The 110,172-nt window shown below is 46.3% G+C and overlaps 1 long non-coding RNA gene, 1 other non-coding gene and 9 pseudogenes across 2 annotated transcripts; 7 read left to right on the top strand and 4 right to left on the bottom strand.

Moving 5' to 3' along the window:
* The first annotated feature begins 27,045 nt into the window (after window positions 1-27,045).
* Window positions 27,046-82,798, top strand: LOC143959126 (uncharacterized). Its single transcript, XR_013270189.1, has 3 exons — window positions 27,046-27,149; window positions 27,245-27,395; window positions 82,358-82,798. It is a non-coding gene; the product is annotated as an uncharacterized LOC143959126 (long non-coding RNA).
* Window positions 37,782-37,900, top strand: LOC143959161 (5S ribosomal RNA; annotated as a pseudogene).
* LOC143959248 (5S ribosomal RNA) lies at window positions 45,675-45,793 on the bottom strand (annotated as a pseudogene).
* Window positions 46,228-46,346, bottom strand: LOC143959236 (5S ribosomal RNA; annotated as a pseudogene).
* LOC143959241 (5S ribosomal RNA) lies at window positions 47,583-47,701 on the bottom strand (annotated as a pseudogene).
* LOC143959230 (5S ribosomal RNA) lies at window positions 53,793-53,911 on the top strand (annotated as a pseudogene).
* On the top strand, window positions 54,237-54,355 carry LOC143959150 (5S ribosomal RNA; annotated as a pseudogene).
* Window positions 54,463-54,581, top strand: LOC143959227 (5S ribosomal RNA). The gene has a single exon (XR_013270191.1). It is a non-coding gene; the product is annotated as a 5S ribosomal RNA (ribosomal RNA).
* On the top strand, window positions 54,687-54,805 carry LOC143959200 (5S ribosomal RNA; annotated as a pseudogene).
* On the bottom strand, window positions 56,111-56,229 carry LOC143959202 (5S ribosomal RNA; annotated as a pseudogene).
* On the top strand, window positions 77,445-77,563 carry LOC143959205 (5S ribosomal RNA; annotated as a pseudogene).
* Window positions 82,799-110,172: the final 27,374 nt, after the last annotated feature.

Below are 110,172 nucleotides of genomic sequence, written 5' to 3'. Positions count from 1 at the left end.
ACAAGCGTTCCAGAAACTTAATCAGGGATCAAGATGTAGAAGCATCTTGACAGGGCCACAAGTCTGCAACACGTAGGTTGAAGTGGTTTATGAGGGAAGAGATAGTCACGTAGAGCCGGAGAACTGCTCTGACTACATAGGAAGCGCTGGCAAGATAGTGTGGGACATGGTGTCACCCTTATTCGGAAAGGGGTACCACTTGTACGTGGACAATTATTACACAAGCGTGCCACTGTTTAGTCACTTGTTTGATCAGCAGATTGGAGCATGTGGCACCGTGCGACCTAATCGCCGGGGCTTTCCCCAGCGGCTTGTAGAGTCCCGTCTTAGGCTGGGGGAGAGAGCCTGCTTGCGCAGTAATAATTTGCTCGCTATGAAGTGGAGGGATAATAAGAATGTTTTCGTTCTTACCTCCCTTCATGCAGACACGACGGTCCAAATTCCTACGGCGACTGGTATTGTGGAGAAACCCCTCTGTGTCCACAAATATAACCTTAACATGGGAGGGGTGGACCTCAATGACCAGTTGTTGGTGCCGTATCTAGTTGCCCGTAAGTCCAGACGCTGGTACAAAAAAGTGTCTGTTTATTTATTCCAATTGGCTATACTGAATGCTTATGTACTACACAAAGCTTCAGGACGGACTGGATCCTTCCTCAAATTCCAGGAGGATATCGTCAGAGCCCTTCTGTATCCAGGCGGTGCTCCACCTCACCTTCCCCTACCAGATGCAGTAAGCCGGCTGCATGAGAGGCATTATTCTTATGTCATCCCGAGTACCCCTACCCAACGAGCCCCCCAAAGAAAATGTCGTGTCTGCAGAAAGCGCGGATTTAGGCGTGACACCCGTTCTTATTGTCCCCGCTGTCCTGACCAGCCTGGTCTTTGTCAGGGTGAGTGTTTTGAACGCTACCATTCACTAGTTGAGTATTAGCGTAGGGTACAGCATTGCACAGGCAAGGCACACGTTCACAGGGTCTCCCAAGATGCCATCGCATTTTGAGAGACCCAAACCGCTGGAACCGTTACAACAGAAAAAGTGTTAAAAAAAAAAAAAAAGTGTTAAAAAAAAAAAAAAAGTAAAAAAAAAAAAAACAAAAAAAATATAAAATAAAAAAACCAAAAATAGTTGTCGTTTTATTGTTCTCTCTCTCTCTATTCTCTCTCTATTGTTCTGCTCCTTTGTACTGTATTCTATTCTGCAATGTTTTATTGTTAACCATTTTTTGTTTTCAGGTACGCCATTCAGCTGTAGCGTGGATTTATTTATCTTGACAGCAACAGCGTTTGCTCCCACGATATGTAAAGCCACGACTCCAGCGCTGTCGGAGGTGATTTCACCACCACAGTTAAAAAAGAGCATATATGCCGAAGCATAGGGGCATAAGGGGTGGAGGAGCGATTTTGCTCCTAATGCCGCGTACATACAGTCAAAATTCCGACGGAGGGCTTGCCCGTGGAAAAGTTTGAATGTATGTACGCGGCATAACTTTTTTGCGGGAGGATGCCCCCATGCTTCGGCATATATATATTTTAGGCACAGATTGTGTTAAATGTGTTATTTTTTGCGATTTTTTTTGTATTTGCTTTGCAGGTATGGTAAGTCCTACTGTTATACTGTAATGTTACTTTGTTTTATTGTTAACCATCATTTGCTTAGCAGGTACGCCATTCTGCTGCAGAGCGGATTTATTTATCTTGACAGCAACAGCGTTTGCTCCCATGATACATAAAGCCGCGATTCCAGCACTGTCGGGGGTGATTTCACCACCACAGTTAAAAAAGAGCATATATGCCGAAGCATGGGTGCATAAGGGGTGGAGGAGCGATCTGCTCCTACCTTTTGCGGGAGGATGCCCCCATGCTTCGGCATATATAAATGGTGCATGTATGCCCACCATTAGAAAGTGGGTGGATGAAGGGTGGTATCTAATGGTGGGCATACCCACCGATCAATATTTTTTTTTCGTTCAGCCCACAGGCTGCATGAAAAAAAAATTACAATATATGCCCAACCAGTTCCAGCAACATACTGGTATGTTGCGGGACTTTGAGTGCTTATACCAGAATGATGCCTGCAGGTTTAGGTATCATCTTGGTATCATTCTTTTCAGCCAGCGGTCGGCTTTTATGTAAAAGCAATCCTAGCGGCTAATTAGCCTCTAGACTACTTTTACAAGCAGTGGGAGGGAATGTCCCCCCCCCCCCGCACCATCTTCCATGGTTTTCTCAGGCTCTCCTGTCCCAACAGGAAACCTGAGAATGCAGCCGGTGGTTCCGCCAGCTGACCATAGAGCTGATCAGAGATCAGAATGGCTCCAATCATCTCTATGGCCTAAGACACCGGAAGCTACGAACATTTCATGACTTAGATTTTGCGGGATGTAAACAGCGCCATTGGGAAATTGGGAAAGCATTTTATCACACCGATCTTGGTGTGGTCAGATGCTTTGAGGACAGAGGAGAGATCTAGGGTCTGATAGACCCTAATTTTTTTAAAAAAGAGTACCTGTCACTACCTATTGCAATCATAGGGGATATTTACATTCCCTGAGATAACAATAAAAATCATAAAAAATATATATAAATGAAAGGAACAGTTTAAAAAAAATAAAAAAAGCAAAATAAATAATAAAAATAAAAAAAACAAAAAAAACACCCCTGTCCCCCCCTGCTAAGGCGCAACGCGGAACGCAAGCGTTGGTCTGGTGGCATATGTAAACAGCAATTGCACCATGCATGTGAGGTATCACCACAAAGGTCAGATCGAGGGTACTAATTTTAGCAGTAGACCTCCTCCGTAAATCTAAAGTGGTCACCTGTAAAGGCATTTAAAGGCTTTTAAAAATGTACGTAGTTTGTCGCTGCTGCACGTTTCTGCGCAATTTTAAAGCATGTCATGTTTGGTATCCATGTACTCGGCCTAAGATCATATTTTTTATTTCATCAAACATTTGGGCAATATAGTGATTTTTAGTGCATTAAAATAAAAAAAAGTGTGTTTTTTCCCCAAAAAATGCGTTTGAAAAATCGCTGCGCAAATACCGTGTGAAAAAAAAAAATGAAACACCCACCATTTTAATCGGTAGGGCTTTTGCTTTAAAAAAACACTTCATGTTTGGGGGTTCAAAGTAATTTTCTTGCAAAAAAAACAGAAAATTGTACCATACTTACCGTAATTTTCTTTTCCTGGTGCCTATCCATGGCAGCATACCTGTGACAAGCTCCGCCTTGGCTCCTCCCTCAGGACTAGTGAATATTATAAAAGAAAAGGTTAGTACAGCCCCCGCATTCTCCGTAATATAGAATACCGAGGGTGGGATTGTATGCTGCCATGGATAGGCACCAGGAAAAGAAAATTACGGTAAGTATGGTACAATTTTCTGTTTTCCTGGTGCCTCCATGGCAGCATACCTGTGACAAATAACTAGCTGAGATGGGTGGGATGCTTAGAAGTCTATTTTAAAGAAATTATTATTTAGAAGAAGCGAGGGCTGATGTGACTGCCTGTCTGCCAAACTCCACCGATGCAAGAGCTCCTGGGTCCACCCTGCAATGTTTCAGAAACGTATGTCGGGACGACCAAGTCGCTGCCCCACAAATAGTTTCAATTAACACATTCGCTCTTGCCGCCCAAAAGGCAGAAACTGCTCTGGTGGAGTGCGCCCTGACCGCCAAAGGGGGTTCCAGCCCCTTTGTCCTGTACACCTTGTGAATGAGTCTAACGATCCATGAGGCAATCGTTCTTGCTGACGCCTCCTTGCCTTGGTGTTTGCCCCAGGGAATTATAAACAGCCTGATGGAATCCCTGAATGATGCTGTGGCCTGCAGATAGCATTTCAAAGTGGAGGCAATGTCTAGCTCATGAAGAGAACCAGAGTCCTGTTCTGAAAATGTTGGGAGTGCCCAAGGTTCTGACATGTTTAAGGATGATGCGACTTTGGGAATAAATCCTCGCACTGTTCTGGGTTCTACTCTGTCCGGATAGAATATGATATGATTATGATCTGCTCCTAAAGCTTGGAGCTCTGAAATCCGTCTGCCAGAGGTTATAGCTATCAGGAAGGCTAGCTTCTAGGCTAGATTCCAAAGCGATGCTGACTCCGAAGGGGCAAAAAGGTGGACTGGCTAAGGACTCTAGGATAATAGCAAGGTCCCAAGTGGGAAAAGATTGTTTAGTTGGCGGTCGGATCTTTTTGACAGCTTTGAAGAATTGTATTATTAATGAGTCCTCGGCCCATCTTCTACTGGTTTGCCAATGAAAATGCTGATACCTGTACTTTTAGTGTACCTAGTGCAAGACCTAGGTCTAGGCCTGCCTGCAAAAACTCAAGAATTTGAGAGGATGATGGGGAATCTAGATCACAGCTTCTGCCAATCATGAAGGCCCTGAACTTTTGTTTGTGGATGGTTTTCTTGCCTTGAGCGGGGTTGCGATCACTTTGTTGGAACACCCTAGAGATTGGAACCTTTCCCTTTCAGCTGTCAGATGTGAAGATCCAGCCTGCGGGGATCTGGAAGGGTGTGACATCCTTGCGAGAGGCGAAGAGGTATTATTGGAACCTTGACTGGAAGTCGGGTACTTAGATACATTGCTGTGGGGAACCAAGGGCGTGTTGGCCAGTACAGTAGGACCGTTATCACTGTCAAGGTTTCATAATCATAAGCCTTGACAGGAATCTTGGAATGAAAGGCCGTGGAGGGAAGGCATAGGCCCGATTGCATGCCCAGGGGGCTGAGAGGGCATCTAATACCTCCGCTTGGGGTTGAGGAAGCCTTGAGATGCACCTTGGAAGCTTGGTATTGAGTGCTGTTGCAAATAGGTCTATCTCGAGGGGACCCCACTGGTTCACTATCCAGTCGAAAATCTCCGGGTGTAGAGACCATTCGTTGGCATCCGCAAACTTGCGGGAAAGGCGGTCGGCCCTCAAGTTGAGATGGCCGGGCAGATAAACTGCCCTCAGGTCCTTTAGATTCCTTTCTGCCCAGAGTATTATGGGTTCCACCTCCTTCAGGAGGGACCTGCTGCGTGTCCCCCCTTGCCGGTGTACATAGGATACCGCAGCCCTGTTGTCCATTCGGAGGAGAACAGGTTTCCCTGTAATCTCGAACCTTAGGGCTAGTAACGCAAGGTAGGCCGCTCTGACCTGCAGGACATTCGACACCAGGCCTGTTGTATGGAAGGACCATCTACGCTGCACTGAGATCCGGTTGCAGTGTGCTCCCCAACCTGCTGCACTGGCATTGGTATTAACTGTGATCCAGTCGACATGCCCTAACGGCGTGATTTCAGAAGTGTCTGTTTCTTCATCTACCAATGCAGACTCCTGAGCATCAAGGTCGTCAAGTGTATGGGTTGGGATAGATACCACCTGTTCCACAGTCTTTTGCCAGCAGTAGAAGGTCGTCCAAGTAGTGGCATACCCGAAGCCCCAATTCTCTCAGAGGGGCTATGATGGCAATTGGGGTCTTTGTGAAGACTCTTGGCGATGCGCAGAGGCCCAATGGAAGACTCTGGAATTAGAGATGTACCTGCCCCACCGCCAATCTCAGATACTTCTGGAAAGGAGGGAGTTTGGGTATATGCAGGTAAGCGTCCTGCAAGTCTATTGACAACATCCAGCCCCCTGATTGGTCTACACAAATAATCGTTCGTAGTGACTCCATTTTGAATCTTACTAGGAAGAAATAACGATTTAGACTTTTTAGGTCTATCACGGGTCTCCACCCTCCATTTCTCTTGGGGACTGGAAACAGGGTTGAGTAAAAACCCGAAAATCTCTCTGATGGAGGCACTGGAACTACCGCTTGCTGTTACTGCAAGGAGAGAAGAGATTGCTGTAGCACTTCCGTTTTTTAGGGGGGAACCTTGACACCCTTGTCAGGGAGAAGAGGACCTTGGGAGGTTTGTCTAGGAACGGCCCAAAATGGCCATATTTGACTGTGGAGACTACCCAAGAATCCCTGCACTTTTGCTCCCAGATCTTTGAGAAGTGTTTTAGCTTGGCCCACACAGGAATCGCTTGGGCTGGCCAGGCGTCGAAAGGATATAGTAGAATCCTGTGGGTTAGGCATTGGTCTCTGTCTTCGGGTTTTGAGGAACGTGGACTGTGTGCTTTCCCAATTATGCCTGAAGCCTTTTCCCTGCCTGGACTATCGGTAATCCTTATTCTTGGAGTATTGGAATATAGGTGCGATTGTCCTGGAGCACCTAGATCACCTGTCTTGGGGTAGCAGGCCTGATTTTCCACCAGTGACTCGAGAGATGTCCTTGTCCAGTTTTTTTCCCCCAAACAAGGCTTCACCATCAAATGGTATCTTGCACCAGTTCTGTTTGGAGGCGATATCTGCTGCCCACGGTTTCAGCCACAAAGCCCATTTGGCCATAACTGTGTGGAGCATTGCCCTTGCGGAGCAACGAATTGAATCGATGACGGCTTCACCAATAAAGTCTGCTGAGAACTTCAGCTCATCCAAGGCCTTGATTATATCCTCCTCTGGGATGTCCTGTTGGACTGCTGACTCTATATTATCTGTCCAGACGCGTAGCGCATTGGACACTGATGTCAGGGCTATGACAGGTTTACAGGCGTTGTCTGCCATCTGGAGTCTTAAAAGAAGTTGAGTCTTCCGGGGGCAATGTGACATTCTTTGCCAACCTTACCACTGCTGCATCGACCACTGGAGAACCCTCCAGCATTGCGGAATCAGGCTATGAGAGAGGGAATAACTTTCCCAACCGATTAATAGAGAACATTTTCTCTGTCTTTTCCCACTCTTCCTCAATCACATCCCTGATCTCGTCCATGAGAGGAAAAAACGGAGATCTGACGTTTGAGAAAGGGGAAGTACGATTTAGACTTCTTAAACCTTTGTGTTGGTCTCTCCCAGCCGATCGCTTGTTTAGCTGCCTGTACATAAGGCTGGACCATAGCGAAAGCAAAGCCAGAGGCATCTAGGTCATCAGATGATTCCTCTGAGATGGCATTCTCTTCCTGATGTTTAGAGGAGGATGCCGGCGACAGACGAAAAATTCCACTTGTGGACATCCCCGGGATGGAAGCCTCAGCCTCAGCCGTTTGCTCCTGAGGAGGAGACGCTGGTTGTTGCGTCATCATTGTGGCTACCAATTCCGCAAGGGAGTCCTTTACTGCTTTCTTAAGTAGGTCCGCCATTTGCAGACCTTCAGCTGCATCGTCCCTGAGGCAATCTCAAACAGATCAGTTTGTCTGAAAGTGGGGCAGCTCCACATGCCTGACATCTTGGAGATCTAGGTCTCGGGGAGCATGAGTGATGGCGCCTTTTTGGCCGATGCTTTCTGCCACTTCTATAATCCCCATGCCAGGACGACCTGTCTCTGCTGTGACTAGAGTCATCATCGCCTTCATGTCGCCTTGAGGTCCTCTTAGACATCTTCTGGCGTACAGGACTGAAATACATAAAGTACCAGCCTGAGTGCACTCTTTTTTTTTTTTTTTTTAAAGTGTATCAACTTACCTGGACGTAGGTCCTTACCTCAGGTGTAGAGTAGGATCTTGTGCGGGTGGCGAATGGCTCATACTAGACGGATTAGCAGAAGCAGCAGCTAAGAAAAGAGTTTTAGAGGAGAAAAATCAACCAACCGTGTCCTTGACTGGAAAAAAGGGACTTTAATAAATACATCTAAAATACGTCTAAATCTACATTTTGTCCTCCTGTCCTTTTTTTTTTTTTTTTTTGGGGGGGGGGGGGGATTTAAATTATATATATATTTAAAATTTTTTATTTATTTATTTATTTATTTTTGTAAATAAAATAACTTATTTAATTATTATTATTATTATTTTTTTTGTAAATAAAATAATTTATTTAATTATTTTTTATTAATTTTATTTAATAATTTAATGTTTATTTAATTTTATACTATTTAATTAATTAATCCATCTTCTCTCTTTTTTTTTTTTTTTTTTTAAACTCAGAGTTGCAGTTCTCCCTGCAGCCACAGGCGTTCCACTGAGGCCATCAGGGAGATAAACAGTAGAACAGGAGAGGCAGGGCACGCCTCTATCCTGTCTTTGAGATTTTGAGGGCACAGACGTCACTGTGCCCTTATCAAAGATGGCCGCCGCGGCCTCCGAATCCACTGCGCATGCGCCGATCGGCGGACCAGTAAGCTAGAAGCCTCACGCCGCCGGCGCATGCGCAGAGCACGGCGGGGAACGCCGAAAGTTAAATAAAACGCCGGCGCTGAGCGCGCGCGGCTCCTATGGAGCCGGGAATGGCGACAGGGGCTAAGAGGGAGATTGTCTGAGAGAAACCAACAAATGGGAGGTCAAAAGAAAAGAAACAAAGAAAGAAATGGAAGGTTGGGGAGGGGAAGAGAGCAAAAGAGAGAGGGAAGAGAAAAGGGAAAAGATAAAGATATAAAACCTAAAAAAAGGGAAAGGAAAGGAAGGAAGAAAAGAGAGAAGGGGAAAAAACAAAGAAATGTAGAAATAGCTGCTGCCTCCGTTACCATGAATGAGCTGGTGCCTGATCAATTTGCAGATAAAGCTCTTACTTAAGAGACAAACTGCTTGTCCCAAAAGATCCTACAGAAGGGACTTCCAACCTTATAAGCGCATTTAGCTGCCCAAGAGAAGGAACTGCGTCCGGGAGAGGCTTGAACCCGGACGGACGCTGCCGAATGCAGAAGGTAAGGACGCCGACCAGGATTCACTGCCATGAGGTATGAGGAAAAAAAGGAGAATGCGGGGGCTGTACTAACCTTTTCTTTTATAATATTCACTAGTCCTGAGGGAGGAGCCAAGGCGGAGCTTGTCACAGGTATGCTGCCATGGAGGCACCAGGAAAAATATTTTTTCATGTAAACAAAAAGTGTCAGAAAGGGCTTTTTCTTCAAGTGGTTAGAAGAGTGGGTGATGTGTGACATAAGCTTCTAAATGTTGTGCATAAAATGCCAGGACAGTTCAAAACCTCCCCAAATGACCCCATTTTAGAAAGTAGACACCCCAAGCTATTTGCTGAGAGGCAGGTCGAGTCCATGGAATATTTTATATTTTGACAAAAGTTGTGGAAAAAATACATTATTATTTTTTTATTTTTTTTTTTTGCACAAAGTTGTCAGTAAATGACATATTGCTCAAACATGCCATGGTTATATGTAAAATTACACCCCAAAATACATTCTGTTGCTTCTCCTGAGTACGGGGATACCACAAGTGTGAGACCTTTTGGGAGCCTAGCCGCGTACGGTACCCCAAAATCCAAGCACCACCTTCAGGATTTCTAAGGGTGTAAATTTTAGATTTCATTCCTCACTGCCTATCACAGTTTCGGAGGCCATGGAATGCCCAGATAGCACAAAATCCCCCCAAGTGACCCCATTTTGGAAAGGAGACACCCCAAGCTATTTGCCGAGAGGTATGGTTAGTATTTTGCAGACCTTCATTTTTGTCACAAAGTTTTGAAAATTGAAAAAAAGAAAAAAAATATACATTATTTTTTTTTTCTTCATTTTCAAAAACAAATGAGAGCTGCAAAATACTCACCATGCCTCTCGGCAAATAGCTTGGGGTGTCTACTTTCCAAAATGGGGTCATTTTGGGGGGTTTTGTGCTATTTTGGCATTTTATGGCCTTCAAAACTGTGATAGGTAGTGAGGTGTAAAATCAAAAATTTACACCCTTAGAAATCCTGAAGGCGGTTCTTGGTTTTCGGGGCCCCGTACGCGAATAGGCTCCCAAAAAGTCCCACACATGTGGTATCCCCGTACTCAGGAGAAGCAGCAGAATTTATTTTGGGGTGTCATTTCACATATGTCCCTGGCATGTGTGAGCAATATATCATTTAGTGACAACTTTGTGAAAAAAAAATAAAAAAAAATAAAAGTTTGTAATTTTCCCGCAACTTGTGGCAAAATATAAAATATTCCATGGACTCAACATGCCTCTCAGCAAATAGCTTGGGGTGTCTACTTTCTAAAATGGGGTCATTTGTGGGGGTTTTGTGCCATCTTGGCATTTTATGGCCTTCAAAACTGTAATAGGTAGTGAGGCGTGAAATCAAAAATGTACGCCCTTAGAAAGCCTGAAGGCGGTTCTTGGCTTTCGGGGCCCCGTACGCAGCTAGGCTCCCAAAAAATCCCACACATGTGGTATCCCCGTACTCAGGAGAAGCAGCAGAATTTCTTTTGGGGTGTCATTTCACATATGCCCATGGCATGCGTGAGCAATATATCATTTAGTGACAACTTTGTGAAAAAAAAAAAAAAAAAAAAAAGTTTGTAATTTTCCCGCAACTTGCGGCAAAATATAAAATATTCCATGGACTCAACATGCCTCTCAGCAAATAGCTTGGGGTGTCTACTTTCTAAAATGAGGTCATTTGTGGGGGTTTTGTGCCATCTTGGCATTTTATGGCCTTCAAAACTGTAATAGGTAGTGAGGCGTGAAATCAAAGATTTACGCCCTTAGAAAGCCTGAAGGCGGTTCTTGGCTTTTGGGGCCCCGTACGCAGCTAGGCTCCCAAAAAGTCCCACATATGTGGTATCCCCGTACTCAGGAGAAGCAGCAGAATTTATTTTGGGGTGTCATTTCACATATGCCCATGGCATGCGTGAGCAATATATCATTTAGTGACAACTTTGTGAAAAAAAAAAAATAAATAAAAAAAGTTTGTAATTTTCCCGCAACTTGCGGCAAAATATAAAATATTCCATGGACTCAACATGCCTCTCACCAAATAGCTTGGGGTGTCTACTTTCTAAAATGGGGTCATTTGTGGGGGTTTTGTGCCATCTTGGCATTTTATGGCCTTCAAAACTGTAATAGGTAGTGAGGCGTGAAATTAAAAATTTACGCCCTTAGAAAGCCTGAAGGCGGTGCTTGGTTTTCGGGGCCCCGTACGCGGCAAGGCTCCCAAAAAATCCCACACATGTGGTATCCCCGTACTCAGGAGAAGCAGCAGAATTTATTTTGGGGTGTCATTTCACATATGCCAATGGCATGTGTGAGCAATATATAATTTAGTGACAACTTTGTGAAAAATTTATAAAGTTTGTCATTTTCCCGCAACTTGTGGCAAAATATAAATTATTCCATGGACTCAACATGCCTCTCAGCAAATAGCTTGGGGTGTCTACTTTCTAAAATGGGGTCATTTGTGGGGGTTTTGTGCCATCTTGGCATTTTATGGCCTTCAAAACTGTGATAGGTAGTGAGGAGTAAAATGACATATGTATGCCCTTAGAAATCCTGAAGGCGGTGCTTGGCTTTCGGGGCCCCGTACGCGGCTAGGCTTCCAAAAAGTCGACCACATGTGGTATCCCCGTACTCAGGAGAAGCAGCAGAATGTATTTTGGGGTAAAATTCCACATATAACCATGGCATGTGTGAGCAATATATCATTTAGTGACAACTTTGTGTAAAAAAAAAAAAAAATTTTTTTTTTTGTCATTATTCAATCGCTTGCGGCAAAAAAATAAAATATTCAATAGGCTCAACATGCCTCTTATCAATTTCCTTAGGGTGTCTACTTTCCAAAATGGGGTCATTTGGGGGGGTTTTGTACTGCCTTGCCATTTTAGCACCTCAAGAAATGAGATAGGCAGTCATAAACTAAAAGCCGCGTAAATTCCAGAAAATGTACCTTAGTTTGTAGATGTGACAACTTTTGCGCAAACCAATAAATATACAGTTATTGACTTTTTTTTTACCAAAGACATGTGGCTGAATACATTTTGGCCTAAATGTATGACTAAAATTGAGTTTATTGGATTTTTCTAATAACAAAAAGTAGAAAATATCATTTTTTTTCAAAATTTGCGGTCTTTTTACGTTTATATCGCAAAAAATAAAAATCGCAGAGTCAGTCAAATACCTTTAAAAGAAAGCTCTATTTGTGGGAAGAAAAGGACGCAAATTTTGTTTGGGTACAACATTGCATGACCGCGCAATTACCAGTTAAAGCAGCGCAGTGCCAAAGTGTAAAAAGACCTCTGGTCATTTACCAGCAAAATGGTCCGGTCTGAAAGTGGTTAAAAAACATTCCTCCTCCTAGGGTATAGTCAAAAATATACCACTATCGGGAGCTATTAAAAAATAAAGATAAAGATAAATTCTTGTCTTAAACTGTATACTGAATAAGTTTATTTATACCCCCCAAAAATAAAATAAAGGGAATCAGAACACCCCCCCAATTGCCACTACCGTAATTGCCAAAAAGGCAGGGCTTTTACTTACCCATATAGGCAAAGTGTATTACTACATCCATACGGATGTTAATATTACTTAACCTCATCCTAGAGGGAGGAATAGTATTTTTATGTTTAACCGCTACTCCCCCTTAGTAAATAAACCCAGGGATGACCGGACCCATCTCAAATATCGTACCGAGGTCCCTCCGATGGGTCTAACCACACCCCGGGATCAATACCCTATATCCCAAGGGACATGCATATCTAAATTATAATCAATGCACTGATTCCAAAAGTTGTAAAAATCTCCCATACCACCTCCTCCCTAAAGGCAACATGAGTTAAATGGAAACAGCGACTATCACCTTATAAACCATATGTCTTAACGACACTTATGTTATTAAAGAGTGTATTATAAATAAAGTCGCTTATCAGAATGACTTCAAGATTAATTGATGGATCCAGACCAGGAACTCGAAAATAGTTCACAAAAAGAAGAACAAAAAGAAGAGGCATTTTGCAACCCAGCCCACTAAACAATGTGACATAGCATCCCAAGAGATAATGCCCTCGGGACTATCAAATGCTTCAACTTTTAATCCCCCTGGAACAATAGCCCCCTCGTTAAAAGTCTTTAAAGACGTGGTATTGAGAGATTTAGAACAGATTAAAATTGCTAAATGCAGAATGAATAAAAATATGGAGGAAGGTCTGGATTCACTATGCAATAATAAAAATTTAGTCATACGCCCGGCGGACAAGGGTGGTGGCATAGTGATCCTGGACCGCCAGGATTATATTAGAGAGATGCATAACATAGTGGATGACACTGATACATATGTCATATTGCCAGGAGACCCTACTACTCAGTATAAAAGGGCCTTACAGTCTTTGGTTGATATAGGGTTTCAGTCTAAGATACTGAATGAAAAAGAGAAAACATTTCTTGTCCCTAAGGCACCAAGGACTCCGGTGTTGTACTACTTGCCAAAGATTCACAAGAGCCTTATTTCCCCCCCGGGACGTCCGATAGTGAGTGGGATTGACTCTGTTACGTCCCGGGTGGGGAAATATATCGATTTTTTTCTTCAGCCGCTAGTTCAGGAAATGCCCTCTTATCTGAAAGATACGAGGCATGTGATTAATTTACTTTCTGAGCTGAGACCTAGTGAACAGACTCTATTAGTGACAGCTGATGTGACATCTCTGTACACGATTATACCACACGAATTGGGTGTTGCGGCTGTGACACACTATTTGAATACCATGTCCACCTTGCTCGCTTGGTTCTCCCTATGTACTGGAGCCCGCATGGACATTGCAGGAGGTATACTACACCCTTAGAGCTACATGTTATAAAAGAATCGATTTTATGTTCCTTTTGGGTGCTGGTAGCAACAAATGATTCAGTTTTCTTCTTTTTACTCTTATTTAGTGTACAAATCTGGCACCGTCGGCACTGATGGTATCCAGTTAATTGTTGAAAGAAAGAAACTTTCTTGGTAGGGGGGTCTATTACATTAGGGGCCAACCTATGTCTCAAGGAAGGGACCCCTCTAAAAATGATTTCTGGATTTACTGGACGAAAAAGTACGGATAATTCTATCATTTGATAGAAGATACCAATGTTTTCGTAGCATCTTTCTGACCAGATAATGTTGGGTAGAAAAGGTTGTAACGAAAGGAATGATAGACTTTTTCCTTTCCTTACCTGGACCAGCCTTCAACAGGGAGGTTCTATCAACCTCAGCTATTTGTTCTATAGTTGCATCCATGGACTCGACATCATACCCCTTATTTCCTAATCTCCCTTTCAGGATGTTGGCCGGCAGTCTAAAATCCCCAATATCAGAACAATTCCTCCTCATTCTTATAAATTGACTTTTGGGGATCGATTTTAGCCATGAATCATGATGGCAGCTGCCTATGGGTATGAAGGAATTCCTGTCTGTTTTCTTGAAGTAAGACATGGTTTTAAATCCCCCTTCTGATTTACTAATTGTCAGATCCAAAAAGTTGATACTGTCCAAGCTGGCTTCCACATTACGATTAATATTCAAAAAGAATTCATCAAGCTGGGACCTAGTCCCCTCCCACAAGAGGAGGAAGTCATCTATATACCTCGCCCAAAATGTCAAAAATGGGCTACGGTTTTTATAGATGACGTCCTCCTCCCACCTCGCCATAAAAAGGTTCGCCAAGCTTGGGGCATACTTGGCCCCCATTGCTACTCCCCGAACCTGTTTATAGTATTTCTGTTCAAACCAAAAATAATTGTGGCTTGCAGCAAACTCAAGTAAATTGATAACAAACTGTTGTTGTTGTACTGGCAAGGTGGACATGGTATTCAAATAGTGTGTCACAGCCGCAACACCCAATTCGTGTGGTATAATCGTGTACAGAGATGTCACATCAGCTGTCACTAATAGAGTCTGTTCACTAGGTCTCAGCTCAGAAAGTAAATTAATCACATGCCTCGTATCTTTCAGATAAGAGGGCATTTCCTGAACTAGCGGCTGAAGAAAAAAATCGATATATTTCCCCACCCGGGACGTAACAGAGTCAATCCCACTCACTATCGGACGTCCCGGGGGGGAAATAAGGCTCTTGTGAATCTTTGGCAAGTAGTACAACACCGGAGTCCTTGGTGCCTTCGGGACAAGAAATGTTTTCTCTTTTTCATTCAGTATCTTAGACTGAAACCCTATATCAACCAAAGACTGTAAGGCCCTTTTATACTGAGTAGTAGGGTCTCCTGGCAATATGACATATGTATCAGTGTCATCCACTATGTTATGCATCTCTCTAATATAATCCTGGCGGTCCAGGATCACTATGCCACCACCCTTGTCCGCCGGGCGTATGACTAAATTTTTATTATTTCATAGTGAATCCAGACCTTCCTCCATATTTTTATTCATTCTGCATTTAGCAATTTTAATCTGTTCTAAATCTCTCAATACCACGTCTTTAAAGACTTTTAACGAGGGGGCTATTGTTCCAGGGGGATTAAAAGTTGAAGCATTTGATAGTCCCGAGGGCATTATCTCTTGGGATGCTATGTCACATTGTTTAGTGGGCTGGGTTGCAAAATGCCTCTTCTTTTTGTTCTTCTTTTTGTGAACTATTTTCGAGTTCCTGGTCTGGATCCATCAATTAATCTTGAAGTCATTCTGATAAGCGACTTTATTTATAATACACTCTTTAATAACATAAGTGTCGTTAAGACATATGGTTTATAAGGTGATAGTCGCTGTTTCCATTTAACTCATGTTGCCTTTAGGGAGGAGGTGGTATGGGAGATTTTTACAACTTTTGGAATCAGTGCATTGATTATAATTTAGATATGCACGTCCCTTGGGATATAGGGTATTGATCCCGGGGTGTGGTTAGACCCATCGGAGGGACCTCGGTACGATATTTGAGATGGGTCCGGTCATCCCTGGGTTTATTTACTAAGGGGGAGTAACGGTTAAACATAAAAATACTATTCCTCCCTCTAGGATGAGGTTAAGTAATATTAACATCCGTATGGATGTAGTAATACACTTTGCCTATATGGGTAAGTAAAAGCCCTGCCTTTTTGGCAATTACGGTAGTGGCAATTGGGGGGGTGTTCTGATTCCCTTTATTTTATTTTTGGGGGGTATAAATAAACTTATTCAATATACAGTTTAAGACAAGAATTTATCTTTATCTTTATTTTTTAATAGCTCCCGATAGTGGTATATTTTTGACTATACCCTAGGAGGAGGAATGTTTTTTAATATGGGTTGTAGATTTTTATTGATTTTATTGGTTGTATGGACTGGTGTAACAATTTAATTACTGGTTCTTGATGCATACCCCTTATTCAGTTAGGAAGTATGTGACCGTTAAATAGCTTGCGCATAAGGAGGTTGCGCGTTCGGATACAGACGCCTTTGTTGACCAATTAAATAAATAAACAAATTGGTTTCTTAGGTATATTGTTCCAGTGTAGGTGTAAACTTGCTATTTCCATTTGGGAAATGGCTTCCTTTTCCCTTTGGAACAGGCGACGATCTAGTATGGGCAGATGGTTAAACATTGCCCTATCCTAAGATGGCGAATTGGGAACTGTGACCAGGAGCTCGGAAATGGGCGGTTACAATCACCAGTGAGTATTTTATGGCGGTGGGTCAGCACGCCGCTCGTACCCCAGGAAGAAGTCACTTTTGACGAAACGACGTAGGGTGAGCGGCGTGCTGACATCACCGCATTTCCACGTTAACCAGGAAGGGCGGGCAGTGCAAACAAGAGAGAGCCGGCCGGCTCGTGTTTTTTATACGCTATACGCTTATACTCTGCTGGGAATTCGTGAGTTGTAACTTTACTTTTTATATTTTAATAAATCTTTACGGAATTATGCTATGGGAGCTTCTCTTCTTCTTTCTTTGCCCTACTAAATGATTGTGGTGGAACGAGATATACCATAAAGAGGGAGCAGATAGATTGGTGTTATCAACAGAGCCCAGTGAGGGGACCAGGAACGTATCATTTTACAAGCCCGTATGATCTCCTTAAAAAAGAGATCTTGGCAGCTGGTAAACCTCCTCTAATTTGGTGGTGGATAATCTCTTTCTCCTCTGGGTGCACCTGCTACGTGTGTAAAGGGTGGTTTTGAGAGTCACCGAAAACGGATTAAGATTCAGCATCCTATCCATCTTTCCTTTTCTTTGGACTGCTTATATGCCTGGAAATCATTACTTTGGCACTATTTTGCATGTTTTTGGGATTTTTGCAAATCAGATAGATTATGTCACTTTATAATTTTGTTTTATAAGTTTTAGCGCAGCTATATTTTTTTGATTATTGTATATTGTGTGTGTCTCGCATTGGGTTGCAGCAAGAACTTACTATTGTCAGTATTAACACTAATATCAGGTTTTGCGCTCCTTAATTAACTATATCAATAAATATGTGAAGTACACAGTGTACAAAAAATTAAAAGTGAATATTCCTACAAATGCTTAACTATAAACACATAATTTAACATCCAAAAGGTGCATTAAATAAAGTGCATTTAGGTGCCAGGGTAGATATATAATGTATCCAAAGTGCACAGATTACAGTGATAACAGGATCTACAGCGTGACTAAGAACACTCGATAGTGTAATATCCAAAAGGTGCAACAAGGAAAAAAAAAATATATATATATAGCAATAAAAATATAAAAAGTATAAAAAATTAAATATAAAAAATATAATAAAAAATATTATATAAAGTATATTCCACAGTCCGTATTGAATCATGCACTGAAAGAAATCCACTCTGTGTGCAAATATCTGATAATCCCGTGAGTGAATCGTTATTCCATAGGTGATAGCGTGCAAGGTGTCCACACACTGGTAGCAATGGCTACCTTACCTTACTGCTGTAAGGTAACAGCATATATCCTTTTGAGCAGATGGTAGATGTAAACAACAATGGGTGCCCCCCTCTCTAGGTCCTCAGTCACAGGTAGCATATACATCCATAGGAGAAGAGAAAGTGCCAATAGTGAAGTATGTAATGCAATCCGAACTTTATTTTTAAAAAGGACACAGTCCAGGGTACTCACATTTTAGCATAAACCATAAATGCAAAAAACTTTACACGAAGCGACAGCATCAAACGAACGAGCAGGTAGTGTGTACTACGACCGTCACTTCCGGTATCCTCCTAGTCCAATCCTACGCGTATCGTCACTTGGACATGTGACTTCATCAGGGAATAAACTATAGGAGGACGCTGCCCCTTAAATACCGGGTACAGATCGCGGCCATTTTCTTGTAGCCCGCTAACTACTATAATTGCATTTGAATGGCAAACACCTTCGGCCATCTTGCTATAGTCAGTGTATATTTGAAAAAATACGAACGCTTTGGTCGTCGTTTCCCAAGACCCAATACGTATTACCAAGTAGAGGGGGAAAAAATAAGTCACGACAAACCTCATATGATTTACCACTAAGTGCAGTCCGAGCCTATCGGAAAAACGAGCGTTTTAGTGGCCATCTTTCCGAAGCCCGCTCCGTCTTGTTATGAGTCGTGGCGGCCATCTTCCCATAGCTCAAAGGACAGCAATACAAACCACTAACTATACTCGTAACAGCGGACGGAACAGAATATAAGCTATCAAACGTAGACCCCATTGCTACTTCAATAGCCTAAATAAATAAAATAAACTATACAGCCACAAGAATATCCATATGGTTACATACGGTTACAATAATATGACAGGACCTTGCTCTATAGCACTTATGGCTTTTTACAAACCAAAGAGTAATCAAAGGGAAGCGCATTTTCCCAAAGCTTATATCCAAGAAACGCTCAAGGCTAAAAACAGAGCAATAAATAATACGGCCAAACTGCCAAGAATAATATATTGCGTTAAGATTAAAATATTATAAAATAACAGTGGCTCTGGATTATATGGACATATGCAGCTATTGGGGTCACCCTTATTAAAGGGGGGAATAAAATAATGGCATAAAAATAGGATATAAAAAACTAAAAATTAGAACATATATTTAGTCACAAGACTTACCAGAGATTTTTAAAATTACCCAAAAGACCATATCTAAAACCTATCGTCCATCAATAAACAGGGGTTCCAGACCTAGAGTAGATTAAAATATTAAACTATAAAGCCCTATCCTAATTTAAGATGGTAGTATCAATATTCAAGATCAATAAAATCAATAATGATTACAGGGAAGATAACCCAAAAGGCCATATCTAGAACCTATCGTCCATCAATAGGGGGTTCCAAGCCTAGACTAGATAAAAAGTATTGAGCCTTATCCTGATATAAGATGGTAATATCGATATTCAACATCAATTCAATAATGATTACGGGAAGGGAGCTAGCCCAGACAGGAAGAGATAGTAAAATATTCTACCTCAAAGAGGGAGATGGGAGAGTAGCTTAGTGATACGAGAAAATTTCATGGCAGATACCGGAAGAGAGGTCAAACAGTACCCACTATGACATTCACTAATAAACAGTATTAAAAACTTAAAAATTATTAAAAGCCATCAGAGTGGACCCCTAAACGTATTTAAAATACTAAAAATCGCTAATAAAACAGTTAAGATCGAAGTCCACATTCAAGCCCTGAGGTACAAAAGTGTCTAACGTGAATATCCACTTGGATTCTAATTGGCTGAGTGTTCTAACCTTATGACCTCCCCGCCAGTGCTTCTTATAGGGCTCAATTCCCCAAAACGTGAGGTGAGTTGGGTCTTTATTGTGATGTGTGCAGAAATGTCTTGATACACTATGTTTATCGAACCCATTGATAATATTCTTAACGTGTTCTTTTATACGCACTCTTAGGGGTCTCTTAGTGCGGCCTACATATTGTAGGCCACAACTACACTGTAAAGCATACACAGCGCCTTCTGTGTTACAGCATATGAAGTCTTTCACCTTATAAGAGTTCCCTGAACTTGTAGATTGGAAACTAAACTTCTTTTCAGGTGGACATCTCGTTTTCTTACATGCGTAACACCGCTTACAAGGGAAGAAGCCTTTTCCCGTAAAAAAGGTCAGCCCATTGAATGGTGGATCAGGGATATTTTTTACAACCTTATCTCTTAGAGTTGGTGCCCTCTTATACACAAATTTAGGGCATCACGGCAACACATTTTTTAGATGCACATCTAAACATAGAATGTGCCAGTGTCTCCTAATGATCTTTTCAAACTTCTTGTGTTGTGTATTATAATTCAGAACAAGGGGCACCTTATTATCTCCTGCCTTCACAGTTTGTTTATCTCTAATAAGATCTATCCTATTCAGTCTTTCAACTTCCGTGATCTTTGTTTCAATCTCTTCCTTCTTATAGCCTTTGTTCATAAATCTCTCTCCCATCCTTCTAGCTTGTGTCCGATAGTCTTCCTTATCTGTACAGTTTCTTCTCAAACGCATAAATTGACCTTTAGGTATGTTACATAGCCAGTTGCGGTGGTGACAGCTTTCTACTGGTAGATAACTATTCTTATCCACATTTTTAAAGTGCGTCTTAGTGCGTAATCTGTCATTCTCTTGTACAATCTCCAAATCCAGGAAGGATATAGACTTACTACTGACTTGCCATGATAGGTTAATATTCCTATTGTTTAGGTTCAGATTTTCAAGAAACGTAACTAGACTATTGGTATCTCTATACTATACTACTACTATAACTATAATACACAACACAAGAAGTTTGAAAAGATCATTAGGAGACACTGGCACATTCTATGTTTAGATGTGCATCTAAAAAATGTGTTGCCGTGATGCCCTAAATTTGTGTATAAGAGGGCACCAACTCTAAGAGATAAGGTTGTAAAAAATATCCCTGATCCACCATTCAATGGGCTGACCTTTTTTACGGGAAAAGGCTTCTTCCCTTGTAAGCGGTGTTACGCATGTAAGAAAACGAGATGTCCACCTGAAAAGAAGTTTAGTTTCCAATCTACAAGTTCAGGGAACTCTTATAAGGTGAAAGACTTCATATGCTGTAACACAGAAGGCGCTGTGTATGCTTTACAGTGTAGTTGTGGCCTACAGTATGTAGGCCGCACTAAGAGACCCCTAAGAGTGCGTATAAAAGAACACGTTAAGAATATTATCAATGGGTTCGATAAACATAGTGTATCAAGACATTTCTGCACACATCACAATAAAGACCCAACTCACCTCACGTTTTGGGGAATTGAGCCCTATAAGAAGCACTGGCGGGGAGGTCATAAGGTTAGAACACTCAGCCAATTAGAATCCAAGTGGATATTCACGTTAGACACTTTTGTACCCGAGGGCTTGAATGTGGACTTCGATCTTAACTGTTTTATTAGCGATTTTTAGTATTTTAAATACGTTTAGGGGTCCACTCTGATGGCTTTTAATAATTTTTAAGTTTTTAATACTGTTTATTAGTGAACGTCATAGTGGGTACTGTTTGACCTCTCTTCCGGTATCTGCCATGAAATTTTCTCGTATCACTAAGCTACTCTCCCATCTCCCTCTTTGAGGTAGAATATTTTACTATCTCTTCCTGTCTGGGCTAGCTCCCTTCCCGTAATCATTATTGAATTGATGTTGAATATCGATATTACCATCTTATATCAGGATAAGGCTCAATACTTTTTATCTAGTCTAGGCTTGGAACCCCCTATTGATGGACGATAGGTTCTAGATATGGCCTTTTGGGTTATCTTCCCTGTAATCATTATTGATTTTATTGATCTTGAATATTGATACTACCATCTTAAATTAGGATAGGGCTTTATAGTTTAATATTTTAATCTACTCTAGGTCTGGAACCCCTGTTTATTGATGGACGATAGGTTTTAGATATGGTCTTTTGGGTAATTTTAAAAATCTCTGGTAAGTCTTGTGACTAAATATATTTTCTAATTTTTAGTTTTTTATATCCTATTTTTATGCCATTATTTTATTCCCCCCTTTAATAAGGGTGACCCCAATAGCTGCATATGTGCATATAATCCAGAGCCACTGTTATTTTATAATATTTTAATCTTAACGCAATATATTATTCTTGGCAGTTTGGCCGTATTATTTATTGCTCTGTTTTTAGCCTTGAGCGTTTCTTGGATATAAGCTTTGGGAAAATGCGCTTCCCTTTGATTACTCTTTGGTTTGTAAAAAGCCATAAGTGCTATAGAGCAAGGTCCTGTCATATTATTGTAACCGTATGTAACCATATGGATATTCTTGTGGCTGTATAGTTTATTTTATTTATTTAGGCTATTGAAGTAGCAATGGGGTCTACGTTTGATAGCTTATATTCTGTTCCGTCCGCTGTTACGAGTATAGTTAGTGGTTTGTATTGCTGTCCTTTGAGCTATGGGAAGATGGCCGCCACGACTCATAACAAGACGGAGCGGGCTTCGGAAAGATGGCCACTAAAACGCTTGTTTTTCCGATAGGCTCGGACTGCACTTAGTGGTAAATCATATGAGGTTTGTCGTGACTTATTTTTTCCCCCTCTACTTGGTAATACGTATTGGGTCTTGGGAAACGACGACCAAAGCGTTCGTATTTTTTCAAATATACACTGACTATAGCAAGATGGCCGAAGGTGTTTGCCATTCAAATGCAATTATAGTAGTTAGCGGGCTACAAGAAAATGGCCGCGATCTGTACCCGGTATTTAAGGGGCAGCGTCCTCCTATAGTTTATTCCCTGATGAAGTCACATGTCCAAGTGACGATACGCGTAGGATTGGACTAGGAAGATACCGGAAGTGACGGTCGTAGTACACACTACCTGCTCGTTCGTTTGATGCTGTCGCTTCGTGTAAAGTTTTTTGCATTTATGGTTTATGCTAAAATGTGAGTACCCTGGACTGTGTCCTTTTTAAAAATAAAGTTCGGATTGCATTACATACTTCACTATTGGCACTTTCTCTTCTCCTATGGATGTATATGCTACCTGTGACTGAGGACCTAGAGAGGGGGGCACCCATTGTTGTTTACATCTACCATCTGCTCAAAAGGATATATGCTGTTACCTTACAGCAGTAAGGTAAGGTAGCCATTGCTACCAGTGTGTGGACACCTTGCACGCTATCACCTATGGAATAACGATTCACTCACGGGATTATCAGATATTTGCACACAGAGTGGATTTCTTTCAGTGCATGATTCAATACGGACTGTGGAATATACTTTATATAATATTTTTTATTATATTTTTTATATTTAATTTTTTATACTTTTTATATTTTTATTGCTATATATATATTTTTTTCCTTGTTGCACCTTTTGGATATTACACTATCGAGTGTTCTTAGTCACGCTGTAGATCCTGTTATCACTGTAATCTGTGCACTTTGGATACATTATATATCTACCCTGGCACCTAAATGCACTTTATTTAATGCACCTTTTGGATGTTAAATTATGTGTTTATAGTTAAGCATTTGTAGGAATATTCACTTTTAATTTTTTGTACACTGTGTACTTCACATATTTATTGATATAGTTAATTAAGGAGCGCAACACCACTTTTATACTTTTGGTTTTTACTCACTCAGGGGAGGGTTTGAACCCCTGTCGGTGCTTTGCTGCAACCATAATCCTTTTTGTTTTTTTATTAATTTTGTGTACTTTCCTTTTTTCTATAATTACTGTGGCGCGAGGGTAATCTTTCTTTACATAATATCAGGTTTTGTTTCATTTACACTTGATTTTTTATGTATATTTTTTTAGCACTTTATTCAGACCAGCGCTGTTTTTCGAAGGTTCTATATTTATAGTAGCTGACATCCCCCGTGTTCCTCTATACATCACAATAGTAATTACAAAATGAAATAAGTACTAATAATGGGGCGGAACAAATATGAGGACTGTGAGGTTTCCTTTAGTTGAACTGACAAAAGTGCCCATTCTAGAGCTGGTAACATTGAGGATATTCAGTATAATTTTAAAGAACAGTTTTTGTGGGTAAGAGGCATAGGGGAGGAGTATGGATGGTATACAAGTGGGAAGTATGTGCAGGTGAGGGAGAGGAATGTGGAGGGTCTAACAGTGGGCACTATGTACACGAGAGGAGTGCAGAGGGTATGGCAGAAGGCACTTTGTACATGAGAGGAGTGTGAAGGGTATGACAGTGGGCAGTATGCACAGCAGAGGAGTGTAGAGGGTATGACATTGGGCACTATGTATAAGAGAAGAGTGTGGAGGGTATGACAGTGAACAATATGTACAGGAGTGTGGAGGGCATGACAGTGGGCACTATGTACAGGAGAGAAGTGTGGAGAGTAGGACAGTAAGCAGAAATTACAGGAGAAGATTGTGGAGGGAGGGTATGACGTGGGCACTATGTATAGGAGAGGAGTATGGAGGGTATGACAGTGAGTAGTATGTACAGGAGAGGAGTGTGGAGAGTATGACAGTGGGCGCTATGTATAGGAGAGAAGTGTTGGAGGTATGACAGTGGGCACTATGTATAGGAGAGAAGTATGGAGGGTATGACAGTGAGTAGTATGTACAGGAGAGGAGTGCGGAGGGTATGACAGTAAGTAGTATGTACAGGCGAGGAGTGCGGAGGGTATGACAGTGGGTAGTATGTACAGGAGAGGAGTGCTGAGGGTATGACAGTGGGTGCTATGCGTAGGAGAGAAGTGTTGGAGGTATGACAGTGGGCACTATGTATAGGAGAGGAGTATGGAGGGTATGACAGTGAGTAGTATGTATAGGAGAGGAGTATGGAGGGTATGACAGTGGGTAATATGTACAGGAGAGAAGTGTATGACAGTGGGCACTATTTACAAGAGACAATTCTCAAAGTCAATCTTTTTTTTTTTTTTTTTTTGGCAAATGGGCCTATCTTGAGAAAGGGGCCTGGAGCTGCAGCTCCAATAGCCCCTATGTTAATCCGGCCCTGGGTGCATCCCTGGAACAAAGTTCCCAAACTTGATGCTCCCTTGGCTAAAGTCTCTAAAAAGACAGATTTGGCCTTTGATGATATGGGTTCTCTCAGGGATCCCATGGATAAGAGGGGAGACGTGCTGCTTAAGAGGGCCTGGGATGCCTCTTCCATTGGGCTTAAACCAGCCTTAGCAGCTACCTGTGTGGCCAGAAACTTAGAGTGTTGGCTTACACAGTTACAATCGCATATTTCAGTGGCACTTCCAGGCAACAGCTGTTGAAGTCCTTTCCGCTACTGTTCAAGGCAGTGGGGTTTTTGGCCGATGCCTCTGCAGAATCAGTCAAATTGGCTGCTAGATCTGCCGCATTAGTGAACGCTGCCAGAAGGGCCGTTTGGCTTAAAACCTGGACAGGCGACGCAGCTTTGAAATTCAAGCTATGTGGATTACCTTTTTCAGGGGACCATTTGTTCGGGTCCGGCCTGCAAGAGGCGTTAGAGCGCACGCAGGATAGGAAGAAAGTTTTCCCAGAAAAGAAAAAGAAAGCTGAAGGAAGGCGCTTTTTTCGAGGCTCTTAGGCAGCAGAACCTGCAGGAAAGGGAGGTTCGCCCCAAAAAACATTGGTCGGGTCACAAGGGAAGGGGCAGAGGAGGAATCTTATTCAATCCTCCTCAACCCTCCCCTAAAACCCAGTGACTCCTGTGTCCCGGTGGGAGGAAGGCTGGGGAAGTTCCTTCCACAATGGGATACTTCAACCGAAAGTCCGTTCATACGAGATGTAATAAGGAACGGTTACAGGTTGGAGTTTGGTTCAGAGACCTGGGATTGATGACTTCATGCTTTCCAGCGGTGGCGTGGGCAAGGCATCATCAGCGCCCTTTGCAGAGACTTATGCTCTGTTATTGGGATGGCAGGGAGCAGAGCCTGGATCAGGTTATGCCCCTATCTTCTGCCGTAAGGAAATCACGTTCCCGTACGTGATTTAGTGCACAAGATTTAGGGGGCGCGCGTGACTCGCTCGCGCTGCGTTTGGACACAGTGGGAGCCAATCATCGGGTCCAACGGGACACAATGTCCACCGGGACCAGCTGGTTGTTCACAGGAATGGCAGAACGGCAGTCTACCTATGTAAACAAGGCAGATTGCCAATCTGTGAGGGAAAGATAGCATTCTTGTGTTTCTGATCTCTTTCTTTCTCCAGTCACAGCAACCCCCCCAGTTGGAAAGCACCCCTTAGGGAACAAGTTTAACCCTTTTATCACCCCTGATGTTAACCCCTTCTCCTCCACTGTCACTAGTACAGTGACAGTGCATATTTTTAGCACTGATCACTGGACTGGTGTCACTGGTCTCCAAAAAATGTTAAAAGTGTCTGATCTGTCTGCCACAATGTCACAGTCCCGCTAAAAATCACAGATCGCCACCATTACTAGTTAAAAGAAATCTATAAAAATTCCATAAAAATATCCCTTAGTTTGTAAAAGGTATAACTTTTGCTCAAACCAATCAATATACGTTTATTGGGATTTTTTTTACCAAAAATATGTAGAAGACATACCCTCCCCTAAAACCCAGTGACTCCTGTGTCCCGGTGGGAGGAAGGCTGGGGAAGTTCCTTCCACAATGGGATACCTCAACCGAAAGTCTGTTCATACAAGATGTAATAAGGAACGGTTACAGGTTGGAGTTTGGTTCAGTTCCCCTCCCGAATTTTCAGGTAACCAGGTTACCAAGGGACACAGACCGGCCCCCACATCTCCAGACAGGCCCCCGACATACCATTGGCCCCCAACATCCACAGACTGGCCCCCCACATCCACAGACTGGCCCCCGACATACCACTGGCCCCCCACATCCACAGACTGGCCCCCGACATACCACTGGCCCCGACATCCACAGACTGGCCTCCAAAATCCACAGACTAGCCCCCACATCCACAGACTGGCCCCCAACATCCACAGACTGGCCCCCAACATTCACAGACTGGCCCCCACATTCACAGACTGGCCCCCGACATCCACAGACTGGCCCCTGACATCCACAGACTGGCCCCCGACATCCACATACCATGACTGGCCCCCGACATCTGACTGGACCCCGCCCCGACATTCACAGTGACAGACTGGCCCCTGACATGCCGCCGTTGCGGTGCGGAGATATTTAACTGTGGCGCCGCCCACTGCACTTTACACTGACACACACACACACACTGGCAGCGGGGGTGGGCGGCGCCACAGGTGTAGACCAACTTCTGGTCTTCTTAAAAATGGCGGCCGGCGGAGACATCGTCCTCCCATAGACCTCTAGCGGCCGGCGGCAAAAAAACGGGAAATTCAATTTCCCGGGACAAACCGAATTTCCCGGGACATTTCCCAGGACAAAATTAATTCGGGACAAATGTCCTAATCCCGGGAAATTCGGGACAGTTGGCAACTATGATATATATATAAAATCAGGGGGGGGTGTATGGCCAGGGGGTTTCATGGGATTCTATTGTGCTTTCTTTAGTATTCTGTCCAGTCGCTTTCTGCCCTTGCCTGCCCTGCGATTATGAGTCAGCCGCTGCTAGACCAAGACCCTTCCTTTCTTAGGTAAGGGTTCGTACTTCATGTTTTTTCTTTTTTTTTCTTTTTTTTGTGTTTATCCCAGACTAAAAGAGTGCCTTGCACTATTACTTTCGTTTCAGCCCTATACACAAGAGAACGTCTAATCAGACATCTGGTCATCACAACGGACGCACACGCCCAAGTTCGGCGCACAGCCGCTCAACTAGCTCTCATCATTCTAAGGAAAGAGCAAGATCCAAAAGGCATCGGTCAGCTAGCCCTCCCAGGCAGGTAAAGTAGGGAATGTAGGGCGTGATGTGCACCCCCGATGACAGATAAACTGATCTGTAAAGACTGTTTTCAAGCATGCACGGATCGCGAAAAGGCAGAGGTGGAACAAGTTACAGAGTTGATCAAAAGAGTGGTTAACCACTTGACCACTGGGCACTTAAACACCCTTAATAACCAGACCAATTTTCAGCTTTCGGTGCTCTCACATTTTGAATGACAATTACTCAGTCATGCAACACTGGACCTATATGACATTTTTGTCCTTTTTTTTCACACAAATAGAGCTTTCTTTTGGTGGTATTTAATCACCGCTCTTTTTTTTATTTTTTGTGCTATAAAAGAAAAAATACAGAAAATTCTGTAAAAAAAAGAATTTTTATTTGTTTCTGTTATAAAATTTAGCAGATTAGTAATTCTTTCTTCATACATTTTGGCCAAAATTTATACTACTGCATATCTTTGGTAAAAATAAGTACAAATTGGTGGATATTATTTGGTCTTTGTGAAAGTTATAGAGTCCACAAGCTATGGTGCCAATATCTGAAAATTGATCACACCTGAAGTACTGACGGCCTATTTGAATTCTTGAGACCCTAACATGCCAGAAAAGTACAAATACCCACCAAATGACCCCTTTTTGGAAAAAAGACATTCCAATGTATTTAGTAAGAGGCATGATGAGTTTTTTTAGGTTGTCATTTTTTTCCCACAATTCTTTGCAAAATCAAGATTTTTCTAACTTTTTTTTTTCTCACAAAATTGTCATATTATCAGTTTATTTCTCACACACAGCATATGCATACCACAAATTACACCCCAAAACACATTCTGTTATTACTCCCGAGTACGGCGATACCACATGTGTGAGATTTTTACACAGTGTGGCCACATACAGAGGCCCAACATGCAGGGAGCGCCATCAATTTTTCAAATGCTTTTTTTTGGAAAAAAAAAACAGTTTCGTACTTAAAAAATAAAAACACAGTAAAGTTAGCCCAATTTTTGCATAATGTGAATGATGAAGGTACGCTGAGTAAATAGATACCTAACATGTCACTCTTCAAAATTGCACACGCTCGTGGAATGGCGCCAAACGTCTCCACTTAAAAATCCCCATAGGCGATGATTTAATTTTTTTTTTACTGGTTATATGTTTGAGTTACAGAAGAGGTCTAGAGCTAGAATTATTGCTCTCGCTGTAACGTTCGCAGCGATACCTCACATGTGTGGTTTGAACACTGTTTTCATATGTGGGCGGGACTTACGTATGCGTTCGCTTCTGCATGCGAGCACATGGGGACCGGGGCGCTTTAAAAAAAAAAAAAATGTATTGTTCATTTTACTTTATTTATTTTAGTTTGACTTTTTTCCCCCCCAAAAAATTTTTTTGATCACTTTTATTCCTATTACAAGGAATGTAAACATCCCTTGTAATAGGAATATGGCATGACAGGTCCTCTTTACAGTGAGATATGGGGTCAATAAGACCCCACATCTCACCTCTAAGCTGGGAAGCCTGAAAAAAAAAAAAAGATTCTGTCTTTGATCGTATTGGCGAGTCGGTAGAAGCACCGGAGGGCGGCGGGAGAGGGGGGGGTGTCTATGGGTATCACAGACTATGGCTGGGTATGGCTGGGTATCTCCGAGTATGGCTGGGTATCTCCGAGTATGGCTGGGTATCTCCAATTATGACTGGGTATCTCCAAGTATGACTGGGTATCTCCAAGTATGACTGGGTATCTCCAAGTATGACTGGGTGTCTCCAAGTATGACTGGGTGTCTCCAAGTATGACTGGGTATCTCAGAGTATGACTGGATATCCCAGAGTATGGCGTTGCAGAGTATTGCATTGCAGGGCATTGCAGGGTATTGGCAGGTGTTGCAGAGCATTGCAGAGTGTTGCAGGGTATTGGTGGGTGTTGCAGAGCACTGCAGAGTGTTGCAGGGTATTGGCGGGTGTTGCAGAGCATTGCAGAGTGTTGCAGGGTGTTGCAGGGTGTTGCAGGGTATTGCAGGGTGTTGCAGGGTGATGCAGGGCATTGGCGGGTGTTGCAGAGCATTGCAGTGTGTTGCAGGGTATTGGCGGGTGTTGCAGAGTATTGCAGCAGAGTATTGCAGCAGAGTATTGCAGCAGAGTAATGGCAGGGTATGATGGGGTTAATTTTTGGTGAGCAGCGATGTGGGCACTGCAGATGCAGCCCACAGCGCTGCTGACACCGATCTCTTCCCCCTCCGCTGTACCGATCGGTTCAGAGAGGAGGAGGGAGGAACCGGCGTCATAACATGACGCCGGTTTGTTTACAAGTGATCACTCCGTCATTTGACGGAGCGTTCACGTGGTAAACGGCCGCGATGAGCAGCCGTTTACCTGATCCGTGATGCGCCGGGTCCTGTGGACCCCGCGGTCAAGAATGCTCTCGAGTGCGTGCCCCAGGGGGCGTGCAAGAGCGGAATTCTGAGAGGACGTCATATGACGGCCTCCCAGAGTTAAACAACCGCCCTGTAGCCGTCATTCGGCTATGGGCCGGTTGTTAAGTGGTTAAAGACTCATTAGCAGAGCTAATTCATACAACTCCCTCCCTGCAAGACACGCTTAGGGGTCAAACGTCAGAAATGACTAACCAGGGTCAATCATCCGCATACCCAGCAGGCACTTCTTCAACTCCGCCTCCCTTATCTGCTGGGGACAGTGCCGAGTCGGAGGATTCCTTAGATGAATCAGAACCCTCTGGGTTTAATTTTTCATTAGTACAACCTTTTGTCTTAGCGGTTAAACAAGCTATCTGCTGGGAAGAGGTGGAAGAGCCTCCTAAAAAGACAAAAACCTTTTTTCCATTTCTGAAAATGAAATTAATTTTTTTCCCTTTCTAGAAGAATTAAAGGATTTAATAGAAGGGGAGTGGAAGAGGACGGATAAACGCTTCTCCCTAAATAGACTCCAGAAGATGTACCCACTGGCCAAGTCAGATACAGCCTTCCTGGATACACCTCCAGTAGTTGATGCAGCAGTGGTGCGTTTAACCAAGAACATCACCCTACCTATGGAGGATTCGGCCTCTTTTTAAAGATCCTCTGGAAAGGCGTATAGATGGATTTGAAAAAAGCCTATCAGTTGGCTGGAGGAGCATGTAGACTGGCTGTGGCTTTAGCCTTGGTGTCTAATGCCATTAAAGTTTGGACAGAAAACATTGAAGTAGTCATCAGCGAAGATGTACCAAAGGACGACATTATAAAAGCCATTGGCAGCCGATGCAGCATCAAAACAAAACTGGTGCAAAATCCCTTTTGATGGGAAGGCACTCTTTGGAGAAAGACTGGAAAAGGCAATCTCGAGAGTGACAGGAGGGAAGTTGGGGCTACTTCCCCAGGATAGAAGGGTGAGGCATTCACGCGTGGTATCAACAAAATTCCAAGCTTCCAGGAATAGGAATTTCTCCAACTTTAGACAAGGCAGAGACCCCAAAAAGAATTGGAGAAGTACTCAGGCCACGTTTCTAAAGGCAAATAGAGAAGCCTCTCCAATACTCAGGAGGGGACAAAGTCCTTTTGACAAAAGGCCACTGCAGCCAGGTTGAAGTGGTTTGCGGAGGTATCGGGCAGTCGTTGCGAAGATCCGTGGGTGGTCTCTACAGTCCGTTTTACCCATTTTTGGACCTTCCAAGATGTGCCCCCCACAAGACTCGTTAGTTCTAACAAAAAGTCCAACTTCACAGCAGAAAGCGGAAGCTCTGCACAAATATCTTCACCTTCTTGTAGTACAACAGGCAATTTTACTGGTCCCTCCCTCCGAGAGATTCATGGGATTCTATTCTCCTCTCTTCCTCATCCCCAAGAAGAGTGGAGAGTGGAGACCAGTGGTGGATCTGAAGAGGTTAAATCGTTTCATACGTTTCACAGCTCGACTCGTTCAAAATGTAATCCTTGCAGACGATAATCCAGATGGTCCAACCAGGAGACTGGATGGTATCGGTAGACTTGCAAGATGCTTATTTCCATGTTCCTGTGTTACCAGCGTTCCAAAGATTTTTGAGAGTGGCAATAGGCTCAACACATCTCCGGTTTCAATGCCTGCCTTTTGGCCTATGCACATCACCAAGGATATTCTCAAAAGTTCTATAATTTCAGCCCTGGCACCTTCGACTCTTTCACTTTTTGGATGACATTCTATTGCTAGAGTCCAATCAAGCCCAGCTACGGAACCACAAGGAGATTCTTCTGAGGACTCTGAGAGAGTTTGGATGGTTAGTAAACAGAGAAGAGCCTCTTAACCCCTACTCAGGTGATGATTTACCTGGGTGCTCTATTCAACACCAAGGCTGGTACAGTGCGCCTCCCTCCCCAGAAGGTGAAGGCGATTGTTCAGAAGCCGGTCCACGTCAGATCTCTCTCCCACCTGTCAGCCTCGAATTGCTTGAGTTTAATCGGGACCATGGCGGCTTGCCTTCCAATGTTACCTTGGGCTCATTGGCATCTGAGGACTTTTCAATGGGGCTTTTTGACGCAGTGGAGGAAGAAGTCCCTATGTCAGAGAATATCAATTTAAGCTTCTATGAAGAGAAGTCTCCTCTGGGGGTCGAAGGAAGACCTAATTTCAAAGCCTTGGCTCCTGCAATGCCCTTCCTGGACCATTCTTACCACCGACGCAAGTTCGAAAGGGTAGGGAGCACACTGAGATCACCTGGCAGTGCAAGAGAAATGGGACGTCCCTGTGGCGGGGGTAGTCTCCAACGTCTTAGAGCTGCGAGCAGTGTATTTAGCTCTGCTGAGTCTAAAAGAACATCTACGGCAGAAACAAGTGCTAGTGCGGCTAGACAACAGAGCAGCAGTTTCATATATTTAACGGCAGGGGTGAACACACAGCATCACATTATTAAAGGAAGTAGAGCCCATTATGTTATGGGCAGAAAGAAATTTGTTGGATTTAAAGGCAGTTTACCTTCTGGGCCGTTTGAATCAGCAGGCGGATCGCCTATCACGTTGTTTTCCAGACAGCAACGAGTGGGCAGTGCACCCATCAGAGTTCAGTTGGATCATGAGTCTGCAGAAGCCACCAGAAATAGATCTCTTTGCTTCTCCAATGAATGCGAAGCTGCCGAGATTTCCATCCCGTTTGCCTCATCCCCATGCAGAAGCAGTAGATGCCCTCTCGAGTCCGTGGCGATGCGAGACCGCATATGCGTTTTCCCCCAGACCCTTGATCGCAAAGTTTTTAATTAGATTATCGATGGAGCCAGTCAGAGTGATAGCTATTCTGCCGTACTGGCCGAAGAGGCCGTGGTTCCCTTGGGCAGTGAACCTCAGCGTATGCCCCGCCGTTCAAGATCCCAGTGTTCCCGCAGCTTCTCTCACAGGGGAAATTGGTGCACCCAGCTCCTCACAAACTGAATCTACATCTTTGGATCTTGAGCAGCAGAATTTCCAGTCATTAGGATTCTCAGTGGGGGTGATTTCTACTCTCCTAAAGGCTAGGAAACCTTCCACGAACTTTATCTATTCTAAAATATGGAATACATTTAAAACATTTGCAGAAAGTAAGCAGTGGGACCCCACCACTCCGTCCACCTCAGTAGTTTTGAAGTTTCTGCAGAATGGTTTAGATCTGCGGCTCAGTTTAACCAGTAGAGACCCGCGCTATAGCCAAATGACGGCTACAGCGCGGACCTCCTTTGCCGATCCCGTGCACGAGCGGCCTGTGCGCCCTCTGTCTACGAGACTCACCTGATCACGGATCCGAGCAAGGGGTCGATCCCGACCCCTTACCACGTGATCAGCTATCAGCCAATGACAGCAGTCCCGATCATGGCCAGCTTACCAGTACCCACCTGCCCCCTTCCAGTGCCACCTCTGTAATAAAAAAGGGGCCCCCCATCAGTGCCACCCAGCTGTGCCCATAGTGCCACCCAGCAGTGCCCATAGTGCCACCCAGCAGTGTCCACAGTGCCACACATCAGTGCCCACAGTGCCACACAGTGCCCACAATGCCACCCATGAGTGCCCACAATCTGCCTCAACAACGGTGCTGCACCCCAGTGCCACATATCCGTGCCCATCAGTGTCATCTACCAGTGCCCATCAGTGCCGCCCATCAGTGCCCAGCAGTGCCACCTATCAGAGCCACCTATCAGTGCCACCTATCAGTGCCCATCAGTCCCATCTATCAGTGGTACCTATTAGTGCCACCCATCCGTGCCATCTTATCTGTGCCCATCTTTGCCCATCAGTGCCGCCTTATCTGTGCCCATCAGTACTGCCTTATCTGTGCCTATCGGTGCCACTTTATCTGTGCCTACCGGTGCCACTTTATCTGTGCCTATTAGTGCCGCCTTAACTATGCCTATCAGTGCCCACCAGTGCAGCCTATCAGTGCCCACCAGTGCCGCCTCATCAGTGCACTTCAATGAAGGAGAAAAATGACCTGTTTGCTAAATTTTATAACAAACTATTAAACATGATTTATTTTGTATTTTTTTAATTTTGCATCTTTTTTGTTTGTTTAGCAAAAAATAAAACTCCCAGCTGTAATTAAATACCACCAAAAGAAAGCTCTATTTGTGGTAAAAAAATGATAAAAATTTCATTTGGGTACGGTATTGTATGACCGCGCAATTGTCATTCAAAGTGCATCAGCGCTGAAAGCTGAAAATTGGTCTGGGCAGGAGGGGGGTTTAAGTGCCCAGTAAGCAAGTGGTTAAAGTGGTGCTCAGGCCAAAATTACACTTTTTAAATAAAAATACCCCTATAATACACAAGCTTAATGTATTCAGTAAAGTTGGTCTGTAAACTAAGGTCCGTTTTGTTAGGTTATTACAGCATTTTGAAAGTTTATAAACTAGCAGCAGACTGTGGCCATCTTAAGTGTGGGCATCTGAAGCCAGACTGTATTTCTTCCTGGATTTCAGCCTTGCAGATCTCGCACATGCTCAATGCTGCACAAGCAGTGTAATAAGTTTCAGGTCAGGTTTCCATGGCAACGGCAGTGTTAGAGGAAGTTGCCACCCATATCTATGCAAACCCCTCCTCCCTCCAGGAACCAGTAAATATACTGCATGTACAAGGAATATTATTCAAGAAACACACACACACACTATATATATATTGTGTTCTGTACATATACTTTTTTCTGTACAGCTTTTCATTTAAAAAGAAAAAAAAAATTATTAAAAAAATAATAATCACAGCAACACAATTCATTTATGCATCTAGACGTATTGAAGACAACTTTATGAAGTTCAAACTGTGCATATTAATTTTGAAAAATTGTGCTTGTGTTTTGGTGTTAGGCCCCTTTCACACGGGATGGATCAATAATGATCCGCCCGTGATGATCCACTTGCTCAGCGGGGATCGCTCTGTTATCCCCGCTGAGCCGGAGGATAACAGGGCGGTCCCAGCACACTGTGCAGGGACCGCCCTGTCAGCTCTATGCTTTCCTCTATGGGGGATCGTCTGTCCGTGTTCATCCGATCCGCTCTGCAGACGGATAGAAAAATAGGATTTTCCTCCGTCTGCAGAATCGGACAATTGCGGAGGCGGACGATATCGGGTTTTTGCAGATGTTCATCCGCCGACACCCGCTATCCCATAGGAATGCATGTATGTCCGTACTTCATCCGCAAACGGATGGATGAAATACGCACATAATGTCCGCATGTGTGAATGGGGCCTTAGATGGGATGGTGGGAGTATTTAAAAAAACTGCTTATTTACAACTATTTGCACAAACAACTTTCTCTATGTTACATAGATAATCGGGTTAAAAATAAGAAAATTTTGCCCCAGCACATTGCATCACAACGCCCCCAGCACATCGAATCGCATCTCCCCCAACACTTCTCATCGCATCACCCAAAGCACATTGCATCACCCCCGACACATCAAATCACATCAGAACATCGAATCGCGTCGCCCCAACAGATCGCATCAAATCGCATCAACCAAGCACATCGCATTGAATCGCCCCAGCACATTGAATCGCATCTCTCACAGAACATCAAATCGCAACACCCCAGCACATTGCATCACCCCAACACTTCGAATTGCATCAGCACATCGAATCGCATCGCCCCAGCACATCTCATCGCCCCTGCAAATCGAATTGCATCACCCCCATCACATTGCATTTCCCCCAGCACATTGCATCACCCCCAGCGCATCGAAATGCCCAAAGCCCATTGCATCACCTACAACACATCGAATCGCATCAGCATATCGAATCGCTTCGCCCCACCATATCGCATCAAAATGCATTGCCCTAGCACATCGCATCGCCTCAGCACATCGAATCGCATCTCCCCAGAACATCGAATCACATCTCCCCCAGCACATCGAATCGCCCCCAGCACATCGCATCACCCCAGCACATTGCATCCCCCCAACACTTCAAATTGCATCATCACATCGAATTGCATCACCTCAGCACATCGCATCGCCCCAGCAAATCGAATCGCACCTCCCCCAGCACATTGCATCTCCCAGCACATCGAATCACCCCAGCACATCGAATCGCCCAAAGCACATTGCATCACCCCAAAACATCAGCACATCGAATCGCTTTGCCCCACCACATAGCATCAAAACGCATTGCCCAAGCACATCACATCGCCCCAGCACATCAAATCGCATAACCCCCAGCACATTGCATCACCCCAGCACATCGAATCGCATCACCCAAGCACATCGCATTGAATCGCCCCAGCACATCGAATCGCATCTCTCCCAGAACATCGAATTGCATCACCCCAGCACATTGCATCACCCCCAACACTTCGAATTGCATCAGCACATTGAATAGCATAGCCCCAGCACATCTCATCGCCCCCAGCACATCACATCTCCCCAGCAAATCGAATCGCATCTCCCCCAGCACATTGCATCTCCCCCAGCACATCGAATCGCCCAAGCGTATCAAGTCGCCCAAAGCACATTGCATCACCCCCAACACATCGAATCACATCAGCACATCGAATCGCTTTGCCCCACCACACCGCATCGAAACGCATCACCCAAGCACATCACATCGCCCCAGCACATCGAATCGCATCTCCCCAGAACATCGAATCGCATAACCCCCAGCACATTGCATCACCCCAGCACATCGAATCGCCCCAGCACATCACATTGGCCCCAGCACATCGAATCGCATCTTCCTAGCACATCGCATCGCCCAAAGAACATTGCATCACCCCCAAAACATCGAATTGCATCAGCACATCGAATCCCATTGCCCAATCGCATCACATCTCCCCAGAACATCGACTCTCCCCAAAGCACATCGCATCGCCCACAGCACATCACATCAAATCACATCGCCCCAGCACATCGCAGGGCCCCCAGCATATCACATCACATTGCCCCCAGCACATAGAATCGCATCTCCCCCAGCACATAGAATCGCATCTCCCCCAGCACATCGAAACGCAACTCCCCCAGCACATTAAATCACCCCCAGCACAACGCATTGCCCAAAGCACATTGCATCGCCCAAAGCACATTGCATCACCCCCAACACATCGAATCGTATTAGCACATCGAATTGCTTCACCCCAACACCTCGAATACCTTCGCCTAATCGCATCACATCTCCCCAGAACATAGAATCGCCCCCAGCACATCACATCGAATCGCATCACCCCAACACATCGCATCGCCCCCCAGCACATGGCATCACATCGAATTGCATCTCCCCCAGCATATCGAATCGCATCTCCCCCAGCACATCGAATCACATCTCCCCAGCACATCGAATCACCCCACCGCATCGCATCTCCCAAAGTACATTGCATCACCCGCAACACATCGAATCACATCGCCCCAGCACATCGCATCACTTTGCTCCCAGGACATAGAATCGCATCTCCCCATCGCATCTCCCAAAGCACATTGCATCACCCCAGCATATCGAATCGCATCAGCACATCGAATGGCATCGGCACATCGAATCGCTTCGCCCCAACACATCGAATCCCACCGCCGCATCGCATCTCACCACAACATCGAACCGCCCCAAAGCACATTGCATCACTCGCAACACATCAAATCGCATTGCCCCCAGCACATCACATCGCATTGCCCCAGCTCATCGCATCTCCCCCAGCACATCAAAACGCATCACACCCAGCACATTGCATCACCCCCAGAGCTCTCTCTTCAGTGGAATTTAGGGAAAGGGCGATTGAGGCAGCTCTCGCATTTCCTTAAATACAATTTTTTTCTTTGAAGCAGTACCCACCCTGGTCTTAGCTATTTATTATATCACAGGTATGCTGCCATGGTGGCACCTGGAAAATGGAAAATTGTTTCATACTTACCGTAATTTTTTTTTCTGCTTGTTTGCCGAGGTGACCATCTTGGCATTTGTCAAGAGGGTTGAGAGTGGCCCGCAAGGTCGCCTACGGCCACATCACCCTGAATTCGCTTTATATCGTCTGATCTCGGATGCTAAGCAGGGTTGGGCCTGGTTAGTACCTGGATGGGAGACAGCCTGGGAATACCAGGTGCCGTAGTCTTTTTTTAATATGTTGTTGGCGTCGATGACCTGTTTTATTTTTCTGTTTGTTTGCCAAGGTGACTGAAAGGTTATGTTAAGCATCCATCTTGTTTCTGTCAGCCATCTTAATATTCACAAACTTCCATTTTACAATATGTACAGTTTGAACACCCCTTTAACTTCTCAGATAACTGTCTCAACATGAGATTCTTCTAACTCAAGTGTTCTCACACACTTATCTATAACCTTCACACTGTTTCTCAGCATTCTTTAGCTACAGAAGGAATTATGTATCTTTTCTTATATTAATTCAGCTAGCTTAGAACAAAGAACAATAGCGTTTTTGTCTTGACCAGCTGTAATCATCTTGATGTCTACTGCGCATGTCTTATTCTGTATGACGTGAAATATACTATATCAATCGCTTTGTAATAACTCAATACAATTAGTTCTCGAAGGACGCCATGGTGTGTGTGTGGTTTTATTTGTCCTTTGAGAATTGATTCCAGAGCGCTCTGAATTTATACAATACATTGGATCTAAGGTCTGAGAGGTTGAAGGGACCACCCTAGACACAGGATTAACCCTTTCACCACTGGGGGCTTGTCCTGGGATGGATGTTTATTAACCCTTAACGGACTTGGAAAGCTACGGCTCGGTAAGTGAATTCTATTCTTATTGAGTGAAATTGACTTGCCGGGGTCCGGGTGTCAGGTGTGTGACTTGGCTTCATTCCCACAGAGATTGCTGTTGGGTTATAGAACCTCTCATAAGTATACATAAGTTGACCGGTCATGACCTTGGGGGTCATATAGTGTTTTGGGGACACTTGAAAAGATCTTGGCGATCTTAGAAGAATAGGTTTTGGGGACCTAGAAAAATTTACAGAGTACTCTAGAGTTTTAGTTCTGTTCGGGACAGAACTGGTGACTGATGATCAATGTATTGTGTAAACTTTGTGTATGATTGTATAACTGCTTTGCTTTAAATGTATCACGCTGAATGAATTGCGCTGAGTGTGTATATGTGAACTGCTATTTTGTTTCCAGAACCAAAAGGCATACTTGGTGAGTAGTATTCCTGAAGGTTATAAAGTTACAATTTGGGTAAAGCTATTTTGTGAAAGGTAAACAGATTAATGTACATTGCAAGTTAAATTCATCTGTGGTTTAAATTTGTCTGAAACAAAACAGCAGGTCCATGAGCAAGATTGTGTGTTTATTGTATGTCTGAAATACTCTTGAACTTGTTCCAAATTTATTCTGTTACAGACTTGAAGTGATTGTAGCTGTATTAGTATAAAAAAAGTATCTCGGACAGTACTGATTTCTTTTTGGTAAAGGAATCTAGGTTGAGGTATTGTCTAATTGTCTGATTTACACCGTTGTCTGATTGTCTGCACCGCTAGGTGGCAGTCAAGCAAGGTAAATTGTTTTGCTTTCATAGGAAAATGAAATGTGCGGAGCAATACCTAGTTAACCCTTAGGGGGATCATATGGCAGGATGGACAGAAAGCCGGTTTGGGTGTTCTGACAATTTTGGATCCATTATTGATCCAGACTTTCCTGAGTAATCTCAAACCCCATTTAGTGGTCCCAGTCAAACAAATGATTACTGAATGGTCAACACTTTCTAGGACTTTGGCAAAGCTCTTTCACAGAAAGATGCAGCACAACATTTCCAAGGGAATACGAAGGGGAACTTTAGAGGCAGAGGAAATTTTAGAGGCAGATTTAAAGGCAGAAATGGAAGAGGGATGAGTCGCTCTAGAAACAATGGATGTTTCAATTGCGGTGCTGAGGATCACTGGGTGAGTCAGTGTCCTCACCCCACCCCTCCTCAGACTCCCGATTCCAGCTCTGTCCCTAACCAGAGAACAACAACCACAGGCATCCATCCAACAAGGTCCAACATTTCCAATCAAATGGGGAAATCAACAACAATGATGGGGCCCGGAGGGTAGTGTCCCAGCTTTTCCTTTTGTCTCAGATGATTTTACTGACAGTCCAATGGTTGCTATTTCAATAAATGGGAGACTCCTCCCCTATCTCGTTGATAGCGGGGCCACTAGGAGTACTATTTGTGAAGATCATTTCAGAGGCAAATGGGAACCAGCGGAACCCTCTTTGGGAATTAATGGGATACTGACAAAAACATATAGGACTCCACCCCTACCAATAGAAGATGATGAAGGGTACACCATATGCACACATTCTTTCAGGATAATACCAAGGTGTCCTGTAAATTTGTTGGGAAGAGACTTGTTTGGGCCACTAGGAATCACAATTAGAACCAACTCAGAAGGAGGTCTAGACATTTCCTCAGATAAAATCACTATAGTAGCATGCAAACCAGGTTTTTTGATGCTGTCACAAGAAAATAGTGAAGAAGATTTTGAGGATATAGACCCCCAGGTCTGGTCTACATCAGATCTGGATGTAGGACTTGTTTCATGCACACCATACAAGGCCACTCTCAAAGAAGGTGCATTTCCTATCTATCATAAACAGTATCCACTTTCTAAAGAAAAAATGGATGGCATAGTGCCAATGGTGAAAAAGTTTCTGCAGGATGGAATCCTGGAAGAAATTATTTCTCCATACAACACACCTGTTAACCCTGTAAAGAAGCCGGATGGCTCCTTCAGATTTGTACAAGACTTGAGGGCCATAAATGACCTCATAGTCCCAATAGCACCCATTGTACCTGATGTTCCATCTCTACTGTCCTCCATTCCAGCAACAGCCAAATGTTTTACTGTAATTGATTTAAAGAATGCTTTTTTTCTCTGTCCTTGTAGACAAGGAGACAAGGCCACTCTTTGCTTTTACTGTGTCGATTGACCAACACAATCGCCAGTTTACCTGGTGTAGAATGCCCCAGGGATATATAGACTCACCTGTGGTCTATTCTATAGTACTCCAAGCCACCCTCAGGCCTTGGACTGCCCCTCATGGTTCTGTACTGCTGCAATATGTTGATGATCTTTTGATTTGCAGTTCTTCAAAGGAGGACTGCCGAGCTGATAGCCTATCCTTATTGAAATGGTTACATACGTGTGGTCACAAAGTGTCTAAGAAAAAATTACAATGGTGTAAACAGGAGGTTGAGTACCTAGGGTTTGTGCTGTCTCCAGGAGTTAGGAAAGTCAGTCACAAAAGAACTGTTGCTATAGTGGGTCTGCCCCGCCCACTTACCAAGAAAGACCTGCTAACCTTTCTTGGAATGATTGGTTACTGCCGCCAATGGATACCTGACTGTTCTTTCTATGACAATATATTGAGACAAGCAACCCTCTCTGAAATGTCTGACATTGTAAAATGGTCTGATGAAATGTTAAATGCTTTTGCCATGTTGAAAAGTGCAATGGTTACCAGCCCGAGCCTCGGCCTCCCTGATTTTAGCAAAATGTTTCACTTGTTTGCTAGGGAAAATTGCAGAACCATGGCAGGAGTACTGGCCCAGGAACATGGTGGGAGACTGCGCCCTGTAGCTTTTTTCTCAAAGATGGTTCCAGTACAGGTGCAAGGCATGCCTGCTTGTCTCAGAGCGTTGGCTTTTTGTTCTATGGTTGTAGAGTTGACAGCACCATTTACCTTGGGCCATAACAATACTTTACACACCTCACACAACGTTACCACACTCCTCAAAACTTTACATACTCAGCATATGTCAGCACAAAGATTGAGTGGGTATGAAGTCATCCTCCTGTCCAATCCAAACCTGAAAATAAAGAGTTCAAACAAACTCTGGCCCAGCTCCAATTTTTAATGCCTTATTAGGTCTTAAAGGAGAACAGGGTGACTTACCACCACCTCATGACTGTATACAATCAATACATCAGGACACTTCACCTAGAGCAGATATGCTTTCAGTACCAATTCCTACTGCACAAACAGTTTTTGTTGATGGCTCTTGCAGCAGATCAAGTGATAATGTCTATCATGCAGGATATGCTGGTGTCCAACTGCCGGATACTGTCCTCGAGGCCAATCCAATACCCTATCAGTCTGCACAAGCTGCTGAATTGATAGCATTAACCCGTGCATGCCAGCTGTTTGCAGGAAAAGAGGTAAACATTTACACCAATTCCAGGTATGCTCATGGTGTGGTTTGGGACCATGGTGTAATATGGCTTCGCAGAGGATATGTGGCAGCAAATGGAAGGAGCATCTCACACTCTGACCTAGTCACAGCATTACTAGATATAATTCAGTTGCCTTCAAAACTAGCTATCATGCACTGTAAGGCACATACAGGCCAAATCACTGATATAGCCAAAGGTAATGCACTAGCTGACAGAATAGCTAAAGAAGCTGCATCTACACAAAAGGCAAACATTCAAATGCCCATGCTAACACCTCAGCCATATTCCCTGAAAGAGACACATTGGCTCACGGAACTACAGGCTTTTGCCACCCCTGATGATATTGCGCAATGGAACTGTGATGGGATGGTACAAAAGGATCCTAAAACAGGATTAATCTGCAAAGAGGGGAAGCCGTGTATTCCTGTTGCTAGCGCCCCCCTGTTCATTGCACAATACCATGGACTGGGTCACAAGGGATGGCAGGCCACATGTGAACTTCTAGATGCAGATTTTTTCATTGCAGGATTACCTAATCTAGTCAAAGCTTTTGTAAGGAGATGTGTCACTTGCATTAGGAACAATCCAACAAACCCAAAGAAATCAAAGCATGAACATCTTGAATACCCAACAACACCTTTTACCTATTTACAGATAAACTTTGCATATATGCCTAAAGAAGGAAAGAAACAACAATATCTTTTGGTCATAGTGATCATGATGTCACGCTGGCCAGAAATTTTTGTCACCAACAATGAAAACGCACAAACTGTAGTGAAGATCCTCACACAGGAAATTATTCCTAGATGGGGGTGTCCATTGCAAATAAATTCAGACAATGGCCCAGCTTTCACAGCTAAAATCTGCCAAGATCTTGTAAAAGTACTAAAAATAGACTGGAAATTTCACCTCCCCTACCATCCACAGAGTTCAGGAATTGTAGAAAGAATGAATAGAACAATTAAAGACAGGATAAGGAAAGCTACGGGTGGGAATTTTGTCAAGTGGAAAAAAGTTCTCCCAGCTGTATTAGCTGAAATCAGAATGACCCCTCACAGTTTGACGGGTTATTCCCCCTTTGAGGTACTCATGGGTAGGCCATTCCCCACACCGTGGGCTAATCATCCCTTGATGGTAGAGAGAGGTGATTTGGAACAAATACAGGAGGAATATGTAAAAAAAACTGATTGAAACTCTTGATATTGTTGAAAGAAGAGTTGCTCGCACCTCTCCTTCTTCTTCACAGGTACCAACCCACCCGTTCCAGGTCGGTGATCAAGTTGTGGTCCAGAGGCTTCAGAAAGGTCGAAAGCCGCAAGAGGTTCCATTCGGACCAGTGACCAAAGTGGTAGCCGTCACCAGGACCGCCATCCTTACAGAGGAAAGTCCTACTTGGATCCATGCCAGCAGAGTAAAGAAGGTTGATCTAAGCCCAGGAATTCAAGAAAGGCTGAAAAGAGGTGAAGCAGGTGTTTTAAGTCCTCAAAAGACAAGCACAGACATAAAGGACAGTGATGTCACTCATTTCACCACAGACTTCTGGGAAGGCCTTTTGCCTTCTGGTGATGTTTCTACTTCTGATCTTTGTCCCAGTGTGGATAATAACTAACTGTATCTTTCATCCTGAAGACTTAGGTGCCTTGAAACTCATATGTGGTAAAAGCGAAATACACACCAACCATACTGACTTTCACCTCAGAAATCGCAGTAAAAGAGATGTCTCTAATGAATTGATCAAAGAAACAAGTTTTTCTGGAAAAATGTTACTGTTAAAATTTAAATATGCTTATGCTAGAAAGTCAGGATATGAAAAATGCTGGATTTGTAGTAAGTTGCACCCAGAAACTGCTAAAATCCCACTTTTAGCTGTCCCTCTAAACCTCAAGTCATTATTGGAAAATACTCTAATCTTAAGTATTAAGAATGTCTCGGAAGGGTACCGCAATCAGAGTATTATGTTTTACACTTTAGGAAAGACACATGAACCTGAGTGGTGTGTTCAGTTAGGCAATACATCCAACGGAATAGGTATGTGTTCCAAGTCTGTATTTAACATTTCAAAGGGTATTCCCTTCCACACCAGTAACATTATCATAGGTCATATGTGTAGTTACAAAAATCAATCCCTTAACAACACCATTAGTGAACTTACTACATACAGGAACACAACATCTGGGATACTTGTGAGTAAACTTGTAAGTGCTGCATTTGAGGCTGGAACTGAGCCCCAACGTAGTTCTCTAAGAAGTTTTTCATTGGGAAACAATACATATGTATGCTGTGCTAAAATTTGTTACCCATGGATCCCCGCAGGAGTGAAAGGATGGTGTTATTTAGCACAGTTGGTACCAGTCATGTCAGCCCTAGGCCAGAATCAGGAACATCACATACAAGTTACTTCAAGTCCAGTACATAGGTTAACTTATAAATACAAGAGAGAAAACCCACCTATGTTTTCTACTTCAGATAAGTCATGGACATGGTTTCCATCCTGGACAGGATGGGGCATAACCATGATGGACAAATTAAATAACTACACTAGTTTAATAAATGATGTTATGGAAAAAAACTCCCAAGATATAGGACTACTCAATGTCGAGCTCAAAGCAATTAGAAGACAACTAGAGTTACACGAATTGGCTATTGAAAGCATGAGTGCAGCTCTGACTGGTTTATGCGAAATGACCCAAGATTATGAATGTTGTACATGGTTTCACAATACCAGCCTGGAAATCCCAGACTACTATGATGTTATTAATCAACACCGAACACAGGTAAATGAATTAATGAAACAAGCAAGGGACATAGGTAATTATGGATGGAACCCCTTTTTTAGTTTGGGTTTAGGTGGAATGTTTTCATGGTTAAAGGACATAGTGATTATGATTATCATAGTACTATTGTTAGGATTGATAGGCTACCTGATTTTCAAGCTTATTCTACTTTGTATTAGCAAGTGTACTACACCAGACCAACCTTCTCACGCATATACACAATATCTGCAGCTTTATGTAAATGAATATAACAAATGTAGCAAGAACCGTAGATTTCAGGAGGCTGCGGATATGTAGAAGTCATTCCATGACTTAAGAGGGGGTTGAAAGGTTATGTTAAGCATCCATCTTGTTTCTGTCAGCCATCTTAATATTCACAAACTTCCATTTTACAATATGTACAGTTTGAACACCCCTTTAACTTCTCAGATAACTGTCTCAACATGAGATTCTTCTAACTCATGTGTTCTCACACACTTATCTATAACCTTCACACTGTTTCTCAGCATTCTTTAGCTACAGAAGGAATTATGTATATTTTCTTATATTAATTCAGCTAGCTTAGAACAAAGAACAATAGCGTTTTTGTCTTGACCAGCTGTAATCGTCTTGATGTCTACTGCGCATGTCTTATTCTGTATGACGTGAAATATACTATATCAATCGCTTTGTAATAACTCAATACAATTAGTTCTCGAAGGACGCCATGGTGTGTGTGTGGTTTTATTTGTCCTTTGAGAATTGATTCCAGAGCGCTCTGAATTTATACAATACATTGGATCTAAGGTCTGAGAGGTTGAAGGGACCACCCTAGACACAGGATTAACCCTTTCAGTGACCATCTTGGCGTTTGTCAAGAGGATTGAGATCACCTCGGCAAACAAGCAGAAAAATAAAATCTGGCCGTCTACACAAACAACATATTACAAAAAAGCCTATGGCACCTGTTATTCCCAGGCGGTCTCCCATCCAGGTACTAACCAAGCCCGACCCTGCTTTGCATCTGAGATCAGACGAGATCGTGCGCATTCAGGGTGATATGGCCTTTGGTGACCTTGCTGGCCACTCCCAACACTCTTGACAAACGCTAAGTTATTCACCTCGGCAAACAAGCAGAAAAATAAAACTTTGTCGACGCCAACAACATATTAAAAAAAAACGATGGCACCTGTTATTACCAGGCGGTTTCCCATCCAGTTACTAACCAGGCCCGACCCTGCTTAGCATCCGAGATCAGACAAGATAAGACAAGATCGGGAACATTCAGGATGATGTGGCTGTACGCGATCTTGCTGGCCACTCTCAACCCTCTTGACAAACGCCAAGATGGTCACCTCGGCAAGCAGCAGAAAAATAAAAGCCTATAGCACCTGATATTCCCAGGCGGTCTCCAATCCAGATACTAACCAGGCCCGAGATGGTCACCTCGGCAAACAAGCAGAAAAATAAAACAGGTCGTCAACGCCAACAACATATTAAAAAAAAAGCCTACGGCACCTGGTATTCCCAAGCGGTCTCCCATCCAGGTACTAACCAGGCCCAACCCTGCTTAGTATCCGAGATCAGACAAGATTGGGTGCATTCAGGGTGATGTGGCTGTAAGAGATCCTGCTGGCCACTCTCAACCCTCTTGACAAACGGCAAGATGGTCAGCTCGGCAAACAAGCAGAAAAATAAAACAGGTCGTCGACGTCAACAACATTAAAAAAAAAAGCCTACAGCACCTGGTATTCCAAGGCAGTCCCCCATACAGGTACTAACCAGGCCCAACCCTGCTTAGCATGCGAGATCAGGCGCATTCAAGATGATGTGGCCATAGGCGATCTTGATTGCCACACTCAACCCTCTTGACAAAAGCCAAGATGGTCACCCCGGCAAACAAGCAGAAAATAAAACAGGTCGTCGACGCCAACAACATATTAAAAAGAAGCCTATGGCACCTGGTATATCCAAGGCAGTCTCCCATCAAGGTACTAACAAGGCCTGATCCTGCTTAGCATCCGAGAACAGACGAGATCGGGCACATGCAGGATGATGTGACCATAGGTGATCTTGTTGGCCCCTCTCAACCCTCTTGATAAACACCAAGATGGTCACCTCGGCAAACGAGCAGAAAAATAAAACGGGTCATCGACGGCAACAACATATAAAAAAAAAAAGCCTACGGCACCCGGTATTCACAGGCGGTCTCCCATGCAGGTATTAACCAGGCCCAACCCTGCTTATCATCCAAGAAATAGACCAGACCAGGCGTATTCAGGGTGATGTGGCCGTAGGTGATCTTGCTGGCCACTCTCAACCCTCTTGACGAATGCAAAGATGGTCACCTCTGCAAACAAGCAGAAACACAAGACATGTCGTCGACGCCAACAACATATTAAAAAAATATCTATGGAACCTAGTATTCCGAGGCGGTCTCCCATCCAGGTACTAACCAGGCCTGACCCTGCTTAGCATCCAAGATCAGATGGTATCGGGCTCATTCAGGGTGATGTGGCCATAGGGGATCTTGCTGGCCACTCTCAACCCTCTTGACAAACGCCAAGATGGTCACCTCGGCAAACAAGCAGAAAAATTAAACAGGTCGTCGATGCCAACAACATATGAAAAAAAAGCCTACGGCACCTGGCATTTCCAGGCAGTCTCCCATCCAGGTACTAACCAGTCCTTACCCTGCTTAGCATCCGAGTTTAGACGAGATCGGGCGCATTCACAGTGATGTAGCAGTAGGCCATCTTGCTGGCAACTCTCAACCCTCTTGACAAACGCCAAGATGGTCACCTCGGCAAACAAGCAGAAAAATAAAACAGGTTGTCGACGTCAACAACATATTAAAAAAAAGCCTACGGCACCTGATATTCCCAGACGGGCACCCATTCAGGTACTAACAAGGCCCGACCCTGCTTAGCATCCGAGATCAGACGAGATTGGGCGCATTCAGGGTGATGTGGCCTTAGGCAAATTTGCTGGTCACTCTAAACCCTCTTGACAAACGCCAAGATGGTCACCTCGGTAAACAAGCAGAAAAATAAAACAGGTCGTTGACGCCAACAACATATTAAACAAAAAGCCTACGGCACCTGGTATTCCCAAGCGGTCTCCCATCAAGGTACTAACCAGTAGGGATGGCCGAACTGTTCGCCCGGCGGTCGTGCCGCTGCGAATTTCGGCTGTTCACGGTCCGCCCGTTCGGCCGACTATTGCCGCTGTTCGCCCGGCGGACTTATGTGTTTACTGTGTATAAGAACTTTGACCTATGATGACACATCCATCATGGGGTACAGGACAGCCAATTGAGACATTACAGCACATGGACACTTGGACATTCCCCCTAACTTATAAATAGACCCGATCCAGCGGCCATTTTACATTCTTTCTTCTGTCACTATAGGGAGAGGTTGCTGTGTGGAGCAGGGAGAGACTGCAGTGACCCAAATCGCTAGCTATTAGGTCCACAAAAGTTATTTTAAGGACTGGTATTGTATAGGTGTAGTTCAGGATATAGGTTTGAGGCACTGCTATTCAAGTCATTGTTGCTGCAGATTGTCTTTTGTCAGGGCTGAGAGAGGGACAGGACGCTGTGTGCAGCAGGGACAGTCAGTTTAATCATTAGCTGTTACTATTAGGTCCACAAAAGTCCTTTTCAGGACTGGTATGGTAAAGTAGTACAGGATATAGTTTTGAGTGCTATTCAAGTTATTGTTGCAGGAGCCTGTGTTTTGTCAGTTTAAATAGGGACAGGCAGGAAGCTGTGTGTGGCAGTGAGGAACAGTCAGTTTAATCAGTAGCTGTAACAAAGGTTCTTTTCAGGACTGGTATGGTAATAGGCTTGTACACGTATAATATTCTTTCTTCCAAATATAGAAAGAATATTATACTTGACTGCTGCCCTTCTGCAACAGTAGTCCTTTATGAGTATAGGGACTGAGGTACAGTCTGCTAATCACAACCTACTATTTGCACAAAGGTCCTTCTAAGGACTGGTAAGGTATAGCGTAATACAGTATATAGGGTTGAGTGAGGTACAGTCTGCTAATCCTTAAGGACTGGTATAGGTCCACAATATATTGGGTTGAGGTGCACTACTGCTGACTGCTGCCCAATTCTGAAGCAGTCCTTTATCAGTATAGGGACTGAGGTACAGTCTGCTAATCACAACCTACTAGTTCCACAAAGGTCCTTATAAGGACTGGTAAGGTATAGTGTACTACAGTATATAGGGTTCAGTGAGGTACAGTCTGCTAATCGCAACCTAAAAAGCACACCGTACTATATGCCCGTACCCTCCTGTTTGAAGAGGTTGAGCGGTGTCATATTTTTGGGGCCCAGCAGCAAGTTGCTGGTATCAGTGCTGCTGTTAGTGCTCTCTATCTCGGTGCTGGTGTCAGTGCACTCTATCACGGTGCAGGTGTCAGTGCTGTATATCACGGTGCTGGTGATCATCTCCTTCACCCTCTTCTTTGCCTACCCTGACCTTCCCTCGCCTCCATTGTCTCAAGAGTCCTGAATTGTCAGAATTTCACATATAAAAAAAGAATGCTTGTAGTTGTCGATCCCAGATTCACCTCATACATGTGTTATGTCATTGGCCATGTGGTGGGACTATGTGCGCACAGCTAGTAATTATTTTGTGGCTGCAAATATGACCTGTAGGTTTGTAAAGTTCAACATCCCTGTGCTGTGCTGACTTCCTTCTGGGGCTGTACCTCTGCTGTGCATATTATGAGGGGCTCCCACCATCCCTGTGCTATACTGACTTATTCCTGGGGCTGCTTATTATGAGAGGCTCCCACCATCCCTGTGCTATGCTCATTATGAGGGGCTCCCACCATCCCTGTGCTGTGCTGACTTCCTCCTGGGGCTGCTTATTATGAGGGGCTCCCACCATCCCTGTGCTATGCTGACTTCCTCCTGGGGCTGTACCTCTGCTGTGCATATTATGAGGGGCTCCCACCATCCCTGTGCTATGCTCATTATGAGGGGCTCCCACCATCCCTGTGCTATGCACATTATGAGGGGCTCCCACCATCCCTGTGCTATGCGGACTTCCTCCTGGGGCTGCTCATTATGAGGGGCTCCCACCATCCCTGTGCTGTGCTGACTTCCTCCTGGGGCTGCTTATTATGAGGGGCTCCCACCATCCCTGTGCTATGCTGACTTCCTCCTGGGGCTGTACCTCTGCTGTGCATATTATGAGGGGCTCCCACCATCCCTGTGCTATGCTCATTATGAGGGGCTCCCACCATCCCTGTGCTGTGCTAACTTCCTCCTGGGGCTGCTTATTATGAGGGGCTCCCACCATCCCTGTGCTATGCTGACTTACTCCTGGGGCTTTACCTCTGCTGTGCATATTATGAGGGGCTCCCACCATCCCTGTGCTATGCTCATTATGAGGGGCTCCCACCATCCCTGTGCTATACTGACTTATTCCTGGGGCTGCTTATTATGAGAGGCTCCCACCATCCCTGTGCTATGCTCATTATGAGGGGCTCCCACCATCCCTGTGCTGTGCTGACTTCCTCCTGGGGCTGCTTATTATGAGGGGCTCCCACCATCCCTGTGCTATGCTGACTTCCTCCTGGGGCTGTACCTCTGCTGTGCATATTATGAGGGGCTCCCACCATCCCTGTGCTATGCTCATTATGAGGGGCTCCCACCATCCCTGTGCTGTGCTAACTTCCTCCTGGGGCTGCTTATTATGAGGGGCTCCCACCATCCCTGTGCTATGCTGACTTACTCCTGGGGCTTTACCTCTGCTGTGCATATTATGAGGGGCTCCCACCATCCCTGTGCTATGTTCATTATGAGGGGCTCCCACCATCCCTGTGCTATACTGACTTATTCCTGGGGCTGCTTATTATGAGAGGCTCCCACCATCCCTGTGCTATGCTCATTATGAGGGGCTCCCACCATCCCTGTGCTGTGCTGACTTCCTCCTGGGGCTGCTTATTATGAGGGGCTCCCACCATCCCTGTGCTATGCTGACTTCCTCCTGGGGCTGTACCTCTGCTGTGCATATTATGAGGGGCTCCCACCATCCCTGTGCTATGCTCATTAAGAGGGGCTCCCACCATCCCTGTGCTGTGCTGACTTCCTCCTGGGGCTGCTTATTATGAGGGGCTCCCACCATCCCTGTGCTATGCTGACTTACTCCTGGGGCTTTACCTCTGCTGTGCATATTATGAGGGGCTCCCACCATCCCTGTGCTATGCTCATTATGAGGGGCTCCCACCATCCCTGTGCTATGCTGATTTACTCCTGGGGCTGCTTAGGGTGCAGGTGTCAGTGCTGTATATTACGGTGCTGGTGTCATTGCTGTATGTCACGCTGCTGATGTCAGCGCTCTCTATCACGGTGCTGGTGTCAGATGACTCTATCACGGTGCAGGTGTCATTGCTGTATGTCACGCTGCTGGTGATCATCTCCTGCACCCTCTTCTTTGCCTACCCTGACCTTCCCTCTCCTCCATTGCCTTCATGTGCTCCACAGTCCTGAATTGTCACAATTTCACATATAAAAAAAGAATGCTTGTAGTTGTCGATCCCACATTCACCTCATACATGTGTTATGTCATTGGCCATGTGGTGGGACTATGTTTGCATAGCTAGTAATTATCTTGTGGCTGCAAATTTGACCTGTAGGTTTGCAAAGTTCGCCTCCCATTGAAGTCAATGGGGCCTGCCGCGAACGTTACGGTTGGCGAACTATCGGCCACGTTCGCGGTCCGCGTTCACGAAACGTCCCGTCGGAAGTTCGTCCATCACTACTAACCAGGCCCAACCCTGCTTAGCATCCGAGATCGGACGAGATCGGGCGCTTTTAGGGTGATGTGGCCGTAGGCAATCTTGCTGGCCACTCTCAACCCTCTTGACAAACGCCAAGATGGTCACCTCTGCAATCAAGCAAAAAAATAAAACAGGTCGTCGACGTCAACAACATATTAAAAAAATAGCCTATGGCACCTGGTATTCCAAGGCGGTTTGTAAGAGGGGGTACTGGGGGGTAGGTTTGGGTGGGCATAAAAATCATATAAATCATGGCTCCTGTATATCCTGGATCAGGGATAAGGCTAGTAAGGGGGTATCACTTGATAAATTGACCACCCAATGCCTGCAATATTGTATGGTAGTGAACGGGCCCCTGCTTTCAGGGTAGTATGATGTTTAGTAAAGTATATGGAATTACTAGCTCCTCTATGATGATATGAGGTCTGCAATATGAAGAATAGTTTATATAAGGCATAGAGGTAAGTGCCAATATTAATGTCGCAGCAGGGCACAAGATCGGATCAGTCACTAAAATATACCAAGTGCTCCGTTCGATGTATACTTTACCGATAGGTGTCTCGGGTCCTTCTGGGCGCTCATTCGGCCGTGGTAATGTTCAGTTAGAGAGTAAAAGGCTACAACTATATGGGATCCGAGCAGGAATAGAGTCTAGTCGAGTGCGTGCGTTGAATGCTCTCTCGTCTGACAGGTTGGAGGCCCAGAACTGCTCCAGGTAGAAATCATGGTGGTAACCGGAGTCAGGGAAATGGAAGCTAGTGTAAGTGTCTGTAGTCTTTCAAGGCAGGTGAGTAAGGGAATGGTCCATATGCACGGCAGAGGAAAGGAGAGCGGCACTAGGCAGGGTATGAAGCATGTAGGCTAATCCACCATCGCATGGGTGTCCCGGAGCTCTCGTGAGGCGACAGGTCTAGCGGTCCCTGTGTGCTCTGTGAGGTAGCGGGGCCGAAGTCAGGCTCGTCGGTGGGTGGCGGGGTCGGTGTGTCCCCCAAGTGGTCTGAAGGTGGATGGCGATCTATGTCTGCGAGATCTGGACAGTTGAGTTTCCATGAGATCTTCAGTGCTGTGGGTGTTGGGTGAAATGTGGACCCGAAAATCAGCATACCAATTAGGTACTTCAACCAGTGGCAGGTCCAGCATTTTGCAGAAGGTTTCTAGATCTTCTGGCACTTTTAAGATGGCAGTGCGGCCCTGGTAAGAGGCTTGCAGAGCGAACAGAAACTTCCAGCGATAGCGGATGTCTCTCTGCCTTAGCACGTCAAGTAATGGGCGCAAGTCTCTTTGATATTTCAGCGTGATCGCCGAAAGATCCTGATATATCTGGATCGAATGGCCTTCAAATGTCAGGTTCGGATCGCTCCTAGTTTTTTTAAGAACCTCTTCTTTGAGGGTATAGTCGTTAACATAACAGATGACATCCTGTGGGGGATCAGAATCTTTGCCCTTAGGCCTAAGGGCTCTATGTATCCGCTCCATAGCTATAGGTGTACTGGAGGATTGGACTAGCAGCTGGTTGAATAGGGATGTGACCGCTGGGAGGATTTGCTCAGGCTCGATCGACTCCGGGAAGCCTCTCATCCTCAGATTGTGTCTTCGTCCCCTATTGTCGATATCTTCGACATGGCGCTGGAGGTCTCTGAGCTGCCAGGTGTGTGTGTCGACTTTGCCTTGAGCCATCTGCAATTCATGCTGTTGTTGCGCCGCCATTAGCTCCATGGAGTTTACTCTCCCTGTGATTGCTTGTATCTTGTGGCGGAGGTCCGAGATGGCCGCGGTCAGAGTGCTCTTTATATCAGCCGCGACAGTCCTCAGGTGGTGGATATTTAGTTGTTGGTGATGGGGAGATGGACTGTCTGCCATGGTGTGCTGTGGATCAGTCAGCGTCAGGGTAATCCTGATGTGGTTAGTCGTGGGAGAACAGGCCACCATGTCGGCCCCCTGCTTCCTGAAGAGATCCGGTATTGTCTGGGTATTACGGGATCCCAGGTCCCTTGGTGAGCGGGATCTAGATGCAGAGGGTCCGAGTGAGGAGATCCCCATGTGACAGTGTTTTTCAGGTAAAATCCTCGGTGATCGATCTTTTTTAGGCTGAGGTAAGACGGCGCAAAAAGCTTAAGCAGCCATCCTCTCTCTAGGCAAGCCACGCCCTATCGGCTTTCTTTTTTATATGTTGTTGACGTCGACGACCTGTTTTATTTTTCTACTTGTTTGCCGAGGTGACCATCTTGGCGTTTGTCAAGAGGGTTGAGAGTGGACAGCACGATCACCTACGGCCACATCACCCTGAATGCACCCGATCTCGTCTGATCTCTGATGCTAAGCAGAGTCGGGCTTGGTTAGTACCTGGATGGGAGACAGCCTGGGAATACCAGGTGCCGTAGGCTTTTTTTTAATATGTTATTGGCGTCGACGACCTGTTTTATTTTTCTGCTTGTTTGCCGAGGTGACCATATTGGCGTTTGTCAAGAGGGTTGAGAGTGGCCAGCAAGATCGCCTATGGCCCCATCACCCGGAATATGCCTGATCTCGGATGCTAAGGAGGGTTGGGCATGCTTAGTACCTGGATAGGAGACCGCCTGGGAATACCAGGTGCCGTAGGCTTTTTTATAATATTTTGTTGACTTTGACGACCTGTTTTATTCTTCTGCTTGTTTGCCGAGGTGACCATCTTGGCGTTTGTCAAGAGGGATGAGTGTGGCCGACAAGTTTGCCTACGGCTACATCATCCTGAAACTACTCGATTTTGTCTGATCTTGAATGCTAAGCAGGGTCAGGCTTGGTTAGTACCTGGATGGGAGACCGACTGGGAATACCAGGTGCCGTAGGCTTTTTTAAATATGTTGTTGGCAACGACGACCTGTTTTATTTTTCTGCTTGTTTGCTGAGGTGACCATCTTGACGTTTGTCAAGAGGGTTTAGAGTGACTAGCAAGTTCGCCTACGGCCACATCACCCTGAATGCTCCCAATCTCGTCTGATCTCGGATGCTAAGCAGAGTTGGGCCTGGTTAGTACCTGGATGGGAGACCGCCTGGGAAAACTAGGTGCCGTAGGCTTCTTTTTTAATATGTTGACGTCGACGGCCTGTTTTTTTTTTTGCTTGTTTGCAGAGGTGACCATCTTGGCGTTTGTCAAGAGGGTTGAGAGTGGCCAGCAAGATGGCCTATGGCCACATCACCCTGAATGCACCCAATCTCGTCTGATCTTGGATGCTAAGCAGGATCAGGCCTGGTTAGTACCTGGATGGGAGACTGCCTGGGAATACCAGGTGCCGTAGGCTTTTTTTTTATTTGTGCTCTGAGACTCTTATAACTGATTAAATGGGAATGACAGATACTGAAAGAATGTGACCTGAAGTTGTGCCGTGGTCACGTGGTCAGTATGCCTAAAAGGGGGCATTCCCAAGTAGTACTAAAAAAGAAAACGGGATAAAAACAAAAAGGGGGAAGGGAGGGTGGGACAACCTCCGGAAACATCCGACAGGGCAGGGAGGAACCGAGGCCGTCTTATAACGACGAGGCTCCTCCCACAAATGACGGCGGGCCTACGTTCCGCCTCCCCACTTGTCCTCAGAGACTCTTATAACAATGATGAAATGGGAATGACAGCTACTGAAAGAAAGTGACCTGAAGGTGTGCCGTGGTCACGTGGTCAGTATGCCTAAAAGGGGGCAAAAAGTACATCAGACAGGGAGATGAAAATACAAAGTTTATTCATCCTGAACCAATCAATCAGTCGAATGAAGAAACGCTTGGGACATCTCTGTTACTGGCTCCGGGATGTACCTGGCATAGCATTAATACCTCTACCTACCCAATCTCTTATTGATATGCACGGGGACCCCCTGACGTGAAGCTGCAGAGGCTGCCCCGATCCTAAAGGAGTGACCCGAGTAGGACTTGGGGTTGAGCCCCAAATTCCCCAAAAGTGTGCGGCAGTATTTGATGAAAAGTGATGATGTGAGCGGGGCCCCGTTAAAGGGCAAAAGAGGACCATCCCTGGGTTGTCCTGCCAACTGCAGCAACAACAGATCAAAAACCATGACCGGGCACCAACTAGAATTGATCCTGAAAAACCTGATATCTGTGCCGGGCCCAATCTGTTGCGTCTTACAAACCTCTAAATGTAATAAAAAATTATCAGGATACCTAACTAATTGATTAATGATCAGAGTGTGGCAGAGTGCCCCCTTACACATACACTATATTGTCAAAAGTATTGGGACACCTTCACACATGAACACACACGAACTTTAATGGTGTATAGAGTACAGGGATTAAGAGCAAGCAATAAACAAAACAGAAGCAGAAAAATAAAACAGGTCGTCGATGCCAACAACCTATAAAAAAAATCCCACAGCACCTAGTTTTCTCCGGCAGTCTCCCATCCAGGTACTAACCAGACCCGTCCCTGCTTAGCATCCGAGATCAGACGAAATAGGGCGCGATAGGGCGCATTCAGGGTGATGTAGCTGTAGGCCATCTTGCTGGTCACTCTAAACCCTCTTGACAAATGCCAAGATGGTCACCTCGGCAAACAAGCAAAAAAGAAACAGGTCGTCGATGCCAACAACATATTAAAAAAAAGCATACGGCACCTTGTATTCCCAGGTGGTGTCCTATCCAGGTACTAACCAGGCCTGACCCTGCTTAGCATCCGAGATCAGATGGTATCGGGCGCATTCAGGGTGATGTGGCGATAGGGGATCTTGCTGGCCACTCTCAACCCTCTTGACAAATGCCAAGATGGTCACCTCGGCAAACAAGCAAAAAAGAAACAGGTCGTCGACGCCACCAACATATTAAAAAAAAAAAGCCTACAGCACCTGGTATTCCCAGGTGTTGTCCTATCCAGGTACTATCCAGGCCAGACCCTGCTTAGCATTAAAGATCTGACAAGATCAGGTGCATTCGGGGTGATGTCGCCGTAAGCAACCTTGCTAGCCTCTCTCAACCCACTTGACAAACGCCAAGATGATCACCTCGGCAAACAAGCAGAAAAATAAAACAGGTCGTCGATGCCAACAACATATTAAAAAAAAGCCTACGGCACCCGGTTTTCCTAGGCGGGGAGATAGTCTGCCCAAAGACGGTTGGTGGAGACCAGGAGGTTTTGGTTTCGGGCTTATGATTTGGGTGTAAGATAAGAAGCTCTGTCTTTGATTCGTTCAGCTGGAGTGAGTTAGTGGTCATCCAGTCCTCTATTGATTTGAGGCAGTTTTCAAGTTGTTGTTGGTGATCTTTTTTTCCATTGATCCGGAAATAAAGTTGCGTGTCGTCAGCGTAAGAGTGGAAGCAGAGATCTGAGCATCTGATGATTTGAAGGAGTGGGCGAATGTAAATGTTGAAGAGAACGGGTGACAAAGGAGAGTCTTGAGGGACTCCGCAGGTGACTGCCTGAGTTTCGGAGAGGAAGTTTACTAGTTTCACTGTCTGTGATCGATTTCCTAGCAAGGACGCGAACCATTGGAGATCTATGTCTTGGACTCCTAGGAGACACGGCTCTCCGTCATCTGCTGCTTCAAGAGCGTCGTCCGAAATCTTGAGGAGAGCTGTTTCTGTTCCATGACCCGGACGGAAGCCTGATTGCAGCGGGTCCAGGAGTTTGTGAGTATCCAGGTGGAGTTGTAGCTGATGTACTACAGCTTTCTCCATGATCTTAGAAATGGTGTTGAGGCTTGTAATTGGCCTACGGTTGTTTGGATCCTGAGGGTCCAGGTTTGGTTTCTTGAGTAGAGGTTTGACAATGCCTTGTTTGAGGATGCTGGGAACAATCCCTTCGTGAAATGATCGGTTTCTAAGGTGGGTTATGGTTGGAGCCACGATGTCGGAGCATTCTTTCAGTAGTTTTGTGGGGATGATGTCAATAGGTGAGGTACTGTCACGCAGTTTATTAATGATGTTTTTTGCGGTGTCTACGGTAATTGGGGATAGTGAAAATTTTGGCGGTTGTGGTATGTTGGTGCAGACATCCTCTATGTATTTGCTGGCTGAGGTTGGATGTTTTCTTCTGACAGATTGTTTCCCAGATGGTTTTGACTTTATCAATGAAAAAATCCGACAGTTTGTCACAGTAATCCTGGGATTCACTTTCTGGGGGTTCTAGGCACACCGGATTCATTGATTGATTAACCAATTTAAACAGTTCCCGTGGTTGGTTTGCGGCCATTGAGATTGTATATGAGAAGTGGTCCTTTTTGGCTTTGAAGATTGCTTTCTGATAATTCTCTGTGAGACCTCTTGAGAGCCTTTTAGCGTTACCTCCAAAACCACAATTCTGCTCCCGAGTCAGACTCCCCTATTTGACACCTATCCTACCTAAGTAAATCTAGCTACTTGTATCAGCCATGCCAATCAATCGTAATAGTGCCACCAAGCTGGCCACCAGTCTAACTGCAAAAATTATATCACTGAATGTCAAAGGCTTGAATACCCCGGAAAAACGCTCCCAAACCCTCCTTAAGATGCAGAAACACAAAGCCAATATCGTATTCCTTCAAGAAACTCACTTCCGCTCTAATGCCATTCCTAAACTGTTTAGTCGCCATTTCCCTATAGTATACCATGCTACGAACCTATTAGCCAAAACAAAACAAAACAACAACAAAGGGTGTGGCCATTCTGATACACAAAAATTGTCCATTCCAGTACACCGACATGCAATCCGATAAAGAAGGCAGGTTCCTCTTTCTAAAAGGCTGCTACGCAGGCCGAAACATTACCCTTGCAAACATACAGGGCCGGATTAACATAGGGACTTGTGGAGCTGCAGCTCCAGGCCCCTCCCTCAATATAGGCCCATGCCAGTGGCTTATCAATATCTGTGTGCCTTCTTGAAAGAAGAGGAGCCCTCTGTGCACTGCACACATGGAGGAGACAAGTGTTAGTCACTGCAGCCAAGGCTTGTCTCTGCAGATGTCTGACTCCTATCACAAGATCTGTTACATTTAGTGATGTCCAGTTCATGAACGAATCGTTCTTTTCAGTGAACTGGATGAATCGATTCATCTGAGTGAACTGATTCGTTTGAAACAATTCACTATGCACTCAGTACACAGTAGAGCAGGCCTGGTAATATGATTCTAGAGTGAGAGACCTCAGCCCCTCCCTGCAACCAATCAGCTGGCTCACAGCACAGTGACACTCAGGAACTGGATACAAACTTAAAACAAGAGTCAGGAGTACACAGTACACCGAGTTAAATAATCATACAAGTTACCGAGTTAAAGAATCATACAAGTTACCGAGTTAAAGAATCATATCAGTTTTTAGAACCCAGTACACTGAAAGAACCACAAGTCACCACCAGTAAAACAATACACTAAACCAATGAGGTAGCAGCAGTGATAAGGTGGTACGGACAGCCTAAGGCCCTTTCACACTCGTGCGACTTGTCCTGCAACTTGAGACTGCAAAGTCACATGACAAGTCATAACTCGTGATTTCCTACGACTTCAGTTCATATCTGTGCGACTTCAAAGTAGTTTTTGTACTACTTTTGTCCGACTTTGATGCGACTTGTGGCAGAGACCTCAAGATTACACAGACATTGCTTCAAGTCATGGCAAAAATCATGGCAAAAGCACTTGACTTTCAAGTCGCACAAGTGTGAAAATAGCCTTAACGATTGAATTTTATTACCAGGGGTACTTCGCCCATGGTAGTGTTAGTAAAATCTGATCATCATTACTGCGCATGCGCTGTAAAGGCTACGGGCAAATCTGATGGCTATCAATGTTAACTGTGAAGTTGGCACATCAGAATGCAGTTCACATGCACAAAAACCCACTTTTCATTTAGGCTCCATTTCCACTTGTGCAACTTGTCCTGCGACTTTGTACTCTATGATTTCGAATGAGTATTATTCATATCTGTGCGACTTCAAAGTAGTCCCTGCACTACTTTGGTCCCACTTTGATGCAACTTGAGATCCATAGACCTCCGGAATACACAGGCATTGCTTTAAAGTCGCATCAAAATTGCGGCAGAATTGTGCAACTTTCAGGCTGCGTTAGCCTAAAAAGCCTGAAAGTTGCACGATTCTGCCGCGACTTCAAGCAATGCCTGTGTATTCTGGAGGTTTAGGGACCTCGAAGTCACATTAAAATGGGACCAAAGTAGTGCAGGTACTATTTTGAAGTCGCTGTGACTTGAAGTCGCACAGATATGAATGGTACTCATTGGAAATCGGGTACTTCTTGTCATGCAACTTTGCAGTCCCAAGTCACAGGACAAGTTGCACAAGTGGAAACAGAGCCTAAATAAAAAGTGGGGTTTGTGTGCATGTGAACTGCATTCTGGGGCAACTTCACAGTTAACATTGCTATCCATAGAATTTGCGGAAACCTAGGCACAGGGCCAGTTCACACTGCTGCATCGTGCAAAATCGCATGCAATTTGCACTGCAGTGCAAATCACAGGCGATGTCCGTGCAATGCGATTTCAGCCATACAGATAGTATGGCTGAAATCGTATCGCATTTGGACTAAACACGCACAGGACCCTTTTTTTGGTCCGCACCAGAATCGTATCGCATTGGCACCCATGTAATGCGATTCATGTCCAAACTGACACTTTTGCAGTGCGACATGCGAGCTGAAATGGGGGTGTCATTAACATTGTATGACATTCCCCAGCAGTTCGCATATGTCATTGTAAACTGTCGTGCGAGTCGGGTGCGATGCAGGAACCCGTAGTGGAATCGCAGGGTTCCCGCATCGCACAAGTGTGAACCCAGCCTAACACAGCTGTTTGAGTATCACCAACATTCATGACACTGAGCTAATGTGACAACAATAGGCTTGTGCTCTGCGCCAATCAACTAAATCAAAGTAAACCTCCCCAGGACCTGCCAACCTTCTGTGTGAATCACTCTTCTGATTTTAATCATTTAATGTGGTTGAATCAGAGCTTCGGTTCACTTGCTTGTCAGTAGACTCAGCAAGTGAACCGAAGAATCGATTCATTGAATCGGTTCATTTCAGTGAGCAGTTCGAAATGAACCGATTCACTTTAAAGATCTGGACTTCCCATCACTAGTTACACTCACACAGATCCTCTGTGTTTGGGAGCTGTCTGGGGGAGGGGCGCTAATGTTGGCCTAACCAGCAGGAGCCTGGGAGGAAGGACATCTCCCATGCTGTTGACATAAGGTTAGTAAATTTGTTAGGGAGGTGTTGTGTAATTATTGTGCTAGGGGATGCACTGCTGATTCCCCCCATGTCATGTGCTCTCTTGTACCCACTACCCAGTTCCCACCATGTCATGTGCTGTGCAATGCAGTGCCCACTATGTAATGTGCAGTGCCCACCATGTCATGAGCACTGCCCACCTTGTCATGTGCAGTGCCCACCATGTCATGCTGTGCCCACCATGTCATGTGCATTGCAGTGCCCCCATGTAATGTGCTGTGCCCAGTATGTAATTTGCTGTGCCTTGCAGTGCCCACCATGTCATGTGCTGTTCCCACCATGTAATGTGCTGTGCCCACCATGTCATGTGATGTACCATGCAGTGCCCGCCATGTCATGTACTGTGCCATGCAGTGCCTGCCATGTAATATGCAGTGCCCACCATGTCATGTGATGTGCCACCCAGTGCCCACCATGTCATGTGCAATGCCCACCATGTCATGTGCTGTGCCATTCAGTGCCCACCATGTCATATGCTGCACCTTGCACTGCCCACTATATAATTTGCTGTGTCCACCATGTCATGTGCTGTGCCATGCAGTGATCCCACCATGTAATGTGCTGTTCCATGCAGTGCCCACCACATCATGTGCAGTTCCCACCTTGTCATGTGCTGTTCTGTTTCCACCCTGCCATGTGTTGTGCTCAGAATGTAGTGTGTTGTGCCCACTGTGTAATGTGCTGTGCTGTTCAGCAGTGCCCACCATGTAATATGCCATTCCTAACATGTAATGTGCAGTTGCATTGCCCACCATGAAATGTGCTATGCCATGCAGTGCCCACCATGTAATGTGTTGTGCCCACAATGTAATGTGATGTGTCATGCAGTGCCTACCATGTTATGTACAGTGCCCACCATGTAAATTGCTGTGCAGTGCCCACTTGTAATGTGCAGTTCTCACTATGTAATGTGCTCAGCTGTGCCCGCCATGCCATGTGCTGTGACCACCATATAAGGTCCTGTGCCCGCCTTGTACATGTGCTGTGTTGTGACCACCATGCAATGTGCTGTGTTGTGCAGGGCTCACCATGTCATGTGGTGTCATGCAGTGCCCACCTTGTCATGTGCTGTGCAGTGCCCACTATGCCATGTGCAGTACCCAACATATAATATGCTGTGCCCACCATATAATGCGCTGTGCAGTGCTCACTTTTAATGTGCAGTGCCCACCATGTAATGTGCTTAGCTGTGCCCGCCATGTCATGTGCTGTGCCCACCATATTAGGTCCTATGCCCACTTTGTGCATTTTCTGTGTTGTGCAGTACCAACCATGTCAAGTGCTGTGCCAACCATGTCATGTGCTGTGCCTACCTTTAATGTGCTGTATTGGGCAGTGCCAACCATGTAATGTGCTGTGCCCACTATGTAATTTGCTGTGCTTTGCCCACCATTAAATGTGGCCAATCATAGCTCAGGCTGTGTAGTACACGCCCCACACTATATAAGGCCGCCAGCGCGGCGACCTTGTGTAGTGTGTTGGCGTCTGAAGCAGTTAGTGGGTGTTCTGTGTACCTTCAACACAGTATACACTGATCGTTATCGGCTGATTTTGCGTTCTTGCTCTTCTGTAGTGGTTGTTGTCTGCGTGCCCTGACCGCAGTATACACCATTATATCCACCTATATAGCTAGCTATATTTCTCTTTTTTAATAGAGCTTGCAGTCAGTTGTAGGAGATTCTGCGTGCTCTGAACCCAGTATACACCGCTATATCCACCTATATAGCTAACTATCTTGCTCTTTTTAAATAGAGCTTGCAGTCAGTTGTAGGAGATTGTGCGTGCTCTGAACCCAGTATACACCGCTATATACACCTATATAGCTAACTATCTTGCTCTTTTTAAATAGAGCTTGCAGTCAGTTGTAGGAAATTGTGCGTGCTGTCTGCGTGCCCTGAACCCAGTATACCCCGTTATATCCAAACATAGCTTTTCTCTAATTAAGCCATCTGCCATCTGCAGGAGTTAGTGGATGTTGTGTGTGCCTCCAGCACAATATACACTACCCAATTGCTGGTTTTCCCATCTCCCTTCAGGCCATTACCATGTCTGAAACGCCAGCAAGGAGAGGCAGACAGGCGCGGGCCGATAAAAGAGGGCAAGCAGGCTCTGTGTCTAGAGACAACAGTGCTGGTCGTGGACGCGGTGCATCGTCCTCATCAGCACGTGGCCATGGGACACGCTTGTCCTTCTTTTCGGCAGCTGGACATGTTGAGCCGCAACATGCCAACGACTTGGTAGAGTGGATGACCAAGCCCTCTTCATCCTCCTCATCCTCTCTCACCCAGGCTCAGGGTACTAGCAAAGCAGCTGCCAACGCATCGTCTTCCCTCCTCTCAATGTCATCATCAGTGACTCCTTCCCTAGACCCACCACGTCCTCCTGAGGAGTCTCCTGAACTCTTTGAGCACAGTGTTGGGTACATGCTCCAGGAGGATGCCCAGTGTTTTGTAGGCTCTGATGATGCTACTCAGCTAGAGGAAGGCAGTAGCATGAATGCAGAGAGAGGGGATGCTCAAGAAGGACAGCAATCTGGCAGTCATGTTCCACAAGCTGCAGCATACGGCCAGGTTTGCTCCAGCGATGAAGAGGGAGGGGATGATGAGGGCACTGACTCCACGTGGGTGTCTGGTAGGATAGAGGAGGAGGAGGAGGAGGCACATGTCCAACGAGGCAGGATGCCCTCCGGGGGCCAGCTTAGGGGCAGCACACCGACTGAATCACACCGCAGAGCTCCGCCTGTGCAGGGTGCTGCCTCTGCGCGTTATTCTAAAAGTTCTTTGGTGTGGGCCTTTTTTGAGACGAGTGCATCAGATCGCACTGCTGCTATTTGCAACATATGTCTCAAGCGTATCTCGCGTGGCCAAAACATCAGCCGCTTGGGCAACACATGCTTGACCAGACATATGTTGACCTGCCATGCAGCTCGTTGGCAAGCGTACCTCAAAGACCCACACCAAAGAACAAAGCGGACCTGTCCTTGCTCCTCATCAGCTGGGATCTCCAACCCCACTAGACCTTCAGTCCTCTCTGAAACCTGCTCTGAGAGGAATGAAGGTGTAGAATTAGGTGTGTCACAGCCAAGTGCTTCCGGGCACTCTGCTAGCAGTACACCCACGTCCGATTATAGCAGGCAAATGTCTCTGCCCCAGCTGCTGGACCGGCGAAAGAAGTTCACTCCCAGCCATCCACATGCCTCAGTGGCAGGTCCCCAAACGCCACTTTTTCTCACGGAAGGCGATTCCGGCTCTCTACTGGCATGTGGAAGGCAATGTCCTTGCCTCGCTGTACAGGGCGGTCAGCGGTAAGGTGCATATTACCGCTGACTCATGGTCCAGCAGGCATGGACAGGGGCGTTACCTGTCTTTCACGGCCCATTGGGTCACTCTACTGGCAGCTGGGAAGGATGCAGGACAAGGTGCAGTAGTGTTGGTAAAATGCTACTATTGGTTGTGACACACCTCTCTCCTCCACCCCCCTCCTCTTCTTCTTCCTCCATGGCCTCTTCCATTGCTCTGTCCTCAGAACCAGCGGTGCTCCGTAGGCGTTCCAGGGGCTACGCAAGTACGCAGGCAAAACGATGCCATGCCGTGCTTGCGCTGGTTTGTTTGGGGGACAGGAGCCACACTGGGGCGGATATTTTGTCAGCTCTGCAGGGGCAGGCCGAGAGGTGGTTGACGCCACGCCAGCTTAAGCCAGGAATGGTGGTTTGCGACAATGGCACCAACCTCCTCTCCGCCCTCCGACAGGGACAACTGACCCATGTGCCCTGTGTGGCTCACGTCCTTAACCTGGTGGTGCAGTGGTTCTTGGGCAGGTACCCGGGCTTACAGGATGTCCTGAAGCAGGCCAGGAATGTCTGTGTGCATTTCCGCCGATCATTTAATGCCTGTGCTCGGCTGGCTGAGCTCCAAAAGGAGTTGAACCTGCCCAAGAACCGCCTTATATGTTACATGCCCACCAGGTGGAACTCAACTTTGGCCATGCTGCAGCGGCTGCACATGCAGCAGAGGGCCATCAATGAGTACCTGTGCGACTACGGCACCAGGACAGGGTCAGGGGAGCTCGGTTTTTTCTCACCACGCCAGTGGGGCATGATCAGGGATGCATGCACTGTCCTGTCAACGTTTGCCTCTCAAGGCCCCCTTTATCCAGACAGTGTTCCTGCTGGTGGCTTTGTTACCAATCACAGGGTGCGCCTGTCCACCGACTCAGTTGATCGACTGACCTTCATCAAGATGAATCAGTCTTGGATCACCCACAGCTACCAAGCACCTGAAGCTGATGTAACCGAATAATTTTTTTAGAAATATCACATCCCTTCAAGACTGCCTATGCTGATGCTGAGTGACTGTCCTGTTATGTTGATTGTCTATCCTCTTCCTCCTCTGCTGATCTGTTGGAAGAACATTTTTGGTTCTGGGTGATGCCACCAGCCCAATTTTTCTGCCCCTGTTTAACAGGGGCGTTTAATTACAATTTTTGATGCAATGCTTTGCAGCAGGGCTCATTCCTGCACTACAAATAGAGTATATGGGAGAGGTTACAGTGTCGTGGCACCAGCACCAGTGCCTAAGGCCCAATTTTTCTGCCCCTGTTTAACAGGGGCATGTAATTACAATTCTTGATATAATATTTCACAGGAGGGCCCGTTCCTGTGCCCATCCAGAGTAACTGTGAGGACTTACAGTGTTGTGGCACCAGCACCACAACCACCAAAGGTAAATTTTTCTACCACTGTTCAACAATGGCATGTAATTACAATTCTTGATATAATCGTTCACAGCAGGGGCGCTCCAGCGCCCACCAAGAGTCACTTTGAGGGCTTACAATGTTGTGGCAAAACCAGCACCTTGTTCCGCCATTTCTGCAGATTACTGGGCTGGACAGATTCTTGACCTCAACCCAATAGAACACCTTTGGGATGAATTAGAGCAGAGAATCCCGAGCCAAGCCTACTCGTCCACATCAGTGCCTGACTTCAAAAATGCTCTCCCTGGAAGAATGGTCAAACATTCCCAAAGACACACACCTAAACCTTGTGGTCAGCCTGCCCAGAAGAATTGAAGCTGTTGTAGCTGCAAAAGGGTGGGCCAACTCAATAGTGAATCCTCATTGACCACCAAGGGGAGACGTGCTGCCCATCATTGAACACCAAGGGGAGACGTGCTGCACATCATTGACCACCAAGGGGAGACGTGCTGCCCATCATTGACCACCAAGGGGAGACGTGCTGCCCATCATTGACCACCAAGGGGAGACATGCTGCCCATCATTGACCACTAGGGATGAGCTTCGTGTTCGAGTTGAGCATACGTTCGACTCGAACATCGGCTGTTCGTCCGTTCAGCGAAGTCCGAACATTTTGGTCCGTTCGTGCCAAATTTGCGTGGCGCTCACGGCCCACAATGCACTGCGATGGTGCAGTGCATTGCTGGCTCATGATTGGCCAAGCATGCACTGTGACCCCGCATGCTTGGCCAATCGCAGCGCCAGCAGCGAGGAGAGCCATGATTGGCCACAGGCAGGATGCCTGTGGCCAATCATAGCTCAGGCTGTGTAGTGCACGCCCCACACTATATAAGGCCGCCAGCGCTGCGGCCTTGTGTAGTGTGTTGGCGTCTGAAGCAGTGGGTGTTCTGTGTACCTTCAACACAGTACACACTGATCGTTTTCGGCCGATTTTCGATCTTGCTGTTGTGTAGTTGTTGTTGTCTGCGTGCCCTGACCGCAGTATACACTGCTATATTCACCTCACCTATATAGCTAGTGATCTATCTTTTATAATAGAGCTTGCAGTCAGTAGTGTTAGGAGCTAGTGCGTGCTGTCTGCGTGCTCTGTACCCAGTACATACCGCTATATCCACCTACATAGCTCTTCTCTATTTGAGCCCACTTGCCATCTGCAGCAGGGCTCATTCCTGCACTACAAATAGAGTATATGGGAGAGGTTACAGTGTCGTGGCACCAGCACCAGTGCCTAAGGCCCAATTTTTCTGCCCCTGTTTAACAGGGGCATGTAATTACAATTCTTGATATAATATTTCACAGGAGGGCCCGTTCCTGTGCCCATCCAGAGTAACTGTGAGGACTTACAGTGTTGTGGCACCAGCACCACAACCACCAAAGGTACATTTTTCTACCACTGTTCAACAATGGCATGTAATTACAATTCTTGATATAATCGTTCACAGCAGGGGCGCTCCAGCGCCCACCAAGAGTCACTTTGAGGGCTTACAATGTTGTGGCAAAACCAGCACCTTGTTCCGCCATTTCTGCAGATTACTGGGCTGGACAGATTCTTGACCTCAACCCAATAGAACACCTTTGGGATGAATTAGAGCAGAGAATCCCGAGCCAAGCCTACTCGTCCACATCAGTGCCTGACTTCAAAAATGCTCTCCCTGGAAGAATGGTCAAACATTCCCAAAGACACACACCTAAACCTTGTGGTCAGCCTGCCCAGAAGAATTGAAGCTGTTGTAGCTGCAAAAGGGTGGGCCAACTCAATAGTGAATCCTCATTGACCACCAAGGGGAGACGTGCTGCCCATCATTGAACACCAAGGGGAGACGTGCTGCACATCATTGACCACCAAGGGGAGACGTGCTGCCCATCATTGACCACCAAGGGGAGACGTGCTGCCCATCATTGACCACCAAGGGGAGACATGCTGCCCATCATTGACCACTAGGGATGAGCTTCGTGTTCGAGTCGAACATACGTTCGACTCGAACATCGGCTGTTCGTCCGTTCGGCGAAGTCCGAACATTTTGGTCCGTTCGTGCCAAATTCGCGTGGCGCTCACGGCCCACAATGCACTGCGATGGTGCAGTGCATTGCTGGCTCATGATTGGCCAAGCATGCACTGTGACCCCGCATGCTTGGCCAATCGCAGCGCCAGCAGCGAGGAGAGCCATGATTGGCCACAGGCAGGATGCCTGTGGCCAATCATAGCTCAGGCTGTGTAGTGCACGCCCCACACTATATAAGGCCGCCAGCGCGGCGGCCTTGTGTAGTGTGTTGCGTCTGAAGCAGTGGGTGTTCTGTGTACCTTCAACACAGTACACACCGATCGTTTTCGGCCGATTTTCAATCTTGCTGTTGTGTAGTTGTTGTTGTCTGCGTGCCCTGACCACAGTATACACTGCTATATTCACCTCACCTATATAGCTAGTGATCTATCTTTTATAATAGAGCTTGCAGTCAGTAGTGTTAGGAGCTAGTGCGTGCTGTCTGCGTGCTCTGTACCCAGTACATACCGCTATATCCACCTACATAGCTCTTCTCTATTTGAGCCCACTTGCCATCTGCAGGAGTTATTGGAAGTTGTGTGTGCCTCCAGCACAGCACAGTATACATCTGTATATACCCCTTTATCTCTGGTGTTCTATAATAAAGGCATCTGCAGGAGTTAGTGCGTGTTCTGTGTACCTTCAACACAGTACACACCGATCATTTTCGGGCAATTTTCGATCTTGCTGTTGTGTACTGGTTGTTGTCTGCGTGCCCTGACCGCAGTATACACCGCTATATTCACCTCACCTATATAGCTAGTGATCTATCTTTTATAATGGAGCTTGCAGTCAGTAGTGTTAGGAGCTAGTGCGTGCTGTCTGCGTGCTCTGTACCCAGTACATACCGCTATATCCACCTACATAGCTCTTCTCTATTTGAGCCCACTTGCCATCTGCAGGAGTTATTGGAAGTTGTGTGTGCCTCCAGCACAGCACAGTATACATCTGTATATACCCCTTTATCTCTGGTGTTCTATAATAAAGGCATCTGCAGGAGTTAGTGGGTGTTGTGTGCCTCTAGCACAATATACACTACCCAACTGCTTTTTTACCCAACTCCCTTCAGGCCATTACCATGTCTGAAAGGCCAGCAAGGAGAGGCAGACAGGCGCGAGCCGATAAAAGAGGGCAAGCAGGCTCTGTGTCTAGAGACAACAGTGCTGGTCGTGGACTCGGTGCATTGTCATCAGCACGTGGCCATGGGACACGCTTGTCCTTCTTTTCGGCAGCTGGACATGTTGAGCTGCAACATGTCAATGACTTGGTAGAGTGGATGACCAAGCCATCTTCATCCTCCTCATCCTCTCTCACCCAGTCTCAGGGTACTAGCAAAGCATTTGCCAACGCATCGTCTTCCCTCCTCTCAATGACTCCTTCCCTAGACCCACCACGTCCTCCTGAGGAGTCTCCTGAACTCTTTGAGCACAGTGTTGGGTACATTCTCCAGGAGGATGCCCAGTGTTTTGTAGCCTCTGATGACACTCAGCTAGAGGAAGGCAGTAGCGTGAATGCAGAGAGAGGGGATGCTCAAGAAGGACAGCAATCTGGCAGTCATGTTCCACAAGCTGCAGCATACTGCCAGGTTTGCTGCAGCATACTGCCAGGTTTGCTACAGTGATGAAGAGGGAGAGGATGATGAGGGCACTGACTCCACGTGGGTGCCTGGTAGGAGAGAGGAGGAGGAGGAGGAGGAGGAGGCACATGTCCAACGAGGCAGGATGCCCTCCGGGGGCCAGCTTAGGGGCAGCACACCGACTGAATCACACCGCAGAGCTCCGCCTGTGCAGGGTGCTGCCTCTGCGCGTTATTCTAAAAGTTCTTTGGTGTGGGCCTTTTTTTGAGATGAGTGCATCAGATCGCACCGCTGCTATTTGCAACATATGTCTCAAGCGTATCTTGCGTGGCCAAAACATCAGCCGCTTGGGCACCACATGCTTGACCAGACATATGTTGACCTGTCATGCAGCTCGTTGGCAAGCGTACCTCAAAGACCCACACCAAACAACAAAGCGGCCCTCTCCTTGCTCCTCATCAGCTGGCATCTCCAACCCCACTAGACCTTCAGTCCTCTCTGAAACCTGCTCTGAGAGGAATGAAGGTGTAGAATTAGGTGGTTGGAATCGGAAGTTCTGGATCTGCAGTCATTTCTTTCTTCCTTCTGACTGCTTGTGTTTTTTAATGTTACCAATATCTCGTTGCAGATGACTGGAATGAGCACAGGATGTATGTGTGAAATGCGTCCACATGACCATAGTTTGGTGTCTTTGGTGTTATCTTTGTGAAACAATATAAAAGGCAATCGGAAGTTCTGGATCTGCAGTCATTTCTTTCTTCCTTCTGACTGGAATGATCCAGTATGGCTGGGCTGCTGTTCGATCTAAAGTAAGTGAAGGCTACACATTTTTTCTTCATTTTATACATTTATTTTTCTTTAAAGATGCATTTAGCCTTTAACTCCAGGGCACGTTCAACCCATTGGTGATCAATGGGCAGCATGTCTCCCCTTGGTGGTCAATGATGGGCAGCATGTCTCCCCTTGGTGGTCAATAGGGATGAGCCGAAGACCCCCCTGTTCGGTTTGCACCAGAACTTTCGAACGGACCCCAAATTCATACGAACGTTAGAACCCCATTGAAGTCTATGGGACTCGAACGTTCAAAATTAAAAGTGCTAATTTTAACGGCTAATATGCAAGATACTGTCCTAAAAAGGGTTTGGGGACCTGGCTCCTGCCCCAGGGGACATGGGTCAATGTAAAAAAAAGTTTTAAAAACGGCTGTTTTGGCGGGAGCACTGATTTTAATGACGATTAAGGTAGAAAAAAAAGTGAAACATTCCTTTAAATATGGTGCCTGGGGGGTGTCTGTAGTATGCCTGTGAAGTGCCACGTGTTTCCCGTGTTTAGAACAGTCCCTGCATAAAATGACATTTAACGGAAATAACGTCATTTAAAGCTGCTTGCGCTTTTAATGTTATATCTGGTTCCTGCAATATGGTTGAAAATCATTGAGAAAAATGGCATGGGTAGCCCTCCCTGCCCATTACCAGCCCCTTTGGGTCTTGTACGCATATTAAGGGGAACCCCGTACCCATATTAAAAAAAGGAAATGCGTGTGGCCCCCAGGCCCTATATACTCAGAACAGCAGTATACAGGCGGTGCAAACAAGACAGGGACTGTGTAGGTTTGTTGTGTTAAGTTGAATCTGTTTGTAATTTTCAACTGGTACATTTTTAAAGTGTAACTGCAGTCAAAAAAATTTTTTTTAAGCTTTTTGGAAAACATAGGGAAGGGTTATCACCCCTGTATAATTTGTTTTGTCGTCCATCTTTTTTCATCTCACTTGCTGTTGTCTCCTTCCGTTTGCAAGTAGGAGAAGTTTGTAAGTTGGATGTTTAAAAGTAGGGGCCTGCCCTATATGCTCTGCAGAAATGGCGGAACAAGGTGTTGGTTTTGCCACAACATTGTAAGCCCTCAAAGTGACTCTTGCTGGGCGCTGGAGCGCTCTGCTGTGAACGATTATATCAAGAATTGTAATTACATGCCATTGTTGAACAGTGGTAGAAAAATTGACCTTTGGTGGTTGTGGTGCTGGTGCCACAACACTATAAGTCCTCACAGTTACTCTGGGTGGGCACAGGAACGGGCCCTTCTATGAAATATTATATCAAGAATTGTAATTACATGTCCCTGTTAAACAGGGGCAGAAAAATTGGGCCTTTTGTGCTGGTGCCATGACACTGCAACCTCTCCCATATACTCTAGTTTTATTGCAGGAATTAGCCCTGCTGCAAAGCATTGCATCAAAAATTGTAATTAAACGCCCCTGTTAAACAGGGGCAGAAAAATTGGGCCTTAGGCACTGGTGCTGGTGCCACGACACAGCAACCTCTCCCATATACTCTTGTTTTATTGCAGGAATTAGCCCTGCTGCAAAGCATTGCATCAAACATTGTACTTAAACGCCCCTGTTAAACAGGGACAGAAAAATTGGGCCTTAGGCACTGGTGCTGGTGCCACGACACTGCAACCTCTCCCATATACTCTTGTTTTATTGCAGGAATTAGCCCTGCTGCAAAGCATTGCATCAAAAATTGTAATTAAACGCCCCTGTTAAACAGCTGACTCATGGTCCAGCAGGCATGGACAGGGACGTTACCTGTCTTTCACGGCCCATTGAGTCACTCTTCTGGCAGCTGGGAAGGATGCAGGACAAGGTGCAGTAGTGTTGGAGGTTGTTCCGCCACTACGCCTCCAAAATGCTACTATTGGTTGTGACACACCTCTCTCCTCCACCCCCTCCTCTTCTTCTTCCTCCATGGCCTCTTCCAGTGCTCTGTCCTCAGAACCAGCGGTGCTCCGTAGGCGTTCCAGGGGCTACGCAAGTACGCAGGCAAAACGATGCCATGCCGTGCTTGCGCTGGTTTGTTTGGGGGACAGGAGCCACACTGGGGCGGATGTTTTGTCAGCTCTGCAGGGGCAGGCCGAGAGGTGGTTGACGCCACGCCAGCTTAAGCCAGGATTGGTGGTTTGCGACAATGGCACCAACCTCCTCTCCGCCCTCCGACAGGGACAACTGACCCATGTGCCCTGTGTAGCTCACGTCCTTAACCTGGTGGTGCAGCGGTTCTTGGGCAGGTACCCCGGCTTACAGGATGTCCTGAAGCAGGCCAGGAAAGTCTGTGTGCATTTCCGCCTATCATTTAATGCCTGTGCTCGGCTGGCTGAGCTCCAAAAGGAGTTGAACCTGCCCAAGAACCGCCTTATATGTGACATGCCCACCAGGTGGAACTCAACGTTGGCCATGCTGCAGCGGCTGCACACGCAGCAGAGGGCCATCAATGAGTACCTGTGCGACTACGGCACCAGGACAGGGTCAGGGGAGCTCGGATTTTTCTCACCACGCCAGTGGGGCATGATCAGGGATGCATGCACTGTCCTGTCACCGTTTGAGGAGGCCACAAGGATGGTGAGCAGTGACAGTGCATGCATCAGTGACACTGTACCTCTTGTCCACCTCTTGGAGCATACGCTGCATGGAATAATGGACAGGGCACTTGAGGCAGAACAAAGGCAGGAAGAGGAGGACTTCCTTGCCTCTCAAGGCCCCCTTTATCCAGACAGTGTTCCTGCTGTGCCACCCATCACACAGGAAGAGGAGGAGGAAGAGGAGGAGGAGGATGATTGTGTCAGCATGGAGGTGGAGGCTGGCACTCAGCATCAGCAGCAGCAGCAGCAGCAGCAGTCTTGTAGGGATGATTTACAGTCCCAAGAAACACGTGGACTTGTACGTGGCTGGGAGGAGGTAGCTGTGGATCATGTTGTCCTTAGTGACCCAGAGGACTCCGGACTGAATGCCTCAGCTAACCTACGCTGCATGGCCTCCCTGATCCTGCAAAGCCTGCGGAAGGATCCTCGTATTCTTCGGATCAAGGAGAGGGACCATTACTGGCTGGCCACTCTCCTTGATCCACGGTACAAGGGTAAGGTTGCCGACCTTATCTTGCCATCGCAGAGGGAGCAGAGGATGAGACATCTCCGGGAGGCCTTGCAGAAAGGTCTGTGCAACGCGTTCCCAGAGACTGGGAGGTTACAAACTCCTGGTCCTGGACAACGTTTTGCTGAGGCATCGGTTAGAAGGAGCGGTGGAGAAGGTGGCCATCTGACTGATGCTTTCAGACAATTTTTTAGTCCGCAGCCCCAAGGTATGATCGGTTCCAGCAACCATCGCCAGCGTCTGATTTACATGGTGCAGGAATACCTAGGGGCAAGGTCAGACTTGGACACCTTTTCCACAGAAAATCCTCTGGCTTACTGGGTCTTGAGGATGGATCACTGGCCAGAGCTTGCACAGTATGCAATTGAGCTACTGGCCTGTCCTGCATCCAGCGTTCTTTCGGAACGCACCTTCAGTGCTGCTGGTGGCTTTGTTACCGATCACAGGGTGCGGCTGTCTACCGAATCAGTTGATCGACTGACCTTCATCAAGATGAATCAGTCTTGGATCACCCACAGCTACCAAGCACCTGAAGCTGATGTAACCGAATAATTTTTTTTGAAATATCACATCCCTTCAAGACTGCCTATGCTGATGCTGAGTGACTGTCCTGTTATGTTGATTGTCTATCCTCTTCCTCCTCCGATGATATGTTGTTCTGTTTCTGGGTGATGCCATCAGCCCAATTTTTCTGCCCCTCTTTAACAGGGGCGTTTAAGTACAATTTTTGATGCAATGCTTTGCAGCAGGGCTAATTCCTGCAATAAAACTAGAGTATATGGGAGAGGTTGCAGTGTCGTGGCACCAGCACCAGTGCAATCAGCCCAATTTTTCTGCCCCTGTTTAACAGGGGCGTTTAATTACAATTTTTGATGCAATGCTTTGCAGCAGGGCTAATTCCTGCAATAAAACTAGAGTATATGGGAGAGGTTGCAGTGTCGTGGCACCAGCACCAGTGCCTAAGGCCCAATTTTTCTGCCCCTGTTTAACAGGGACATGTAATTACAATTCTTGATATAATATTTCACAGGAGGGCCCGTTCCTGTGCCCACCCAGAGTAACTGTGAGGACTGATAGTGTTGTGGCACCAGCACCACAACCACCAAAGGTAAATTTTTCTACCTTTGTTCAACAATGGCATGTAATTACAATTCTTGATATAATCGTTCACAGCAGGGCGCTCCAGCGCCCACCAAGAGTCACTTTGAGGGCTTACAATGTTGTGGCAAAACCAACACCTTGTTCCGCCATTTCTGCAGAGCATATAGGGCAGGCCCCTACTTTCAAACATCCAACTTACAAACATCTCCTACTTGTAAACGGAAGGAGACAACAGCAAGTGAGATGAAAAAAGATGGACGACAAAACAAATTATACAGGGGTGATAACCCTTCCCTATGTTTTCCAAAAAGCTTAAAAATTTTTTTTTTGACTGGAGCTACACTTTAAAAATGTACCAGTTGAAAATTACAAACAGATTCAACTTAACACAACAAACCTACACAGTCCCTGTCTTGTTTGCACCGCCTGTATACTGCTGTTCTGAGTATATAGGGCCTGGGGGCCACACGCATTTCCTTTTTTTAATATGGGTACGGGGTTCCCCTTAATATGCGTACAAGACCCAAAGGGGCTGGTAATGAGCAGGGAGGGCTACCCATGCCATTTTTCTTAATGATTTTCAACCATATTGCAGGAACCAGATATAACATTAAAACCGCAAGCAGCTTTAAATGACGTTATTTCTGTTAAATGTCATTTTATGCAGGGACTGTTCTAAACACGGGAAACACGTGGCACTTCACAGGCATACTACAGACACCCCCCAGGCACCATATTTAAAGGAATATTTCACTTTTTTTTTCCACTTTAATCGTCATTAAAATCAGTGCTCCCGCCAAAACGGCCGTTTTTAAAACATTTTTTCTTGCATTGACCCATGTCCCCTGGGGCAGGAGCCAGGTCCCCAAACCCTTTTTAGGACAGTATCTTGCATATTAGCCGTTAAAATTAGCACTTTTAATTTCGAACGTTCGAGTCACATAGACTTCAATGGGGTTCTAACGTTCGTACGAATTTGGGGTCCGTTCGAAAGTTCTGGTGCGAACCGAACCGGCTCATCCCTATTCCTTAATATATAGGGATTTGTCATTAGGAAATAACAATTCGTAGGAGTGGTGAAGTTGGGTTAATTCTATAACTTCTGTCACAGTAGGAAGAGAGTCAGTTTTCCATTTTCTAGTTATAGATAGTCTTGCAGCTAAAAGTATATGTGTTACTACTTTACGATATTGTTTGGGAATCGTATGTAAATTCATATTCAGAATGGCTAGTTCTGGTGAAAGTTGAAGGACAATACCTGTTACGGAAGTGAGTAAATGGGAGATTGCCTGCCAGTAGTTATTTAAGCTTGGGCAGTCCCACATAATATGAAATAGGGTCCCCAATTGGGTACAATTTCTCCAGCAATTAGGTGACGAGTTCCCCTTGAATTTTGCTAGGATATGTGGAGTCAGGTATTGTCTTTGAACAATTTTTTGTGCCAATTCCCATAGTGTAACACATGCAGTGGCCCTATATATGCTTCGTAGGGAAGCCATCCATTGTTTAATTGAAAAGTCTTGCCCCAAATCTTGTTTCCATTTAAGGAAGGAAGGTAGTTTGCTGGGTATGTTTTTTGCCCCTAGAATTGGGTATATTGTAGCTACTCCTTTCTGTGAGGTGGCATGGTTATTGAGGAAAGACCATATTTTAACCGGGATTGAAGCTCTGAGTTGTGGATTGTGTAGCAGACACTTTTCTATTTGAATATATGTAGATCGCTCAGAATTCGGAAGCTGTAATTCATTACTTAACTGAGAAAAAGACTTTAATGAGCCCTGTTGGAAGAAGGAACCAAGTTTGATATCCCGACCCAAATTCCAGTCGTGTATTTGTACGCCAGGAATTAATGTTGGTATGATTGTTAGAGGAGGGTTTAACACCGTGATTGGAGTTTTATCCCATTTGTATGTGATGATTCTCTGCCAAGAGTGTAGCGTCGCTTTCACCGTTGGTGGGTATTGAGCTGTAATTGTGGACTTAATTTTCCTACTAAGTAACCAGAATTGCATATTAGGCTGTCGTGTGATGTCTTTCTCAATTTGTCCCTATAAAGTTTTAGGAGTAGGCAAGAACCATTCTTGCAATTGGGTCAAAAGAGTTGCGTCAAAATAATCCTGTAGATCAGGTACGGTCGCACCACCTATATTTCTATGTTTAATTAGTATATGGTATGCGCAACGGGATTTTTTGCCATTCCATAGATATTTTCCCAAACTGCTTTGTAAGGATTTAAAGTAGTATTTAGGGATACATATTGGAAGGGACCTGAGTTGATATAATAATTTTGGTAAGGTCATCATTTTGAAAGCTGCCAGGCGACCAGCCCATGTAAATTCGAATTTACTAAGTGTTAGACCATCTTACATTTCAATTGTAAGCTATAATTAAGCCTCTAGTCTGGTTGCTAGGTTGTTCTGAAGTAATAGGCTGAGGGACTGGGTCAATCTCAGTTCGTGCTGGACTGGCGGAAGAGTGCTCATTCCACTGAGAAGGCCGGGCTAGATCTGATTCAGTCTCTCTTCCAACTGCTTCCAGGGCAACATGGCAGGCAGTCCAAATGTTTGGTTATGGCTTATGAAGCGAATGGCAGATCCTATTCTAACTGTTCATCCTTACTTCCTGGGAATTCGGTGTTTTGATCTTGGAATGGTTCTTAGCTTTTCTTGGTTAGAGTATGAGGGCACCATACTACAGCCAACAAACTTTGGCCAGGCCAAAATCAACGTGCCCTATTCTTGGTTCAGACTTTAGGGACTGGGTCAAGATGTCTTCTCCCCATAGGGGAAAAGGTATGACACATGCCATTCCCACACAAATAGGTTTAAACGTCCATAATTTAAACCATATGAAAGTTTTCAATGAAAACTATTAATTAATGTCCATGTATAGTGTAGCCAGTAGCAAGCAAAAACAGAGTAGGGTTCAGGCACAATGCACATAGATATCACTTGCTGCCCATTTGCTAGAGCGGGATTTAGACAGGACCCCCTCCCAAGCCCACTGTAGCATTGTTTGTATATAATGCTGTTAACTACCCGTTTGCTGCTCATTAGTATGCCCACCTTGGAGCAGTGTATAATGCATTGCCAGTGATTTCCCCTTGCGCATATGCTCTGTGGTCCCAACAGAGCAGATTTCATAGGCAATGTAAATAGTAAATGGCTGCTCTACTAGAGCCGGTGCCACATCACCAGGTGGCACCAGGAATACCAGGTGCCGCAGGCTTTTTTTAATGTGTAGTCGGCGTCGAAGACCTGTTTTATTTTTCTGCTTGTTTGCCGAGGTGACCATCTTGGCGTTTGTCAAGAGGGTTGAGAGTGGCAAGCAAGATCGCCTAAGGCCACATCACCCTGAATCCGCTAGATATCATCTGATCTCGGATTCTAAGCAGGGTCAGGCCATGTTAGTACCTGGATGGGAGACCTCCTGGGAATACCAGGTGCCATAGGCTTTTTATAATATGTTGTTGGCGTCGACGACCTGTTTTATTTTTTTGCTTGTTTGCCGAGGTGACCATCTTGGGGTTTGTCAAGAGGGGTGAGAGTGACCAACAAAATTTCCTACGGCCACATCACCCTGACGGTTTTCAGATCCACATGCTTGTCCTCCGGCAACCTGCATTCCATCGCTTCAGAATCCAACACAATACCCATAAAGGTGATGACCTTCCTGGGCCCTTCCGTCTTGTCGGGTGCCAACGGGATGCCGAACCGTTCCGCTACATGTTCCAGCGTCGCCAGCAACACCCCGCACACTCTGGAATCCGGCGGACCCACGCAGAGAAAGTCATCCAAATAATGGATAACAGAGTTCAGCCCTGCGACATCCCGCACCACCCATTCCACAAATGAGCTAAATGTTTCAAACACCACGCATGAAATGGAGCACCCCATGGGGAGGCAACGGTCAACATAAAACATGTTGTCCCAATGACACCCCAACAACCGAAAACTTTCGGGATGGACGGGGAGCAACCGAAAAGCCGACTCAATGTCTGTTTTCGCCATCAGCGCCCCCCGCCCATATCGGTGGACCCATCTCACCGCCGCATCAAAGGACATGTAGCTAACTGTACACTCCTCAGGATCAATGGCATCATTGACCGACCCCCCTTTCGGAAAAGACAAGTGGTGAATTAGCCGAAATTTCTGCGGTTCCTTCTTTGGAACCACCCCCAAAGGAGAAACCACAAGATCAGGGAAAGGTGCCACCAGAAAAGGGCCTCCCATCCGTCCCAACTCTACCTCCTTACGCAGCTTCATAGAAACCACGTCAGGATGCAGCAAGGCCGACTTCAGGTTCCGCGGTACCTCTAACCTACCCGGTATCCGAAAGCCCTCTGTGAAACCCTCCTCCAAGAGGCGTGCTGCCTTCCTATCCGGATACCTACTGAGAAACGGTCGCATCCTTTCCACCATCACTGGCGCCCTCCCTCTTTTGCGCAGCATCTCCAGATCTGTTCCTACCCTGTTTAAAACAGCATGACAACGGGTGCGTTCCCCCGCAGCCGGAACACTCGTGCTTGTACCGACAGGATCCGCAGAACTTACAGGATCCCTCGTTGAACTGCCAACACGTTCCCTTCTTTCTACTGGCCGATTGTCCGGGAGCGGAAGATCCACTGCCCCCCCCCCTGAAAAAACTGGCCCAGTGCCCTCGCCGACGTGGGGCGCATCCACAGACGAATGTCCTTGTGGTCCCATCTCAGCGACGGCCGCACCGCTCTCCGCTGGCAAAACTGTTCATCGTATCCAGCCACGCGGTTCCCCCGTACACTCGGTAAGCTTCCCCAACCGAGTCCATGTAACAGAAAAGAGCCGAGCAATGCTCAGCGTTCTTTTCACCAATCACACTCGCCATGATGGCGAATGCCTGCAGCCAATTCGCAAAGGTCCTCTGTATCAGTCTGTACCGCCGCTTCTCCTCGTCGTCTTTTTTTAGTATCATCCGGCTTGACCCTGCCAGGTTGAACTTCTCTAGTGGTAGTAGTGAAAATATCTCCACATACTCACCCTTCCATATTTTCTCCCGTACCTCTGGCTTCAAATGAGCCCCCAACGGCCTTTCAAAGCAGACATACACCTCGCATTTCGAAGAGTCCGCCAAACGCACAATGTCTTGTCTAGTAGAGGACTCGCTCCCGCTCGATGCCTTAATGGGCACTGGCGGCTCCTGCCCCGTGGGCCCAGCCACTGCCGGGACCACCACTTCCGTGCCTTTTGCGACACCCCCGGACACCCCGCCAGAAGGGACCCACGCCGCCGCCGGGCCAGCAGCAGCCCTCTCCTGGTGCTCAAACCTGCCCACCAGCTCCTTGATCCCAGCCAGAAAACCCAACAGCCCACTCTCTGCCTTGACAGCCCCACCTGTCCTCAAACCCCCCTGCTCCACCACCTTCTGTGTACCCGCACTCACAGCACCACCGGCACCCGCCGAAACAATCCCCCCACCAATAGGTAAACTTAAAGGGTACTCACCGGGCTACACAGGAGCGATCCCACCAGCCGATCTCTCGGACACCCTAGCAGGGATTGGACTTCTCGGAACCTCCTCCTCCGATCCGGACACCTTACCCTCCGACCTGTGACCGGACATCAGCGCATCCTCTCCAGACAGCCCACCAGGGGACACGGCCCTGGCTGCCGAGGGTAAAACAGCCGACCTGGCCTGCTGCCATGCTGCGTACCCGCCAGTGGATTTTTGCGTTGCCTTTGTAGGGCCGGTGCGGACCACCTCAGCCCCGTCCGATCGACCACCAATCGCCGACGCCAGTCTCCTTCCCTCCTCACCCGACCTGGCGATGCTAGCCCTGGGGGGGGGGGGGTGGACCCACCCCCTTAGCCTGAGATCTCCCCCTCTGAGGTCCTAACCCTGCGTGTTCCACGCTGGGTGGGGGGGCTGCATCCACTCCTACTGCTCTCCTATGGGGCCCAGAGGCTCCAGTAGATCCCCCTTCCGGCCTGCTCCTCTGTCCCAGCCTCCTTGGGGATGGGCTCCTCAGTCTCCCCCCTCCAGTCCTGGTGGCTCTCTTCGCCGGGGGCCCGATGGAGCCCTCCCCGGACTGCTGGCATCAGCCCTCCCTCTCCTGGGGGGTTCAGGTGAAAACCTGGATGGGGGCCGTGACCTCCATGGGCAAAACCCCCACCCCCCCCCTCCGTCCGTGGATGTCCCCCCCGGCTGCCCCAGCAAAACCCCCAGTGTCTCCTGCACCCATGCCTCCCCCCGAGTGGCTGCCTCCTCTCTAACCTTTGCAATTAGCTCCTCTATGGCTGCCATGCTGCTGTCCCATACAAACTTTTTTCTTGAATGCTGCCTCGTGGAGGGGGACGGGATCAACTTCTCTGCACTGAGTAACTCCCACCCTACTCCCCTCGGCCAATCCCCCGCCCCCTATCATGCAGGGCTGACATGCACTGTTCACACAGTCATGCCAGCCCTCTGCCTACGGGGTTTTGTTAACCCCTGTGGCGCCGGGCTTTTCTGGAAAGCATTTTATTGTTTTAAAATGCCTAGCTTGTCAATATTACAATTGAGTGCATTGTGTTTTAAAGGTTGTTAATGCAATAATTGAGGCCTAAAGCCCCATATCATCCTCCTTGTGTTTTTTAATGTTACCAATATCTCGTTGCAGATGACCGGAATGAGCACAAGATGTATGTGTGAAATGCGTCCACATGACCATAGTTTGATGTCTTTGGTGTTATCTTTGTGAAACAATATAAAAGGCAATGGGAAGATGTGGATCTGCAGTCATTTCTTTCTTCCTTCTGAATGGAATGATCTGGCTTTGTTCAGGTCTCAGCTTGGCGGGCGGACGTGCCGACTGGTGGCTCAGGTCTACCAGTGGGACAGGAAGAGCGGCTGGAGGGGGGGTTGGACGTCCCCTCTCGAACGGCTTTTAGCCGCCTTGGTTGTTATCACTAAAAAGCCAACCGTTCTAAAAAAAAAAAAAAAGTAACACCTTCAAGCCACGAACGCAAATTTGCATACAGTAAGAGCGACGTCGTGCCCAAATATTGTCCTTTTCCTTTATTTTTTTATTTTTTTCCCCACAAATAAAACTTTCCTGGTGCCACCATGGCAGCATACCTGTGATAGCTCCGCCCCGGAGTCCTACCCTCAGGATAGTTAATAGCTTATAAAAATGACATCTCCTTTTTTTCCTCATACCTAACGGATAGTGTTTGGATGTATCTTACCTCTGCCCTGGGCAGTTTTCCGTCTGGGTTCTGGCCTCTCCCACATGCAGTCCCCGACATCCACAGACCGCCCCCCCCCCGACATCCACAGACCGCCCCCCCCCCCGACATCCACAGACCGCCCCCCCCCCACATCCACAGACCGCCCCCTCACATCCTGCACAGACCTGCCCCCACATACTCCACAGGCCGGCCCCCACATCTCCAGACTGGCCCCCGACATACCACTGGCCCCCAACATACCACTGGCCCCCAACATCCACAGCCTGGCCCCCGAAATCCACAGACTGGCCCCCACATCCACAGACTGGCCCCTAACATCCACAGACTGGCCCCCAAAATCCACAGACTGGCCCCCACATTCACAGACTGGCCCTCGACATCCACAGACTGGCCCTCGACATCCACAGACTGGCCCCCGACATCCACATACCATGACTGGCCCCCGACATCCGACTGGCCCCCGCTCTGACATCCACAGTGACAGACTGGCCCCCGACATGCCGCCGTTGCCGTGCGGAGACATTTAACTGTGGCACCGCCCACTGCACTTTACACTGATACACACACACACTGGCAGCGGGGGTGGGCGGCGCCATAGGTGTAGACCAACTTCTGGTCTTCTTAAAAATGGCGGCCGGCGGAGACATTGTCCTCCTATAGACCTCTAGCGGCCGGCGGCAAAAAAAATGGGAAATTCAATTTCCTGGGACAAACCGAATTTAAACTTAAAATTAATTCGGGACAAATGTACTAATCCCGGGAATGTCCCGGGAAATTCGGGACAGTTGGCAACTATGATATATATATAATCAGGGGGGGTGTATGGCCAGGGGGTTTCATGGGATTCTATTGTGCTTTCTTTAGTATTCTGTCCAGTCGCTTTCTGCCCTTGCCTGCCCTGCGATTATGAGTCAGCCGCTGCTAGACCAAGACCCTTCCTTTCTTAGGTAAGGGTTTGTACCTCATGTGTTTTATTTTTTTTTCGTTTTTTTTGTGTTTATCCCAGACTAAAAGAGTGCCTTGCACTATTACTTTCGTTTCAGCCCTATACACAAGAGAACGTCTAATCAGACATCTGGTCATCACAACGGACGCACACGCCCATGTTCGGCGCACAGCCGCTCAACTAGCTCTCATCATTCTAAGGAAAGAGCAAGATCCAAAAGGCATCGGTCAGCTAGCCCTCCCAGGCAGGTAAAGAGGGAATGTAGGGCGTGATGTGCACCCCCGATGACAGATAAACTGATCTGTAAAGACTGTTTTCAAGCCTGCACGGATCGCGAAAAGGCAGAGGTGGAACAAGTTACAGAGTTGATCAAAAGAGTGGTTAACCACTTGACCACTGGGCACTTAAACACCCTTAATAACCAGACCAATTTTCAGCTTTCGGTGCTCTCACATTTTGAATGACAATTACTCAGTCATGCAACACTGGACCTATATGAAATTTTTGTCCTTTTTTTTCACACAAATAGAGCTTTCTTTTGGTGGTATTTAATCACCGCTCGTTTTTTTTTTTTTTTGTGCTATAAAAGAAAAAATACAGAAAATTCTGAAAAAAAATGAATTTTTATTTGTTTCTGTTATAAAATTTAGCAGATTAGTAATTTTTTCTTCATAAATTTTGGCCAAAATTTATACTACTGCATATCTTTGGTAAAAATAAGTACAAATTGGTGGATATTATTTGGTTTTTGTGAAAGTTATAGAGTCCACATGCTATGGTGCCAATATCTGAAAATTGATCACACCTGAAGTACTGATGGCCTATTTGAATTCTTGAGACCCTAACATGCCAGAAAAGTACAAATACCCTCCAAATGACCCCTTTTTGGAAAGAAGACATTCCAAGGTATTTAGTAAGAGGCATGATGAGTTTTTTTTAAGTTGCCATTTTTTCCCACAATTCTTTGCAAAATCAAGATTTTTTTTATTTTTTCTCACAAAATTGTCATATTATCAGTTTATTTCTCACACACAGCATATGCATACCACACATTACACCCCAAAACACATTCTGCTATTACTCCCGAGTACGACGATACCACATGTGTGAGACTTTTTTTTACTTTTAAACAGGTAATGTTTATTGAACATTATTGCAGAGATTACAATCGCAGTGGCATACACCGAATATTCAAAAGGCGTTGCGTCATAACCATAACAGTAGATAAAAGACATTTTTCCATTACAGTAGCGATTATGTATCACAGCCAAGGAAAGTCCTAACATTGACATGTTATTTACTGTAACATTACATCAAATTCCCTCATCACACGTGGCAGCCTCCTGCAGCCATTTATCCCATATTCTATGATATTTAGCTGGGCAACCCCTATTTTTATATAAGAATTTTTTGTATGGGAGCGTAAGATTAACTTCCCATTTCCAGTCCTCAACCCGGGGTGGAAGGGGCCTCATCCACTGTCTAGCTATCACTTTTCGAACAGAAAACAAGGTTTCCTGCAGGAAAGTGCCAGTAGTTTTATCTAATACATCAGGAAATACCCCTAGTAGACAAGGTTTGGGGTCTAGAGCCAAGGGTGAGCCCATAACATCATGTAGAAATGATACTACTTGTTTCCAAAGTTCCTGCAGTTTGGGGCAAGACCAGATAAGATGGAAGAACGTCCCAGTCTCAAGAGTACACATCGGGCAGAGCACAGATTGATTCATATTATATTTGGCGGTCCTGAGGGGGGTGAGGTATGCTTTATGCACTATGTAAATCTGAGAAAGCCTGTCCTGGAGCCTAGGGGACACCAACTTGCACATCTCCAGAGCCTCCTCCCATTCCTCGTCTGTCAGTTCACCCACATCACCCTCCCAGCGGGACTTCAGAGCATACGCTAGTCTCGCCGAGACGGGGGGCCGTAAGCATACCATAAAAGCACGAGATAAGCTTTTTGGGATCAGTGTCCTTCACTATGGCGACAATAGGATTGGGAGCAGGCCGAGGCAATGACTGCGGGAATTGTGTTCTAAGTGCATGTTGAACCTGTAGGTACTGAAATAGCATAGTGTTTGGAATACAATATTCCTCCTGCAGCGCCTGAAACGTTTTAATAGTACCATGGTGAATCAGGTGATGCAAGTAGTATATTCCCCTCGATACCCATAACTGAACACTCTGGATCTTTTGAAGTTCCGGCAATTGTTTGTTATGCCAAAGTGGGGTATAGTCATTTGGTGATGCAACATTCAGTTTAGTGGATGCCAGATCCCAAATCTTTCTGTAATGAAAAAGCATGGAGTGTTTACCTGGCTCCACGACTGAGCTCCCCGCCCCCGTCGAGATAGCAGCTATTGGATCATCTGCCATTTGTGCCCAAGTAGGGGAGAGAAGGGTAAGAAAACGTTGTTTATCAGTCTACATGAAAAAGCTGAGACAGTTGTGAGGCAACATAGTAATGATTTAGATCTGGAAGAGCCATGCCCCCCATATCAGTCGGGCTTTTCAAAGCCTGCCAAGCAAGCTTGTGTCTATTATTCCCCCATACAAAGGGCCTAAGGAGACTTTCAAGGGATTTAAAGTATTTCAGCGGCAAATATACCGGGGCATGCCACAACACATACAGTATTTTAGGTAATAGGACCATTTTAATCAGATTAACGCGCCCCCAAACCCCAAGGGGGAGACGAGACCAGGCCTGAATCTTAGTACGCACCAGGGAGAATAATGGTTCTATATTCAGCGCAATGTAATCTGCTGGATTCCTAGAGACATATACCCCCAGATACTTAATAGTGCCGACTCGCTGAAGAGGCAGACTGGCCTGAGATTCTGACTGTGGAAAACTGTCAATAGGCAAAATTTGGGATTTTTCCCAGTTTATACGAAGACCGGAAAAGCTACCGAACCACTCTATCTTTTGTAGGGCCTTTGCGAGGGAAGGGCCCGAGTCCGCCAGGTATAACAGCGTGTCGTCAGCATATTGACTGATTTTTTCGGTTAGTCGACCCATCGTCAGTCCCCTGATCGCAGGGTCCTCACGAATCGACACCACTAAAGGTTCAGCAGCCAAGGCATATAGTAGCGGGGACACCCCTGTCTGGTACCTCTACTAAGGCCAAACTCCCGGGAGGACCACCCATTCGCCACCACCTTAGCCGTTGGGCGATGATACAGCAGCTTCACCCACCGGATAAAGTTCGGGCCAAAGCCGTATCCCGCTAGACACTTCCACAAATACTCCCATTCCACTGAGTCAAATGCCTTAGCCGTGTCAAGTGTCACCACCACACGCTCACCCACTGCCTCATGCGTTGCCTGTAGATTTATATAGAGCCTGCGTAGATTGAACGATGTATTCCGCCCCGGCATATAGCCCGCCTGGTCAGCCTGAATCAGGCTAAGGATCACTCCGTTCAATCTAGTAGCAAGTATTTTAGCTAAAATCTTAATATCTACCTGCAATAGGGAGATTGGGCGGTATGATTCCGGGAAACCCGGATCTTTTCCAGGTTTGGGAATCAAAACTATCGTTGCCTCCCTCATGGACGGAGGCAATGTCAGTGTATCAAAAAGACTCCCGTAGAGGGCAAGAAGCTTAGGCGCCAGCACGTCTTGGTAACGGGAATAAAATTCAATGGGAAGACCATCTGACCCCGGCGACTTGGATTTTGCAAATTCCGCAATAGCACCTGAAAGGTTATGCTAAGCATCCATCTTGTTTCTGTCAGCCATCTTAATATTCACAAACTTCCATTTCACAATATGTACAGTTTGAACACCCCTTTAACTTCTCAGATAACTGTCTCAACATGAGATTCTTCTAACTCGTGTGTTCTCACACACTTATCTATAACCTTCACACTGTTTCTCAGCATCTTTTAGCTACAGAAGGAATTATGTATCTTTTCTTATATTAATTCAGCTAGCTTAGAACAAAGAACAATAGCGTTTTTGTCTTGACCAGCTGTAATCGTCTTGATGTCTACTGCGCATGTCTTATTCTGTATGACGTAAAATACCCTATATCATTTGCTTTGTAATAACTCAATACAATTAGTTCTCGAAGGACGCCATGGTGTGTGTGTGGTTTTATTTGTCCTTTGAGAATTGATTCCAGATATATCTGAATTTATACAATGCATTGGATCTAAGGTCTGAGAGGTTGAAGGGACCACCCTAGACACAGGATTAACCCTAACAGAACTGGGGGCTCGTCCGGGATGGATGTTAACCCTTAATGGACGTGGAAAGCTACTTTTAACGGCTCGGTAAGTGAATTCTATTCTTATTGAGTGAAATTGACTTGCCGCAGTCCAGGTGTCAGGTGTGTGACTTGGCTTCCATCCCACAGAGATTGCTGTTGGGTTATAGAACCTCTCATAAGTATACATAAGTTGACCGGTCATGACCTTGGAGGTCATATAGTGTTTTGGGGACACTTGTAAAGGTTTTGGTGACCTTAAAAGAAAAGATCTTGGCGATCTTAGAAGAATAGGTTTTGGGGACCTAGAAAAAAATTTACAGAGTACTCTAGAGTTTTCGTTCTGTTCGGCACAGAACTGGTGACTAATGATCAATGTATTGTGTAAACTTTGTGTATGATTGTATAACTGCTTTGCTTTAAAAGTATCACGCTGAATGAATTGCGCTGAGTGTGTATATGTGGACTGCTATTTTGTTTCCAGAACCAAAAGGCATACTTGGTGAGTAGTATTCCCGGAGGTTATAAAGTTACAATTTGGGTAAAGCTATTTTGTGAAAGGTAAACAGATTAATGTACATTGCAAGTTAAATTCATCTGTGGTTTAAATTTGTCTGAAACAAAACGGCAGCTCCATGAGCAAGATTGTGTGTTTATTGTATGTCTGAAATACTCTTGAACTTGTTCCAAATTTATTCTGTTACAGTCTTGAAGTGATTGTAGCTGTATTAGTACAAAAAAGTGTCACGGACAGTACTGATAGTTTTTGTTAAAGGAATCTAGGTTGAGGTATTGCCTAATTGTCTGATTGTCTGCACCGCTAGGTGGCAGTCAAGCAAATAAATTGTTTTGCTTTCATAGGAAAATGAAACGGAGCAATGCCTAGTTAACCCTTAGGTGGACCATATGGCAGGATGGACAGAAAGCCGGTTTGGGCATTCTGACAACTTTGGATCCATTATTGATCCAGACTTTCCTGGGTAATCTCAAACCCCATTTAGTGGTCCCAGTCAAACAAATGATTACTGAATGGTCAACACTTTCTAGAACTGACTTTGGCAGAAAGATGTCTCCACACAACATTTCCAAGGGAATACGAAGGGGAACTTTAGAGGCAGAGGAAATTTTAGAGGCAGATTTAGAGGCAGAAATGGAAGAGGGATGAGTCGCTCTAGAAACAATGGATGTTTCAATTGCGGTGCTGAGGATCACTGGGTGAGTCAGTGTCCTCACCCCACCCCTTCTCAGACTCCCGATTCCAGCTCTGTCCCTAACCAGACACAACAACCACAGGCATCCATCCAACAAGGTCCAACATTTCCAATCAAATGGGGAAATCAACAACAATGATGGGGCCCGGAGGGTAGTGTCCCAGCTTTTCCTTTTGTCTCAGATGATTTCACTGACAGTCCAATGGTTGCTATTTCAATAAATGGGAGACTCCTCCCCTATCTTGTTGATAGCGAGGCCACTAGGAGTACTATTTGTGAAGATCATTTCAGAGGCAAATGGGAACCAGCGGAACCCTCTTTGGGAATTAATGGGATACTGACAAAAACATATAGGACTCCACCCCTACCAATAGAAGATGATGAAGGGTACACCATATGCACACATTCTTTCAGGATAATACCAAGGTGTCCTGTAAATTTGTTGGGAAGAGACTTGTTTGGGCCACTAGGAATCACAATTAGAACCAACTCAGAAGGAGGTCTAGACATTTCCTCAGATAAAATCACTATAGTAGCATGCAAACCAGGTTCATTGATGCTGTCACAACAAAATAGTGAAGAAGATTTTGAGGATATAGACCCCCAGGTCTGGTCTACATCAGATCTGGATGTAGGACTTGTTTCATGCACACCATACAAGGCCACTCTCAAAGAAGGTGCATTTCCTATCTATCACAAACAGTATCCACTCTCTAAAGAAAAGATGGATGGCATAGTGCCAATGGTGAAAAAGTTTCTGCAGGATGGAATCCTGGAGGAAATTATTTCTCCATACAACACACCTGTTAACCCTGTAAAGAAGCCGGATGGCTCCTTCAGATTTGTACAGGACTTGAGGGCCATAAATGACCTCATAGTCCCAATAGCACCCATTGTACCTGATGTTCCATCTCTACTGTCCTCCATTCCAGCAACAGCCAAATGTTTTACTGTGATTGATTTAAAGAATGCTTTTTTCTCTGTCCTTGTAGACAAGGAGACAAGGCCACTCTTTGCTTTTACTGTGTCGATTGACCAACACAATCGCCAGTTTACCTGGTGTAGAATGCCCCAGGGATATATAGACTCACCTGTGGTCTATTCTATAGTACTCCAAGCCACCCTCAGGCCTTGGACTGCCCCTCATGGTTCTGTACTGTTGCAATATGTTGATGATCTTTTGATTTGTAGTTCTTCAGAGGAGGACTGCCGAGCTGATAGCCTATCCTTATTGAAATGGTTACATACGTGTGGTCACAAAGTGTCTAAGAAAAAATTACAATGGTGTAAACAGGAGGTTGAGTACCTAGGGTTTGTGCTGTCTCCGGGAGTTAGGAAAGTCAGTCACAAAAGAATTGTTGCTATAGTGGGTCTGCCCCGCCCACTTACCAAGAAAGACCTGCTAACCTTTCTTGGAATGATTGGTTACTGCCGCCAATGGATACCTGACTGCTCTTTCTATGACAATATATTGAGACAAGCAACCCTCTCTGAAATGTCTGACATTGTAAAATGGTCTGATGAAATGTTAAATGCTTTTACCATGTTGAAAAGTGCAATGGTTACCAGCCCGAGCCTCGGCCTCCCTGATTTTAGCAAAATGTTTCACTTGTTTGCTAGGGAAAATTGCAGAACCATGGCAGGAGTACTGGACCAGGAACATGGTGGGAGACTGCGCCCTGTAGCTTTTTTCTCAAAGGTGGTTCCAGTACAGGTGCAAGGCATGCCTGCTTGTCTCGTTGAAGCTTGAAGCGTTGGCTTCTTGTTCTATGGTCGCAGAGTTGGCAGCACCATTTACCTTGGGCCATAACACTACTTTATACACCTCACACAGCGTTACCACACTCCTCAAAACTTTACATACTCAGCATATGTCAGCACAAAGATTGAGTGGGTATGAAGTCATCCTCCTGTCCAATCCAAACTTGAAAATAAAAAGTTCAAACATAAACTCTGGCCCAGCTCCAATTTTGAATGCCTTATTAGGTCTTAAAGGAGAACAGGATGACTTACCACCACCTCATGACTGTACACAATCAATACATCAGGACACTTCACCTAGAGCAGATATGCTTTCAGTACCAATTCCTACTGCACAAACAGTTTTTGTTGATGGCTCTTGCAGCAGACCGAGTGATAATGTCTATCATGCAGGATATGCTGTTGTCCAACTGCCGGATACTGTCCTCGAGGCCAATCCAATACCCTATCAGTCTGCACAAGCTGCTGAATTGATAGCATTAACCCGTGCATGCCAGCTGTTTGCAGGAAAAGAGGTAAACATTTACACTGATTCCAGGTATGCTCATGGTGTGGTTTGGGACCATGGTGTAATATGGCTTCGCAGAGGATATGTGGCAGCAGATGGAAAGAGCATCTCACACTCTGACCTAGTCACAGCATTACTAGATGCAATTCAGTTGCCTTCAAAACTAGCTATCATGCACTGTAAGGCACATACAGGCCAAATGACTGATATAGCCAAAGGTAATGCATTAGCTGACAGAATAGCTAAAGAAGCTGCATCTACACAAAAGGCAAACATTCAAATGCCCATGCTAACACCTCAGCCATGTTCCCTGAAAGAGACACATTGGCTCACAGAACTGCAGGCTTTTGCCACCCCTGATGATATTGCGCAATGGAACTGTGATGGGATGGTACAAAAGGATCCTAAAACAGGATTAATCTGCAAAGAGGGGAAGCCGTGTATTCCTGTTGCTAGCGCCCCCCTGTTCATTGCACAATACCATGGACTGGGTCACAAGGGATGGCAGGCCACATGTGAACTTCTAGATGCAGATTTTTTCATTGCAGGATTACCTAATCTAGTCAAAGCTTTTGTAAGGGGATGTGTCACTTGCAAGTGGAAAAAAGTTCTCCCAGCTGTATTAGCTGAAATCAGAATGACCCCTCACAGTGTGACGGGTTATTCCCCCTTTGAGGTACTCATGGGTAGGCCATTCCCCACACCGTGGGCTAATCATCCCTTGATGGTAGAGAAAGGTGATTTGGAACAAATACAGGAGGAATATGTAAAAAAAAACTGATTGAAACTCTTGATATTGTCGAAAGAAGAGTTGCTCGCACCTCTCCTTCTTCTTCACAGGTACCAACCCACCCGTTCCAGGTCGGTGATCAAGTTGTGGTCCAGAGGCTTCAGAAAGGTCGAAAGCCGCAAGAGGTTCCATTCGGACCAGTGACCAAAGTGGTAGCCGTCACCAGGACCGCCATCCTTACAGAGGAAAGTCCTACTTGGATCCATGCCAGCAGAGTAAAGAAGGTTGATCTAAGCCCAGGAATCCAAGAGCCTGCATCTGTTCCTCCGTAACTTGGGAGAGGGAAACCTGAGCCAAAAAGCCGTCCATCGGAGTGGTGTCGTCTGAGACTGTAGTGGTGTATAGGTCCGCGAAAAAATCCCGAAATCTAGCTGTCACCTCAGAAGGGTCCGTGATCATTGTATCACCCTGACCCCGCAAAGAAATAACAACCGGGGGCCTGTCTTCCCTGTGTACCAAATATGCTAGCAACTTACCAGCTCTTTCCCCGGATTCAAAGTATTTTTGTTTGGTAAAAAAAAGTTTCTGTCGGGCCTTGTCGTGGTGTAGCTGAGAAACCACCCTCAACTGTAGTCTAAATGCATCTGCGTTTGCCGTAGACGGGTCATCTATGTAGGTGCGTTCCCTGGAGCTCAAATCAGCCTCAGCCTCAATAATAACAGTGGCCGAGTCAGCTTTGAGCCTATTAATGTGGGCAGTCAGCACCGATCGAGCGTGTAATTTAAATGTATCCCACACTGCTGGAACTGAGGCTGTGTGGTCATTATCCTCAAAAAATTTTATCCACTGCTCTTCAATAGTGTCATCTTCGGGTAACAATGTCAGCCAGAACGGATTTAGTCGCCACGCCCGCGGAGGCCTACCCAGGGGCACGTCAAGCACTACAGAGTAGGGGCTGTGGTCCGAAAGTAGTCTGGGGCAGAACAATACTTCCCTGAGTCTGGGAGTGAGTTGTTTAGATATTAGTATAAAGTCAATACGGGAGAGAGAACCATGTGTGGGTGAGAAGCATGAATACTCCTTCTTTTGAGGGAATTTGTGCCTCCAAGTGTCCACAAGGTGAATGGTAGTTACAAGCCTGGACAACCTAGTGGTCCCAGCTTGCCCCACCATCAACTCGGGGGGTTTGAGCCTATCCAGGGAAGGGTTAAGCGTAGTGTTGAAATCCCCCAGCCAGATAACAGGAACCGCCGGATGTCTGGACATAAAAGACAGTCCCTCAACAACCAACGTCATGGTAAATGGAGGGGGGATATAGAAGGCCATAATAAGGTAGGGTTCCCCATACAATTTAGCATGTAGAAAAACAAACCTGCCCTGTGGGTCAGTATGAATTTCGCAAAGTTCAAATTGGACAGACTTAGCTACAAGTACCGAAACCCCCCTCGAATGAGACGTGTAGGTGGAATGAAATGCCCACCCTATCCAAGGGCGTTTAAGGGCCATCTGCAGTCCACCCTCCACATGCGTCTCAACTAGCACCATCACTTCCGCCCTTTGCTTTTTGAGGAACGTGAAGGCTGCCGCGCGCTTAATTTTATCGCACAGGCCCCTCACGTTCCAGGTAAGAAACCATATAGATGCCATAAAGATTCATATAAAGCAATAGGTGCAGTCGGCTTACCCCCTAACAGCCCTCCTATAAACACACCCCAATACAGTCGTGTTTGATCAAGCCCAAACAGGGGCTGCATAGGCAGTAGTGGTAAAAAACATTCAGTAAAAGTAACACTTAGTTCAGATACATACTTCGATATATTTATAGTAATCTTCTGCATAGAAACCCTAACCAAACCATCCCCCTCCCCCCACCCTACCCTGCACCAACCCCAACTTGTGCGGGTATGTTCCCTGAAAAACCAAACATGTCTGGCTGGGAAAACCAGTTTCATTAAATCAATAAAAAGGTTTAGAACAATAAGTCTGGAAGAGGGTCGCGGCCACCGGCACCAGATGGCAAGGCAAAGCAGAGCCCCCTGTATAACAGTACACAGTGGTGACCCGGGTAAACAGGCAAAAGTGTCGGTTGCCGTCCAGTTCCAGTGATCAGCTCCCTCTTGACAAGAAAAAGTCCCAGCAGACAATGGAGCAGTGTTCCGCTGCACCGTGCAATTAGCCTGTAGGCCTAACATGTCTCCCCTTGCTCCGGGAGAAAAAAAAAAAAAAGGGAAAACCAAAATTGTTGAAATAAAGCAAACAGGTATGTATTGCAGAAAAGGTCCCCCAACAGGGACACTAAGAAAAAAGGAAAAAAGTTGATCCATTAACGTTAACACCATCAGCCGGCGCAGATGTCCCAGAATCGGAAAGTTCAGCAGATCTCAAAGTAGAAAAGGGCATAACGGTAACATTCGCCGCAGATGCAAGCACCCTAGCGATAATAGAGCAGCAAGTAGAGATCAGGCGACCTGCCACCGTTCCAGGACACCAGGGGAGAGACGAAAAAAATTTGTTAGCTCACACGTCCCAATGGGTTTCAGGCAGCTCCATCTTGAGGCCCTCTGCGTTCCAACCATGCTATGACCTTTCTGGGTTGTTCAAAGAAGATCGCCCGGTCTCCTGCCTCCACCCTGAGGCGTGCTGGAAATAGCATAGAGTATTTCACTTGCTGTGCACGCAGTAATCTTTTGGCCTCCATGAAACTCTGTCGGCGTTTCTGGACGTCCGCGGAAAAATCAGGGAAGATTGCAACTTTAATATTGCCCACAGGAATATTACCCTTTTCCCGAGCCATGTGGAGGGCCGCGTCTCTGTCCTTATAGTTCAGGAGTTTTGCAATAAAGGTGCGTGGAGGTGCACCCTGAGGTGGAGGCCTGGCAGGCATACGATGCGCGCGTTCAACCGCCAGCATGGGGGAAAAAGACTCTCGGCCATAGGTACTTATCAGCAATTGTTCCAGAAAAGTTGTGGGGTCCTTACCTTCAGCCCCCTCCGGGAGACCAATCAATCGGATGTTGCATCTGCGTATACGATTTTCCATTTCGTCCTGTTTAGTAATCAGGAGATCTATTTGCTTCTGCATGTGGTCAGCATCACTTTGCAGTGGTGGGAGAGCGTCTTCCATATTACTGATACGGGTCTCAGTCTCCCTTACCCGGTCACGCAGTTTCTGAAAGTCTTGCCTCAGTAAAGAGATGTCCGTTTGCACTTCCTCAATTTGGGATGTAAGGGACGTGCGGCACAATGTAATGGCTTCAAGAAGCCTGTCCGTGTCTCCCGCCACACGCGGCCCTCCCGGCTCCTCCGCGCCGCCATTTTCCTCCCCCTCCTCACTCACATGTCGGCGGTATTGTGACAATCGCGCCGCCGCCGATTGTCGGGATTTCGAGGGAGACATATGTGCCGGAATGGAGGGACGCCTGCCAGACGTGTTTAGGTGAGTATCGGTGCTGTGGTGTCACAGGATCAGCGTGGGAGACAGGATTCCTCGGCGGAGCTCCGGAGACACGCGTCCTACTCCATGCAAGGTCAGGCCACGCCCCACATGTGTGAGACTTTTACACAGTGTGGCCACATACAGAGGCCCAACATGCAGGGAGCTCCATCAGGCGTTCTGGAACACCCAGGACAATTCTGACATTTCTCTCCTACATGTAAAAATCATCATTTATTTGCTAGAAAATTACAAAGAATCCCAAAACATTATATATGTTTTTTAGCAAACACCCTGGAGAATACAATGGTGGTCGTTGCAACTTTTTATCTCGCACGGTATTTGTGCAGCAATTTTTCAAATGCTTTTTTAAAAAAAAAAAAGTTTTGTGCTTAAAAAAAAAAAAAAAAACACAGTAAAGTTAGCCCAATTTTTGCATAATGTGAAAGATGAAGTTACGCTGAGTAAATAGATACCTAACATGTCACTCTTCAAAATTGCACACGCTCGTGGAATGGCGCCAAACATCTCTACTTAAAAATCCCCATAGGCGATGATTTAGATTTTTTTTACTGGTTATATGTTTTGAGTTACAAAGGAGGTCTAGGGCTAGAATTATTGCTCTCGTTCTAACGTTCGCAGCGATACCTCACATGTGTGGTTTGAACACCGTTTTCATATGTGGGCGGGACTTACGTATGCGTTCGCTTCTGCATGCGAGCACATGGGGACAGGGGCGCTTTAAAAAAAAATAAAAATTTATTGTTCATTTTACTTTATTTATTTTAGTTTGACTTTTTTTCCCCAAAAATAAATTTTTTGATCACTTTTATTCCTATTACAAGGAATGTAAACATCACTTGTAATAGGAATATGGCATAACAGGTCCTCTTTACAGTGAGATATGGGGTCAATAAGACCCTGCATCTCACCTCTAAGCTGGGAAGCCTGAAAAAAAATAAAAAAATAAAAAAAAGATTCTGGCTTTGATCGTATTGGCGAGTCGGTAGAAGCACCAGAGGGCGACGGGAGGGGGGATGTCTATTGGTATCACCGACTATGGCTGGGTATCTCCGAGTATGGCTGGGTATCTCTGAGTATGACTGGGTATCTCCAAGTATGACTGGGTATCTCAGAGTATGACTGGGTATCTCAGAGTATGACTGGGTATCTCAGAGTATGGCGTTGCAGAGTATTGCGTTGCAGAGCATTGCAGGGTATTGGCGGTTGTTGCAGAGCATTGCAGAGTGTTGCAGGGAATTGGCGGGTGTTGCAGGGTATTGCAGAGTGTTGCAGGGTATTGCAGAGTGTTGCAGGGTATTGCAGAGTGTTGTAAGGTATTGCAGAGTGTTGCAGGGTATTGCAGAGTGTTGCAGGGTATTGGTGGGTGTTGCAGAGTGTTGCAGCGTATTGGCGGGTGTTGCAGAGCATTGCAGAGTGTTGCAGGGTATTGGCGGATGTTGCAGAGCATTGCAGAGTGTTGCAGGGTATTGGCGGGTGTTGCAGAGCATTGCAGAGTGTTGCAGGGTGTTGCAGAGCATTGCAGAGTGTTGTTGCAGGGTATTGCAGAGTGTTGTTGCAGGGTGTTGCAGGGTATTGCAGGGTGTTGCAGGGTATTGGCGGGTGTTGCAGAGTGTTGCAGGGTATTGGCGGGTGTTGCAGAGCATTGCAGATCATTGCAGGGTGTTGCAGAGCATTGCAGGGTGTTGCAGGGTATTGGCGGGTGTTGCAGGGTATTGGCGGGTGTTGCAGAGCATTGCAGAGTGTTGTTGCAGGGTATTGCAGAGTGCTGTTGCAGGGTATTGCAGCAGAGTATTGCAGCAGAGTATTGCAGCAGAGTATTGCAGAGTAATGGCAGGGTATGATGGGGTTAATTTTCGGTGAGCAGCGATGTGGGCACTGCAGATGCAGCCCACAGCGCTGCTGACACTGATCTCTTCCCCCTCCGCTGTACCGATCGGTACAGAGAGGGGGAGGGAGGAACACCGTTATGTTATGACGCCGGTTTGTTTACAAGTGATCGCTCCGTCATTTGACGGAGCGATCACGTGGTAAGCGGCCGCGATGAGCGGCCGCTTACCGTGATCCGTGATGCGCCGGGTCCTCTGGACCCGGCAGTCAAGGATGCTCTCGAGTGCGCGCCCCAGGGGGCGCGTGAGAGCGGAATTCTGGGAGGACGTCATATGACGGCCTCCAAGAGTTAAACAACCGCCCTGTAGCCGGCATTCGACTATGGGCCGGTTGTTAAGTGGTTAAAGACTCATTAGCAGAGCTAATTCATACAACTCCCTCCACGCTTAGGGGTCAAACGTCAGAAATGACTAACCAGGGTCAATCATCCGCGGACCCAGCAGGCACCTCTTCAACCCTGCCTCCCTTATCTGCTGGGGACAGTGCCGAGTCGGAGGATTCCTCAGATGAATCAGAACCCTCTGGGTTTAATTTTTCGTTAGTACAACCTTTTGTCTTGGCGGTTAAACAAGCTATCTGCTGGGAAGAGGTGGAAGAGCCTCCTAAAAAGACAAAAACCTTTTTTCCATTTCTGAAAATGAAATTCATTTTTTTCCCTTTCTAGAAGAATTAAAGGATTTAATAGAAGGGGAATGGAAGAGGACGGATAAATGCTTCTCCCTAAATAGACTGCAGAAGTTGTACCCGCTGGCCAAGTCAGATACAGCCTTCCTGGATACACCTCCAGTAGTTGATGCAGCAGTGGTGCGTTTAACCAAGAACATCACCCTACCTATGGAGGATTCGGCCTCCTTTTAAAGATCCTCTGGACAGGCGTATAGATGGATTTGAAAAAAGCCTATCAGTTGGCTGGAGGAGCATGTAGACTGGCTGTGGCTTTAGCCTTGGTGTCTAATACCATTAAAGCTTGGACAGAAAACATTGAAGTAGTCATCCGTGAAGATGTACCAAAGGACGACATTATAAAAGCCATGGGCAGACGACGCAGCATCAAAACAAAACTGGTGCAAAATCCCTTTTGATGGGAAGGCACTCTTTGGAGAAAGACTGGAAAAGGCAATCTCGAGAGTGACAGGAGGGAAGTTGGGGCTACTTCCCCAGGATAGAAGGGTGAGGCATTCACGCGTGGTATCAACAAAATTCCAAGCTTCCAGGAATAGGAATTTCTCCAACTTTAGACAAGGCAGAGACCCCAAAAAGAATTGGAGGAGTACTCAGGCCACGTTTCTAAAGGCAAATAGAGAAGCCTCTCCAATACACAGGAGGGGACAAAGTCCTTTTGACAAAAGGCCACTGCAGCCAGGTTGAAGAGGTTTGTGGAGGTATCGGGCAGTCGTTGCGAAGATCCGTGGGTGTGGTCTCTACAGTCCATTTTACCAATTTTTGGACCTTCCAAGATGTGCCCCCACAAGACTTGTTAGTTCTAACAAAAAGTCCAACTTCACAGCAGAAAGCGGAAGCTCTGCAGAAATATCTTCACCTTCTTGTAGTACAACAGGCAGTTTTACCGGCCCCTCCCTCCGAGAGATTCATGGGATTCTATTCTCCTCTCTTTCTCATCCCCAAGAAGAGTGGAGAGTGGAGACCAGTGGTGGATCTGAAGAGGTTAAATCGTTTCATACAGCTCGACTCGTTCAAGATGGAATCTTTGCAGACGATCATCCAGATGGTCCAACCAGGAGACTGGATGGTATCGGTAGACTCGCAAGATGCTTATTTCCATGTTACCGTGTTACCAGCGTTCCAAAGATTTTTGAGAGTGGCAATAGGCTCAACACATCTCCAGTTTCAATGCCTGCCTTTTGGCCTATGCACATCACCAAGGATATTCTCAAAAGTTCTAATTTCAGCCCTGGCACCTTCGAGTCTTTCACTTTTTGGATGACATTCTACTGCTAGCGTCCGATCAAGCCCAGCTACGGGACCACAAGGAGATTCTTCTGAGGACTCTGAGAGAGTTTGGATGGTTAGTAAATACAGAGAAGAGCCTCCTAACCCCAACTCAGGTGATGATTTACCTGGGTGCTCTATTCAACACCAAGGCTGGTACAGTGCGCCTCCCTCCCCAGAAGGTGAAGGCGATTGTTCAGAAGATGGTCCACGTCAGATCTCTCTCCCACCTGTCAGCCTCGAATTGCTTGAGTTTAATCGGGACCATGGCGGCTTGCCTTTCCAATGTTACCTTGGGCTCATTGGCATCTGAGGACTCTTCAATGGGGCTTTTTGACACAGTGGAGGAAGAAGTCCCTATGTCAGAGAATATCAATTTCTGCTTCTATGAAGAGAAGTCTCCTCTGGGGGTCGAAGGAAGACCTCATTTCAAAGCCTCGGCTCCTGCAATGCCCTTCCTGGACCATTCTTACCACCGACGCAAGTTCGAAAGGGTGGGGAGCACACTGAGATCACCTGGCAGTGCAAGGGAAATGGGATGTCCCTGTGGCGGGGGTAGTCTCCAACGTCTTAGAGCTGCGAGCAGTGTATTTAGCTCTGCTGAGTCTAAAAGAGCATCTACATCTAAGAACATCTCAGCTTATGCCCCGCCGGTCAAGATCCCAGTGTTCCCGCAGCTTCTCTCACAGGAGAAATTGGTGCACCCAGCTCCTCACAAACTGAATCTACATCTTTGGATCTTGAGCGGCAGAATTTCCAGTCATTAGGATTCTCAGTGGGGGTGATTTCTACTCTCCTTAAAGCTAGGAAACCTTCCACAAACTTTATCTATTCTAAAATATGGAATACATTTAAAACATTTGCAGAAAGTAAGCAGTGGGACCCCACCACTCCGTCCACCTCAGTAGTTTTGGAGTTTCTGCAGAATGGTTTAGATCTGCGGCTCAGTTTAACCAGTAGAGACCCGCGCTATAGCCAAATGACGGCTACAGCGTGGACCTCCTTTGCCGGGACGACGTCTATCGACATTGTCCCGTGCACGAGCGCCCTGCCCGTTTATGAGACTCGCCTGATCACAGATCCAAGCAAGGGGTCGATCCCGAACCTTACCATGTGATCAGCTGTCAGCCAATGACAGCTGATCATGTGATACAACGAAGCCGGTAATCGGCTATCTTTCCTACTCGCGCTGACAGCGCGAGGAGAAAAAAAAAGAGCCGATCACCGGCGGCCGTGATCGGGACATCAGTCCCGATCACGGCCAGCTTACCAGTACCCACCTGCCCCCTGCCAGTGCCACCTCTGTAATAAAAAAGTGCCCCCAATCAGTGCCACCCAGCAGTGCCCACAGTGCCACCCAGCAGTGCCCACAGTGCCACACATCAGTGCCCACAGTGCAACACATCAGTGCCCACAATCTGCCTCAACAACGGAGCTGCACCCCAGTGCCACATATCCATGCCCATCAGTGTCATCTACCAGTGCCCATCAGCGCCGCCCATCAGTGCCCAGCAGTGCCACCTATCAGTGCCCATCAGTCCCATCTATCAGGGGTACCTATTAGTGCCACCCATCCTGAACTACACCTATACCATACCAGTTCTTAAAATAACTTTTGTGGACCTAATAGCTAGCGATTTGGGTCACTGCAGTCTCTCCCTGCTCCAAAGGAAGACTTATGAACCGAAAGCTTCTGTCGAAAGGCTTCATCATAAGAGAACCAAGCTAAACCTGGAACATTTTTATAAGCTTCTAAAATTATTTCAACATGATGAAACATACCGCTACATAACTCAGGATGACATTCGCCCATTACACTAGCATAAATACAAAAAGATTGTAACCAATTATTAAAATTGCGTGTGCCTAAACGTCTCCTGTCATCATCAGATTTCTCACCATATTTTTTATCAAACCTATATTCTTTAAATGACGGCAATAAGGAAAGCAATTCAATATAATCCCCTTTTCAAATCTTTTCTTTAACTGAAATAGGTAAGTGAAAACCTAATGGAGACAATTCACACGTAAGTACTTCTTTAACCACTTTCAGACCGGACCATTTTGCTGGTAAATGACCAGAGGTCTTTTTACAATTTGGCACTGCGCTGCTTTAACTGGTAATTGCGCGGTCATGCAATGTTGTACCCAAACAAAATTTGCGTCCTTTTCTTCCCACAAATAGAGCTTTCTTTTGATGGTATTTGATTGCCTCTGCGATTTTTATTTTTTGCGATATAAACGTAAAAAGACCGCAAATTTTGAAAAAAAATGATATTTTCTACTTTTTGTTATTAGAAAAATCCAATAAACTCAATTTTAGTCATACATTTAGGCCAAAATGTATTCAGCCACATGTCTTTGGTAAAAAAAAGTCAATAATTGTATATTTATTGGTTTGCGCAAAAGTTGTCACATCTACAAACTAAGGTACGTTTTCTGGAATTTACGCAGCTTTTAGTTTACGACTGCCTATCTCATTTCTTGAGGTGCTAAAATGGCAGGGCAGTACAAACCCCCCCAAATGACCCCATTTTGGAAAGTAGACCCCCTAAGGAAATTGATAAGTGGCATGTTGAGCCCATTGAATATTTTATTTTTTTGCCTCAAGCGATTGAATAATGACAAAAAAATTATTTTTTTTTTACACAAAGTTGTCACTAAATGATATATTGCTCACACATGCTATGGGCATATGTGAAATGACACCCCAAAATAAATTCTGCTGCTTCTCCTGAGTACGGGGATACCACATATGTGGGACTTTTTGGGAGCCTAGCCGCGTACGGGGCCCCGAAAACCAAGCACCGCCTTCAGGCTTTCTAAGGGCGTACATTTTTGATTTCACTTCTCACTACCTATTACAGTTTTGAAGGCCATAAAATGCCAAGATGGCACAAAATTCACACAAAACCATCTTTTTAAAACCTCAACTTTGTCCGTCAAACAGTTTCAGCGGACAGTCCGCTCAAAATTAGCATGGACGGACTTGCCCACACACGACGAACGAACAGTCCGCTGAAACCGTGCGCGATGACGTGAACGGCACGTACGACGGGACTAGAAAACGACGTCCTATACACTGCAATGCAACCTTCGGCGTGTAAATTCTTTCTGAGCATGCGCGAGACTTAGTTTGACGAACAAGCCTACACACGGGCGGACTGTCCGCTCAAACCAAGTTTCAGCGGACAGTTTTTCGGAATTTCCGAAAAACTTTGTTCGTCAGACTGTCCGCTGAAACTGTCCGCTGAAAGCCCACACACGAGCGGACTGTCCGCCGAAACACTGTTCAGCGGACAAAGTTGAACGAACAGTCCCCGCGTGTGTACGCGGCCTTACAGTTTTGAAGGCCATAAAATGCCAAGATGGCACAAAACCCCCACAAATGACCCCATTTTAGAAAGTAGACACCCCAAGCTATTTGCTGAGAGGCATGTTGAGTCCATGGAATATTTTATATTTTGCCACAAGTTGCGGGAAAATTACAAACTTAAATTTTTTTTTATTTTTTTTTCACAAAGTTGTCACTAAATGATATATTGCTCACACATGCTATGGGCATATGTGAAATGACACCCCAAAATAAATTCTGCTGCTTCTCCTGAGTACGGGGATACCACATGTGTGGGATTTTTTGGGAGCCTAGCCGCGTACGGGGCCCCGAAAACCAAGAACCGCCTTCAGGTTTTCTAAGGGCGTAAATATTTGACTTCACTCCTCACTACCTATTACAGTTTTGAAGGCCATAAAATGCCAAGATGGCACAAAACCCCCACAAATGACCCCATTTTAGAAAGTAGACACCCCAAGCTATTTTCTGAGAGGCATGTTGAGTCCATGGAATATTTTATATTTTGCCACAAGTTGCGGGAAAATTACAAACTTTTTTTTTTTTTTCACAAAGTTGTCACTAAATGATATATTGCTCACGCATGCCATGGGCATATGTGAAATGACACCCCAAAATAAATTCTGCTGCTTCTCCTGAGTACGGGGATACCACATGTGTGGGATTTTTTGGGAGCCTAGCCGCGTACGGGGCCCCGAAAACCAAGAACCGCCTTCAGGTTTTCTAAGGGCGTAAATATTTGACTTCACTCCTCACTACCTATTACAGTTTTGAAGGCCATAAAATGCCAAGATGGCACAAAACCCCCAAAAATGACCCCATTTTAGAAAGTAGACACCCCAAGCTATTTGCTGAGAGGCATGTTGAGTCCATGGAATATTTTATATTTTGCCACAAGTTGCGGGAAAATTACAATTTTTTTTTTTTCACAAAGTTGTCACTAAATGATATATTGCTCACGCATGCCATGGGCATATGTGAAATGACACCCCAAAATAAATTCTGCTGCTTCTCCTGAGTACGGGGATACCACATATGTGGGACTTTTTGGGAGCCTAGCCGCGTACGGGGCCCCGAAAACCAAGCACCGCCTTCAGGCTTTCTAAGGGCGTTACAGTTTTGAAGGCCATAAAATGCCAAGATGGCACAAACCCCCCCAAATGACCCCATTTTGGAAAGTAGACACCCCTAAATTTAGGGGTACACTAGTGAGACTAGGTAATAAATGGCGGGTGCCCTGAAACTATAAAAAAATAACTAACCAACCAGCGTCACCTGTAACAGTTATATGGTGATCACTGGTGAAAGGGTTAACTAGGGGGCAATCAGGGGGCTTTATGCGGTAGTATATGGGGGTCCCTGGCGCTATAAAAAGCTGCGGCGAACCTAAATACCTACCTGCCTAACTAGCGTCACCTGTGACACTAATACAGCGATCAGAAAAACGATCGCTTATTAGGCTGGGTTCACACTGGAGCGATGCGGGAACACCACGAATCCGAGGCGGGTTCCCGCATCACATGCCTCCCGGCGGCAGTTCACACTGCCCTATGCGAACTGCTGGGAGTGTCAGTGAAATGTTAATGACACCCCCAGATCAGTTCGCATATCGCAGTGCGATCTGCAAACTCGGATCGCATGGTGTGAACACCCATGCGATCCGATTCTGCTGCGGACCAAAAAAAGGGTCCCGTGCGAGTTTGCGGCGGGTGCGACACGAATTCAGCCATACTATCTGTATACTATCTGTATGGCTGAACTCGAATCGCACAGAGATCGGATGTGATTTGCACTGCAGTGCGGTGCGAATCACATCCGTTCTCATAAACCGCTGCAATGTGAACCCAGCCTTAGTGACACTGGCGACGGGGGGTGATCACGGGGTTAAACCTTTATTGGGGGGGTTAGGGGGGTACCTTAGAACTAAAGGGGGCTAACCCTAACTGCCCTAACAGTTATTACAGTCACAAATGACACCCGCCGGGTGATCAGGGGGTTAAACCTTTATTAGGTAATAAATGGCGGGTGCCCTGAAACTATAAAAAAATAACTAACCAACCAGCGTCACCTGTAACAGTTATATGGTGATCACTGGTGAAAGGGTTAACTAGGGGGCAATCAGGGGGCTTTATGCGGTAGTATATGGGGGTCCCTGGCTCTATAAAAAGCTGCGGCGAACCTAAATACCTACCTGCCTAACTAGCGTCACCTGTGACACTAATACAGCGATCAGAAAAATGAACGCTTATTAGGCTGGGTTCACACTGGAGCGATGCGGGAACGCCACGAATCCGCGGCGGGTTCCCGCATCGCATGCCTCCCGGCGGCAGTTCACACTGCCCTATGCGAACTGCTGGGAGTGTCAGTGAAATGTTAATGACACCCCCAGATCAGTTCGCATATCGCAGTGCGATCTGCAAACTCGGATCGCATGGTGTGAACACCCATGCGATCCGATTCTGCTGCGGGCCAAAAAAAGGGTCCCGTGCGAATTTGCTGCGGGTGCGGCGGGTGCGATGCGAATTCAGCCATACTATCTGTATGGCTGAACTCGAATCGCACAGAGATCGGATGTGATTTGCACTGCAGTGCGGTGCGAATCACATTCGTTCTCATAAACCGCTGTAATGTGAACCCAGCCTTAGTGACACTGGCGACGGGGGGTGATCACAGGGTTAAACCTTTATTGGGGGGGTTAGGGGGGTACATTAGAACTAAAGGGGGCTAACCCTAACTGCCCTAACAGTTATTACAGTCACAAATGACACCAATGCAAAAAAAATAAAAATAAATGACATTGGTGTCACTGTGACTGGGGGGCAGGGGTAATTGGGGGGGGGGTGATCGGGGGGGTGTGAGTGTGCCTGGCATGTTCTACTGTGAAGTGTCGTGTTGGTGCAACTCACCGATCCTCTCTCCTCGGTGTCGGAACGAAAAATACCGACACGGAGGAGAGATTACATCACTTCCTCTCCTGTGTTTACATTACAGGAGAGGAAGTGATGTCACGAAGGATTTCTATTCGTCGGGAGCGATCGCGAGGGGGTGGCCATGAATGAATGGCCGCCCCCTCATCCCGGATCGCTCACGAACGAATACCGACCGCCGCAGGCACCGGGCGGGGGCCCGATCGGGCTCCCGACCCGCGGGAAAGCAGGGACGTACAGGTACGCCCATATGCCTGCCCGTGCCATTCTGTCGACGTACATCGTCGTGCGGCGGTCGGGAAGTGGTTAATGTAAGGTTCAGGAACATTAGAAACAGTAGCACAAGAGGGAACTAATGATAAACCAGAGGAAGTCAAATCGAAATTAAGTAAAACAGAAGAATTTGAAGCAGTATGAACACTATCTTTTGAAACTGACATAAGAGCAGCGTCATCAGCAGAGCGAGAAGAAGCAGTTTTAGGCAATAAATTCGATAAAAGTTGTGACATTAATCATAAAGTTTTGCAGAATATAGGCATCAATCGACTCACCTCCATTTAAACGTGAAACTTCTTGAGCAGTAGGAACAGCTGCCTGCTGAAATCCTTCAGAAATGGAGCAATCTGCAGCCATTACAGGAGCTCTGTCATTCACCATGGCAACGTTATCAAGCACCAGTGAAGCATTATCAACTGTAGCAGCCACCGCATCAGATACATGTAAAGCACTATAGACATTGTCCCTAGCAGTGACAGCATGCCCAGTAACATTCAAATGATTCGAATTTTTTCTTTTTCTTCAAACAAGCAGACCCAGTACCTTTTTTGTTTTGCAGGGGTGAATCCACCGATTCAAATCTTCGCGGTCTCCTTCTCGTTTTTTTCCGGGCAGCCCGATGGTCCACTGCACCTGCGCCGTCCTCGGAGATCGTAGAATAGGCCGAACAGCTGCGGACATCTCCGAAAGGTTCTTGCGTCACCGTGTCAAGAGGAGGGACCGACCGGGAGGAAGAGGAAGCCGCCGAAACCGGAAGATCCTGGGGTACCCGAGAGAATACACTGAGGAAATCAAACTGCTCCACCAGAGGGACATCCACAGACGGAACACTACCAGAACCAGCCACCGGATAAGCCGACAGACAGGAACGAAGCCACCGCTCTCCATCCACGGCACCAGCCTGTTCGATCACCTGTCGCAGTAAGGACTCCATAACGAAACAGCAGGGATGTGTTCTGATCTTCTTTGTCCGTTATACTGCGGCAACTGACACACTTTTTTCTCTTTTATAGGGTCTCCTGTTTGTGGCAACCGTTACTAAGCCTCTGGACCAATCAAAGGTAAGTACTCTAACAACATTTAACTGTAAATTAATTCATTCCCTTCTACCAGCGATGCGATGTGCTTGGGTGATGTGTTTCGATGCGATGTGGTGGGGCAAAGCGATTTGATGTGCTGATGTGATTCGATGTTTTGGAGGTGATGCAATGTGCTTTGGGCGATTTGATGTGCTGGGGCGATTAGATGTGCTGGGAGATGCAATGTGCTGGGGGAGATGCGATTCGATTTGCTGGGGCGATGCGATTCGATGTGATGATGCAATTCGAAGTGTTGGGGGTGATGCAATGTGCTGGGGTGATGTGATTCGATTTTCTGGGGGAGATGCGATTCGATGTGCTGGGGCCATTCAATGCGATGTGCTTGGGTGATGTGATTCGATGCGATGTGTTGAGGGTGGCGCGATTCGATTTTCTGATGCGATTTGATGTGTTGGCGTGATGCAATGTGCTTTGGGCGATGCGATGTGCTGGGGGCGATTCGATGTGCTGGGGGAGATGTGATTCGATGTTCTGGGGAGATGCGATTCGATGTGCTGAGGCGATGCGATGTGCTTGGGTGATGCATTTTGATGCGATAAGGTGGGGCGAAGCAATTCGATGTGCTGATGCGATTCGATGTGTTGTAGGTGATGCAATGTGCTTTGGGCATTTCGATGCGCTGGGGGTGATGCAATGTGCTGGGGCAGATGCAATGTGATGGGGGAGATGCAATTCGATTTGCTGGGGCGATGAGATGTGCTGGGGCGATGCGATTCGATGTGCTGATGCAATTCGAAGTGTTGGGGGTGATGCAATGTGCTGGGGGTGATGCGATTCGATGTTCTGGGGGAGATGCGATGCGATGTGCTTGGGTGTTGCGATTTGATGTTCTGGGAGAGATGCGATTCAATGTGCTGGGGCGATTTAATGCGATGTGCTTGGGTGATGCGATTTGATGCGATCTGTTGAGGGCGATGCGATTCGATGTTCTGATGTGATTTGATGTGTCGGGGTGATGCAATGTGCTTTGGGCGATGCGATGAGAAGTGTTGGGGGAGATGCGATTCGATGTGCTGGGGGCGTTGTGATGCAATGTGCTGGGGCGATGCGTTTTTACGGGGAGGGGGGCGATGCGATGTGCTGGGGGAATATTTTCTTATTTTTAACCCGATTATCTATGTAACATAGAGAAAGTTGTTTGTGAAAATAGTTGTAAATAAGCAGTTTTTTTAAATACTCCCACCATCCCATCTAAGGCCCCATTCACACATGCGGACATTATGTGTGTATTTCATCCATCCGTTTGCGGATGAAGTACGGACATACATGCATTCCTATGGGATAGCGGGTGTCGGCGGATGAACATCCGCAAACACCCGATATCGTCCGCCTCCGCAATTGTCCGATTCTGCAGACGGAGGAAAATCCTATTTTTCAATCCATCTGCAGAGCGGATCGGATGAACACGGACAGACGATCCCCCATAGAGGAGAGTGGAGAGCTGACAGGGCGGTCCATGCACAGTGTGCTGGGACCGCCCTGTTATCCTCCGGCTCAGCGGGGACAACAGAGCAATCCCCGCTGAGCAAGCAGATCATCACGGGGCGGATCATTACTGATCCATCCCGTGTGAAAGGGGCCTAACACCAAAACACAAGCACAATTTTTCAAAATAAATATGCACAGTTTGAACTTCATAAAGTCGTCTTCAATACGTCTAGATGCATAAATGAATTGTGTTGCTGTGATTATTTTTTTTTTAATTATTATTTTTTTCTTTTTAAATGAAAAGCTGTACAGAAAAAAGTATCAGCTGAGTGTAGATTAGGGTTGCCACCTTTTCTTCAAGCCAAACCCGAACATTTTCACGGCGCACGGCAATTTTTTTGTAGTACACGCTATAGGATTGTAAAATACCTTGGGTTACCCAAAAAGAGTAGTAATGAAGTGTGCTACACAGAACAGTTGCTATAGCCAAATTGCATTAACAGTGGAGGGACTTAAATGGGCATGATTAAATAAAACAAAAGCATTTAGTGTACCCATAAAATATGATTCGATTAATAAAAGAAATGTCAGTGACAATAGCCTACCTTAAAATTGGACACTGTCAGCCAGCAGGGCAGTGGACAGTGTCAGTAGGGCAGTAAATGGTGTCAGTAGAGCAGTAAATGGTGTCAGTAGGACAGTGTACAGTGTCAGTAGGACAGTGTACAGTGTCAGTAGGACAGTGGACAGTGTCAGTAGGGCAGTACATGGTGTCATTAGGGCAGTAAATGGTGTCAGTAGATCAGTGGACAGTGTCAGTAGAGCAGTAAATGGTGTCAGTAGGGTAGTAAATTGTGTCAGTAGATCAGTGGACAGTGTCAGTAGAGCAGTAAATGGTGTCAGTAGGGCAGTAAATGGTGTCAGTAGGGCAGTAAATGGTGTCAGTAGGGCAGTGGACAGTGTCAGTAGGGCAGTGGACAGTGTCAGTAGAGCAGTAAATTGTGTCAGTAGGGCAGTAAATGGTGTCAGTAGGGCAGTGGACAGTGTCAGTAGAGCAGTAAATGGTATCAGTAGGGCAGTGGACAGTGTCAGTAGGGCAGTACATGGTGTCAGTAGGGCAGTAAATGGTGTCAGTAGGGCAGTGGACAGTGTCAATAGAGCAGTAAATGGTGTCAGTAGAGCAGTGGACAGTGTCAGTAGGGCAGTGTACAGTGTCAGTAGAGCAGTAAATTGTGTCAGTAGAGCAGTAAATTGTGTCAGTAGGGCAGTAAATGGTGTCAGTAGGGCAGTAAATGGTGTCAGTAGGGCAGTGGACAGTGTCAGTAGAGCAGTAAATGGTATCAGTAGGGCAGTGGACAGTGTCAGTAGGGCAGTACATGGTGTCAGTAGGGCAGTACATGGTGTCAGTAGGGCAGTACATGGTGTCAGTAGGGCAGTACATGGTGTCAGTAGGGCAGTAAATGGTGTCAGTAGAGCAGTGGACAGTGTCAGTAGAGCAGTGGACAGTGTCAGTAGAGCAGTGGACAGTGTCAGTAGGGCAGTGGACAGTGTCAGTAGAGCAGTGGACAGTGTCAGTAGGGCAGTGGACAGTGTCAGTAGGGTAGTAAATTGTGTCAGTAGAGCAGTTGACAGTGTCAGTAGAGCAGTAAATGGTGTCAGTAGGGCAGTGCGGTGCGGTGTGACAAGAGGGGGTGCGGTGTGACAGGAGGTGGTGCTGCGGTGTGACAGGAGGTGGTGCTGCGGTGTGACAGGAGGTGGTGCTGCGGTGTGACAGGAGGGGATGCGGTGTGACAGGAGGTGGTGCAGAGTGTGACAGGAGGTGGTGCAGAGTGTGACAGGAGGTGGTGCAGAGTGTGACAGGAGGGGGTGCGATGTGACAGGATGGGGTGCAGAGTGTGACAGGAGGGGGTGCAGAGTGTGACAGGAGGGGTGCAGAGTGACAGGAGGGGGTGCAGAGTGTGACAGGAGGGGGTGCAGAGTGAGACAGGAGGGGGTGCAGAGTGACAGGAGGGGGTGCGGTGTGACAGGAGGGGGTGCGGTGTGACAGGAGGGGGTGCGATGTGACAGGAGGGGGTGCGATGTGACAGGATGGGGTGCAGAGTGAGACAGGAGGGGGTGCGGTGTGACAGGAGGGGGTGCGGTGTGACAGGAGGGGGTGCGATGTGACAGGAGGGGGTGCGATGTGACAGGATGGGGTGCAGAGTGTGACAGGAGGGGGTGCAGAGTGTGACAGGAGGGGGTGCGATGTTCAGGATGGGGTGCAGAGTGTGACAGGAGGGGGTGCAGAGTGACAGGAGGGGGTGCAGAGTGTGACAGGAGGGGGTGCAGAGTGACAGGAGGGGGTGCGGTGTGACAGGAGGGGGTGCAGAGTGTGACAGGAGGGGGTGCAGAGTGTGACAGGAGGGGGTGCGATGTGACAGGATGGGGTGCAGAGTGTGACAGGAGGGGGTGCAGAGTGACAGGAGGGGGTGCAGAGTGTGACAGGAGGGGGTGCAGAGTGACAGGAGGGGGTGCGGTGTGACAGGAGGGGGTGCAGAGTGTGACAGGAGGGGGTGCAGAGTGTGACAGGAGGGGGTGCAGAGTGACAGAAGGGGGTGCGGTGTGACAGGAGGCGGTGCGGTGTGACAGGAGGGGCCCGTGCAAATACAGAGGAGGGGTGCAATTACAGAGAAATGAGGGACAATTACAGATGAAAGGGGTGCAAATACAGAGGAGAGGGGAAATTACAGAGGAGGGGGGGGCAGTTACAGAGGGGGTGGCAAACACAGAAGGGTCAAAACATAAGGGAGAGAGAGGCGACAGGCAGCTGCTGGTGCAGAAGTTTTTAATAAAATAAATGCTTAAAAGCAATCCACTCACTCTCCATGTCAGAGCTGTATATGTCAGTCTGTGAAGTTGGCTGTCCCATCCTCCCCTCCGCCCCACGCTGCTCTTATCACTGAATCGGGAAACTCATGTGAACTCATGTGAACTGTCAGCCTCTGATGATGGAGGCGTGGTTAAGCCTCTGGAATGCTCCGATTGGTCACAGCATCCCAGGCTGGCAGCTCACTGCAGTCTCCCCGCAGCTCTGTATCCTCGGCTTCCTCCAGCGATTCAGTGATAAGAGCAGATC

This window comes from Lithobates pipiens, unplaced genomic scaffold (assembly GCF_037356315.1).
Source record: "Lithobates pipiens isolate NorthernLeopardFrog02 unplaced genomic scaffold, aLitPip1_a1.2 Scaffold_67, whole genome shotgun sequence".
Classification (NCBI taxonomy): domain Eukaryota; kingdom Metazoa; phylum Chordata; class Amphibia; order Anura; family Ranidae; genus Lithobates; species Lithobates pipiens.
This window is presented reverse-complemented; position numbering and strand designations above follow the sequence as displayed.